Source organism: Anastrepha obliqua, chromosome 1 (assembly GCF_027943255.1).
Source record: "Anastrepha obliqua isolate idAnaObli1 chromosome 1, idAnaObli1_1.0, whole genome shotgun sequence".
NCBI classification, from domain to species: domain Eukaryota; kingdom Metazoa; phylum Arthropoda; class Insecta; order Diptera; family Tephritidae; genus Anastrepha; species Anastrepha obliqua.
In genome coordinates this window covers 40996-146058 of record NC_072892.1, presented here as the reverse complement: position 1 = coordinate 146058, position 105063 = coordinate 40996, and the positions used below count along the sequence as shown (strand labels likewise).

The window sequence follows — 105063 nt, the reverse complement described above, 5'->3', positions numbered from 1 at the left end:
CTTTTTCTCACTAGAAATTAGCACCCACAAGGAAAATATATTTCCTACAAGTTTGCAGCAACAAAGTAGCGCCACAAGGTAGGCAGTGCTTTTTCTCACTAGAATATAGAAAAAGGGCAACGCGTCACTTCCGTCAGCGCACATTTCCGGTGATTCACATGATTTTACTACCCATATTTTTCATACCATGGGCCTTATATATCGTTTCTTAAGGAGTAAACTCCAAAAATTTATAAATATAATTCTATCTTTAAAATTGAGTAACTCCTAGTAGGTATGCAGACATACTATACGTTAACAATTTGAACATGCGTTTCTTTTCATGTATATATTTACACACACATCAGGCAAAGGTTTTCTTAAAAAGTTTGCCGCCACATATGTAAAGCGTTTTTCAGTAAGAGCGCTTCAACTTTTTTTTTTAATAAAACACAAGCGGTTTGACTTTTTTAACTAATTTTTTTTTATTATCGAGTTTGAACATATACATTTAAGTATAAAATTCGATTTCTTTTGCATGACCACCGCGTGCACGTTTTACGAAGTCCAATCGTTGAACCCAATTTTCGACCACTCTTTTGCATAAATCGGCCGAAGTTCCAGCAATTTCGCGTTCAATATTGGCTCTGAGCTCACAAATCGTCGCCGGCTTGTTACTGTAGACCAATAACTTCACATAACCTCAAAAAAAATAGTCTAGAGGCGTCAAATCACACGAGCGCGGCGGCCATTCGACCGGCCCATTTCTGGAAATAATGCGCTCATCGAACTTACTCTTCAACAAATCAATTGTAGCGCGTGCTGTGTGGCTTGTGGCCCCGTCCTATTGAAACCACATGTCGTCTAAGTCCATACCATTCAATTGCGGCCAAAAATAATCGTTTATCATGTCGCGGTATCGATTTCCATTCACAGTAACGTGGGATCGTTCTCGTTAACGAAAAAATATGGGCCAATTACGCCGCCGGCATGTAAACCGCACCAAACAGTGATTTTTTCGGTGCAACGGTGCCTCATGAATCACGTGTGGATTGCTTTCTGCCCAATAACCCATTGAGCCAAAAGTGAGCTTCATCACTGAAGATGATTTTTTGGAAAAACAGCAACAGCAACAGAACGATTATTTTCATCAAAAATTTGCACGATTTGCAATCGTTGCTCAAGTGTGTAGCGTTCCATGATGAAATGTATACTAATGAAGTTTACAAATGACAAGCGAAAAATAAAAAATATTGCGTCGTTCGCCCTCCCTATCGGAAAAAAGTTGAAGCGCACCTATTGAAAAACGCTTTACATATGTCAGGTTAACATGCACTCATGCACACCGTCTGGCACTTGCTGTCAACAACAGACTTTCATACTACTTTCCGATAACTGCAAATTGTTTCCATGCCTTAGACAAGTTTTATATAATATAAAATTATGAATTGTGGGAGGCGGGGCTACAAGGCGGTGCTCTCGAAAGCTGATTGCGATTTCTTATTTACGAACTTTTATCGTAAATTAGTATATATTTTCACTCCTTAAATCTCCAACTAATAAGCTATGCCTTGTTTAAAAGATATTTACTTAAGTATTTCTATTAATGGATAATACATAACAATACAATTCAATACATACACATAGCAACACATTATTTAATACAAGTACCTTATAATAGGATCAGCTGTGTTGAGCGTTCTTGTTTAATGCTTCAATTGCATAATTTAACACCTAAATATTCACATGATGATCATAGGGAATATTTTCATGTATGTATGTTATTGGTGTGAGGCAAAAGAGGGCGGCAGTGACTTGTCAAAGCTGTCAACAGTATTGTAATTTATTCTTTTACTGTGTAGCGCCGGACTCTCTTAATAAAGCGCTGCATGTTGACGGCAGATGTTCGAAGGCAGAAACACACTAAACTCACAGCGATAGGCATTTTCAGACGGCCAATAATCGCCAACGCACGGGAACATAAGGAAAACAGTAGGCGTGATCCCGCCGTTCTCTTTCTTATGTTTTATATATGGATGAGTTTACTGTATTCGTTTTACTTTTCATATAAAAGGTGGTCCGCATAATAGGTTTTTAGTCATATGTTATTTTGACAGCACCAGCCTTTCCTGCTGAAAATCTGGAATAATATTGGGAAATATGCAATAACTTATGTCCAAAGTCAATGTTGTAGATCGCTTATGGAAAAGAAGTCAAAATCATCTTTTTTACTAAGCTTATTTTGATCTCGGTGACTATGTTAACAAGCAAAACTGCCGCATGTGGAGATCGGAGAAACCCCCCCGTGATCGTTGAAGCGGATTTTGGAATGGTGCATTTTCTTTAAAAATGCTGTTGGAAACGCCATTATGATCAACGGTGAGCGCTGCAGAGGGATGAAAAACGATTCTTTGTGGCGGAAAATGAAGATAGGGGCTTGGGCGATCTTTGATTTTAGCGCCAAGTTCGGAAATCGTGTTAGCAGCCGTTGTCAATTGGTCACTTCGGAGTTGTGATATGTCGTTGTTAACTTGTTTTGCGAGGTGTCGTACATTATTAAATTAAACAAATTAATAACAATGAAGTGTCGCGTGTTAAATTGTGAAATCACGAATTATGACAATACCTCCAACAAGATCTTGGAAGCCTTGTTATCAGGATACGCTACTGCAAATGAATGAAATCGTTTTCCATAACCAATGGTCGTATAAATCAATAATATACAGAAAATACTGCATTTTTGTTAATTTTTTTGAATTAAAAAACACTTACATATGTATGAACCACCCTGCACGTGAATTCTTATACAGACGTATGTACTTCATGTTCATTTGTTCTTCGTGAACTCGGTAAGTGAATTTTATGCTCCAGACTTATTTTTGTAGGTGTTTACGAAAGTCAAAAAAACTCAGTGTCGAAAAAGGGCGTGTCAATTTTTCGATTTATCTTTTTGTTGCTACTAACTTTACTGGCTAATTATCAGAAAGACTGCTCGTCCACTTGAGATCTTAATGATCGTTCGATGCGGATTATTTCATTCCGTAATTTAGAGATCTCTTCAGCGTTTTCTAGCATCGCCTTCTTCAGCCAGATTGTATCTACGCACTATGGGTCTGGTGTGACAGAGACAATGTTTCGAATGCGTCTATTTTTGCCAACTCAATACCCATCACCTTATTTCGGTATGTTCATGAATTGATGACTCCCCAGAGAAATGTCGTTGAAATGCAGCTTTTCGTATGCCTGCCTTTTCGAGTTACTATGTATCAAGGGTGCATGAGTTACATAACTCTGAGTGTTTTATGAAGATAATCAAGTATATTTGTGTGGATCTAAAATTAAAATACTCACACACTAATTGAGTTGTATAAACAAAAGTGAGTGCTATACTCATTTATCGAAAATATTTAGGACTGAATTAGATTAGGATGTACATGTGTATAAGTATGTATCTATCCTAGAGGTACTTTTTACAGGAAGATAAAAAAATATTTTAATTTTTCCCATCTTAGCTGTATTATATATATGTACTAGCGTACCCTCCCCCGCTTCGCTAGGCGATAAATTCAATGATTTGCTAAAAGAGAATAAAATTAATACAAAACAAAGCAAGTTCTTTGATACAATTTCATTCGAACTTTATTGTAACACTTTTTGGTAGACAACGTTTTTGGGTTTTCCATCTTTCGCGTAAATGAATAATGACGATGGTTTACCTACTCGTGAGCAAGCTACATACGTTTGTCCATGAGAAAAAATTGGGTATTCTAAATTAATACCGCACATTTGTAGAGACTGTCCTTGCGCCTTATTAATTCTCATAGCGAAGGCAAGGCGAATAGGGAACTGCAAACATTTGTAATCAAATGGTAAACCCGTCGGAATCAGTGATCTTCTCCTTTGTACTTCCCTTTCAAAATTGTTGCTTCAATAACGTTACCCATTACCTTCTTCAAAGCGAGTCTGGTACCGTCGCAAAGTCGTGGCACATTACTGTTGCGCAGCATAATAATCGGTGCTGCAATTTTTAATCGTAAATTATAAGGTGGTAGGCCTGGCAAATCGAGTGAGTTTAAGAATTCAGTTGGATAATTTACGACATCATCTTGATCAGTAATAGAGTCCATTGACTTATATGCAACTATGTCACCAGGTATTTGATCCAAAATAGCTGCATTTATATCATTGACGTCCTTATTTTTCCCAGCTAAAATTGCTCTTTCGCTGAGCCAATCATGGTTTTTGTAATGTATCAATGCCTCTTTAGACAGTGCAAAAGTGCAGAAGTTGTTAGGCAATGTAATCATTCCTGTTGGATCGACAGACATTTGGCCATTTCCGATTTTCAGTAATTGGTGTGAAAATTCAGCTGCTGATGGATCGTTCTGTAGTTGAACACGTACGTTTGTAGCAAGTGTAAGCGTGTTTACATGTCTCCATAAATACGATGATTTTAAGCATGCATTGATTTCATCTGCAGCCGTAGATTTTGGGATCACAGGTAATGTTTGCCTGAAATCTCCAGCCAATAAAATCATGGCACCTCCAAAGACTGTTTGGCTTCCTCGTAGATCTTTCAAAGTTCTATCAAGTGCTTCCAATGGTTTCTTGTGTGCCATAGTACACTCGTCCCATACGATGAGCTTACATACTTTAAGAACTTTTGCCATTCCAGATGTTTTCGAAATATTACATGTTGCTGTTTCATTTACCTGCATATTCAAAGGCAGCTTTAATGCAAAGTGTGCTGTGCGACCGCCTTCCAGTAATGTAGCCGCAGTTCCGGAAGAAGCGAGTGCCAATGCAACGTTATTATCTGATCGAAGTGTTGCTAATATCAATGAAATCAAAAAGGTCTTTCCTGTTCCCCCAGAAGCATCCAAGAAAAACAATCCATCTTGACTGTATCATAAACATTCATGACTGTATCATAAACATGTTGTTGTTTATGTTTACTCCCCGTCGAAAAAAATTTGCAACTTAGCAACACGACACAAATCGTTTCACAATAACGAAAAATTCGCATATTTATTCAAAAAAAGTTGTACATATAAAATGAATGTTAATTCGAAACTTAATCTAAGAATCGAGCAAGTTCTGCGGCAATTTTCACTAAAAACACAATTTGTACAATATTTTAATTTTTTCTTTTTTTTTATATGAAGAAATTTAAAAAAAAAATATTTTTTTTTGCTAAAAACCTTCCCCTAGTGGATCCCTATAATATGAAAAAAGAACGAATAAAATTGGCCTCGTATCGGTCCAAAAAAATGCGGACAAACGAACATCATTTCATTTTTATATATATAGATATATAAATAAAATAAAAAAAATAAATAATTGGCGCGTTTACTTCTGTTAGGTGTTTGGCCGAGCTCCTCCTCCTATTTGTGGTGTGCGTCATGATGTTGTTCCACAAATGGAGGGACCTACAGTTTCAAGCCGACTCCGAACGGCAGATATTTTTATGAGGAGCTTTTTCATGGCAGAAATAGACTCGGAGGTTTGCCATTGCCTGCCGAGGGGCGACCGCTATTAGAAAAATGTTGTTATTAATTTTGCTTTCACCGAGATTCGAACCAACGACCTCTCTGTGAATGCCGAATGGTAATCACGCACCAACCCATTCGGCTACGGCGGCCGCATATCTATATATATAAAAATCAATTGCTGTTCATTAGTCTCGCTAAAACTCAAGAACGGCTGAACGGATTTATCTTATCTTGATCTTGGAATGTCCGTGAAGCTCTAGGGAAGGTTTAAAAGGTGAGAAAAATTCGAATAATTGCCGGGAAAACCCTAAAAATAGCACTTTTCTTCTCCCCATATAAACGTTTTCTAAATAAAATTTAGAGTCGATTTGAACTTTATTGATATTTAAGGGCGGGGTAAGGGTTTCAGCGTAAAAAAAAACATCTTTTTTGTGAATTTTTTTTTTAAATGTGGATTGAGCAAATTTACTAAAACCTTTTGTATATTATTAAGTATACTTTTAACAATATTCTGTAATTTTTTTATGAGAAAATTTTGAAAAACCAGCCGGTGACAAAGCTTTTCCCAGAACGTCTTAAAAAAAAACAATTTGCGGTGTTCACTATATCTCGGTCGGAAATTATCTGAAATCAAAAAGCATTAAAATTTAGTTAAAGTATCATCAAATCCTCCCCCCAACGTTCTCTGATTATTTTTTTTTTCACTTCAAAATTTTTTATGGCCATCTAAAATATAAACTACAATTTTCCGCAAAAAATTCCGCCATTTTGAGGGTGTAAAACACTCTTAAATTAAAAAAAAAATGTTAACTAAACGTTGGGGGGAGGTATTTTATATGTAGAAAATGTATACTAAGTTTGAAATGAATCGGTCAAGTAGTTTTTAAATGACAGTGAACACGGACTTTGAAAAAGCAGTTTTGAGAAAAACGCGTTTGAAAGTTTGTAAGCTAAAAAACACCCGTAGCTGCCAGAGATATTCTGATAAAGGACAAGAGGCTAAATAAACAATAACTTCAAGACTTTTGCTCAGATCGACATAAAATTTTAGGAATATATTCTTGAAATGTTTAACAATAAGATAAGAGAAAAAAAATTTTTTTATTTTTTTAAAAATACAAACCCTTACCCCCCCCTTAAAAAGTTCTTATTAAATTATATTCACTCCCTGTGTTCATCGGACCTCATATTACAGCTAAGAAACGGACTAACTTTTTACCGCACCTAAAAATATTTGACAAACAAGTGATAATCTTTAAGATATCAAATGTTTCACCATAATATTTGACATTAGATTTGACAACCAACTACTATGCCAATCCATCCTGTCGCAATTTAGAGTACGGAAAGAAGTATTACGATAGTGTGCTACGATATCTATGAGTGAGCGAGAACTTTCTTTACTTTGGCAATCCTTTGTGATAGTGACATTCCACGTAATGTAATTTTTTCCCCCGGGCCCGGACTCGAGGGTAATACGCATTTACATAAATAAAAAAAATTTGAAGGGGCCCGCATCTCAAGTTTCCCCCGGGCCCGAATACTCTCTCCACGACCCTGAATACACGCATGAATCTACTGCATTTTGTTGTGCTGGAGGTAAAGTAAAATTGCCACAATTGGTCCCACCACCATCAATACATGTATTCATCTCCGTGATGCTATAAATGCGGATGGCAATGTGAATAATGTGGGAAGAATGACAATTTTGCTAGCCACTTATATAGGAAGCCCAGGCCACATACATGATTATGCTCAGAATTCTATGTCATATGTTAGGCATTATGGCCGCCCAGACTTATTTGTTACATTCACATGTAACCCAAAATGGTCCGAAATCAAGAGGGAATTGTCAAACACCAGTTGAAAGACATTACATAACTGCCAGACTTTTTAAGCAAAAATTAAAATATCTCATGAATTTCTTAATAAAGCATTGTGTGTATGGCCGAGTCCTTTGTTGAATGTATTCTGTAGAATGGCAAAAGCGCACATTTTAGTCTGGTTAGTGGACAAAATAAGGCCAGATCAGATGGATTCCATAATTTTAGCTGAAATTCCAGATGAAACAGTTGACCCAAAATTGCACGCAGTAGTTACCAAGCACATGATACATGGACCTTGCGGACTTTTCAACTACAATTCACCCTGTATGGTCGACGGCATGTGTTCCAAGCGATACCCAAGAGACCTGCTTGCTGAAACCATAACGGGAAATGATGGATACCCATTGTATCGTCAGTGATCAGGTGCGGATAATGGGCGAAGTTGTGAAGGTAAGAGGACAAAATGTGTGTGATAGTTGCGGTGTACAGACGTGTTTTGATTCGCTCCACAATTGTGTTTATTTTCTAGCGAATCCGTCAATTTGTGCCTATTTTAAAAACATGCCTTGCACATGTAAGCAAAAAGTCGACCGTGGTCAGCCGAAAATACAATATTCCAAATGCAAGGAACTTTTCCATTTGAAGTGTGCTAACCTTTCGGAAGCTGATGCTGACTTTTTTATCAAGTTTGAACGTGACTTTCTTTGTGCAGTTTGCTCTAAATTGCGGCGAAACTCAATTCGGTCCCCGCCTCCACCCCGCAACACACCTGATGCATTGCCGCCTGTGGATGATCGGGAAATTGTGATTGTGCCAGAAAAACAACAAAAGGTAAACAATAGCCAACAAAAAGACAATGAAACGGAATCTGCGCTCATTGCTGTTGTGCATGAACTAGCTGGGCTTAGAGCAGAGAATGTTCGTGTGCTTTCTCTGATCCAATCTCTTCACGATGATAAGCAAATGCTATTGGGAAAGGTTGATAACCTTCAATCAGAAATTCTCTCTATGAAGAGATTACTTAATAACTGCTTTACTGCAGTAAATCCTGAGGCTGTTAATGTGCCTATTTGTGCTGATGATAAGACTAGCTGTATCTCGCGCGCTGCTAACACAACGAATCCAATGTCAACAACTGTGCTAACTATTTCTGCTGCCAACAATTTTACATCGAATGCTGCTGCTGACGCCTCCGCTTCTATCTCATACGCTGCTGCTGCCTCTGCCTCTGAGACTTTGTCGCCGTCTGTTGTGCCTTTCGTTCGCAATCGCTCTCAGCTATTGCCACGCCCAATTGTTGCTAGTGGAGTTGATGTTCCCTCCGTTAATGTTAAGAGCGTAAATAATAATTTACCTTCGCGGATAATTGCTTCTCAAATTCCAAACTCTTCGCAGGCTCCCACTGATTCTGCCTGGGTCTCTGTTGAGACTAAAAAGAGTAGACGTAAGAAAAATCAATTACGTGTTGTTGGATCTGGTGTGAACAACGAACTTGAGGTGGCTGTACGCTATAAGTGGCTACATTTGTCATCTTTCTCACCTACGGTGTCAACTGATAACATCATTCAGTATGTTAATAAACATGCCGGCTTAGATACGAAACATATCTTATGTTATAAGCTTATTAAAAAAGAGACAAATGCGGACTCTCTTAGGCATATAAACTTTAAGTTAGGTGTTAGTGAACATAACTATGATAAACTGCTTAAGCCTGAGATTTGGCCTGCTAATGTATCCATTCGTCCATTTAATTGTTTAAGCAAGCAAGTAAGTCAGCCGCCGCAGAATTAGTTGCCTGTGCTAGGCCTAATAATAGAAATAATAGTCGAATTAAGATTTACTATGAAAATGCGTCCGGCATGCGTACTAAGGCAGAGCATATATGTACATTCCCTTAGTTCGCAATTAGATTATGACATATTCGTTCTTGTTGAGACCTGGCTAAATGCAAGCTTTTATGACACTGAATTCTTTGACCCGAACCTATTTAACGTTTTTCGCAAAGACAGAGACGCTGCAAAAACAGGGTGCTTGCGCGGGGGTGGTATTCTTCTTGCTATCAGGTGTCACTTAAACGCATTTTTGTGCCCCCTCATGAACGGTGACTCTCTACTGGATCAGATCTGCGTCTGCATAAGTAGTCCCAACTCACAAGGCTCGTTATATCTGATTGCCTCGTATTTGCCGCCTGAAAGTTCATACGAGCTGTACAAAGCGCATGTTGACAACATAGTATCTTCTTCTTATTGGCGCGATAACCGCTTACGCGATTTTGGCCGAGATTAACAAAGCGTGCCAGTCGTTTCTTTCTCGTGCTAACCGGCGCCAATTGGACACACCAAGTGAAGCCAAGTCCTTCTCCACCTGATCTTTCCAACGCAGAGGAGGCCTTCCTCTTCCTCTGCTACCACCAGCTGGTACCGCATCGAATACTTTCAAAGCCGGAGCGTTTGTATCCATTCGGACGACATGACCCAGCCAACGAAGCCGCTGGATCTTTATTCGCTGCGCTATGTCTATGTCGTCGTAAAGCTCATACAGCTCATCGTTCCATCGTCTGCGATATTCGCCGTTGCCAACGTGCAAAGGTCCAAAAATCTTACGCAGAATCTTTCTCTCGAACACTCCAAGCGTCGCTTCATCGGATGTTGTCATCGTCCAAGCTTCTGCGCCATACGTTAGGACGGGCATGATGAGAGTCTTGTAGAGTGTTAGTTTTGTTCGTCGAGAGAGGACTTTACTACTCAATTGCCTACTTAGTCCAAAGTAGCACTTGTTGGCAAGAGAGATTCTACGTTGGATTTCAAGGCTGACATTGTTATCGGTGTTAATGCTGGTTCCTAAATACACGAAGTCTTTTACAACCTCAAAATTATAACTGCCAACAGTGACGTGGGTGCCGATACGCGAGTGCGCCGACTGTTTGTTTGAAGACAGGAGGTACTTCGTTTTGTCCTCGTTCACCACCAAACCCATTCGCTTTGCCTCTTTATCCAGTTTGGAAAAGGTAGAACTAACAGCGCGGTTGTTAAGGCCGATGATGTCAATATCATCGGCATACGCCAGCAATTGTACGCTCTTATAAAAAATTTTGCCTGAGCGATTAAGTTCTGCGGCTCGTACGATGCTCTCCAACATCAGGTTAAAGAAGTCACACGACAGCGAGTCACCCTGTCTGAAACCTCGTTTGGTATCAAACGGCTCGGAGAGGTCCTTCCCAATTCTGACGGCGCTGCTGGTGTTGAGCAACGTCATCTTACATAGCCGTATTAGTTTTGTGGGGATACCAAATTCAGACATAGCGGCATACAAGTAACTCCTTTCCGTACTGTCGAATGCAGCTTTGAAGTCGACAAAAAGATGGTGTGTGTCGATTCTCCTTTCATGGGTCTTTTCCAAGATTTGGCGTATTGTAAATATTTGGTCGATGGTAGACTTTCCAGGTCTGAAGCCACACTGATAAGGTCCAATCAGTTGGTTGACGGTGGGCTTCAGCCTTTCACACAATACGCTCGCTAGAACCTTATAGGCGATATTTAGAAGACTAATCCCGCGGTAATTGGCACAAATTGCAGGATCGCCCTTCTTATGGATTGGGCAGAGCACACTTAAATTCCAATCGGCAGGCATGCTTTCATCCGACCATATTCTGCATAGGAGCTGATGCATGCACCTTACCAGCTCCTCGCCGCCATGTTTGAATAGCTCAGCCGGCAGTCCGTCGGCGCCCGCGGCTTTGTTGTTCTTTAGCCGTGATATTGCTATTCTCACCTCGTCATGGTCGGGTAACGGAACGACAATTCCGTCGTCAACGATTGGGGTATCGGGATCTTCACATTCTCTATGACATGCGCAGCTGTCAGCGTTTAACAGGTTCGAGAAGTGTTCCCTCCATAATTTAAGATTGCTCTGTACGTCAGTCACCAGATCGCCGTCTTTGTTCTTACAGGACAACGCCCCGGTCTTAAAACCTTTTGTAAGCCGCCGAACTTTCTGGTAAAATTTTCGGGCGTTGTTCCTATTGGCCAGCATCTCAAGCTCCTCGCACTCACGTATTTCGGCCTCTCGTTTCTTCTGTCGGAAATGTTGCTCCATTGCTCGCGCATGCCGGTGTGTTGGGCAGTGCTCTCCGAGAGCAGGAGTGAGAGTCGAGTAGCGAATCTTCTGGCTGTCTGTTGTGATTGCAGCTTTTCGATGTCGACCATTCTTTGTGTAGGTAGATGTACGTTTTTTGCTGCACAGAGGCGTGTGCGCAGTTTGGCTGCAACAAGGTAATGATCCGAGTCGATGTTGGCTCCTCGGATCGTACGTACATCTAATACACTAGAAGCGTGTCTTCCATCTATCACAACATGATCGATCTGGTTTCGCGTTTTTCGATCAGGAGACAGCCAGGTAGCTTGGTGTATCTTTTTATGCTGGAATCTGGTGCTGCAGACTACCATGTTTCGGGCCCCGGCGAAGTCGATAATTTTGCTGACGACGAACTTGATCGCCCATCCGACTTTTCTTCTGACTTAGATTATGCCCTGAACTTTGGAGGTCTTTGCCTCTCTTCTGAGGATATTAGTAATGCTTTAACTAAATTGAAATCATCCTCTCAAACTGATGCTGATGGACTTTCAGCAGTTTTGATAAAAAACTGTCCGGCCTTCGTCTATCCCCTGAAAATTTTTTTCAACAAATCTTTATCGTTGGGGTGTTTTATTGACGCATGGAAACTCTCTTTCATTACGCCCTTCTTTAAGAGTGGCAATAAAAATGACGTTAGAAATTTTAGACCTATCTCTAAGCTGTCGACTATTTCCAAAATTTTTGAGCATGCGGTCTATGCAAAGCTGAGTTTTGCCGTTAAATCTTTAATTTGCCCTAATCAGCATGGGTTTATTGCTAACAGATCTACAGTATCTAATCTGGCCGTTTTTAGTGAATACTGCATTGATTCTTTCTCCGCTGGCTTCCAGGTTGACTGTATTTACACCGACTTTTCGAAAGCCTTCGACAAAGTTTCTCATAGAATCTTAGTTAAAAAATTAGCTAGTCTTGGCTTTCATTCTACATTTCTGCAATGGATAAACTCTTATTTGAGCAATAGACGCTGTGTTGTAACAATCGATGGTATTTCATCTACCTCCTTTGCTGCCATCTCAGGTGTTCCGCAAGGAAGTATCTTGGGACCGCTTTTATTTGTGTTATTTATAAATGACATCAAAAGTTGTTTCACATTTGCTAAATTTTTGCTTTATGCTGATGACCTTAAGATCTTCTCAGCGATCAAGACGCAAGAGGATGCCATTAAACTTCAAGCCGATATGAATAGGTTTTACTTCTGGTGTCAGAATTCACGACTTTCGCTGAACTTATCTAAGTGCTTCCAAATATCTTACGCTAAAACATCTAATATTTTGTGCACTAAGTACAGGATCTCGGCATGTGCCCTGCAGTGTGTTAGTGAGTTTAAGGACCTTGGCGTCATCTTCGATAACAAATTCTCTTTTAATAACCATATAAATTATATTACTTCTAAATCTTTTTCGATGTTGGGCTTCGTCAGACGGAACGCCACTAAGTTCTCTGATCCCTATACCATTAAGTTACTGTATACATTTTTTGTTAGATCTCACTTAGAATATGCTGCTTTTATTTGGAGACCTTGTAGTCAGCAAGCTATTAATAGAATCGAACGTGTGCAAAAAATATTTCTCAAATATGCCCTTCGGTCCCTGAATTTTATTGATCCCATGCCATCATATTCTGCTCGTCTCATGCTTATAAGTCTCAAGTCCTTAGATATTCGTAGGATTACACTGTGTCTGTCTTTTACTCATAATATTATTACTGGAGTAATTGATTGTCCCTACTTGTTGGAAAGGATTCGATTTAATGTTCCCCAGCGATCTCTTAGGAACTTCTACCCTTACTATGGGGGAAACTTTAAAACTACGTATGCCAGCAATGCTCCCATTACTCGTGCTTTACGGGAATTAAATGCCGTTCATAATGATGTTCTTCTTGATTTCTCGCTTTCAAGAACAGCACTTTTAAATCTTTTGAATTCTATATTATAGTTAGTTAGTAGCTAGTATAGTTTTTAAATACATATAATATATTTGTAGCGTAATCTAAGCAACTTTTGTATCATAGTCTGTAAGGATTGTAATTCATAGACTTAAATAAATAAATAAATAAATAAAATGCGTAAAATGTTGATGTAGACAATCGTTGGATTGTGTCATACTCGACAATATTGTCCAAAGCTTTTGAGACTCACATCAATGTAGAACATTGTAACTGTGTGAAGTCGATAAAGTACATATGTAAATATTATAACAAAGGTAGCGATATAGCTGTCTTCGCTGTAACCAATGCAAATGATGAAATATCACAGTACCAGATGGGTTGCTATGTAAGAAGCAACGAAACAATTCGGCGTATCTTTTCATTTGCGATCCATGAAAGACACCGTACAGTAGTCCATTTGGCAGTCCATTTAGAAAATGGTCAACGAGTTTATTTTAATGAATCGAACGCGGCAGACAGAGCGGCACGTCCACCGTCGACAACATTAACAAGTTTCTTCACAGTCTGTCAAACTGATGATTTTGCTGTATGCTGACAATGCCACAATTAAGAACAAAAAATTGCGTACAACACTTTTATAGAAGATGTGAACAGTGGATTTGGTGGAATTTATTTCTTTGATGCTCCCGGAGGAAGCGAAAAAACGTTCTTGCTTTTGGCGAGGATCAGATCGCGAAATGAAGTTTGCTCTACCGTTGGCTTCATCTGGAATAGCTGCGACCCTGCTAGAAGGGGGGCGAACTGCACATTTTGTCTTAAAATTACCATTAAACATGCAAATCACCGAAACACCAATTTGCAACATCGCCAAAAATAGCGCAATGGCCAAGATCCCACAGGTATCCAAATTGATTGTTTGGGATGAATGCACAATGGCCCATAAGAGTTGACTGGAGGCACTGGACAGAACGTTGAAAGATCTTCGTGACAACCAAAATATTTTTGGTGGGGCCATGATACTGTTGTCAGGTGATTTTCGTCAGACTCTTCCAGTAATTCCCTGATCAACTAAATGCATGCCTAAAATCATCGAATTTGGGGCAGTATGTAAAGACACTCCAATTAACAACTAACATGCGAGTATTTTTGCAACAAGATGAAACTGCGAGTGTGCTTTCGAAGCAGTTGTTAGACATTGGAAATAATAAAGTTGCAGTGGACACCTCAACCGGATTCATCACGTTACCCACAGATTTCTGTCAAATCACAGACTCAAAAGAAGAGCTTATTCAGCGTGTTTTTCCAGATATAGCGCAAAAATTCAATAACCATCATTGGCTGGATGAACGAGCAATATTGACAGCGAAAAATAAAGATGTCGAGGATCTCAATGCGACCATTCAGAATTTTCTTACAGAACAGTTGGTTTCTTTTAAATCAGTCGACACCGTTATGAACCTGGATGACGTAGTCTATTATCCCACGGAGTTTTTAAATTCGCTAGAATTGTCTGGTTTACCACCTCACAATTTGCAGTTAAAAATAGGGTCAATTGTCATCACGCTGTGCAATGGAACAAGACTGGCTGTGAAAAAGCTGAGGAATAACGTCATTGAGGCAACAATCATAAAAGGAAAATACAAAGGAGAGGATGTCTTGATCTCGCGGATACCGATGATTTCAATGGATTTACCATTCGATTTTAAACGCTTACAACTTCCAGTACGTCTAGCTTTTGCGATGACCATAAATAAATCGCAAGGTTAGGCGTTAGAAGTTTGCGGAATCAACTTGGTGTTTCCTGTTTCTCCCATGGACAATTATACGTCGCGTGTTCGCACGTCGGAAAACCGTATTCTTTGTTTATTTACGCACCACAAAACAAAATAAAAAAAATAGTTTATGAGAAACCTTTAAATTGATTAAGAAACTGTACCATAGCACTGTGGGTCTGTCAATATCAAATTTAAACCTTATATTTAAATAGCCAGCATCTCAGGAAACCCCTATTTTATAATTTAGCAACATGATGTGTCGAAAATAATAATAAAGCTTCATGCTTAATTCAAAATATGCGTTTTTATTAAAAACGGATTCGTTTTGTTTGTTTTAAAATTATTTTATATAAAAGTTTAGGTCTTTTATTTATCGATTGAGGCAGTATGAAGTCTGCCGGGTTAGCTAGTATATATATATATATATATAATTGGCGTATACACCCTTTCTGTGTGTTTGGCCGAGCACCACCTCCTATTTGTGGTGTGCGTCTTTATGTTAATCCACAAATGAAGGTACCTACAGTTTCAAGCCGACTCCGGACGGCAGATATTTTTTATGAGGAACTTTTTCATGGCAGAAATACACTCGGTGGTTTGCCATTGCCTGCCGAGGGGTGACCGCTATTAGAAAAAAACGTTTTCTTCATTTTGGTCTTTCACCGAGATTCGAGCCTACGTTCTCTCTGAATTCCGAATGGTAGTCACGCTCCAACTTATTCGGCTACGGCTTATACATGTACATACATATATTCGAAACGAAATCTAGTAAACGGCTTATATTTTATTTTCTTTTCATAATTTTCATCATTATTATTTATAAGTATATTTTGTTTCCATTTAGTAAGAGTATGTGAAATCATTATAAGCTTACACGATTTTGACCGAGTTTAACAAAGCGCGTCAGTCCTTTCTTTCTCGTGCTAACCGGCGCCAAGTATTTCTCCACCTGATCTTTCAACGCAAAGGAGGCATTCCTCTTCCTCTGCTACGACCAGCTGGTACCGCATCGAATACTTTCAGAGCCGGAGCGTTTGTATCCATTCGGGCGACATGACCCAGCAAACGTAGCCGCTGGATCTTTATTCGCTGCGCTATGTCTATGTCGTCGTAAATCTCATACAGCTCATCGTTCCATCGCCTGCGATATTCGAGATTGCCAACGTACAAAGGTCCACAAATCTTCCACAGAATCTTTCTCGCGTCGCTTCATCGGATCTTGTCATCGTCCACGCTTCTGCGCCATATGTTAGGACGGGCATGATGAGAGCCTTGTAGAGTGTTATTTTCGTTCGTCGAGAGAGGACTTTACTACTCAATTGCCTACTTAGTCCAAAGAGAGATTCTACGTTGGATTTCAAGGCTGACATTGTTATCGGTGTTGATGCTGGTTCCTAAATATACAAAGTCTTTTACAATTGTACGCTCTTATAAAAAATTGTGCCTGAGCGATTAAGTTCTGCGGCTCGCACGATCCTTTCCAACATCAGGTTAAAGAAGTGACGCGACAGCGAGTCACCCTCTCTGAAACCTCGTTTGGTATCAAAAGGCCCGGAAAGGTCCTTCCCAATTCTGACGGCGCTGCTCGTATTGAGCAATGTAATCTTGTTTTGCGGGGATACCAAATTCAGACATAGCGGCATACAGTTAAATCCTTTCCGTACTGTCGAATGCAGCTTAGAAATCGTCAAAAATATGGTTTGAGTCGATTTTTCTTTCATTGGTCTTTTCCAAGATTTGGCGTATTGTGAATATTTGGTCGATGGAAGACTTTCCAGCTCTAAAGCCACACTGATAAGGTCCAATCAGTTGGTTGACGGTGGGCTTCAGCCTTTCACACAATACGCTCGCTAGAACCTTATAGGCGATATTTATGGATTGGGCAGATCACACTTAAATTCCCATCGGCAGGCACGCATGATGCATACACCGTACCAGCTCCTCGCCGCCATGTTTGCATAGCTCAGCCGGCAGTCCGTCGGCGCCCGCGGCATTGTTGTTCATTAGACGCATTATCGGTATTCTCATGGTCGGGTAGCGGAACGACAATTCCGTCGACAAAGATTGGGGTATCGGGATCTTCACATTCTCTGTGACATGCGCAGCTATATAAGCATATATATGAACACGCTAATTATTTGTAATGTGTGCAATAAATAAATCATCCAATGAGCTGAAAACTTCTGATAGCAGCAAATTTATGTTCTGATAAATTTTAAAATCTCTTCGATACATATTTGGCACAGTAAACCAGCTACATATTTCAGCCACTTGTTATCCGAAGAGCACAAGTAAATGAACAATTACCAAACAGATATTAGAAGGTAAACCAACCTTCCACGAAATGCTTAAAATATAAATGCCCAAGTGAAGCAGATGACTTACTTTCGTATCATTTCAGTAAAGAATGCCTTAAGTTCACGTCAATTCTAAATTATTTGGCATAACATCTATTTCTAAATTTCCTTAATTGTGTAGAACATCAACATTTCAAAAAGCCGTGGTGCCCCCCGTAGCGATAGCTGCAGCCGCCCTTACCGAGAAACATAATTCATTCATCCTGGCATTGTTTTTATACCGTTGTGTCAGATTCATTTCAATTTTAATCCTTGTATCAACCTTTCTCTAAGTTAATTAATTATGGCTGTACTTTTAAAACCACTAAATACTCTAATTCGATATTTTGAGAAAAATAACAGAGCATAATTGCGTAGGAATGAAGATATTTACTACTTGATAAACGGCGCCAGACTGGCACTTCAACCATTTAACCATTTCACTTGATAAGAAGAAATCATTTGCTTTTCAAGAATTCCTTGACATATACTAGGACTAAGTAGGACTCTTCTAAGGCTATTATAAATATGATCGACCAGAGGAGTGAGTGGTGCATAAATGCTTTCAAGGGATTAGACATTTCTTTTTGTTTTTGTAATTTACGATGACAAGTAAAAAATCGCCTGCCATTAGAAAGTGTACTAACACTAAACGCTTTTCACCTTTAGAGCAAAACAAATATGCATATATTATATATATGTAAGTATATATAAGAACATAGTCCTAAGATCTAAAAGGCATTCAGGACAGCATTTATTTTCATTAATTTTATTTAATAACTACATTTTCATAAGAACAAGCCATTTAACATTAGCCTTACCTTTATGAATATGTTTTATAGTTTATGGTTGACTTAACCACATAAAACAGATATTCGCCCACTTAGTACCTTAAAGAACACTTGCTAATACCATTTATAGTTTACATTGAAACAAATATTTAGTAAACTATGTTCTATTACAGAGAGTCTTTGGGAAGTAATACTCCTGCACTTTCATATGCTATTATTTCTTCATTAATTATTACACAAATTGCCTTATTTGGGAATTTATTTTACTATTTTCCAAACTTATGACATTGAAGCAGCATTTACTGAACTACCACCATTTACACATAACTCAATTTACAGGTCTACTTTTTTTCATAGCAATATTTTTTTTAAATCAAATTCAAAATTAGGTCCCAATTAAGCACTTCACCTATCCAAGGATCTCATATTAATGCATTAAAACGAATTAATAAATAGATACAAACAGTTAAAATTGTAGAAGAATGAACCAACGTAAAAAAGGAGTGGACTGCAAGAGGAGCGACTATTACAAAAGGTAATCAAGATGGGAAATGTATTTGAGCTCTCTTTGTTATAACAGGTAATATAATTATGCCTCCAATAATTTATATTCAAATCAAAAGCCTGTGAACCCAAAGTAAAGGGTGGTTAAGTATCAAGGGCTGGTGCTGGTTTTGAATAAAATACAACTTTTTAGGAAATTATTGTCTTTTCTCTTTATTATGATAATATTGGTATGGCTCAATTATGTATAGAATAAAATATCGGCCAAATGGCCGCTGCGGCCTCGGCGGCACACCTCCATCCGATGGCCCAAATTTTCGATGACGCTGAGGCATAATTGAGGTTCTATACGGCATAGTGCCGAATTATCTCATCCTTAGCTCTTAAATTGTTGCTAGATTATCGACGTACGCCTTTCCTTTTCAATAACTCCAAAGAACGAAGTCCAACGGTGTCAAATCACTTGATCTTGGTGGCCAATTGACATCGCCGCGACGTGAGATTATTCGGCCATCAAATTTTTCGCGCAAAAGAGCCATTGTTTCGTTAGCTGTGTGACAAAGTGGCACCGTCCTGTTGAAACCACATACCGTCCACATCCATATCTTCCAATTCGGGCCATAACGAGTTCATTATCATCTCACTATAGCGAACACTATTCACAGTAACTTCCTGACCGGCCTCATTTTGGAAAAAATACGGCCCAATGATGCCGCCGGCCCATAAACCGCACCAACAGTCACTCTTTGTGGGTGCATTGGTTTTTCAGCAGTCCCTCTTAGATTATCATTCGCCCAAATGCGGCAATTTTGTTTATTGACGAGTCCACTGAGGTGAAAATGTGCCTGAAGATGATTTTCTTCGAAAATTGGTCATTCACTGTTGCCATTTCCTGCCACCATTCTGACCATTGACGACGCTTGAAATGGTAAAGAGGCTTTAGTTCTTGGGTCAATTGCACCTCGTAAGCGTGTAAATGCAAGTCCTTATGCATAATGTTCATCAACGACGAGCGTGAGAGGTGCAATTGTTGGGCACGACGACGAGTTGAGGTGGACGGCTCTTCAACCACACTATCGCGAACAGCAGGAATAATTTCTGCAGTACGAGCTGTACGAGCATGGTGTTTTCATATCTTCTATAGACCCGGTTTGCTCAAACTTTTGCAGAATTTTTCCGATTTTACGCACATTTGGACGATTAAATTCACCGTCAAAATTACGAAGTGCGCGATATGCATTTTGATTTGAACGCCCGTTTTCATAATAAGCCTGAATAACTTTAACGCATTGCTGGATTATGTATCTTTCCATGGTTTAAATTGAATTAGTCTGAAATTGAAAAATGTCAAATTAAATGCAGAAAAAAACTTGACGTTTAGGTGTGATTCATATTCAACATCAGCCCTTGAAATTTAACCACCCTTTATTAGAAATAGTTAATTTGCAAATACAAGACTACAACTGACGTGTATTTGTGGATGCAAAGTGTGTGAACTTGCTCGTGAAGGTGTTGGAATACTGCTCTTGCGTGTTCATGATCACCTGCAAATAAAAGGTTTTAAAAACAATTTATTTATAAATATCCCACACGAACTGAGGTAGTTGCAGAAACGAAAGTTTGGTAGTTACGCATCAGCAGCCCCCAAATAATTGATTATATATATATGTATATAATTGGCGCGTACACCCTTTCTGGGTGTTTGGCCATACTCCTCTTCCTATGTGTGGTGTGCGTCTTGATGTTGTTCCACGAAATGGAGGGATCTACAGTTTCAAGCCGACTCCGAGTGGCAGAAATACACTCGGAGGTTTGCCATTGCCTACCGAGGGGCGACCGCTATTAGAAAAAACTTTTTCTTAAATTTGGTGTTTCCGAATGGTAGCCACGCACCAACCCATTCGGTTACGGTGTCGCCGTAAAATAATTGATTATCACTAGATATAAGACACGATTGCCCTAAATAATGACTTAAGTAATGAAAAACGTTTTTCATTTGCAAAATATATTAGTTCGTTTTTATTATAATACTTACTCGAAACAGTTTTGCCGACTATATAATTTGGATTAATTTTTAATACTATTTAAAAGATCTGTTCCAAAATATGTACGTATATTTGTAAATAAGAAACATGAATTGAGGTATAACCACAAGAATGATACTATATAATAAGAGATTGCGCCTTCCGAATTTGCTGTGACGTCAGGCTCCGAGAATATGCAAGCAAAAGGAAGGAGAATTACTTGTTTGTGAAGAACAACAATAGGCGCAAACAATAGAAACTACCAACCACCAGAGATTGAGCGTTTTCCAAAACGCATATATACAATTTCAAAGTATCGCATCAATACTGTATAAATACAGGATCTAGACATACCGATTTTTAGAGTGTCAAATTCAAAACCGCTACATTGTGAAATTTTTTGTTTTACTCTAGTACGGGACATAATCAGTCACACTGATTAATAATTATTTTCGTTTTTGTGTTTCAGATAAATAGTAGAGCCAAAATGGACAACACCGTCCAGGTACAATTTTTCGGGAGAGTCAATTTCAGCGCCATTTTTTAAATTATTTAAATTAAAAAAAAAATATTCATTTTGGTATGGAAAAGAAGTTAAATAAAAAGCCTAAAAAATTTAAATATCGTTTCTCATATCAATCTAACTATTTTCCTTCAATATTGTTAGGTGCTCAGTATAGAGGTAACTATATACAATAATTGAATTCGATTTTTACTACTGCCAAATATTAAACTTCTATATTAAGAAATCGATAGAACTTTTGGCAAAACTCCGTAGAGCGACTAAGCACATGAAAAAAACATATTTGACAGCCGAACATTTCTAGTTTGTCACGCTTACATTGGTCTTAATAAGAAATATGCATGAGGATAGGATAGGCTTTGTCTTGTGGTGGCCGTATATAATCGATTTTGCGGTAGCACTGCCTATAATCACACTCGAAATTCTCTCCAACATTTGCATTCCTTCTGAGCAATTATCAAAAATAAGATTCACCATATCTAATTAGATTCAGAGACTTCCAAGAACTAATGAGTTACTCAACGTGTGTTTTTCTTCAAAAGCAGCAAAGGCTACACTCATTATTTCATGGTCAGAGTTTGAGTAGTTTTTGGGAAATCTATCCAACTGTGCTCTTTAGGAGTCACTGACAATGTGACGTTTAAAACCTACTGTTTCGGGCAAGCCATCCGTGATTGTTTGCGATGCCAGTAAGAAGGAAAGGGAGAAGCAATGTAGCGATTTTCATAAAGTAATTTATTTTGCTATATTTTGCTGACTATTTGCACACTTGTATGTATACAGTATGATCCAGGAATGGTAAATAATAACGTATATTCTTAGCTCATACTGAGAAGTATATTTGAATATGGCACTTATATTATTTGCAGTACGTAGACTGTTTGAGGAGTTTTATGTGGTTTGCTGCTAGAAAAAATCGAAGTTCTGATGTTTTCTAGTACAGGGCAAGTTTCCATGAGGTGGACGGTATTAAAAACTATGGAACCGCAGATAAGGCAGGAAGTATTCGTTGCTAAGCCGCTAACCCTGTTCTCAGATGAACAATGGTTTTTATTTGGTGATATGATGGATAGGGCGGATAAATATTTATTTTTTCTGAAGGAATCAAATTTTTACAAAGTTTTCTGCAACTACATATTTTCGGCATGCTATGAAATTATATTACGAATTCAAGGGGTTATTTGTGGGGTTTTAAATTGCTTCTTTGGAAAATTTATATTAAAAGGCCTTTAAAATGAAGGTGCGAAACAGATATATCTCTTTGTTTTTAAACCTACAATTTTTTTCGAGCTGAGCGATAAGGTAAGCTGGAGCTCATGAAAAGTGTACCCTACGCTGGTGTACAGATGGCTAGATGGCATCTGTCCTCAATGCAGACCTGTCTATATGCAGAGATCAATCAGAGAACATTTATGTGTGTTTTTGTAAATACATACATTACTATATATTATGTCATATTTAATGAGTTTTATTATTAAGTTATATTTATTAGTGCTTTTTAAGTTATCGTTGTCAAACAATTAAAGAACATAATACATGCTATTTTATGAATTACTTCTTGATATAAACCTTTTTTGTGAATGTGATTTTTGTGGCCCGCTTTCCGATAGTAATCCAAACCATCGTTTAGAGCTTCTATTTTGGTAGCTATTTTGAAGAAGAAAATGGGCAATAATAATAATTGTCAAAAAAGTCTTGCGGGCTTTTTATTGAATTTTCAATTGTTCATAAAATTGGTTATAATAATGCGATTTGAGTCAAATATGCGCCGTTTTGTTCGATGACGAGTTCCCAACGAGATGCCAACTTCATAATGCCCCTCTTATAGAAGCTCGCTTCCTTATTTTCAAAAAACTCGGAGAGCCAATTTTCACAGGACTCTCTTGTGGACAACTTCCGACTACCAAGCTCGTTCGCCATGGACAGAAATAGGTGGTAGTCACTTGGTGCGAGATCCGGACTATACGGTGGATGCAAAAGAACCTCCCATCCGAGCTCCCGGAGCTTCTGGCGCGTCACCAAAGATGTGTGTGGCCTGGCGTTGTCCTGATGGAAGACAATTCGGCCTCTGTTGATCAAAGATGGCCTCTTCTGCATGAGTGCTGCATTCAAGCGGTCCAGTTGTTGGCAGTACAGGTCCGAATTGAGCGTTTGGCCATAGGGGAGCAGCTCATAGTGGACGATTCCCTGCCAATCCCACCAAACACACAGAAGAACCTTCCTGGCCGTCAATCCCGGCTTGGCCACCGTCTGGGCAGCTTCACCGCTTTTCGACCACGACCGTTTGCGCTTCACGTTGTCGTACCCCCTTTTCATCGCCAGTCACCATCCGCTTCAAAAACGGGTCGATTTTGTTGCGATTCAGAAGCGATTCGCATGCATCCATACGGGCAAAAATGTTTTTTTGCGTCAAGTAGTGTGGCACCCATACATCGAGCTTCTTTTTGAATCCAAGCTTCTTGAAATGGTTTATAACGGTTTGATGACTCATGCCCAGCTCTTGGCCGATGCTACGGCTGCTACTATGCCGGTCTCTTTCGATCAATTCAGCGATTTTATCGCAATTTTCACCGACAGGCCTTCCGGACCGTGGCGCATCTTCGATCACCTCTGCACCAGAATGAAAACGTTGAAACCATCGTTGTGCGGTGGAAATGGAAACTGTATCGGGTCCATAAACTGCACAAATTTTATTGGCAGCATGAGATGCATTTTTGCCTTTATCGTAGTAGTACTGTAAAATATGCCGTATTTTCTCTTTATTTTGCTCCATGTTTGCGACGCTATAACTCACGAACGACTAAAAGCAAACAACAATTAATCAAACACGTGTTAGCACGTGAAAAGAGTTTTCCAAAAAGCTCTAGCGTGAACCGATGCGACGAATACAACTAGAACTACGCGCTTGCAAAGACAAGCTTGCGGAAATACCGCAAGACTTTTTTGACAACCTTATATCAATATCCTCTGACGCAGCAGATGGGTGTTGCATAATCAAACAATGGGTTTGCTGAGCTGTAGCTACAAGTATAAATGATACTCTCGTTAAATGGATGGGCAATATGCTAAATACGTGAAAGGTAGTACAACTGCAAATGCATCAAAAAGGTTCCCTTAAGGTAATGTAGATGAACGTTTGATGGAATTAGAGAGCAACGGCTTATCGCTCCAAGGCTATGGTGACGACACAGTCAAAATATGTGGATGAAAATTCGAATAGACTCTATGTAAATGAATTCAATTAGGGTTAAAATTAACTAGAAGGTAGTGTGTTAAGGGGCTGAACATAAATCCAGTAAAAACAATCGTAACATTCACAAGGAAATACCACTCAAATACCTGAAACCAATTTGTTTAGATAAATTGAATTAAAAAGGAAAAGTAAAAGTAAAATTAAAAGAAGGCACAAATAGAAGAGCTGCCGAGAAAGACCATTCGAGTATTCATGGCGTGTAAATCAATTGAAGGAAAAAGTTGGGGATGTACACCTATTGTACCTATGATTTCCTACGGCGACAAAGTGTCTGATATACATATAGGTGTATTATTTCTTTAAAAACACTTTTTTACCAAAATTTGTCAATTGCTTGTGGGGCGATGCTCATAAATTTGACGAGTCTTCTCATTTGATAATCAATGTTACTAGCAATATTTCACGCCAAGGTAAATGCATGTTGCTGGCGAAATTTTACAGCTTTGAAGTTAGTACTAGCCCTTAAGCTGCAATTAGTGGTGCCGTGCCTTAGCCATAATAGTAACCATAGCAATCAGTTGTTCTGATGGAGTATATGGGCATCCCTGTAAAGGATAGTATAGGTGCCGCACCATAACACCATGACCATAAACGTAGCCGTATGTATCTATTGAAATTTGATTTTCCTCGTAACCGTAAGCAACTGTGAAATACTTTACATTTGTTTTGATATTTGCTATAAAATTTGAATATAAGAAATGAACGCCGAAAACTTAATTGATTTAGTAGAAAATTATCCGTGTTTTTATGACAAAATGCAAATGTTGTCATTAATTATACTTCAATATGAACTGTTTATGGTTGCGGATATGGTTATGGGTACGGCTAAAGTATTATGGCTACGGCACCGTTAATTGCAGCTTTAGGCGCAATGTGTTGCTACAGTCTCTTACTGAAAATGGTGCAAGCGAATAATACTCACTGTTTAGGAAGTAACATGTTTCCTCTCTTAAATCATTGTTCTCAGCATATTATCTTTTTTTGTATGTTATATTGAAGAAAGCCATGCGACATTGCTTGCGGCAGCCCCGTTACAACTTTCCGGTCATATCCATTCGAATTTCCATTCAGTCATTTTTACAATATGGGGCATTTTGAATTTGTATGGCTCTGAGACGTTGACCTTGACGGTTATGTTGCTGATATGGTAGCGTCCAAAGCCGATTGAATTATCTGGTGCTGCTTCAGATACTGTATTGTTCCTGTTACTCCCTTTCAAATCTTCATTATAAAGATACCTTTGTATGTAAGTTAACAGCCAAATCATCGAACGTCCCTCGCAATGAATTCACCGAGCAACCCGCGCGCAAACAATGTCGCTGAACCCGACCACATATGCAACATAAACAAAATAATGTGAGTCGGAGCAACGGCCAGCCGTTTCTGTTGTGTCGCAAGCGTTGGAATTCTGATCGGAAATATGCTGAGTCGGTTTTACAGACCACAAACCCATGGCATGATCTTTATGTACTTATTATGTATTTAGGTTTAGATTCATATTTCCATTTATGTACTTAGCTTTAGTCTTTTATTCATTCCATTCTTATAATCAGTTTTGTCCAGACAATTGTTTAATAAAGAACGATTGACTTTACTCCGGCACGCCGCCGTTAATATTTGATGTATTGATTTACACTGTTGAGCCACAAGGCCAATAGTCCAACAAAGGGGACGAAGTCAAGTCTCCCAACCTAAACATCAAAAAGCTAATTAGAATCAAGAAGTAGCTGAGACGTGTCAGCAACACCCGCCGCTGGACCAAGGCATCATCACTGCTCCAGAGGGAAAGTGAACCACTTATAACTTGTATGTACATAATTCTTGTTATTTATTATTGTGTTTATCTGCATATATCGCACCCTAAATACAAAAGGGTCACAACTCAAAATCTACTTCTGCTCAAATATGAACGAGACGTTATCAATAAAACGGTCCGCGGATGACATATGGCAAAAATAAATTTTTTGTTTTTTGTTAGGCCTGTTATAAGCTTACAATAGTTAGAGTAGTAGATAGTTTGTTTTCTGTGCTATTGTAAACAAGTCAAGTTCGAGTGTGGAACATTTTGAGTTGTGCCCCTTTTGTATTTAGGGTGCGATATGTATGCAATGATGTAGGCATGTATGCTCATGCACCCACCTATGCATACCTATAATTTTATCGTTTAACATTTTCTTGAAACCGGAAACTGTTGTGACCCGTACAAATTGCATGCACTACAGATCGTACTGTGTATGAGTGAGAGTAGCGAGAGCAAAGATTTTCTTGAGTAAAATCGCCGACAAACTTCTTAAATACAAACGGGCTTTTTAACAACATTTAACTTTTAGAAGTAATGAAATGAAAATAGTTTGTATACCGTCTGTGTGGATATGTGTATTAGGGTGGTTCGAATTCCAACAAATTTTTCAAATCAAATTCTAATAGTGCGGAAAAGTTGCTATGGAGTAACACAAGTATTTTGGTAAAAAAAAAAATTGAAATCGGTCAATATCTTCTGTTCGCGCAACTCATTTAAAGTTTTGAAAATTTTGTCGAAAAATGCATATTTCCTAATTTTTTTAGAATTATGTTTTAAATGTCGTTTTCCAAAGTTTTACTTATTATTATGTTTAAATTTAATTATTTATAAGGATTAGTTTGTATTTAAACAGTTTATTCATGCATTCTATAAGGCTTTTCACGCTTAGCTTTCCCCAGGATCAACGACGAGGACGTGGTGAAAAATCGGATCCCACTTTTTTTTTTGTTTTTTTTATATTTTATAATTTTTTTTGTTTTTTTTAATATTTTATGTTTTTTTTTGTTTTTTTAAATATTTTTTTTTTGTTTTTTAAATTTTTTGTTTGCTACTGTCATTAAAAAAATTTACGATCGTGAAGATTTGTACAGTGAACTCTCTTTATGCGTTAATTACAAACTGGGATTTGTGATCAAATTTAGGCAAACTAGAATGAGAAAATAAAGTTGACCGTATGTGACCATCCCTATTTTGATAACCACATACCTTGTTCGACGCTTCAGTGACAAGCTTAACAGTTCGCTCTACCGCTTGAGTGTGGCATGGAAAGCTTGACAAGTTCCATTGAGAGATAGATGGTTGGTTATCAATGGAAGATAACAGATCTGCATTTAAGACATTTCTTAGTACTGGAGGAGGTGATAGTATTGTAGAAGACCAGTCGATCATTTCATAGTAATTAGTGGCATTAAAGTTCAGTTTTGGCAAAATGAATGAGCGCACCGAATTCTTCGCAGTAGAAGTTGTCTCTCTGGCTTTTAAAATCCTTTGTACCCCAATCTTACGTACATTCCGATTTTCATCTGTGACCATAGATAAAAGCAAATTTTCAGGATGCGCGAAATAAGCATTGTGTTGTATCACAGGTTCAACTACTCTCAGAAAATGTTCTGGTAAGTACCGAGAATTTTTAATCATAGTGAAGACATGTCTCGCACCATCTGCAATTGAATCGTTCAGTTTTATTTGAAACCACATAGGTAAATACACTTTCATTATAAATGTAACTATGTGAACTAAGTTTTCAGAAGGGTCTTCACTTGATATGTATAATCTCAACGTTCTGTTTCCTAGAGTGAGCCATCGCGCGTGGGAGAGTTTTCCTGGATCTCGTAGAGACAGATCAGATGAACAATTACCTAAATGAATAGCTTGCCCAATGTCGTAAAGATATTTTTGATCTTTACTCAAATTGTCTCTGCATGTGACTTGTACTAAATCACACTCAATTTTATTGAAATTAACAACAGGCAAGTGTTCAACGCCCTGAAGTTGTTTTCCGATTGTACCTGAAAATGAATTCGGTCCACTTGTTTTTCCATCAAAATGTTGAAATACGTGTCGCAAAGGTAATTCATTTGCATGAAGCAAGCATATATTCCACTGAATTGGTCTGTTCAAGTATAATTCAATACGCCTAATAATACCACCTCTCCAGCCTGTATTAGTTGCTGTGCCATCACAACCAACTAGAAGAAGTTCACTAAAATCAAATTCCATTTCATTTAAGTGAGATATCATACTTTCAGTGATACCTTTGCTTGTACCAGAAATAGGCGTTACATGAGTTATATATTGAGAACCAGGTTCCATTATAATAGAGACATGTTCTTCCTTGCGTGTTTTGCGATAACGCTTGGAGCCTACTTCCTCCTGGTATAAGGTCTCATCTTTTCTCCCATCAAAATAAAGGGGTGTAAGGGCTTCGGACATAGTTTTAGGTTCCTGTTGCAAGGCTTTTCTGATTTTAGATTTCTCCCTTCTGATTTTATTTTTATCTATAACAAAAGTCAAGTCTGTATCAGTAACGATTTGTAGGTCTTTCAGAACTGACGTCGCAATTGCAGCGGTTGCTCTTTCCGAAACACCAAATCGATCACTAATTACTGCAGTTTCAGGAAGATTAATGCGCATTTGTGAGGTAGAAGGCTTTTGAAGGTATGATGTTGATGGGCTGAGAGCGAATGTTTGACATGTTCTTGTACTTCAGGCGAACGATTCTCAACGAACTCTTCAATGTTGTCATCCAAATCATCTGAAAAACTTTTGGCATTGTCAACAGAAGAAGTGTAAGTACTAGAGGATGTCATTTTATGTTTCGTTTTTTCATTTCTTTCAGCTCGACGAGTAAGTTTTGCAGTTTCAAGTACATCTATAGAACCAATCTTTCCGACTCTGGCAGTTCTTTGATCGAAAAGAAATTTACGTTCTATGACAGGAATTTTACGATCTTTTTCACATCCACAGTCAATAGAAATAGGGTTTGGACAAATACATAATGACAAAGGTTTACCGCAGTTACAGTCATTTGACATTTGTTATTTGCATGAAGAAATGTCAAAAATTTTCTCTGCTTCGGTCTTGAATATTTCATGAGCTTTCTGAAACTTAGGATTTTCTTTATCTCTTTTGTAAGACTTTCTTTTTTTCCAATATTTTGCATGATATGCAGTGATCATTTGTTCAACCCTGGTTTGAGAAACTGTAGGGATAGATGCTGTCATATAAAGCATCTTAATTTTCTGAGCTACCACATTCGCTATTTCTGAAAAAGCAATTTTCTGTGAAGGTAATTTTGTTGATGATGACATTACGTATCTTTGTTCAAAACAACAAAGAATAACGTCAGCATAAGAGGGCAGATTTCTTAAAGAAAAATCCTTAGGAGCGCCAAATATTGGACAAACATGATCTTTCCGAGAAATATGAAACCGGGGTTTTTTTGTTTTTTCACTCATTTTAAGCAAAAGTAAATATACTACAACTACTGAATAACAATTAAAGAAAGTGATATAGCTTGGTAATAATTCGTAAAAAGTGCCAGTAAAAGTCAATATTATTTGACTTTTGAATATCGCGTACAAGAGTCACAGTCTCACTCTTTCACCTCCACTGGATCTTAAAAAATAATTGTCTCAAACAACATAAAGTTAATTATTATGAAAAAACTAACAATCTGACAGCATAAGTAACAAAATATTAATAAAAAATAACAATTAAATCTTACTTTCATAAAAGTTCAGAAAATGCACTATTTTCGACAAAATTTTCAAAACTTTAAGTGAGTTGCGCGAACAGAAGATATTAACCGATTTCAATTTTTTTTTACCAAAATACTTGTGTTACTCCATAGCAACTTTTCCGCACTATTAGAATTTGATTTGAAAAATTTGTTGGAATTCGAACCACCCTAATGTGTATAACACTTGCATGACTTTCGCTCTCGAATGATGAACCTGTACTCAAGCAGACATTCTCTTCATTGTACTCTTCATCGAATTTTTCGGAAAGTACTTGCGTACGTATAGTATGATATTTTCTCTTGGATTTTGTCCCATACGTATCCGTTGCCTGTGCAGCGTATCCTGGTAAGGTGTTTTATCTTTATTGTGTTGCTCGTATTCGGCATCCCTCCAACCTTGTAAGCCACCACGAATTACTCGCAGAGAAATAATAAAATGTTTGTGTTTTGCTTGGTTAAATGTTTGGTATTTGTCTGCTTCGTAGTTACTTGTGGTTGCAACAGTTCTAAATTGAATGTTGTCGTGATTGGGAGTTCGTGCGCGGACGTTTTCGTTATTGTGGGAAACGTTTTTGAATTTTTATATTTACAATTTCTGTTCAAAAACAACTACATAAATTAACGGGCTTCGTAAATAAAATTACAATTTCTTATGTTACATGAAACGAAAAACAAATCTATTTTGTTTATGACAGTCGTTTATTATAGTAGAAATCTGTTTTCTATTAAAAGGCCTTTATAATCGCATGACAAGTGGTAATTAAAAGTTCATAAGATATTGATTTCATTAAAAATATTATTTGTAGAATTAAGAGTGTTTAGTAACAAAAAAAATGCCAACAATCGTCATTGCCTTTTGAATATTAAGTGCAAAAGTTTGAAACTTTGTATAGATAGAAGTACAAAATATGTAAATTTGTTTGTGAAATCCACAAAGGTGGTTCGTTTTTTATTATTATAAAGCTTATCGACTTTAAAAATTAAAGTTCAATAAACAGAGGACTATTGAAAATTACTTATCGTCGACTTACCTACATATGTGAATGTCTACATATCGACGATAAGGTAGTTACTTATAGTCAGTGTTAAGCCTGGTAGCTGCTTGCAAATTTATTTAAGTATATATTTATTTTTTTTTTTTTTTTTTTATTATTCCTACATTAATCATACATCTGTCATACTGACATCTAGTATATTTTTTGACAATTAGTTAGGAAAATTATTAAATATATTTCATCATGGCCAGTGCCAAGACGAATACAGCTATTACTTTTTAGGAAAAGAATTACATTTTATATATACAGTTATTTTAGTATACGAGAATTAATATTTAATTTAATAGGTCAATTGGTCGGTTTCTCTTCAGACGTCGTAAAGTTCTTCTTTCAAGTTGTGAGAGTGTATTGACTTCTCTATTTTTGTGCTGGTTTATTTCGTTAAAATACCTTGTTGATATCGCTTTTATTTCTTCGTCGATTAATGGTATATTGAACGTAGTATGGATGTCATCATTTTTTGTGTACCTGTCGGACATAGTTATTATACGTAAGATTTTTGATTGTTGTCGCTGTGCTTTGTTTATGTGAGTTCTTTTTGCAGTTCCCCACACTTGAAGTCCGTAGGTCCAGATTGGTTTAATGACCGCCTTGTATACTAAAAGTTTGTTGGAAATATTGAGCTTAGAATTTCTGCCTATTAGCCAATGCAATTGTCGAAATTTTTCCTTTATTTGTTTTATTTTCTTTTTGATATGATCTTTCCAATTTAGTTTTGAGTCCAGATGGATTCCAAGATATTTTGCAGATGTTTCAATTTGTATATTTTTATTGTTGAGCTTAATCGGCATAGCAGCAATCTCTGTTCTTGTCGTAAATATTACTTGTACAGATTTGTCCTCGTTTACTTTTAAACTCCATTTGTCAAACCACTTCTTTACATTGTTGGTGTACATCTGTAATTTTGTTGTTGCGGTTGAGAGGTTTTTGTCAGATGACAATAAAATTGTGTCGTCTGCGAATGTTGCTATAGTAGAATTAGTTTCGTCTGGTAGTGGTATGTCAGAGGTGAATAAGACATATAACAGTGGTCCTAGAACGCTGCCTTGAGGAACTCCTGCTGTTATTGGATGTATATGTGAGTATTTGTCATTGTATTTAATGTAGAAGCATCGGTCAGTAAGGTAGCTCTTGATAATTAAATAATAGTCGAGTGGTATTATTGTCCTAATTTTATGCAAGAGGCCTTTGTGCCAAACTTTGTCAAAAGCTTTTGCGACGTCCAAAAATACAGCAACGCAGTATCGTTTATTTTCCATGTCTGAAATTATTTTTTGTGTAACTCGATGTATTTGTTGGATAGTTGAGTGTCTTTTTCGAAAACCGAATTGATGATTTGGAATGATGTTTTTCGTGTCAAGTATTGGGGCAATTCTGTCATGTAAAAGTTTTTCTGCAATTTTAGATATAGTCGGAAGTAGGCTTATAGGTCGATATGAAGTTAAAGCTGTTGGGTTTTTACCCGGCTTTGGTAGCGCAATGATTTCTGCGACTTTCCATACTTTTGGGAAGTATTGTAAGCGAAACATTGCATTAAATACGTTTCTAAGAAATAGGTAAGCCTCAATTGGTAGTTCCGTAAGTGCTTTGCCTGTCAGCATATCATATCCGGGTGCTTTATTATGTTTAATTCGAGTTTTGATGCATACTATCACTTCTTGTGTGCTTGTTTTTCTTATTTTTGTGATGGTATCAGTATTAACATTACTAATCGTGTCAATTTATGTTCATCGTTCGATAGGACATTTTCAAAATAATTTCCCAATGTCGCTGCTTTTTCATCATTTGTAAAAGCCCATGTGTTGTCATCTTTTCTTAGTGGGGGTTGATGCTTTATCTGGTTTTTGAGTTTTTTTTGTAAATTTCCACAAGGAATAATTTGTGTCATGTGTAGGAGTTAAATTTTTTAGATATTTTTCAATTTCCTTATTTTTTATGTCATATAAACAAGCCTTCAAATTTTTTGTAGCTAAGTTTAACCTCTGTTTGTCTGCAGGAGATTGGTTGTTTGCCATCTTTTTCTCAATTTTCTTTTTTCCTTGATTTGCTTCTTAATAGAAATGTCATTTGAAGTGTTTTGTGCGCTATATTTTTGCTGCGGTGTGAATCTGAATCCTGCGTCAATAACTATGTCATTAAAATATATGATGCTACGCTCAATGTCAAGTTGTGTTTTCAAAGGTGTACTTAGAATGAGTTGTTGGGAGATGTGTTTTCGATACTCATCCCAGTCAGTCCTCTTTGTAAATATTTGGGGTGTTATCTCTATTGGGTCAATTTTTGATGTATAGTTAAGTATTATCGGCGAGTGGTCAGAAGATAGTTCATAACTTGGTTTAAGCTTCAGTTGGTTATGGTTAATATTTTTTGTTATACAGAAGTCAATTAAATCTGGAATTTTTTTAACATCCGTAGGCCAGTAAGTTGGTTCACCCGTACTTATAAACCTGCAATTTTTTTATGGATTGCGTTAATTAAATATATACCTTTTTTATTAGTCAACCTTGAACCCCAGTCAGTATGCTTTGCGTTTAAGTCTCCTCCAGCAATGAATCTGTTGTCTAAGTCCTAAAATAATCATCATATTGATCAGTCTTTATCAAGTGTCGTGGTGGACAATAGATAGAAGATATTGATATGGGTCCATTGTTGTCAACAATTTGTATAGACGTTGCTTGGATGTGAGGTGACACATAGGGCAGTCGTTCAGTATGCTTTATGTTTGTTTTGATGATAATGGCTGTTCCTCCATGAGCTTTTCCGTCGGGATGATTAGTTGCATATAATTTATATCCGGGAAATGTTAAATAACTTTTGTCTGTGAAATGTGTTTCTGCAATTAACGCAATATCAATTTTTCTGTCAATTAAAAACCGCTTCAGCTCTAAAAATTGCCGAGTTAGTCCATTTGCATTCCAGATAAGAATTTTTGTGTTATCACTTTCGTCCATTCGAGTTATTTATTAACATTGTAATTATGTTCATCATATTAGTCATTTGGGTGATTAAAGTTTTTATCATGTCTTTGAGTTCATCAATATCTTTGTTGTTTTGAGGTTTAATAGTTTGTTCTGGTTCTATCACCTGTGGATTTGATAAGGCTATTGCATCAGCATAACTTATACCTGGTATTACTGTTGATTTTGTGATGTTTGTGTTTTGGTTTGTTATGACTTCCTTTTTGCGTAAAGGTGGGAATCGTTGAATTTGTATGGCTTTATATATTTCGCAGCCTTTGTAATTGGCGGTATGATTACCTCCACATAGTGCGCATTTCTCTTGAATGGTTGGATTGTTGCATTCGCTTATTAAATGTTTTCCTGCACATTTTACACATACTGAGTCTCTTGTGCAATAATTCTTTGTATGCCCATACTTCTGACATTTCGTGCATTGTGCAATTATCCGTTTATGATGTGGCGCCTCAAACGATACAATGCAGTGCATTAATTTGTCTATGTTGTAAATGTCTTTGTTATTAGTATTTGTTTCCAGTTCAATAAAAAATAATGGTAATGGTTTTTTTGTTGTTCTTTGTGTTATATTAAATATATTTGTGACTTTATGACCTTTTTCTCCTAATTCACTCTTTATTTCTTCCTGGTCCACAGAAGGATGCATGTTGCGTAATACTACTTTAAACCCCCTCTCATTTTTTGGTTTGAAAGTATGCAGTTTTGTTCCTTTTTGTTTTAGCATTTGATGTATTTGAGTGTACGTCCCTAAGTCATTTGCTTGTACTCGTACTTCATTATTCCTTAAGATTTTTAGGACAAAATTGCTATTTGCTATTGCACTTAGAGCATTTTTTAGTGTCTTGATGCATTCCACACCTTGCACATATATTGGTGGTGGTTTATTATTAATATTTTTATTTTTATCACTATTTAAATTTTGAGCATTACTAACAGAGTATATTTATAAGACGGTAATATACACTTCCATATACTGTCAGCGTAAAAAGAAAGTGTACGCCACATATGGACTATTTATTTATTTTTATAAACCAATTATTTTTTTATAAATATATAGTTCATACTACAACAAAAACCATATAACGCAAGTTGCAAAATTTTTACTCAGATCTTTAGATAGAACCCAAGGTGTTAAGTGTTTGCTTCCATATAAAAATGTTGAGCATGCGTTAAATGGAGAAAATGCGCAACACCGAATTTTATGAAAAAAAAATTCAGCTTAAAAAATAATTAATTTAATTGTCAAAACTAGCCAACACGTGGTTTATATGTACATACTTTCTTCTGATCTGACATACATATGTACGCGTTGTTTGCAATTGTCATCATCTCCGCTGTGACCACAATATTTATGTCTACTCGTATTTGGGATTTAAATTCCACGCACTCTCAACAGCCGTTGTGGCCGAGTGGAAGGGGATTTCAATTGACTACCATTCGGTCCTCGCATGCTCGGAGTACATTGTGAACATGAAGTATCCAAAGAAAGAGCTATTTCTATTCGCAGCATGAAAAGTCTTTTCATAAGAACTATGTGCCATTCAAAAGCCACATTAAATTGTAGGCCCCTTCAATTGCAAGATAAGATCAAGGCGTGCAACTAACAATGTGTGCGCCAGTTATATGTACACTCGTACACATCCATATCCATAGACCTACTGTCATGAGAAATTGGCAGTGGGAGCAAATATGTATTCATTATGTAGTATACCGATATGAACTTTGGAACAGAAAAAAATAAAGATGTTAGTCCAGTAAGAACATCAAACTTGATTTTTTTAATAACCGTAGCGTACACGTGGTTATACATACTAATCATGGCAACAATGCTCAAACACGACATTTACATCAATACTTAAATAAACCAACGCGAACAATTGATCGTATCCCAAATTTAATGTATTGAAAAGCCAAACTGAGCACCAATAAAATCACCATTACTTCCGAAAAAGAAATAGTGGAAAATATAAAACCAAAAGATGCGATGGAACGTAGAAAAATTAGCAGAATGATTGAAGAAAATGTCTTTCAAGACATTCAGGGCACAAAACAAAAATTGCCGAAGGTCAAAGTAGAATCATTACTTACGATACGCTGGTACACACGACGAAGTTTTGCAAGCAAAACCCCATTACAAGAAGAACATATCAGCCTTTATTCAAAAGAACTTTTCAATGAATGTGGCTGAATGCATGCCTATCCTGGAAAAATTTCAGCTCGTGATTCTCGCGGGAACACATGGGGAGCTCTATTACACTGCTCTACACACATTATTATTATGAGAGCATCTAACAGTGCGACCTAAAATAGCACAATAGCTATGACCTTCATAGATTCAGAGTTTTTCTTTGAGCCCAACTTCCACAATAAATTTTTTTATTGCTTTAATTTCCTCGTCTGGTAAAATATGTTTACCTTGTAATGCCTTGTTTGAGTTCCTGTGATGATTTTAAAATTATTCTTATTTACTTCCATACACTCTTTATGGCTTTTACGGCTTATGGCTCTGGGTATATATAAGGCGAGGTCGCCTCGTTCCTGGCTTATTTATTATCTGCCATTTTGTTTCCAGTAATTTGCTATGTATCCTGCAGCCCATAGAATAGATACCCGATTGTTCTGGTCTAAGATATTCCAGCATCAGTTTTGATATAACCTGGAAAAAGTTGAGAGCCTTGATTTCTGCCTACCTATCAATAAGGATAGCTATGCTTTTCTTGCTATACTTGCGTTCAAGGTTAAAATTTTGAAGGGTTTGAAAAATCTGAAAAAGTATAGTATCCCATGATATTGAGATTTAGTTAGCTCAGAAAAAATATCAATGATAGCTTTTGTTATTCTTAGTATAGCGCACCTCACTTGGGATTGAAATATGGGTATGAAATATGAAAAATTGGATATGATTATAAAGAGGTGCGTGTTCTAGAGGAACCTCCATTGATGTCTTGGGATATGTACGCACGGCCCCTGTTATGCATGCACATGCAAGTCTTTGTAACCTTGTTAGTGTGTTTATTACTGTTCATCGTGCAATTCTCCCAGACTACTGCCCCGTTGAAAATCATAGGTATGACTATGGTCGTATAGTATGAATTGTATTCCCCTTTGAATTTTTACCTCAATTCCATCTAAGCAAATTTGTTTAAGATGTTTGAGTTTGTATTTCCTTGTGAATGTTATGATTGTCGTTTTTATTAAATTTATATTCAGCCCCTAACTCTATTTGAAACCTGTTACATAGCGTCTCTTCGAGTTTTGAAATGATAAATCTTTTTCAAGTGAAAGGAAATGGCCTTTTGAGTTTTCTTTATTTCATAAACGTTTTATTCAGCTCTTCGACATTTAAAAACTAAAATATATTCAGTGACAATTTCAAATATTAAATCTTCTTCGGCCTTAAAGGAATGGCCTACTGAGTTTTCTTACACTCGGCCTTTCCTGACATACTGGTGCGACCCCGCTCAGGTTCCGTAGATTCTCCTGTAGTCTCATCTTCGTCTGTTTCGATATCGTCACATGGTGGTAGGTTACACCACAATTTCAGCTTATCAGATGCGTACACCGATGAATAATGTCTCCGCTTCCTGTGTGAACCTGGCAAGTCCTCAACCACGTACCGATCATTACCAAGAGATGCCGTGATTATGAATGGTCCTTTGTAATGTGGCTCTAATTTTCGTGAATGCCCGGTACTCATTGGTTCATTGTCGACGAGCACCAAATCGTCTACATTGTATACTGTTGGTTTATTGTGCTGATTGTCATATTTGAGTTTGGCTTTTTGTCTTGCCTCGTTGATTTTGACTGCTGCCGTACGTCGGACCTCTTCCAAATCAGTATCGTTAACTGCACAGTGTTCGTCTTGTATTGCTAATAATATTTTGTTTTGTAGGACATCTCGGGGGGCGTAACCCAACAGTAGCTTTTGAGGTGTCTTAGTAGTAGTTTTGTTTTTCATTGAGTTTATTGCCCACTGTATTTCTCGTAACCTTTCGTCCCAACATCTATCTTCGGTGGTAATTGGCAACAGCATTGACAAAATTGTTCTGTTTGCTCGTTCTGCGTGTCCGTTTGCTCTGGGAGTACGCACAGCATTCTTGATGTGTTTTATACAGTTGTCGTTGCAATATTTCGTGAATTCTTTCGAAGTGAAAGCGGTACCTCTGTCTGTCACAATTCGTGCTGGCATACCGACGTAACTACTAACTTCGTTTATTATTTCTAGTACAGGTTTGGTCTTGGTACTCTTGACCGCTCGTATGACTGTGAATTTTGTAAAGGCATCAACTAAGACCAGTTTACTTTTAGAGAATGGACCTAAATGATCTAAGTGCACTGTCTTGAACGGAATTGGTTCTATATCGTCGAAATGGTATTCCCCTTCTCTTCGCCCTCCTCGATCTTTGTTATAGGCGCATTCTACACACGACTTGATGTACGATTTGACATAATTTCTCATCCTTGGAAACCATAAATAACTCAGTAGTCGCTGGATAGTTTTGTCAACACCTAAGTGACCTGCATTATTATGACAATCATACAGAACTTTTGATCGAAGTGCCTTTGGTACAACCCACAATTTCGCACCTCCATATTTCTTGTACAATCGACCATTCTCGAGTATATAATTCATCTAACGTTTTAATATCTTTTGACTTCACTTTATCGACTATTTGCTTGACATCAACATCCTGTATCTGCATACTAAATAACCAGTCCTGCTCGTCTATACCTGTTTTCAAGACACACAAGGACGCTTCGTCCACTTCACGCGATGCTTCTACTGGGGACCTACTCAACGCGCCGACATGTTCCATCCGCTTACCGGAACGATGCTCTATTTTTATGTCGTACTCTTGCACTTTGAGCCACCGGCGCGCTATGCGCGGGATGAGCTCTTTCTTGGCCATTGCTGTTTTGATTGCATTGCAGTCGGTTATTACAGTAACCTCTTTCCCGTAGACATAATATTTAAAACGCTCTAGTGTTTCCACTACTGCAAGAGTCTCCAACTCGTAACTATGATACTTTTTCTCATTTTCGCTCGTGGATCGACTAAAATGTACTACCGGCTTCCAATCGTCTTCTTCAAGTTGCAATAACACGCCAGCTAATCCAATGGAACTTGCATCGGTATGGATCTCATGCTTGGCTTCAATTCTATATGACGTCATCACCGGTTTGGACACCAGCGCCAACCTCAGCTCATCGAAAGCCCTTTGCTGTTCTTCGCCCCATCGAAAATTTTGTTCCTTACAAAGTAAACGTCGCAGTGGCTCTGATTTAATGGCATACCCTGCCACAAACTTTCTAAAGTATCCACTCAACCCCAGAAATTGTCGTACTTCAGTTACGTTCTTAGGTATTGAAAAATTTGTAATAGCTATTGTTTTTGCTGTACCTGGACTAATTCCGCTTGGGGTTAATGTATGGCCCAAGAATTCAATTGTTTCTTTTGCAAACTCGCATTTCTTCAAATTCAAAGTCAAATTAAGCTCTCGTAATGCATCAAGTAAACGCCTCAATTTGGCCAACATTTCATCGACAGTTGAACCCCCTATCATAATGTCATCCATGTAGCTCACCATATCTCCATTCTGTGTTCGTTCTTTTACCTTTGCCATCAAGCGTTGGAAGACTACTGGGGCATTCTTTAGCCCAAACGGCATTCGTTTAAACTGATACAACCCCTCTGTGGTTACGAACGCAGTATACCTACGACTATCTGGATCTATCGGTATCTGATAATACCCACTATTCATATCTAATACTGTGAAATATTTATAACGTTTTGCTTCATGAAGCTGTTCTTCAATATGCGGCATTGGATAAATTTCTTTTCGGGTATGTTGATTCACCTTACGATAATCTACGCACAATCTCGATTCTCCATTTTTCTTTTTCACGAGTACAATTGGACTCGCATATTCAGATTCTGACGTTTCTATTATATCGTTAACTAATAACTCTCTAATCATCTGTTGAACCAACACTTTTTTCGGCTCTGGTATACGGTATGGGTTTTGTGCAATAGGTACATTAGTATCTAACTTAATTTTCATGGATAATGATTAGCTTTCCCGTCTGCGCACTTTCAAGTTCTCCACATATTATTTGATTTTCATTTATAACTTTGCGTTCAGATACCGTCGTTTCTCGATTTTCCGCGATCGGTAAATATTCGAATTTCAATTGTCCACTGTTTATGTGCGCGACAATATTCCGATTGAAAATCTCTTTTCCAAGCAATACATCTGACGTTAACAACTCGTCATCCACTATATATAGTATTACATTTACTTTTACACTGTCAATTTTTATTTCAGTTTTCATCAACTCACTTGCACACCGCGCACCTCCACATATGCCCTTTATTTTTAACATGCAAGGCTCTGTTTCAATTTCGAATTTATCAGCACATGATTTCCGTATCATGCTGCATTCACTTCCTGTGTCCACGAATGCTTTTATTGCTTGATTTTTAACATACACCAGTTTAATACAAAATTCCTCATCGCACTCGACTTTACGGTTTGTCATTGTAGCATTTCTCTTATTACGCTCCACAGCCTCAACCTTCGGGTCAACTTTCTGACAATCACCATACTGCGTTTTTCGTAGTGGCTTAGAACATCTGGTCGCTATATGACCTTCTTCGAAACAATTATAACACTTTATCTTACTTTTATTCTCAGCGCTACCTTTATTCCCGTCATTATTCGTGTTTCTATTTTTGTTTTGTTCAAACTTCAAACCTGGAGTACTATTACGATTTTTATCATACTCGTCAAGCGTTTCGCGCAAGTGTCTCATCGAATCAAATCGCTTTGGAGCAATTGCCGTTTGCAGTTCCCGATTTCGTAATCCGTTCCGCGTATATTTTATAATCGCTGATTCACTCAAATTATATCGCTGCCCAATGGCACTCATACGAAAACAATATTCCACGACTTTTTCATCAAATTTACGCACCGAACTGTTCATTTTGTAATGTATCTCTGCCTCGTTTGGCTTAGTACCGAATTCTTCTATTAACCTTTCCGCGAAAATTGTCCAATTCGAGTAACACTCTGGTGAAGCATCTAACCATAGTTTGGCAACACCTTTCAACTTGCTAAAAACTGCTAGCATTAAACTTCTTTCGTTCCACTGATAGGCACTATGCGCTTGATTAACACGTTCTACAAATTTTTCGACCGGCAAAGAAAGTTCATTCGTTGGATCAAAGGTAGGTAAAGTTTCAGCAATCTCTTTCACCGAACACCTTGCACTCGCAAAATCTACCATTGATACCGGGGTAGTTGTAGTTTCTACACTCGCGGCCGTTTGTTCCACACTTGGTCGTTGCTCACAGCTTTGTTGTTGCAGCAAAGTAGTGATGCCTTGCATCATTTCCCGCAACTCATTAATTTGCTCTTGCATCGTACACCTTTCGTCCATATTTATCTCGTCACTGTTTTCAAAATCGCATAACCGCTGGACTAGTTCTGCCTTAGAACCAGTCGTAGGTTTTTCCCGTTCACGCAGCAGCGTTTTAAGTTGTTCCACTCTTAAATTCACTATTTTCGGCATTTTCCCCGCACAATATGTACATTCGTACACGCTTGCACCACTCGTTTTTTTGTATATCTGCTTGTTTCTTGCTCCCTTTCAACTCTCGCTTTCCACACATTAACACGCACGTATTAATCTGCTCATAGTTTTTTTCCCACGACCGTCGCATGCATTTTATACACTACGCCATATATGCATCTTGCCAACGCGCATAACAAAGCACGAATTTATGCGCATTCATACAAAAAAAATAGGAGTCAGTATCCCGCTTCTGACCTGAAAGGAAAAGGCCTTTTCGAATTTTCTTTATTTCAAAAACGTTTTATTCAGCTCTTCGACATTTAAAAACTAAAATATATTCAGTGACAATTTCAAATATTAAATCTTCTCCGGCCTTAAAGGAATGGCCTACTGAGTTTTCTTACACAAGTAATGCCGGGAAGATGCCACTTCTATCTTGATGTCGTTCATACATATTTCATTGGCAATAATCTATTCATCCCTGTGATAGGTGTTTGTCGGATGTTCCATGCCCTTTTTTGTGAGAAATACTAAGGATTTTCTAATGAAACTCACCACCATTTTTCAATTATAATATTTTTAAGCTTTTTGCTCGTAAAATTCCTCCTTTGCCTTCGCCAAATTTTGATATAGTAAGTGCATTTATCACATATATTTTTATCATTATTACAACTTTGTAACATACACACACATTTAAAATACTTTTGACGTGATAACGTCTTATAATTCGATTTAGCCGACTGCACGCACGAAAAAATGTGTCGTTACCTTGCTCATTTATTGTTACCTTGCTCATTTGACGTTACCTTGCTCATTTGTTGTTACCTTGCTCATTGCCGTTACCTTGCTCATTTGTCGTTACCTTGAATGAACTGCAAGCGGAAGCGCGGAACGAACGGCAACGTTCGACATCTTGCTCTCTCCTACTTAAGTGAGCGTATACATATATGTATGTATATGCGCATATGTACATATATAAATTCACGTATTTGTATTTGCATATGCCTTCTTATTGATTATTATTAATTTGATTTACTTGAAGAATTTAAAATAAAACCAAGTTTGTCAATAATACCTGTTGTCTTAATGTTATTATTATTAATTTTTTTATTATATTATATACTAGCAAACCCGGCCCCCTTCGCTGGGCACACTAAAATAGAATAGATATGGTTTAGAACAGAAAATATATGGTTTTCATATTATTTATTTCTTTATTCATTATTCAAGCGCTTTGGCATAAACAATATTTTTTTTTCTATTTGTTTTTGAGTAAATATAAAATATAAATTGAAAATCAGGAAAAAAGAAGATTGTTTTTAAATTTCAAATCAACGCAAATGAATAACTAAGAAACAATCGTCTTTTTTCCTGATCATCCATGAATTTTTCGTTTCAATTTATATGTTTTATTAAGCATTGGAGCTTTTTTAACCATTATCCATTTATATTTTTCAAAAAAAAAAAACGAAAAAAATTGTTTTTTCTACGAACACATAATTTCATTTGAACATTCGGATTTCACATTAAATTCTCAAATTTCGTAAGAAATTATTCACTGTTCCAAAATCCACTCCAAAAAAATTCACAAACAATTTTTACATGTTGCACTTACGTTTTTTCCTTATGGCATCCAAATCAGAAAGAAATATTGACACATTGTAACTCACACTGTCAATTTGACAGTTCAGTTCCGCCCCAAGCGTTAAAAAAGTAAGCGACATTATGGCTGGCTCAAAAGAACGCTGTACCCGTTGCCACTGCTCCGAATTACAACCAAACTTTACGAAACCCATTTTCAATACTTACTTAATAATGTGTGTAAGTTTGGTTTAATTCGGTGCAAAGACACGGCGGGTCCACGTTTTGGCATATATTTCGAGACCCTATCCACCAATAGGTATTCAAACTATACGGAAATCATCTTCAATACCTACTTAACAATGTGTGTAAGTTTGGTTTAATTTGGTTCAAAGTCACGGCGGGTCCACGTTTTGGCATATATTTCGAGACTCTATCCATCAATAGGTATGAAAATTACCCCGTATTAAAGCACTTATCAACAGCTTTCATTTGATATCCATATTGTACAAACACATTCTAGGGTCCACGTTTTGGTCTCTATCTCGAGACCCTAGTCACGGAGCGGATGGAAATACTCTGAACTAAAGCATTCACCAACAGCTTCCATTTGATACCCATATTGTACATACACATCCGAAGGTTACCCGGGTCCACGTTTTGACCTATATCTCGAGACCCTATCTACCAATAGGTATCCAAACTATACGGAAACCATCTTCAATACCTCCTTAGCAATGTGTGTAAGTTTGGTTTAATTCGGTGCAAAGACACGGCGGGTCCACGTTTTGGCATATATTTCCAGACCCTAGTCATCAATAGGTATGAAAACTACCCCGTACTAAAGCACTTATCAACAGCTTTCATTTGATACCCATATTGTACATACACAACCAAAGGTTACCCTGGTCCACGTTTTGACCTATATCTCGAGACCCCAGTCACGGAGCGGCATGAAAAATACTCTGTACTAAAGCATTCACTAACAGCTTCAATTTGATATCCATATTGTACATACACATCCGAAGGTTACCCGGGTCCACGTTTTGACCTATATCTCGAGCCCTATCCACCAATACGTATCCAAACTATACGGAAACCATCTTCAATACCTTCTTAGCAATGTGTGTAAGTTTGGTTTAATTCGGTGCAAAGACACGGCGGGTCCACGTTTTGGCATATATTTCCAGACCCTAGTCATCAATAAGTATGAAAATTACCCCGTATTAAAGCACTTATCAACAGCTTTCATTTGATACCCATATTGTACATACACAACCAAAGGTTACCCGGGCCCACGTTTTGACCTATATCTCGAGACCCCAGTCACGTAGCGGCATGAAAAATACTCTGTACTAAGGCATTCACCAACAGCTTCAACTTGATATCCATATTGTATTATACAAGTTAAAGTAACAGAGGCGCAGAATTAAAGCTGTTGTCCAAATTCTGCTTTGGCACTCAATTTTGTGCTTAAACTTAATTTTGTATTGATCGTACGTTTGCGTTATGATCATAGCATTACAATAAGAATTCAGCAACAACATACCTATGTCCCCGCTTAGCGGCACCTGCGAACACGCGTTTATCGACACAGTTAATTTGCCAACAATAACTTCAGTTGCTGATGGAAGCGTCCCGCATTACAAAAAGAAAATAGCTTCGGTATGCCTTTGCATTTCCCCAGCCTTTGCATTTCCCCAGCCTTTGCATTTCCCCAATATAACGCCTCTTGTTATCCCGCTACAAGCAACGGAATGCGTTTGCACATTCATACCTATCAGAGGTCTCCCAAAACGCACTTGAGTGATAGTAGGGCATTATAAGATTTGTCATAGAGCGAGTAACATCGCTGTGAGCTTTTAATAAATAAAAAAGTAATACGAAATAAAAAGTGTTTTGTATTAATTGGCGCCCAACCCGAAGGACCACTAAAGGAATCCTGCAAACGGATCATAAAGCTCCAGGACTTAGAGGAGAACCCTTAATCCCAAGGACCAAAATAAAAATATATCCTAATATAATATTCTGGATTATTATAAGTAAAAGTTTTTATGTAAGTATTAATTCAAAATCATTAAATGAGAAAAGTTTGAAGTGAATATTAAAAAACACTTAATAGTAATAAAGTTTGTGAAAAATTAAATGTAGGTATATTCGTTGTTAACTTACTTTTCGAAAGAGAAATGTAGAAGTACAGTGAAACACAAGGTCACATTCAATATGCTTTTTTTATTTTATTAAAATAAAATTCAGTTGCATCCAACTATTCGAATAAAACTATAATAATTTAATATAGTTGAAACAAATGTTGGTAATCGAATTTGCAAGTGGTATTTTGACCGCTATTTTTCATACAAGTGCTAATTTAAAGCGTACTGTCGCTTAGTAGACACATGTGCTTTCAGTGAAAAAATAATAAATTCCTAAAATAAGTGCGTAAATCTAAATTTTACACCCAAAACTGTTTACGGTTTAAAATTCTTATTCAAAATCTATCTCATCAACATCAATATGAGCGTCAGTAGGGAACAAGTGCTGGAAATAGTGAACACGTCTACCGAACGTGCTACCCAGGCATTTTCTGAGCAGCTTAGGGAGATAACAGAAGCAATAAAACGATTAGCTCCTCCGACTGTTCAGGTTTATAAGCCAGTATCTATTGATCCTTTAGTAATAGATAACAATGCCAGCTTGGACTTATTTAAGTCTCTCCCAGAATTTAAAGGCACTTCTCAATCATATCCAGCTTGGCGCACCGCTGCCAAATTTTCAATGGAATACTACAAACCAGGTTCGGAAAAGTACTATATTGCCATGGGCATTTTTCGAAATAAAATTACAGAGTCTGCTAACTCTACCCTTTCATCATTTAACACGGTTCTTAATTTTGAAGCAATTATTGCAAGGCTGGACCATTCTTATTCCGATAAAAGGCCACTATATGTCTTAGAAAATGAACTAAGCGTTTTGAGACAAGACAATTTGTCAATCTCTGATTATTATGACAAAGTTGACAAACAACTAACCCTCATAATTAACAAACAAATAATGTCAAACAATGGTAATAGAGAGACTATTGATGCTCTTAACGAACGCGCCAGAGAAAATGCATTGCGAGTTTTTATATCTGGACTACGCCGTCCAATGTGCGACATCTTATTTTCGGCGAGACCAAATGATCTTCCCTCAGCACTCGCAGTAGCTCAGGAGCTCGAAACGAGTCGCATGCGACACAACTTTGCTCGAGCTTTCGCTGTAGGTAACTCGACAATACCCCATCTTAACCCGATTCTTCGGCAAAATCAGCATAGCACACACAATTTTGAAAATATCAACAGTAGACCAATACCAATGGAAATCGATCACAATACCTCCAATTACCACAGACGTCCCCCTCCACAAATGCAATACAACCCCCACGGCCACCTAAATAAGCCAAGATTTCAACCACATCCACTAGTTAGTAATTCATCGCCGCAGGCCCCTCTTATTACCCAGCCTATGGTATTCAAGCGATCACGCGAACAATCTTCCTCAAATCAGACACCTTTTAATAAAGTGCAAAAAATTAACTTTATGCCCGAAAAAGAGAATTTCAGTGAAAGCGAAAAGTGTAGTGATGATTATCTTCATGGCGATAGTTATGGAAATTTCACTGAAAGCTATAACGCTGATGGTGATGCTTATAACTACAGTCACAATGAAATCGATACCGAACATTTCGATGAAATTAATTTTTTAAACTAGAATCGCTCCTACCGTTTATAACTAAAACTTCCAAAAGCGGTCAGGAGCTACGCATTCTAATTGACACCGGTACTTCCAAGAACTATATTAAACCTTTTCCGTTTCTCCAAGGCATCAAAACTATTGATATGCCCTTTAAGTTAAAATCTATCAATGGTACGAATCTTATAAACCAAAAGTGCTTAATGAATGTATTCGGCCATACCTCAACGTTTTACTTACTACCTAATTTAAGTACGTTCGATGGTATAATTGGATACGACTTCCTTAAAGAACTTGAGGCAAATATTGACACCGAAAAAGGATATTTATTTTATCATAATGGCAAAGAGAAACTTAGGCATCTCCCGAGCAATCAAAGCAACTTAATAAGCACTACCGTTTAACACTAATGTTAAGGCTAGGATTCGTACTCAAACAAATGATCCGATTTATAGCAAAAGCTATCCATATCCGGTTTCCGTTGCACCGTTCATTAATAGCGAAATTAAAACTCTTCTCAAAGATGGTATAATAAGACAGTCTTGTTCTCCGTATAATTCCCCGGTTCACGTGGTATCCAAAAAGGGCTTGGATGAAAGAGGTAATACAAAATTACGTTTAGTAATAGATTATAGAAAAATTAATGAAAAAACTATCTCTGATCGGTACCCAATACCGGATACAGCAGTAATCTTAGCAAATTTAGGAAACTCAAAATATTTTACCACCTTAGATTTGAAATCGGGCTTCCATCAAATTGTCATGTGTGAGGAGGATAGAAAGAAAACTGCTTTTAGCGTTAACAACGGAAAATATGAATTCTGTCGATTACCTTTTGGCTTAAAGAATGCGCCAAGTATTTTTCAAAGAGCGATTGACGACATTTTACGCGAATACATCGGAAAATGTTGTCACGTTTATATCGATGATATCATTATTTATTCCCCTAATGAAAAATCACATTTGGAAGATATCGATAAAATATTAACTAAGTTGGAAAAAGCTGGAATGAGAGTTTCGACAGAGAAATCAAAATTTTTCAACACAGAAGTCGAGTTTTTAGGTTTTCTAGTTTCAGAAAAGGGTATCAAGACGTGCCCAAATAAAGTTCATGATATATTGAATTATAAAATTCCAAAAACACTACGCGCATTGCGGTCATTTCTCGGTTTATCGGGTTATTACCGCCGTTTTGTAAAAAACTACGCCAATATGGTAAAGCCATTGACCAAATATCTCCGAGGTGAAAAGGGACATATAGGAGCTAAGAAATCAAAAAATGTTGAAATTGTTCTTGATTGTGATGCGTTACGTGCATTCGAAAAGGTAAAGCGAATCTTAGCTTCCGAAGACGTTCTTCTTCAGTATCCGAATTACAATTTTCCCTTTGAACTCACAACGGATGCTTCATCAAGCGCTTTGGGTGCAGTTTTGTCCCAAAATGGTCGCCCCATAACAATGATTTCGAGAACTCTCTCTGTTACAGAACAAAACTACGCCACAAATGAACACGAATTGCTCGCTATTGTATGGGCTTTGAAAACGCTGCGCCATTATCTTTATGGTATGAAAAATATAAATATTTTTACTGACCACCAACCCCTAATTTTTTCCATATCAGAAAAAAATCCAAATAGTAAAATGAAAAGATGGCGCGCTTTTATTGAGGAATTTTCTCCAAACTTTCATTATAAGCCTGGAAAAGAAAATAAGGTAGCCGACGCTCTTTCTAGACAATTTGTTAACAATTTGGAAGAATCAATGACTAATGAAACTGCTCACAGCGAAGAGTCGTTGTCAAAGACTATAAAAACTATAAAGCGTCCCATCAATCAATTTAAAAATCAACTAGTTCTAACCAAATCAAGTAATTTGAGTAAAAGCACACAAATTTTGTTTCAGAAATTTACTAGACATTATATTTTTTTTGACACCGTTGAAAATTTGATTTGCAATCTAAAATCTGCTATTAATTATAACGTCACAAATGGGATTCACTGTGACCTTTCTACTTTAGCGGAAATACAAAGCCCTATATTAGAAAAATTTCCAGGTGTAAAGTTTGTTCACACTCAATTATTGGTAATAGATTTGACTAACAAGGATGACCAACTCGAAAACGTCACTACAGAGCACAACCGAGCACACCGTTGCTTATCTGAAAATTTTAATCAAATATCTAGAGAATATTATTTTCCGGATTTGAAGAAAATGCTTAAAAATATAATTGCAAGTTGTAAAATTTGTCTGGAAAATAAATACCAGCGCAAGCCCCCAAATCCTGGAATTGGCAACACACCTATACCAAACCTCCCAGGTGAAATTCTCCACCTAGATATTTTTATCACCAACAAGCAACATTTTTTGACATGCGTTGAAAAATTCTCTAAATTTGCTATAGTAAAACCTATCGCATCAAGATCCACTGTTGACATTAAGGATGCCCTTCTAGAAATGTTATTAAAATTCAACAACACCAAAACTATAGTATCGGACAACGAGAAAGCTTTTCACTCGAACTCAATTAGGACCCTCCTAAGAGACAATTTTTCGATTGAACAGTTCTTTATACCAACACTACACAGCGAAAGTAATGGTCAAGTCGAAAGGTTTCACTCTACCTTACTAGAAATAGCGCGTTGCATTAAAGAACAGCAACAAATATGTGAAACTGTAGATCTGATTTTACTTTCGACTTATAAATACAATCACAGTATTCATTCTGTCATAGACGCCAGGCCCATTGACGTTTTTCACAATTACCCAATAAATAAATTAAATACTATCAGGAAAAGGCTACTGGATGCTCAAGAAAAAACTATAAAAAGATTTAATGACGGTAAACAAATTAAAACATATAATGTTGGTGAGAGTGTTTATCTGAGAAGAAACAAACGGTTGAGTAATAAATTTGATAAAATATTTATTGAAAAGGTTGTTGAAAGGGACCTTGGCACTACAGTAATGATTGAAGGAAAAAAGATACATAAAAGTAACCTACGATAATTTTGCAATGATTTTCTGAAAGAATTACATAAAAAAAAATTTTGCTTCGAATCATTTAATGAAAAACAAAAATTTAATCCTTTTTTGATTTTGAATTATTACCGTTTTTTTTCTACATATATAACTTTGTAAATCTAGTTTTAAGCTATTAAAATGTAAACCAAAATTTTGTAAGCCACTCAGACTATCACATCGGTTTTGAAATATTAAACCGACTTTTCGTCGAAACGAGGACGTTCCAAATTCAAGATGGGGAATAGTTAAAGTAACAGAGGCGCAGAATTAAAGCTGTTGTCCAAATTCTGCTTTGGCACTCAATTTTGTGCTTAAACTTAATTTTGTATTGATCGTACGTTTGCGTTATGATCATAGCATTACAATAAGAATTCAGCAACAACATACCTATGTCCCCGCTTAGCGGCACCTGCGAACACGCGTTTATCGACACAGTTAATTTGCCAACAATAACTTCAGTTGCTGATGGAAGCGTCCCGCATTACAAAAAGAAAATAGCTTCGGTATGCCTTTGCATTTCCCCAAAATAACGCCTCTTGTTATCCCGCTACAAGCAACGGAATGCGTTTGCACATTCATACCTATCAGAGGTCTCCCAAAACGCACTTGAGTGATAGTAGGGCATTATAAGATTTGTCATAGAGCGAGTAACATCGCTGTGAGCTTTTAATAAATAAAAAAGTAATACGAAATAAAAAGTGTTTTGTATTAATTTACATACACGTCCGAAGGTTACCCGGGTCCACGTTTTGACCTATATCTCGAGACCCTATCCACCAATAGGTATTCAAACTATACGGAAATCATCTTCAATACCTACTTAACAATGTGTGTAAGTTTGGTTTAATTTGGTTCAAAGTCACGGCGGGTCCACGTTTTGGCATATATTTCGAGACTCTATCCATCAATAGGTATGAAAATTACCCCGTATTAAAGCACTTATCAACAGCTTTCATTTGATATCCATATTGTACAAACACATTCTAGGGTCCACGTTTTGGTCTCTATCTCGAGACCCTAGTCACGGAGCGGATGGAAATACTCTGAACTAAAGCATTCACCAACAGCTTCCATTTGATACCCATATTGTACATACACATCCGAAGGTTACCCGGGTCCACGTTTTGACCTATATCTCGAGACCCTATCTACCAATAGGTATCCAAACTATACGGAAACCATCTTCAATACCTCCTTAGCAATGTGTGTAAGTTTGGTTTAATTCGGTGCAAAGACACGGCGGGTCCACGTTTTGGCATATATTTCCAGACCCTAGTCATCAATAGGTATGAAAACTACCCCGTATTAAAGCACTTATCAACAGCTTTCATTTGATACCCATATTGTACATACACAACCAAAGGTTACCCTGGTCCACGTTTTGACCTATATCTCGAGACCCCAGTCACGGAGCGGCATGAAAAATACTCTGTACTAAAGCATTCACTAACAGCTTCAATTTGATATCCATATTGTACATACACATCCGAAGGTTACCCGGGTCCACGTTTTGACCTATATCTCGAGCCCTATCCACCAATACGTATCCAAACTATACGGAAACCATCTTCAATACCTTCTTAGCAATGTGTGTAAGTTTGGTTTAATTCGGTGCAAAGACACGGCGGGTCCACGTTTTGGCATATATTTCCAGACCCTAGTCATCAATAAGTATGAAAATTACCCCGTATTAAAGCACTTATCAACAGCTTTCATTTGATACCCATATTGTACATACACAACCAAAGGTTACCCGGGCCCACGTTTTGACCTATATCTCGAGACCCCAGTCACGTAGCGGCATGAAAAATACTCTGTACTAAGGCATTCACCAACAGCTTCAACTTGATATCCATATTGTATTATACAAGTTAAAGTAACAGAGGCGCAGAATTAAAGCTGTTGTCCAAATTCTGCTTTGGCACTCAATTTTGTGCTTAAACTTAATTTTATATTGATCGTACGTTTGCGTTATGATCATAGCATTACAATAAGAATTCAGCAACAACATACCTATGTCCCCGCTTAGCGGCACCTGCGAACACGCGTTTATCGACACAGTTAATTTGCCAACAATAACTTCAGTTGCTGATGGAAGCGTCCCGCATTACAAAAAGAAAATAGCTTCGGTATGCCTTTGCATTTCCCCAAAATAACGCCTCTTGTTATCCCGCTACAAGCAACGGAATGCGTTTGCACATTCATACCTATCAGAGGTCTCCCAAAACGCACTTGAGTGATAGTAGGGCATTATAAGATTTGTCATAGAGCGAGTAACATCGCTGTGAGCTTTTAATAAATAAAAAAGTAATACGAAATAAAAAGTGTTTTGTATTAATATACAATGGTGAAAGAATTTTTAAAATCGGTCCAGTAGTTTTTGAGCCTATTCGTTACAAACAAACAAACAAACAAACAAACAAAGTTTTCCTCTTTATAAAATTAGTATAGATGAAGGAAAAAATGTATGGTAATGTTTACCACATATCTTATAAGATATGTTTTATACTAATATATGTATGTATATAAACATGCGTATACATATACAATTTCGCGCAATTTTCAAAAAGAACAAATCTATATGTAAAGATGCACACAAATCATATGGACATATCAAATATACGAATCTATTCCGTACGCAAGCAAATGTAAGCTAATGTGCTTGAACTGCAAGCGAGAGCGCGGAACGAACGACAAAGAGCACAATCGGCCCCCGCGTTCGGCAACGTTCGACATCTGGCTATCTCCTACTTAAGTGAGCATATATATACATATATGTATGTATGTGTATGTATATGCGCATTTGTATATAAATTCACATATTTGTATTTACATATGCCTTCTTCCTGTGTGCGTGGTAATGAACCATTTTTCTCTTGAGAATAGGACGATGATAGAAAAAGTAGGAAATGAAAGGGAGTGTTTCGAGTGTAAAGTGTCTTGAAAAAGGCAAATCCATGATGGTGCCTCTTAGTGTTGTTGACTTATTAACGTCTGCTGCACAATCGAAATTGAACATATCTTTCATGAATTTGATAAATGTTTCGTCATTTTTCACGTTTGTGTAAATGTAACTTGACCTATTCCATTGCAATTCCATTTACCTCCTCCTCTATATCCATACAAAATAACTATCAAACAAATAAAATTAAAATTTTGTTTCGAAAATTGCAACCTTTACATCAGTATTTTCTTATGACGTTGTCACGTTAACTATCGTCAGTAAACCAACTTTACAGACAACCTCTTTTTTATGTATGTTTACAATAAGTTGAGAATTTAAATTGATTTTATAGATTGCAAAACCCCTCACGTGCCGATTTAAAAATAACTGAAAAGTATGGCTGGAATAGTGTATTGCCAAACGCAGCTACTTGAAAGCGAATAAAAAGAAAGCAATATTCGAATACAATTTGCGAACACTCTTTTCTGTTAGAAGTTTAATAGCTATAGATTTTTGGGGTTTACAACCTCTAAAATATATATAAGTATATTGAGTTTATATATCGCACCCTAAATACAAAAGGGACACAACTCAAAATTTTCCACACTCGAGCTTGACTTGTTTACAGTAGCACAGAAAACAAACTATGTGACATATCTCGCGAAAATTTCCCATGTAAGCTTATAACAGTCCTAACAAAAAACAAAAAATTTATTTTTGCCATATGTCATCCGCGGACCGTTTTATTGATAACGTCTCGTTCATATTTGAGCAGGAGTACATTTTGAGTTGTGACCCTTTTGTATTTAGGGTGCGATATATTTAAGCTGGTATTGTCACTTGAGAAGCGAACGGTTTGGAGAATAATAAATTAGTTCATTCTCTTTTGACATTTGCGTCATTTATGCTTAAAAATGTGTGTACTTATCCGAATTGAAATTTGAACAGTGTGTGCATAAGTGTATGGACCTGTGGACTACAATGTGAGTATTTAGTGAACATAATCGATTTGAAGAAATATAAATGTTTTTAAGCAAATTATGTTTTTTACATATGTACTTACTTATTTGCATTTGTAAATTCATAGCGAACTTTCAGCCAAGTAAGAACGCATTTATATTTGTGCTGGCGTATAAGGATAAATTTTATTGCCACCAGTCATCATCTATAACGCCAATGCAAAAATTGTGTTGTGTGCTAAGATTATTTGCACAAGGCAGTTACCAACAAATTGTGGGGAATGAGTTTCAACTAACAGTTTCGCTTATTTTAAGGTAGATAATATCTATTTTAGAAAGTGAAAATGCCTCGACAAGCATAGAAATTACCGAACAAGGGAAGCAATAAGCAATAATATAATATTAGATCAGGGATACCAAATGTGATTGGCTGCGTTTATGGAACTCATATTACGATTTTTGCTCCTACTGTCCCTAAAAAACAAAGAGCTGATGCTTTGTTGTGCAATGAATTAGTGAATAAATTCAAAATCATTTACGTTATTTCATTGTGTTTGTTTATTTCATTTAAAACTTGGTCTGAATCGGGGTGCAGCTTCTGTGGCTTCATTTTCATCTCTTCTTTGTGACGTCTTTTTCCTAAATTTTCGTCCTTTTTCCTTTCTTTTTTTATTTCCAATAATTTTAGTTCCTGCTTTTTTAGCTTGTAAATTTTTTTAGAATATCTGGTCATATTTGCAATTTCATTTTCTATAGCTTTTGGAATTATTAAATAGATTATATACATAAGATTAAAGTGTACTTACATCCTTTCTATTTTTCAATGCGAACAGAATGAGCAGTAGCCAAATTTTGGCAGTAACGGCGAAGTGAATGTAATTTTTTCGCCAACGGCAATGCAAAAAATTCATTTTCGACACTCGTTCGCCATTTCGTGGCGAATTCTCTGGCGATTCGCATCTCACAATTCGAGACTGCTAAATTCGCCTATATTTTCATTCATATACATTAGTACTATGGTGGCGTCTTCCCCAAACATTTTTCAATTTTGATAAGTTTAACGTCAGGCTCCATTCCAATAGGAAACAAACGAACAAAACAACAAAAATATATATATGGGCTAATAGCTTGCTAAAAAGTGTTAATGGTGGTATTTAGAGTCGTGTAAGGCAGAAAAATAAAGTGCTTTGTTCGACGATTCAGGTTTTTCGAGAAGAATTAGTTTGCTTCGTCATCTTATATCCATAAGGTTAGCAAACAGCGAAAATATGACGAATTATGTGACACAAATAGTGGAAATGTCTCAACGTTTAAGAGGAACAGGATTCGTCATAAGTGACGAATGGATCGGTTCTTTGTTGCTAGCTGGTTTACCTGAGCGTTTTATGCCTATGGTTTTGGCCATAGAACATTCACGCATTCAAATAACTACCGACACCATCAAAAAAAAAATTACTTGATATGGAATCAGTTGATGTGAGTGAAACAGAGCGCAATTCCCATTTGTCGCTAAAGGCTGGCAGATGAAATGAAAAAATAGCAACACTGGTAAAAATGGCGAATTCAATGAACTGATTTTTACATTGATTCAGGTGCGAGTGCGCACATGACCGCGAATGAAAATTGGTTGATAACTCGCCAGTATTCATCTTCATTTCCTGAAATTATAATTGCAAATAAGATGAAGGTGCCTGTTTTATGTTCCGGTGACGTAAAAATTATAACAAGTTACGATTTTGACGTAACAGTAAAGAATGTGTTGTGTGTGCCAAGTCTCACAACAAATCTGTTATCAGTCAGTGATTTGATAAAAAATGGAAACAGTGTCGTCTTTGAAACGAATAATTAAAAACAATAAAGGTGAATTGGTTGCTGAAGCGAACTTAACTAATGGTGTTTTCAAATTGAATCTACAAACACAGAATTGTTTTTTATCATCGTCATCTACCATAGTGAACGGGGAAACGTGGCATAAATAGCAATGATATGAACAAAAAGAAGCGTTGCGGATTAGTGAGATGTGTTGTGAAGGCAAACAGTCAAGATTACCATTCAGTACTGGATCCCGAGCGACAGATGTACTAGAAATTGTTCATCCTGATATTTGTGGGCCGATGGAGACTAAGTCGATTGGCGGTGCAAGATATTTTCTATTATTAATTGATGGCTATACCAGAATGACCTTCATTTATTTTCTGAAAACAAAAAATTAAGTATTAAACTATTTCAGAGAGTTTAAGTCCATGGTGGAGAATTTTCATACTAAAAAGATGAAAATCTTGAGAACGGATAATGGTTGGGAGTATTGCAGTAATCATTTTGAGAATTATTTGAAATCAGAAGGCATCATACATCAAAAAACAAATCCTTACACGCCCGAACAGAATGGGCTAGTTGAGAGATCAAATAGAATCATTGTAGAGAGAGCAAGATGTCTTCTCTTCCATGCTGGTTTGGACAAAACATTTTGGACAGAAGCTGCGAACACAGCTGTCTATTTAAAAAACCGGTCAGTAGCCTCAGGCATTGAAAAGACTCCATATGAAGCGTGGCCTGGAATTAAACAAACTTAGAACATATTCGTATGTTTAGAAGCACTGTGATGGCTCACATAGTTGGTTTCAGTGAGAATATAAAAGGGTATAGAATTTATGATCCAATAAAAAGGCAGATTACAACCAGTAGAGATGTTGTGATTAAGGAAAAACCAAAGAAAGAGGGAACAGTTACAATTTCTATAGATAGCACAGATTCAGTGGGGGATTCAATGGTTGAATCTGTGGTGAAATTAGATTATCGCAGTGACTTGGAATTCCTGGATGCAGAGAGTGTAGAATATAATAATGACTTGCAAGAAGTCAATAATACACCCGAAAAAACAAATGATTCACAATCCAATAATACACCACAAGCCCTTCAAGAAATAAAAGAGAAAATACAGAGGAAAAAGCCTTCAAGGTACGGTGTTGCTAATATTTGTACTAGATCCACAGGAGAGGACGGGCCGACATATGAAGATGCTATCAGTGATCCAGAGAAGCAGCAGTGGCTGCAGGCGGTGGCAGAGGAGTTGGAGTCGTTCGAAGACACCCAAGTATAGGAGATTGCAAAAAGCAAAGGACTGTTGATCGCAGTAGCTGTGAAGCTGAGTATATGTCTTTGTCAGAGGCCATTTATTTAAGAAATTTAGAATATGAATTAACAGGTTGTTTCAACAAGATAATATTGTATAATGATAGCCAAAGTTCATTAAAACTGGCAAATAACCACCAATCTCATAAAAGATCAAAACATATTGATGTAAGGTATTATTTTATCAGAGATGTAATTAATAGCGGTCTAGTTGAAACTAAATATTTGCCAACTGCTAACATTGTCAGAAATAAAACACTATAAATTTATGCAAATTCTTGGTATTGTTCCATATTATTTTTTTATTTAATAGTATTTGTATTATTTGGAATTTTGATATATTGGGGGTGTTGAAAATATATATCAAAATGTAAATTCTAGAATGTACTTGTACAAATGTTTTTATCAAATCTTGCAACCATTGATGTACTTATCAAATCTGGAAATAAAATTTTGTTAATTATTTGTTGCAAATCGATCCACGTGTTTCATTTATAAAACAAACAAAAGGAGGAAATATTGCATGTTTGTGAAAACTCAGTGAATGGCTTGGTAATATTGTGATTTGTAAGATTTAAACTAAATAAACTAATGAGAACGAAGTTCCGCGTGTTAAATTGTGAAAGCACAAATTAATATAAAGCCTTCAAATGCAGTTTTCTTTGCGTTTTGATGTGGAAGACGCCGTTACAAGAAATTGTGTGTATGTGCATATAAATTATTGTGTTTGGCTACTTTATTGCTTTCGCCTCCTCTTCCTCTTCATCAACAAGTAATTTCCCTTCCTTTTGTTTATTATTCATGGGTTATGACGACACTGCGTATTCGGAAGGCATTACCTGGTATTCTATCAACTTAGTTTGAATACAATACAAATTTAATTTTTTAAGAACAGCTAAAACCCAACTTCATTCAAAAATACTTTGGTCAGGAGTATTGTTGCGGAAAGGAGTTCTATCCATCAATATGATGGCTAGCGCAGCCGGTTTTTTAATATTTCAATACCACTTTTGGAGAACGATTTATCTTTTGCCTCAAAATATGCCTCAGTTTCAGTGAGGATTTGGGGGCGATCTGAAGTTCAATTCACGTAATTTTGACATTGTTTTAATTGACTTGTGACACGGTGCGTTTCCTTGGTGAAACGGAATTTAGTTCTTGCCATATGCAGACGTTTTTTTTGCAATTTCGGCCGTCAGTAATGCTATATAATATTCACTCTTGATAATATTTCCCTTCTCAAGATAGTCGATGAATATTACACCACATACTATATCCCAAAATACAGAGGCCATAACCTTTCCAGCCGACTGTTGTGTTTTAGGGCGGGTTGGACGAGACTCACCAGTTGCCGTCCACTCAGATAACGATCGTTTTGATTCCAGAGTGAAGTGATGGATCCATGGGAAACCCATTGCCATATATCGATGCAAAAATTTCGGTTTGCTATGTTTAAACATGGCCAAACACTGCTCAGAATCATCAACACGTTCTTGTTTTTGGTGACCAGTGAGCATACGTGGCACACACTTTGAACAGAGTTTTATCATAGTCAAATACTGATGAAATATAAAGCCAGCACGTTCTTTTGATATCCTTACGATGTCAGCTAATTCACTGCAGCAAAATATTTGAAAAAGTCGACAACGTTCATAAATAAATGGATGGAATTGCATGCCAAAGTTAAAAACGGTGACGTCTTCCAAGAGCGAGGCTCAAAAAATGACTCTCTAAAATAAGATCGGAAGATCATTGACTTGTTTGCGACATAGTCGAGCTTAATGTTGCGTCAAGCTGAAGCTGTGTTAAGGAAAAGTAGTGTTAATGTATCCAAAGACACGATTCAAAAACGTTTACGGGTACAAGACTCCAAATTCGGAAACACATTGAAAAATCCATTGCTCTCATTATCACACATTGAAAAAATTATTGTGTAGCCTAAGACAAATCACAACGGAAGATCAAACGTAATATTCTCGAATGACTCTTTCCTTTGTGCGAATAGTTTCATACGTCAATCCTGGTGTAATTATGATATTGGACAACTTCAACGAATTGGTAAGCATCCAATAAAGATTCATATAAGGGGCTGCTTCTCTGAAAAAGTATATGGCTATTTATTTTGTTCTTATCGCTAATTTGAATGCCGTTTTGATGAATAAAATTTACCAGAACGCATTATAACTGTCAGCTGAGGAGATGTTTTGAAGAACTAACCTTAAATTTTACAAGAAGACAACTATTCCACATCGAAGCTTAAGGTAAGTAGTATAGAGCAGCAAAATGGGATGGGAATTTTACTTACCATGCAGCGTGCTTAACAGTCGATTTATTCTAATATTCAAGACAGGATTGACGCCATATTATTGTCAAAAATTGGACTAATCGAGTGGACCATGGACAGATGCCGGATATCATATTCAAAAACAAAAATGTGATGAAATTTTCTACCAGATTATAATTATACAAAGGGGCGAAATTTTACTAGAAATAAACTTAGAATCAAAAATTGTCAACCCTTTTAAAACATAATTTCGAATAACATAAAAAGGTTTTTGGAAACATAGTTAATATTTTATATTATTATCTCAACTATTTTTATTTTCAGCACTGCAGCATTTCACACAAAAACCTTAGAAATAATGTTCATTTCACTCCATGTCCGCAAATTCATCTACAGTTCGCAAGAAGTAACAGTACTGTGTGGCCTATTCTAACTTAAGCGGATTTCTTTGTATACTGATACTGATGTGGAAAATGTTTGAAGACACGATCTACTGTAGTGAGTGCACCAACTTTCTAGAACCGCCACCTAAATTCGAGATTCCTGCTCCTCCGCGGCCGCCATACATAGGAACTCCGAGCAACTGCAAAGAAAAAGTGATGTCACTGAAGATACAGAAAGCATGGAACCATGATAAGTGCGAAGCAATACCGGTAAGTAACACTGTTATATAATTCGAGTTTTGTACTGTTAATAAACCGTTAATGTTATTATAATTTCGATAAAAGTTTAAAGGTTATACTTTTTGTTTTAAATGTATAATCTATATGTATAAAAATTAAGCCGAAAAAAAGTGTGCATTTGTCCGGGGTATCTCAGCAACGCCTGTAAGGAAAACAATGAAAGTTTCGCACATTGTTGGTGTTGCTTTGGCAAAGGTTTCTGTGAAGTTTGGTTGAAATCCGATAACGCGTGTGTGTGCGGTGCGTCGGTTAAGTGAGTGTGTTTTTGCTATTTGTCGCACGTATTTTTTGTACCGCACATAGCATTCATTAGAATTGAATACATTTGTGTCGTGTGTGTCTGGGCCGATTATTATGAAATTTTGTATATGCAGTGAGCCAAAAAAGTTTAAGTACACCTGAAATTTTAGAAAATTATCAATAAAAACTCCATCATACAATCTAAAAATAAAATTTATTCTTCGAAATAGATATATTTAAAGGTTAACGAACACAAAATAAGCTTTTTCATGAGGTACGAACTTAAAACATAGAAATAGCTATACAAAAATGAAAAAATTCCTGAGCGCACATCAAATAAGTTTTCGTACACTTAACCGAAAATATTAAAAACATTTGAAAATTCTTGTAGGTTAAGTGTTATTAGTATTTCGTTGGCCCTCCCCCGGCATCGATAACTGCTTGTAAACGCCGCCGCATGCTCTTCACTAAGTTTCCGGTATCATTTTGGGTTATTTTCATCCACTCAGTCGATAAAGCCTTCTTTAGGGATTCCTTCGAAGTAATTGTGTGTTTACGTATTCGTTTTTCGAGCAGATCCCATATGTGCTCGATAGGATTTAGATCCGGGGACTGCGGAGGTGTATGTAGTTGCTTGCAGTTATATAGAAGCCACTCTCTGACCAAATATGACGTGTGTTTCGGGTCATTGTCTTGTTGAAACAAGAAGCCATTTTTTTCAAACCCCAATTGTGTCGCACTTGTCTCAAGATTTTCTCTCAGGATTTTTAGGTAGAGGTGCTTATCCATTACATTGTCAACAAACACAAGTTTTCCAACACCAGCTTCTGTCATACAGCCCCAAACCATAATGTTACCGCCACCGTGTTTCACTGTGGGTACCAAATTTTTCACTTTCATCTGCTCATTTGGTTTTCTCCAAACTTTTACGGCTCCATCTGGACCAAACAAATTATATTTAGACTCATCACTAAAAATTACGTTGCTCCAAAATGATTCGGGCTTGTTCAAATAGTCTTTAGCGAAGGCAATCCTCTTTTTTTTATTTACTTTAGATATAAAAGGCTTTTTACGCGGTGTTCGACCATTGTACCCAGCCTTACGGAGTACATTTCGAACAGTTTGTAGGTGGACGCTTATTCCAACGCTTTGCTGCACCTCTTCCTGTATTTCCACAGCAGATTTTCTGGCATTAGACCTTATTGAATCTAATATTCGGCGCTCGTCTCTCTGTGAGAGTTTTTTTGGCCGGCCGGATCGCGGCTTTGGCCGAATATTTCCAGAGTTTATATAAGAATTAATTACTCCTTGCACGCTGGAATGTGATTTACCGATAATTTTGCCGATTTCACGCAAAGATTTTTTTTCTAAATATAATTTTATAATCACTTTACGCAAATCGACTGATATTTCATACCCGCGACCCATCATATACGTTAACTGTCACCATAAACACAAAACTATTAATAGTTATACATACCATTTGCATCAAAATACTATCAACTTTGATCATTTGAGCGATAATAAGAAATAACGGAGAAAAACCGTAAGTTTTGGAAAAAGAAACAACGAAAAAATAACAACGTACGTAAACTTTTTTTGGCTGTTTTAGCTCTCTCTCTCTCCTTTACGACAATTATTCTTCAACTCACAACAGTGAGAGAGGTGAAAGGAGTGAAACTAAGTTAACAATATTCTCTTTTTACACTACATGCCAAAAGTTTATGTTTATATTTAAAAATAAAAATTATTTTAGTAAATTTTTGAACAAAACTTAAGTGTACTTAAACTTTTTTGACTCACTGTATATATATATTTTTCCACGGTGAAGGTTAGTATAATATGCTTATTGATTCCACTCGCCACCAGGTGGCGCTGCCGAAGGCCAAAACGAAGACCCGGGTAACCCTAGGATGTGTTTTTACATTGTGGTTATCAAATCAAAGCTACTGATGAGTGCTTTAAAACAGAGGATTTTTTAGATCTCTGAGTGACCAGGGTATCGAGATATAGCCGAAAAGGTGGACCAAGGTACCCTTGGATGTGTTTGTACAATATGGGTATCAGATGGAAGCTGTTGACGAAAGCTTGTAAGTGATGGAAGAGGAAAAGGAATAGCTACAGGAAGAGGAAGACCACTTATTATTAAAAATTAAAAAAAAAAAATTCTAAAAAAATTTTAAAATGTTACATATCCGCTTATTAGGTATATAAACGTTAATCTGAAGTCAGTTATAGTGAAAAATTCATTGTATCATTGCTGGCGTGATTGGTGATCGTTTCCTTAACTTTTTGTAGAAAGATTATGCTAATATGAGATATTACCTATATCATTCACTAGCAAACCCGGCCCCCTTCGCTGGGCACACTAAAATAGAATAGATATGGTTTAGAACAGAAAATATATGGTTTTCATATTATTTATTTCTTTATTCATTATTCAAGCGCTTTGGCATAAACAATATTTTTTTTTCTATTTGTTTTTGAGTAAATATAAAATATAAATTGAAAATCAGGAAAAAAGAAGATTGTTTTTAAATTTCAAATCAACGCAAATGAATAACTAAGAAACAATCGTCTTTTTTCCTGATCATCCATGAATTTTTCGTTTCAATTTATATGTTTTATTAAGCATTGGAGCTTTTTTAACCATTATCCATTTATATTTTTCAAAAAAAAAAAAAACGAAAAAAATTGTTTTTTCCACGAACACATAAGTTCATTTGAACATTCGGATTTCACATTAAATTCTCAAATTTCGTAAGAAATTATTCACTGTTCCAAAATCCACTCCAAAAAAATTCACAAACAATTTTTACATGTTGCACTTACGTTTTTTCCTTATGGCATCCAAATCAGAAAGAAATATTGACACATTGTAACTCACACTGTCAATTTGACAGTTCAGTTCCGCCCCAAGCGTTAAAAAAGTAAGCGACATTATGGTTGGTTCAAAAGAACGCTGTACCCGTTGCCAGTGCTCCGAATTACAACCAAACTTTACGAAACCCATTTTCAATACTTACTTAATAATGTGCATAAGTTTGGTTTAATTCGGTGCAAAGACACGGCGGGTCCACGTTTTGGCATATATTTCGAGACCCTAGTCATCAATAAGTATGAAAATTACCCCGTGTTAAAGCACTTATAAACAGCTTTCATTTGATACCCATATTGTACATACACAACCAAATGTTACCCGGGTCCACGTTTTGACCTATATCTCGAGACCCCAGTCACGTAGCGGCATGAAAAATACTCTGTACTAAGGCATTCACCAACAGCTTCAACTTGATATCCATATTGTATTATACATACACGTCCGAAGGTTACCCGGGTCCACGTTTTGACCTATATCTCGAGACCCTATCCACCAATAGGTATTCAAACTATACGGAAATCATCTTCAATACCTACTTAACAATGTGTGTAAGTTTGGTTTAATTTGGTTCAAAGACACGGCGGGTCCACGTTTTGGCATATATTTCGAGACTCTAGTCATCAATAGGTATGAAAATTACCCCGTATTAAAGCACTTATCAACAGCTTTCATTTGAGATCCATATTGTACAAACACATTCTACGGTCCACGTTTTGGTCTCTATCTCGAGACGCTAGTCACGGAGCGGATGGAAATACTCTGAACTAAAGCATTCACCAACAGCTTCCATTTGATACCCATATTGTACATACACATCCGAAGGTTACCCGGGTCCACGTTTTGACCTATATCTCGAGACCCTATCTACCAATAGGTATCCAAACTATACGGAAACCATCTTCAATACCTCCTTAGCAATGTGTGTAAGTTTGGTTTAATTCGGTGCAAAGACACGGCGGGTCCACGTTTTGGCATATATTTCCAGACCCTAGTCATCAATAGGTATGAAAACTACCCCGTATTAAAGCACTTATCAACAGCTTTCATTTGATACCCATATTGTACATACACAACCAAAGGTTACCCTGGTCCTTGTTTTGACCTATATCTCGAGACCCCAGTCACGGAGCGGCATGAAAAATACTCTGTACTAAAGCATTCACCAACAGCTTCAATTTGATATCCATATTGTACATACACATCCGAAGGTTACCCGGGTCCACGTTTTGACCTATATCTCGAGCCCTATCCACCAATACGTATCCAAACTATACGGAAACCATCTTCAATACCTTCTTAGCAATGTGTGTAAGTTTGGTTTAATTCGGTCAGACACGGCCGGTTAGCGAACACACACAAAAAGTTGACTTTATTTTATATATAAGATTTTTTTCAGTTTGTGTCCGAAAAATCCAAATATCTTACGGAACCCTATTTTTTTCAAAAATAAAATGTAATCCATGTTACTCTTGAATAATGTAGTTTTCGAATGATGAAAGAATTTTTAAAATCGGTCCAGTAGTTTTTGAGCCTATTCGTTACAAACAAACAAACAAACAAACAAACAAAGTTTTCCTCTTTATATAAGGTTGGCCAAAAAGTCTTGCGGTATTTCCGCAAGCTTGTCTTTGCAAGCGCGTAGTTCTAGTTGTATTCGTCGCATCGGTTCACGCTAGAGCTTTTTGGAAAGCTCTTTTCACGTGCTAACACGTGTTTGATTAATTGTTGTTTGCTTTTAGTCGTTCGTGAGTTATAGCGTCGCAAACATGGAGCAAAATAAAGAGAAAATACGGCATATTTTACAGTACTACTACGATAAAGGCAAAAATGCATCTCATGCTGCCAATAAAATTTGTGCAGTTTATGGACCCGATACAGTTTCCATTTCCACCGCACAACGATGGTTTCAACGTTTTCGTTCTGGTGCAGAGGTGATCGAAGATGCACCACAGTCCGGAAGGCCTGTCGTCGAAAATTGCGATAAAATCGCTGAATTGATCGAAAGAGACCGGCTTAGTAGCAGCCGTAGCATCGGCCAAGAGCTGGGCATGAGTCATCAAACCGTTATAAACCATTTGAAGAAGCTTGGATTCAAAAAGAAGCTCGATGTATGGGTGCCACACGACTTGACGCAAAAAAACATTTTGGCCCGTATGGATGCATGCGAATCGCTTCTGAATCGCAACAAAATCGACCCGTTTTTGAAGCGGATGGTGACTGGCGATGAAAAGTGGGTCACTTACGAATACGTGAAGCGCAAACGGTCGTGGTCGAAAAGCGGTGAAGCTGCCCAGACGGTGGCCAAGCCTGGATTTACGGCCAGGAAGGTTCTTCTGTGTGTTTGGTGGGATTGGCAGGGAATCATCCACTATGAGCTGCTCCCCTATGGCCAAACGCTCAATTCGGACCTGTACTGCCAACAACTGGACCGCTTGAATGCAGCACTCATGCAGAAGAGGCCATCTTTGATCAACAGAGGCCGAATTGTCTTCCATCAGGACAACGCCAGGCCACACACATCTTTGGTGACGCGCCAGAAGCTCCGGGAGCTCGGATGGGAGGTTCTTTTGCATCCACCGTATAGTCCGGATCTCGCACCAAGTGATTACCACTTATTTCTGTCCATGGCGAACGAGCTTTGTAGTCGGAAGTTGTCCACAAGAGAGTCCTGTGAAAATTGGCTCTCCGAGTTTTTTGACAATAGGGAAGCGAACTTCTATAAGAGGGGCATTATGAAGTTGGCATCTCGTTAGGAACTCGTCATCGAACAAAACGGTGCATATTTGACTTAAATCGCATTATTATAACCAATTTTACGAACAATTGAAAATTCAATAAAAATACCGCAAGACTTTTTTGACAACCTTATAATATTAGTATAGATATATGTATTTACGTACTACCTGTGTACTCACAAATATACGGTTGAAGCAAATATATGTCAGTTTTTTTAATTCGCCTGGAAAAGTTTATATAAATTTAAGAAGAGTAAATAGAACTTATTTTGTATCAGACTTCACGCAAAAAAGTCATTTGCACCTGAACACATAGCTGGGTTAAAGCGGGGGGGAATAGAACACTTCTCTTCTACTTCTCCGCTTTTTCGCACACGTAATTGTATGGGATGGCACATAAAAAGTCACTGGAAGCGCTTGATAGGACATTCCGAGATTTACGTAGTAAAAATGAAATGTTTGGTCGTACCTTAGTGCTGCTGGCAGGTGATTTTAGACAAACACTGTCTGTTATTCCTCGAGCAACTGTAGCAGATGAATTGGTTGCATGTTTGAAATCATAATATTTGTGGAGACATGTTCAAACACTCAAACTAACTACAAATGTACGTGTTCTTATGCAAAATGATCCATCAGCTGCTGAACTTTCACAGCAATTATTGGATATTGGTAATGGCAAAGTTCCTGTCGATAATTTAACTGGCTTAATAACTTTACAACCAAACTTTTGTCAAATAAGTCAAACGAAGGAACAGTTAATTCAAAGTATTTTCCCAAATTTGCCTCAAAATTACAAAAATCATGATTGGCTTAGTGAACGAGTCATCATGGCTGGCAAAAATAAAGATGTGAATGAAATGAATGCGGCTATTTTGGCTAACATACCAAGTCCAGAACAAACATATCGATCCGTTGACACTGTTACAAATCAAGATGATATTGTAAATTATCCCACTGAATTTTTGAATTCCTTTGATTTACCTGGATTACCGCCACACATGCTAAACTTGAAAATAGGAGCACCGATTATTATGTTGAGAAACATAAATCAACCACGACTATATAATGGCACTCGATTAACAGTTAAGAGATTCATGAATAACGTCATTGAAGCAACAATTTTGAATGGAAAATACTCTGGTGAAGACGTTTTAATACCGCGAATACCAATGATACCATCGGATATGCGGTTTGAATTCAAACGTCTTCAATTTGCTGTTCGCCTTGCATTCGCGATTACTATTAATAAGTCACAAGGCCAAACTTTATCAATTTGTGGTATTGATTTAGAATACCCATGTTTTTCTCATGGCCAACTTTATGTTTCAAGAGTTGGTAAGCCATTGGTATTGTTCATTTATTCAACAACGCATGGAAAAATGAAGAATATTGTATACCAAAGAGCATTACAATAAAAAAGTAATAAAGTAAATCACATCAAACGTTTTTTAATTGCTACTACTATTTAAAACTTCTTTCATTACTATTCATGCGCGAGAATTTTTATAAAATACACACAGTATTTTTCGGCTTAATTTAATTAATTAATCTAGATTTTTTTAAAGACGACCAGCGGAATGGGCGGGTTTTCGCTAGTGTATGTATATATTGTACAAGTAAATCAAAAAAAAAAAAATTTGTTTCAATAAATTGCATTTCCTTTTCTATTTGTGTGCAAGGGCAGGCTATAATGCCAAGCCAAACAATTAAATGTTATGGTGCCTGCACCTGAATATCTTGCTCTCTTACTGCCAACGATGCATGTAGACTGCCGCGGTACTCTTTATAACACAATCGGCGATTCCCACGATTTTTGACGGTTGATGTTGTTAGCTGCAAGCGCTTTCATTGGTATGCCCGCGTTACATGAGCTGTGGTTTTTATTTTGTAACTGTTGTTACTTGAGCCGCGTTTACAAATTTTGCTTCGGCTCTCGTTGTTGATTACTGCGGTATATTAACTTACATACATGGTAAAACTCGAAGAAATTATATACACTTGTACTATATGTGTGATGCATCTTGGACTCTTTTACTTGCTGCGAGGAAGAAGTTGATGTAGGTATAATGCCCAGTGAGATGGAGCGGAAGCTATTAGCGTTTTCCAGGTGTTTATTGGTTGATTCATTAAGTGGGCGGTCTGTGCTTGTGTCGAGGGGGGATTCGGTAGGGTGTTTCTCGCTAGCTGGTATTGCAAATTTAGTGAGCCTCTGGAGCCATATCTACCATACATCGATACGGTACCACTAGGTGAGATTCAGCATTTCCATTATCATGCGTCCTGGTGTAATGTCGTTCAGCTCGTTATATAGCCTTTCAGCTGGGTATCAGAGTCACTAGAAATATGATCTCGAACTTATAAACGAATTTCTTTTTGTTGTGCTGTGAATGTGTTTGTAGCGCAAGGCTTACAATTTCAGCGCCTATGAATGTATTTTGTTCTTGTACTCGCAATGCTTAAAATTTTAGCTTTGGACGACATACGCATGTAGAGGAACAAAGTGAGTACCTTGTGTGTGCGGTTATATATACATGCATACATATGTGTATACTAATAATCAAAGTTTTGCTGGGAGTTCAGAATACAAATACAAATGTACGTGCATAGGCTGGGGCAACAAGTATGCATACGCACATACATATACGCGAATCTTGAGTTTTTTTTTTTCAAAACTTATTTATTTATTCGTTAATATTTATTTTGTCCCCTTCAAATTAATCCCCATGAGATATTATGCACTTGTGCCACCGATTTTTCCTATCTTCGAAGCACTTAAAAAATCATTTTTTTTTTAATCTTGTTCAGCTCCTCTTTCGATGCCGTCTTTATCTCGCCAATCGTAGCGTAGCGACATACTTCTATGGGCCTCTTCAGTTTCGGGAACAAGGAAAAGTCACAGGGGACCAGATCTGGGGAATAGTGGCTAAGGCATCGTTAGTGTGTTGTTTTTGGCCAAAAAGTCGTGCACAAGCAACGATGTGTGAGCAGGGGCGTTATCGTGATGCAAGCGACATACTTCTATGGGCCTCTTCAGTTTCGGGAATAAGAAAAAGTCACAGGGGACCAGATCTGGGGAATAGTGGCTAAGGCATCGTTAGTGTGTTGTTTTTGGCCAAAAAGTCGTGCATAAGCAACGATGTGTGAGCAGGGGCGTTATCGTGATGCAAGAACCAATTTTTGTTCTTCCACAAATTCGGGCGTTTCTGGTGGGTTGCTTTTCGAAAATTGCGCATAACTTGCAGGTAATATTCCTTATTGACCGTTTTACCCTGTGGCAAGAACTCATATTGCAGCAACTTCTCTAACGGTGATTCGCAAATTGGTCTGTTGTTGAACCCCCGATAAAAGTTGCTTTGGACCAAAGTAACTTCTCCGTATGACACAGTCAACATTCGGAAAGCATCCGCGCATTTAATTTCGTTTTTCACACAAAATTTGATACAGGCTCTTTGAACCATGCGAAAATTCAAAATTCGCGATACTTTTTGAACACACCTTGTATGTATTTGCATATGTAGATGATAATTGTTTCAGTGTTTGTTAGGCAGAAATTTGATCATTCGGGTATTTACTCCCTAATTATTGTATGTAGATATGATAAGGTTATGCATCGTGAGGTAGGTCATGTTGCTTCAGTACATACATACCTACTTATGTGTGTAACTTTAAGTGATTTAAAAATGCGTTTGGACTTAGTTGGTTAGGTTTCTTTACATTTTTATTTTATTTATCTTAAATTTCAAAGTTTTATACTATCTAGAAAATTCATATTTTATTCCCTGTAATAAAATGTAAATTGAATAAAATTTCGTTTGTCAAAGGAACATGGAACTGCACATTAAAATGTCTTGCAAAATATCGTCGGCCATTAGTCAATTTGATTTCGCCAAAAACCATGCAGAGCCAATGTGATTAGAGAAAATTTACTGTACTCAGCTCTGTTAAGAACTTCTACTTCTCCTGTCGAGACGGGCGAGATAAAAATCTTGGCGGGTAGACTTCATTTGTGTAGCTCATGAGACTTCTCTATATCATTAACGTTCTCTGCACCTCAGCTAAAATAACATCAAGACAAAATACCACCCATTTTTTCACTTTGAGTATGCACAATCTTATATTCATACATACTCTATGCATTTTTGGTCGGCCGCAGTGACAATTTGGGAAGTTTTTCAAATCTAAATTATAAGCCACATTCCTTCCAAAGCGCCATTGTCTCAATGCATACTGATGAGCTTATTTAATTAATGATTTAGCTAATCGGATTGCTATATAAATGAAAATTCAATTCTGCTTCGTTTGATGATGCAAATCAAAACAAACACAATAGTAAACATTTTTAAATGTTGCTTTACTTGTTTCTAAATTTCCTTTGATTATTAATTGATAAAAATTCTTTCCCCTATCATTTAACACTCCACTATTTGAAGTTATCGCATTGTTCTAGGATCAAAACAACAATATTTGCACACATACATATAGGTATATGTAAAAAAAAAAGAACACAAGAGCGAAGATACCACAATTAAATATTAGCAAGAGACGATTACGAGTATTATATGATCCGTTATCACTGCGAAGTATATGCACTAACACTACCCGACAATACTTTCGTAAAGTGTGTCATTAATATTTACCTACAATTAAAGTCATATTCAATGTATGTACATATACATACATATGTTGAGATGTGTTAGTGGGTATTTCGTCTGGCGTCGAGTAGAATATTTATACGAGTTCAAAACCAATAATTAATTTTTTCCACAAATGACGATCGTACCTCTTGCGAATTTAATGATTTTTCAAATTATATTTTATTATATATTTTAATCCAAAATGAAGCAGATACAGATACTCTACGTAAAGGCAACTTTTTCGTTGGAAGTGGCCATGCTTTTTGTCGTAATAGTGGCATGTGCTCTAAAATCAACGCTAAAAACCCCCAGTGTCGGTTTTGATAGCTACTAGTAGTAGGAAAAACAAGGTACTGCAACAGAAGCATATGAGACCGATATCACTTCAAACGACTCTGATTTCTTGTTGAAGTCTTGTTGACGAACTGAATAGCCTATCTCCGCCTGTGTCGATTCTCAGTCTGTGGTTTGTGTCGTAGGGCAATATTTGAAACCTCGGTGTTTCCTAACAGATTGCCTCCCCTGTGCGATTTCTTGTCGATTTGATCGTAGATACCTTCCGTAGTTCCTTTATGATATTTTCCCTCTCTGCAGTAGTCATCTATCATACAATTGGCACGCCATGGTTTCATGTTATCATTAGCGAATATCCCAGCATAGCGCTTTCGCCTTTTTGGTATATCTGGCAAGTCTTCTACGAGAAAGCAATCGTTGGGCAAAACTTTCGTCACCAAATACAGTCCCTTGTAGAAGGTGGAGCTACGTAATCCACCACAACTAGATCTCTTTCGTTGTACTGCTTTGGTGTTTGTAACATTAATAAAGCTAATTTTGAACAAAAGAAACTTAATTTCTTTGTTAGGCTCCGGACTTTTATATAATATATTATATATTGTATTAATTATTTTTTTGTTAAATATCATTTCCGGACTCTGCCCCGGCCACGGAAATTCGGAAGTAATTGTAAACGATCTAATATATATATCTATATATATAAAAATTCAGCCGTTTTTCGCGTTGTGATGAACTTTACGGAGAATGGCTCAACTTGATTATTCATCTCAGAAATACGTTGTCATTGGAAGTATGGATAAAATTTGCGGATTTTGTTAAGCATTGAAATTCAAAACTGAAACACCAGACATTTGTTGCGCTGCAGGAAAAGTTCGTTTGCCAGACATACAATATCCGCCCGAACCATTAGCTACATTATTATCGGGAACATCACCCGATTCCAAACATTTTCTTGAAAAAATTTCCACATATAATTCATGTTTTCAAATGACATCTCTTGGTGCTGGAAAAATTATAACGGATAACTTCATGCCAACGTTCAAGGTAATACATAAACTTCAACGTTCAACAACATTCGCTGACACATCTAATGAATCATTAGATTTTATAGACACAAATTATGGCTTTTTTCAGATTCAAGGGCAAGCATATCACTTAATACTTAATACATTACTACCACTACCCGATCAAGAGTCAAAATTTTTGCAAATTTATTTCATTAATGACAACGATGATGAGCTTGAAGCACGGTGTGTATTTTCCAGAAACATAAACAGAGTCATTATGAGAGAGTTACAAGATTTATTACACACACACAATGTTTTGGTGCAAAGTTTTAAAACAACAATCGAAAGATTGTCATCTGATAATCATAAAATTAAAATTGATGCAAATAAAACGCCTGCCGGCGAACATCGTGGAAGATACAATCAACCAACTTCAAGCAACGAGGTTGCAATTGTTATATCTGGAGATGAATTTAAACCAAGAGATATTGTTTTGCAAAGAAGAAATGATACACTGCAACGTGTTAATGAAACGCATCGAAAATATGATGCATTACAATATCCTCTTATGTTCTGTCGTGGTGAAGATGGTTATTCGATTGATATAAAACAAATAAATCCAGCAAATGGTCAAGAAACAAATAAAACTGTAAGCGCAATGAATTATTATGCATACAGAATCATGATAAGAGAAAATCAAGAGAATCACATTTCATCAGTATATTGTTGATATGTATGCGAAAATAGAAACAGAACGATTGAATTACATTAGATTCAACCAAAGAAAATTACGCTGTGACGAATACATTCATTTACGAGATGCAATTAACAGCGATACCAACGTTAATAACATTGGTCAAATGGTAATACTACCTTCATCGTATACAGGCCGTCCAAAGCATATGCATGAATACGCCCAAGATGCAATGTGTTATGTCAGAAATTATGGTCGACCCGACTTATTCATAACTTTCACATGCAATCCGAAATGGGATGATATTAAGAATCATTTATATACTGGGCAATCAGCTACTGATAGGCATGACATTACTGCAAGAGTGTTTAGACGAAAGCTACAATCTCTAATGGATTTCATTCTAAAACATAAAGTTTACGGAGATGTACAATGTTCATGTATTCTGTGGAATGGCAAAAAAGAGGCTTGCCTCATGCGCATATTTTGATTTGGTTAAAACAAAAACTAACCACAGATAAAATTGATCATATTATATGTGCTGAAATTCCAGATATAAATGAAGATCCAAAATTACAAACTACTGTAACCAAAAACATGATTCATAGACCGTGTGGTACGTTAAATCAAAATTCTCCATGTATAGTTGATGGTAAATGTTCAAAAAACTACCCAAGACAATTAATTGCTGAAACAATGACTGGAAATGATGGATATCCATTGTACCGTAGAAGATCACCAGAAGAGAATGGAAAATTAGTCACTGTGAAAATAAATAATCAAATGTGGAGATCGATAACCGTTGGATAGTTCCTTATTCCAAATTACTATCGAAAAAATTTAACGCACATATAAATGTTGAATATTGTAACTCCGTAAAATCCATCAAATACATATGCAAATATATTATATAAATAAAGGAAGTGACATGGCAGTATTTGTAAATCGAAATGATGAAATTACTAAATACCAAATGGGAAGATACATTAGTAGCAACGAAGCAGTTTGGAGAATATTATCATTTCCGATTCATGATCGCCATCCAGCTGTTATTCATTTGTCAGTCCATTTAGAAAATGAACAAAGTGTTTATTTCACTGAAAATACTGCTCAACAAATGGCCGAACGACCACCAGCAACAACACTAACTGCATTTTTCAACTTATGTGAAACAGATTCATTTGCAAAAACATTGCTTTATTCAAATGTTCCTAAATATTTTACTTGGAATGCATCATCAAGGTACGTTTACTCTTAGTTGATATTCCCGGCCCAAGATCATTCGAAAGTTTGAAACGAGTTAATGGTCATCTTTGTTGCACTTATCAGCAAGCATGCAAAGAATTGAATTTGCTTGAAAATAATAATCAGTGGGATGCAACTCTTATGGATGCATGTGCAACAAGTTCTCCACACCAAATAAGAACACTATTTGCCATCATTATTGCTACATTTTTCCCAGCAAACCCAAAAGAATTGTAGAGTACTTACCAAGAATACGTGACAGAAGATATCCTACATCAAGTACGTCGCATTACTGCAAATCCAAATTTGAATTATACAGATGAATTATATAATGAGGCATTAATTAAAATCGAAGACTTTTGCCTGATGATTGCAAAAAAACTCTGAGTGAGTTAGGTATGATCGCACCAAATCGTCCGATGCATGATGCATACAATGCAGAATTAAGACGTGAAAAATAATATGATCGAAATGATCTGAACACATTTGTAACAACAAACCTACCAAAATTAAACACAGAACAAAGGCAGGCATATGATACAATTATAGACAATGTTACAAATGAAAGAGGAGGAATATTCTTCTTAGATGCACCAGGTGGGACTGGAAAAACGTTTTTGCTGTCGTTAATTTTGGCCACCATTCGATCACAGAATAATATTGCATTGGCTTTGGCATCATCTGGAATAGCGGCAACTTTATTGGACGGCGCACATAGGGGTATTTGAACAATCTAAGGGGCCAAAAGTATTTTTTGGGTTTAACGTGTGCTAATGGATGTTTCTGAATAAAACCAACCAAAATAATGAACTTAAAACATTTATTGAATGAAATATAATATGAGAATGGAGAAAGATTTACAAGATCAAACATAAAAAAATATAAACAATTAAAAAAAAGCATCCAATCAAATGGTATTATCTAGATTTTCTTCATCGCTGCGTGAAGAAAATTCTAGGTTTGGATCGGCAGGCATGAGCATTTCCAATGTTTCTGGCAGAAATGATTGGGACTTTCTTCTTTTTATTTGCCTCCTAGAGCTCATTAAGGGGTCCGAACTTAAAAGGAGGCGGTTAAAAATATCCCTGTTGCAATTTTCTCTAGTAAATTTTCGGGCAAAATCTAGCCGGTAAGAGCGGAAATGCTTATTTCGGGCTTCTGCAGCCTCTTCAGAGAGCTGGCCAATTGGTAACAAAGCACTCTTTATTATAACAGCTCCATGAATAAGGATTTTGTGCATTGTGGGTGTCATGGGATGCCACGGATAAAGATCCACATATAATCGAGCAGTTTCTGTTGCATAAATATCATATTTTTCAGGATTAATTTTATGACCACTAGAAATTGTTTCTAGAATAACTTTCAGTCTATATATTAATTCGTAGCTGATGTCTGTTATATCGGATGCTAATTGAGGATTGTCGAAAAATCTTCGGATTGTGTTACCGTCATTGGTATTACCGAAATTCGCCTTTGGCATATCTATTAACAATCCCGTTTCTTGGCGAAACCTGTCCTGGATCTCTTGTTAACTCTCTTTCTCGAGGCTTTTTTCAGTTTCGGTTTTTCCTGCTCTATATTTTTTTACTGGCAACTTATAAGACAAATGGAGAATGCTCTCAAATATTCTTATCCTGGCATGTAGTACCGAAAGGCCAAATTGAATAGCCTCGAAATTAACATCTATTGTTTTATCCAAATTGTTGAAATCCTTTGAGGTTGTGCCGCAAATGTAGCAACGACTGGTTGATGTGGTTCCTGTGGCAGCATTACATACCTTTCCGTCAACCATTGTCATTATAAATTCGTGTTTCACTGAATAATGTTTGCCACTCAAGTCAAATTCTGTTGCAACCAGACTGTTTATCTGATTATTGACGTGATTAATTTCTTGCTCCGTTACATCAGTAGTCTCTTTGATAAATTTAAATCTTATAGGCCGACAAAATCGAGGAGAACATGGTGTTGGATTTTCCCATGTAGTCTTTTCCATGTTTTGGCCGCATACTAATTTTACAGGAACAAAGCAGCTTTGAAAAATGTTCGTATCTGAATCCGTATCATTTTCTTTCGCTCAGATCTCCAAAAGATTTACTCGGTCGTCCTGTTCGATTTGAAGGACTGTCAGCAACAACGGGAATGGCGAAGGTTCCGTTCAGCCAAGACTCATTACTTTTTAGGAATACCGCTTCTTTATAATGAGCTTTAGTCCATCGATTTTTAAATTCTGATTTGAAATGTGCAAAATTGCTTTTCAACGTCTCAATTTGATTGTCAGAGAATCCTTTAATAGACATAAACTGATCTTTCAAGAAATTTAGCCTTGCCTCTATGTTGGGTAAATTTTCATTGTTCATGAGGTCAAACAAGTATTTTCTAGTCACAATCCTCATTCCCGATGTTCCCATTGAGCCTACAACAAATAAATATTTCGCTTAATCCCTTGTAATGGAAAAGACCTTTTTCATAAAATTTTACCAACAACATTCAAAGTACTAAAATACCGTTTATCCGGACTTATCCGGATCAAATTCTTTGATGAATTGTCAAAACAAGGTACATACTAAACAATTACAATCGAATCTTAACCGGATCTATCTCGATAGTATTACTTATTGACTAACAAATATTATTTTAAGAAAAAAAGTAGTTTGAGAAGGTGTATACTTATAGGGTTGAAAAGTTAACTTTAATACTTGAAAATTATAAAGATTCTAATTGATTTCATTCATTACTAACCTGATGCTTCAGAATCCATAACTCTTTACTCCACTGTTGAACACAAAAACATAAAATTTCACTTTTAAAGTTTGGGTTTTGCAAGAGTGCCGAGATCAGATAACGTACACGAGGTGATACGATCGAATTCCGACTGCCGTTATCGTATGTCAAATGCTTGTAGGGTGCCCGGGAGGGGTTGGCTTTTGTTCTCGGAAGGGTCAGGTACCTCAGGAAGTCATTTTTGTAAATGTATTTATTGTTTTGTTAAATGGACTTTTGACCCCGTAGATCTTTCAAATACATGTATGTGCGGCGGTCGCACTGCACATTCTGCATTAAAGTTACTATTAAATATGCAAGTAAATGAAGAACCAACTTGCAACATTTCTAAAAATTCTGGAATGGGAAAGGTTTTACAAACATGTAAAATTATTGTATGGGATGAATGCACGATGGCTCATAAAAAATCACTGGAAGCCTTAAATAGAATACTGCAAGATTTTCGACATAACACAAATATATTTGGTGGTGCACTAACTCTATTGGCCGGTGATTTTCGACAAACTTTACCTGTTATTCCCAAATCAACAGCAGCTGATGAATTGAGAGCGTGCCTTAAATCTTCTAATCTGTGGAGTTCGTGTGCAGTTACAGAATGATCCAACAGCTGCTGAATTTTCCGAACATTTGTTGCAAATTGGAAATGGACGAAAGCCAATTGATAAAAATACAGGCATGATCACACTTCCAACTAATTTTTGTACCGTAACAGAATCAAGAGTACAATTAGTGCAAAATGTATTCCCAAATATTGCACAAAACTATCCAAATCAAGATTGGCTAACCGAGAGAGCTATATTAGCTGCCAAAAATGTCGATGTCAATGAAATCAATGCCAGTATTTTGACTCAAATTTCAAGTTGTCACCTATAAAGCAATTGATTCAATCACTACTCCCGACGATGTAGTGAATTATCCAATTGAATTTTTGAATTCACTTAATTTGCCTGGCTTGCCACCACATCGTTTGCAATTGAAATTAGTCAATCAGTCGAAACTATGCAATGGGACAAGATTAGCAGTGAAACGGACAATGAACAATGTAATTGAAGCAACAATTTTGAAAGGTAAATTTAAAGGTGAAGATGTTTTGATTCCGCGCATTCCAATGATTTCAACAGATTTGCCTTTTGATTTTAAGCGACTTCAATTTCCCATTCGCCTTGCTTTTGCTATTAAAATCAATAAGTCTCAAAGTCAAACACTTCAATTATGTGGAATTGACTTAACTTATCCATGCTTTGGACATGGGCAACTGTATGTAGGATGTTCTCGAGTAGGGAAACCATCGTTACTTTATATATATACACCGCATGAAAATAAAACAAAAAAAATTGTGTATCAGAAGGCTTTAGAATAAGTTGTTAGTTTACAATCATTAGAGTAAGTCACTAAAATAAATAAAACATTGTTATTAGAATAAGTCACAAAATAATGACCGAGCATGAATTAAATGATGAAACAAGAAAAAAACGAAGAACACTTTTCATTTATATTTTTCTTTCACCCAGCGAAGCGGGTGAGGGTCCGCTAGTATATATATACATTAGGGTGTCCCAGGCTACAAGGGGGAATTGTTTTTTCGGAATTTCAATACGCATACCCTTTTTTTCCCATTTGACTTTAAAAACTTAAATATAAAATATTATTGAGATCGGATGGCATTAACCCGTGCCGACTTGATGTCAAACTTTAAGTTTAAAAGTTAGTATGAAAGCTATAGGCTTACAATAGAGAAAAGTGTAATTGAATTTTTAGATTAATTAAATATATAAAAATAAAACACATATTTCGTATTTATTTTCTTTTCATTATAAAAGGGACATCAATCATCGAATTTTCTTTTCAAAGTTTGATTTTTACAATCGGGATATACCTGTCTGTGTTCTTGTACGCAACGTAATAAAAACTGTTTTTGCTCCTCTTTAACAGTGATCAAACCATGGAAGTCTTGCATTAACTTAACCGCTCTTTCTGCCGTATCATTAACTGCTTTCAGTCCCAGCAGCTTCTTTTTAGCCTTTAGCCTGTCATCATTTGACCACGAAGAGGGGCACTTGTTCAGAAAACTGTCGTCAATCTGGAGTCGATTAAACAGGAACTTGCTTTTGACAGAGACGAAGTCACCAATGTTTCTCTCTGAAATTAAAACAGATACATAGATCAGTTATCAATTATACCTATTAGCAAACGTAGTCATAGAACAAAATCAAAGCTTAACTAACGTACTAAAAAGTGGACCACACAGTTCTTCTTTGGATGCACGTTTATTGTGGGCTATTGGGGTTTCTCTAGTTAAGTTAGCAATCATTTTTACTTTAGTTTCTAGATCGACTCATCATCAAATAAGGCCAGAATAGATACTTCATCTGTCAAATACCACAAATGCTGGCAAAACTTCTGCAAAGCTGCTTTTGAAATGCTTTTGTCTATTGTTTCGTAATTTTTCATGGCCTTCAAGAAACACAAATCCTGATACGGCGCCTTTACTGCTAAAATACATTGGAGCCAGGGTTTTACGTAGGATGTCACGATAAACAGACATACGTCCAACAGAGCTGCCTTATCCTAGTTTGAAATTCTGAATTGAGAGCTAAGTAATGATATTTTTAAGGAATAAATGGCTCTCGCCATCCATCGAGCCTGGTGCATAGCACCTGGAGGCCGAATCTTAAATTTCTTCTCTGAATCTCCGCCAAGAAATATAATGGAAAGCTCAATTAATTCGCGATTGTCATCTCTAACGATTTCTTTGGTTAATTCAGTTTTGTAGAATTCTAGCAGCTTGTCAATTTCCGAAACATTAAAACAAAATAGCTTTTCTGTACAGCTTTGTTTTTTCTCGGGATCGATATTTTTCCAGTTTTCTCGGAATTTCTTGAATAATGGGATGTCTTCAAACACGCCTTTAAGTACAAATTCGTAAATGTGATGACGGCAAGCAAAAATAAGCACTTCTCTACCCAGTTTTTGTTCGAGGAGCACACATGCTCCATTTATGCGGCCTGTGTTAGAAGCAATAGTATCACAACAGAGAATCTGCACTTTGTCTTCAAGGTTCCAGTTCGTAATAGCATCCCAAACTGCGTCTGCCTATTCCCTTCCTGTCGAGCTTTCCAATCTAGGAACAGCAATAATTTGTTCTTTATTATCTTATGTAATAACTACCGGTAGGCGTTCTTCTTTTCTTTTACGTGAATCTAGAGCTGGCAACAGTTTCCCGTCCTAGTGGACAGTTACCGTGTCCGGGACCTTGTTTTGAAAATCAATGTGTATAGCTTCAGCCCGTTCTTTTCGCATTCGAACTCTATGGATGGAGGACTTGCTTATAGGGAATTCATCCGTATTGTGCCCCAGAGCCTCAATAGTAGCTTCAATTATAAAGACAGAATCCCTCACACTTAACTGACACCTGTCTAATGCGGCAACTAACTCAGGAGTTATGATATTTTTCCTCGGGCTGAGAGGAGGCTTCTCTTGCGCTGGGCCTATTTTCTTCTAATTCCACAATATTATTTCAGAATCAGAAGATGACTTTTCTAGTGGTGGTTCGCAAGATGATGTTGATGGTGCTAAGGATGAAAAATTGTTAGCACGTCGCTTTTCCTCCTCGATGATTCTAAGGCGCGTCCTTTCCTCTTTTATTGTTAGTATTTTGTCCACTCCGGCTAAGTGACCGGGCCGACCTGGTTCTTTTTGGCGCTGCAAGAAGATCTTGTCTTCATTTATTTTAATCGATTGAAGAGCATCGGCATGTGCGATGTCAAACAAATTGTTTAAGTTTGAAACAAACTCCTGTCGACGCTGTTCAAACACTTCTTGAGTTTTTTTCGCATTTTTTTGCAATTCTCTCCAAACTTAGTATAAGTTAACTAGTTTCTTAACATAGTTAGATATTGATCTGGTCGGTATACGTGCCTTTTCCCAATAAATAATACACTCACGAATTGGCACTTAAGTTCACTTCACGGATATTATAGAACAAAACTGCCAGTACTTGCCCGTTAGAGGGAAGTTTAGAACCGGTGATTTGATGTTTTACGTCCCCTATTAAAAATATCTCCTTTTTGGAACTTTGTAACTCCACTGACATGTTGACTACACGAAAAAAACGCGATTACTAATAAAACAAACAAGTAATTACACGCAATCAATCCGACAGTTAGCGCGCGCCGTACCATACACGTACCGTTAGGTTTCCGCGCAACTCGGCACTGGTTGCCGTGATTCTAAATAGACGAAACTTTATTTTTAGATGTTTTGATACCATTCAAACAAAATAAGAGGGTATGCGTAAAAAAAACACTTTAATTTTTTTGGGACACTCTAATATACATACATATGTACATAACTGAAAATCAAAAGTAAAAATGCATGTGTAGACGATTTTTCTTGATATAATTACAGATCTTCGATACCAGTTTCTACAAGAGGCAATCGCTTCAAACATCTGCTGTAATTGCAGTTTTCTGCCTGCTTTTTATCCTAGTGGCTCTTATATTATCACTATTTGTATGCAAGTAAGTTCTATTAAATGATTTATGGTTAATAAATACATCGAAAATTTCTAGACTACCAACTCGGGTGCTGGTTGCTAAAAAATGTGCTAGAGGCGTATTATCAGATGTTATTTGGATTGTGCTATCTTATACTTACGAACTTTCCCTATTCTTTTTCTACATCAATTACAATTTCAGATAAATCTTCTGGGGTTTGGAGGGGAAAATATATTCGAATGCCAACTTTTCTAATATTGTTAATTTTTTCAAACTGCTACATGTCTTATTCGGGAAAAATACTTGACATTAGCATTAGCTTGGACTAAACTTTCTTATGGACTTATCTTAACCCATAGGAATATTTCGTCAATGGCGACCCCCAATAAAATTGTCTGCTTTAAATTTCTATAAAACAATTTAATTTAATAAATTAAAATAAACTTTCTTTACATATGTTTTGAGAAAGAGTCAAAACATTCCCTATTAGGTAGGAGATAGAGGATTAAAATGCACTGCAGAATATTCCCCTTTAAACGCTATTATAAAAGTCTCAAGACAGAAACTATATCTGAAATCATTTCGATAAACTACTCGCACTTTAACCTAAAATGTTTGAACTTTAAGCCTCCGTATAAAACTCAGACCCTGTGGACTAGTGCTACCTTCGGTAAAGTTGATCCTGAAGGGAACTTCTTTTTCTTAATAATTAGTAATCCCAATAAAAATTTACAAAATATAGATATTTCATAATCACCATTTAGAAAGGTCTAAGTCACATTACCCAATCGAAGTTTTTTGTAAAAATCTAAGCTCACCCACGCTTTTTTGGGTGTTTGACCGAGCTCCTCCTCCTATTTGTACTGTGCGTTTTGATGTTGTTCTACAAAGGGAGAGACCTACAGCTTTAAGATAACTCCGAACGGCAGATGGTTTTTCATGAGGAGCATTTTCATGGCAGAAATGCACTCAGAAGTTTGCCATTGCCTGCCGAGGGGCGACCGCTATTAGAAAAAACTTGTTCTATCATTTGATGTTTCACGGCCGGTGATTCGAACCTGGGACTTCCGAATGCTAGCTACGCACCAACCCATTCGGCTACGATGGCGGCCTTATTGAATTATATACGAGGATTAGAAATAGTATTACCAGTACTAAAAGTATACGAGTATTAAAAATAGTATTTTCTCTTCTTTTTAGAAATAAGCGAAAGGTCCAAAATGTGCTTCCGTGCAAGGAACTCATAGGCATTCCACACATAAATGGTCCATTGCCGATTGTAGGAGTCCATTCAGTAACACACGAAGTTCCGAATATGCATTCGGACCACCAGCGTCTGTTAGTTATGCTACATCATCACAAGGTTGAGGTAAGCCTCCAAGAGACTGAGGTTAAATCGGTATGTTCAAACCAGTTTGACGAAACTATTGCATATATTTCAATGATGTTTCAGGATTATTCATACCGTTATGACGTTGAAACTCCATTTCTTTCATCAAACTGGGGCCGTTCAAAATGAATCAAACTTCAGAATTTAATTCAAATCTCGAAAAACATGACGGGCTTTAAGTGTCAATAATTTTTTTTTAGTCTTGCTGATTCGATGATAGTTTTTTTTTTTGTTCCAAACTAATTTCCCGTTGACAATTTCAGTAACAAGGTCCTTATTAAATAATTAAATCATAGAGGATATATACATGATTTTTCATACAGATTTTTTAAAAGCAGTAAATTTCTATTATGATTTGCATTATTTTCTTTGACTAACTAATAACTTGAAAACTATTTCTCACAAAGTACATGATGTGCTTGCTTGTATTTGCTATCGCAATGCATTTATCTGCTGCGAGAAAATTTCGAGCATTCGTTGTATTGAGAAAATTCGCAAGAGCGCAAGTAAAAACAAACTGTCGAAATTCAACGTTAGTTTTGAGCCTTCTCTAAATTGACTGGAAAATTTCCTAAAGTTCGGATTAAAAAGTTTGAAGTTTTGATGGAAATTTTGCACAAAATTTGAAAACGGGATTTATATGGTTTTTGTAAAGAATTGTATTGTAATTGAATTGAATTATATTTTTGTAAAAAAAAGTATTTAAATGAAATAAGAAACAATATGCCTTAGACATTAAATGCCATGCACTATCTTCATATATAGGGTGTTTTTTAGCTCTATGAGATAAAACGCCGAAATGTCGATTAGTCGTCGTTCTCAACTTGTAGACCTTTGTCCTTCGACTACGTAGGAAATTTTACCTAAGGATCTTGGCTTTATATAAAATACAACTCGTGTAAGAATTGAATCCAAATGACCATCGTTCACGCCCATTTTTGTTGATTGGGCTCATTTAGATTTATTGGAAAAAGTGATCAAAGTTGGACTGATATAATGAGCCACGTAACACGTAGCCGCGACATACATCTGCCAAAAAATACCACGAAGTTATCTATCATACAAGAAAAAAAAATCATTCCAACAATATATATGCTTTATACTATTATTTTAAGTTCTCAGGCTCTTAAAAAACACCCAGTGTAATAACGCATAAAAACTCTACTGCTGTATTTATTTTGTAATATTTTTTTTTTGATAATAATACTACAGATAAATTAAAAACATTTGATACAATTTTAAACATATGTTAATATTTTGATTCTTAATCTATCCTATTCTTTTCTATTTTTTTCATTTCAGGTTATACATCCAAAAGGCGTCCACTATCCAAGTAGTTACACAATGACGCGCACTCCACCTCTCTTAGTATCGTCTTCCCCTGGTCCAGATCCTTACCGTTTCATTGACAACATCTATGAAGAACTTGGACCATGCCATGGCTCAGACGACGAGTCCGTCTCTTCACATTCCGACGATATCTTCGCCGGGGATGATTTCTCGTTATCTGGTGAATAATCTGTTCATAAATCATCCACGTTGCCATTTATTGAAGTGTATGCATCTAACTCGCCCAACTGTAATAGTACCTATTACAAAAATTGTACGGAGCACAGCAGTATATTGCCATCGCCATCTTCTACGTACTCGCAAATCTATAATCAGAATACTACAAACCAATTAAATTCAGGTATCTCCAATTCTAGTTCGAATGGCAATGATGCCGGTACCTTTATAAACATATTACACCACGCAACAGGGCGGAATAAATTTAATTTAACAACAAAGAATCGCTCAAAGCCGAAATGTGAAAATATTTTTAGCCTAGACTATATATCAAAAACCACCAGCAAATTTCTGAGGAACTCTTAGCAATGGTGCAACAACCCACTACCCTTGGACCGACGACAGCCTTGCGATGTTATTGAACCAACATGCGTTTACACGCATCATATATCTCACGGAAATTATAACAAACCTCCTGCAACAGCAGCGCTTAGACTCCACTATAGTACTTTTTTAATGCAAATCTATCTAAACGATAATCATATGCATGCATATGAACATACTCAATATTCACACACATATCAGCATCCAACACAGCTTTACACAGGCGATTCAAATAACGGTTCCGATTCTGGATATAGTTACAATACACCCACATTTTCTATTGGAAGATACGATTACGACGTATCCAACGTTGCAATAGCAGAGATGTCCCACGCGACAACCGAACCACTCAAGGCATCCCAAAAGTCAGCAGTAGAACTGAACTTTAAAAGTTAGAAGCGGCGTAGAGCGAATACAGAAGGACTATCGGAAATACAAAGCTTTCATACTACATGTAATGATTTCGAAGCCACTAGTCGAAAAAACAACAATGCTAGCTCTACAGCTACTTCGATGCTGGATAACTCATTAACATCCAATGCTGACATAGATACTTCTGTCTTCCCAACGACATCAACAATCTGTCCTAATAATAACTCTACAATGTTAACGCTAGCTGCAGCAATAACGTGATAATAAGCCGATCAGATCCATCAGCTTCCCCTAAAAATGGAAGCGAATGGGAATATGTGCATATGGATTCGAGTTAATCATTGAACGCCTTTGCAAAATGGCGCTCTCCAATCATCAATAACTAAAGCAATACTCAATTACTAAGTAAGTCGCTATCAAAATACAAAAACAAAAACATATATTTATAATTTTGATAGTAGCATATTTTAATTAAATACAAATATTGGGATTCGAAGCAAAATGTAAATTGTATAGAAATAAATAATAATGGTCTGACTAATTGATAATTTCTTCACATGCCATTGCATTTTTACGAGCAATACAAATAGAAGTACTGAACTGCAAAATGGATAGTTTCCCAAAGCAGGGCAGTTCTTAATTATTATTAAGTAAGCTGATTTCTTACAAGCTCATAGATTGTAAATTTGTATACTATTATTCGATTTTAAGTTGCCCCGACAATTTTAAAAAATAAAACAATTATAAATGGGTTTGTGCCCCTTCGCTGGGCACACTAAAATAGAATAGATATGGTTTAGAACAGAAAATGTATGATTTTCATATTATTTATTTCTTTATTCTTTATTCAAGCGCTTTGGCATAAACAATAGTTTTTGTTTTTGAGTAAATATAAAATATAAATTGAAAATCAGGAAAAAAGAAGATTGTTTTTAAATTTCAAATCAACGCATATGAATAAACACTCGTCTTTTTTCCTGATTATCCATGAATTTTTCGTTTCAATTTATATGTTCTATTAAGCATTGGAGCTTTTTTAACCATTCATTATCCATATTAAAAAAAAAAAAACGAAAAAAAATTTTTTTTCGACGAACACATAATTTCCTTCAGATTTCACATTAAATTCTCAAATTTCGTAAGAAATTATTCACTGTTCCAAAATCTACTCCAAAAAAATTCACAAACAATTTTTACATGTTGCACTTACGTTTTTTCCTTATGGCATCCAAATCAGAAAGAAATATTGACACATTGTAACTCACACTGTCAATTTGACAGTTCAGTTCCGCCCCAAGCGTTAAAAGAGTAAGCGACATTATGGCTGGTTCAAAAGAACGCTGTACCCGTTGCCAGTGCTCCGAATTACAACCAAACTTTACGAAACCCATTTTTAATACTTACTTAACAATGTGCATAAGTTTGGCTTAATTCGGTGCAAGACACGGCGGGTCCACGTTTTGGCATATATTTCGAGACCCTAGTCATCAATAGGTATAAAAATTACCCCGTATTAAAGCACTTATCAACAGCTTTCATTTGATATCCATATTGTACAAACATATTCTAGGGTCCACGTTTTGGTCTCTATCTCGAGACCCTAGTCACGGAGCGGATGGAAATTCTCTGAACTAAAGCATTCACCAACAGCTTCCATTTGATACCCATATTGTACATACACATCCGAAGGTTACCCGGGTCCACGTTTTGACCTATATCTCGAGACCCTATCTACCAATAGGTATCCAAACTATACGGAAACCATCTTCAATACCTCCTTAACAATGTGTGTAAGTTTGGTTTAATTCGGTGCAAAGACACGGCGGGTCCACGTTTTGGCATATATTTCCAGACCCTAGTCATCAATAGGTATGAAAATTACCCCGTATTAAAGCACTTATCAACAGCTTTCATTTGATACCCATATTGTACATACACAACCAAAGGTTACCCGGGTCCACGTTTTGACCTATATCTCGAGACCCCAGTCACGGAGCGGCATGAAAAATACTCTGTACTAAAGCATTCACCAACAGCTTCAATTTGATATCCATATTGTACAAACACATTCTAGGGTCCACGTTTTGGTCTCTATCTCGAGACCCTAGTCACGGAGCGGCATGAAAAATACTCTGGACTAAAGCATTCACCAACAGCTTCCATTTGATACCCATATTGTACATACACATCCGAAGGTTACCCGGGTCCCCGTTTTGACCTATATCTCGAGCCCTATTGCCAAAATAAAATATAATCCATGTTACTCGTGGATGATGTAGCTTTCGAATGGTGAAAGAATTTTTAAAATCGGTCCAGTAGTTTTTGAGCCTATTCATTACAACCAAACAAACAAAGTTTTCCTCTTTATAATATTAGTAGAGATATCGGCATTTAAACTCTTTCTTAACATATAAACGACGCAAGGTCAAATACGTGTTATTTATTTGTGAACAACGATCTCATAAATTTATGTTATTGTTTCTTTTTAGATAGGAGAAAAAGTATTAGTTCTTAGAGTTACAGCATAACATATCAACAAAATTTCCTAGAAAACAAACAAAACTGAATACGAAATCTTGCGACAATCAGACCCTTTAAAAGTTTGTGAATGTCAAGTTTTAATTGTTATATTATTTTTAAGTATAAACCGAAATTTTAAGAAAAGAAATAAAATATAAAATAAACTCAAAAGTGAACTAGTACTCATTTTAAGGTACATTTTTACGAACTACCTAGAATAAAACGTAATGAAAGTTTATAATTAAAGCGAAAGTATTGGAAAATTTCTTCACTTGGGACTGGGTCAAGACAATGATGTAATCTAATAATATTTTACTTTCGGCCGTAAACGATTTGTACTAAATTTTTATGTACCATATACGAGTATATGTGATTTGAATTTTATGAAATAATAATAATACAAATGTTGCGAAAACATCGCAAGTAAGTGCTTTTATTATTTACTAGCTTTAACCGCCGGCCCCGCTCGCGTAGGAGTAGTTTTAAAGGATTTAGGATATGTATATAAAATAATTACAAACAATAATTTCATAGAAAATAATTATAATAATAAACCATAATATTACAATATCCGGCATCCGTTGCTATGCCTCGTTGAATAAAATCAAAACAACCAATCAGAAAAATATATAATATATCAAGCAAAATTAGTTTTATTAATTTTCTAGCTCAAACCGTTTTTGAACTGTGCATTTGGGTCATACTTGAACAGCTTATGCGGATTATGAAGTCTAGAGTGTGCTATAAATAGTGGGAAATAGGAAAAACTAAGATTTTTTAGATTAAATGAGAGTGGTGGCGCGGCCTGGGGGCTGTGGGAAGGGAGTTCCATCATAAAAACATGCCTATAACCTTCATTGGGTGAAAATATGAATGTGTAAAAGTTTTTACGTCGTTTGGTGTTGTCGTTTCGTAGTGATGCGCGGACAACGTACAGACATTCACCTTTATAGTATAGGTTTTTGTATTAAAATTTAGTATAGGGCATTTTCCAAAACGCCTGTTGCTTTGTGTTCGAACAAAGTATCTTGTTCTTAAACGCATCCCTGAAATCTTTGCCTAAATGTATCGTAATTGAAGAGTACTTCGTATCTCCAACGCTATTGCGGGTTGTGCGTGTTGCAAAGATGGACCGAGTGCTGCGTCTGGTCAAAGATGCCAAAGGTATGCGAACATTCGGACTCGCTATATCGCTGCCGCCTCTATTCAACATTTGACTGCTACTCTTTCTCGTCATGTTCATCTTTGCTATTTTTATGCATGTGCAGGAAAAAGTGGTATTAACGACGTTTGTAATTTTAAGACATTTGGTCAGAGTATGATATTGCTGTTCCAGGTAAGCTACCAAAATTCATGTTGTTGTGTACCGATATAAATTTATATATTAAAATCTGGAAATGCAATTGGTACTGATCCGCTCACCCGAAAGGGTCATTAATAATGGTTATTTTATTTAAATTATGTTATTTTTCTTCTTTTAATACTTTGGTAATAAAAGTAATTTTTTATTAAAGCTTTTTTTGACTGTATCTTATTAACCATTATATAAAATACCAGTTTAACATGTTGGGAGCGTTAAATACGTGTGTATGTACTTCTCATGAATAATACTCCAATACAATTACATCCAAATAAATCATCATTGAATCGAATATTGTGAAACCCAAAATGTTTGTTGATTGTCGGACCATACACTCAGCTCCAGCACTCGCTTAGATGAAAAGTGCCATACAAGCTTAAATATGGTTACAAAAAATTGTATTAATAACAGCGCAGCTTATCAGAATATACTGCTGTCCAGTTTCAATTCGTGAGTTTATTTCTTAAGTTTTTGTAAGATTCGCAAACTGTACGTGTTTCTCATAGTTATAAAATATATGTATTTTCATCTGCACACACAAAAAATCCTTGTCCTAATGTGTTAACAGATACTCATATGATAATTGTCAAGCAGTTTATGAGCTCATATATATAGGATTTTCAGATTCACTTTTTACTCTTCATCTTAAATCACTCCGTATTGAAATGAAGATCATTTTTTCCAAGCATAGTTTTGAATAGAGTCCTCTGATGGTGCATTATAGAAGTATGTACACATGTGCTTGTATATCACGTTGAGGTGATGGACGAAAAAGTATTAAATTCTATAACTCATTGTATTATATATATTTACGTAACATTGCTTGGCTTTATCGAATCGCTTTCACTGAAAATAAATATCACATAGCTTAAAGAAAGGCATATTTTATAAAAGGGATATTGTTAGTACATCATGCGTCTCAATATAACGTCCGGACTTTATTAAAAATTCCATATGTGAATATGGTGCACAAAAAAGTTGTAAAATCTTTAGTTTTACTTTTCGCTTCTTATGTTCTTATATAATATAATATAATATAATATAATATTTTTGATTACGAAGCAAAAAAATAAAGCTGATGGCCTAGCCGCTAATGCTTTTTAATTCATTGTGATTGTAATTCATTACTTTTCCAATTTTTAAATAAAAAAAAAAAAAAATAGTACATTGTTTGTTTTTGCATACATCTTGCATCTCTTTCAACAAGTGCAAAATATATAATTTATGAAAAATCTTCATTAATGCGCGAAAATTATAAACTGCGGAATTTTAACCAAAAACAACGTCGCATGAGCATCACTCAAGAATTGTTGAATAACGTCAACGATCATGCCGATCTGCTGTGAAATTTCACCTTATTTTTTTAACAAACCTCGTACATACCAACATATGTATAATATATTTTTCGCGTGGAAGTAAACATGTGAGTGATATTAGCAACTTTTACAGAACCTCTTATTACAATTTGTGCCTACTTAAAAAATTTTGAAATCTAACAAACATATGAACTGGAAACATTGTTTGTAAAAATAATCGTACCTTTTTAAATATTTACAGGGTTTATTTTTCCTGACTTCAATGCATCTGTTTGCTTATAGTTATAAATTTTAACATACCTCTGTTTGTATTAATTGTATTTAACATTTATCATAGCTGTAACACCAGAGAATGTTAATGCAATGAGAAGGAGCAAATGTTAATTGAGCTTTTTTCGAGTACTAATTTGTAGATTCATACTAAGGTAATTTCAAATTCAACTTTCCTCACTAGTGGGGAATTGCAGATATTTACCCCGCGAGTGGAGGGTTTCTATATTTACTTACCACGCTAGGACAGGAATTCAGATTTTTTCTGCGTTTACCAAACTACTGAGGAATTTCATAAGATTTTTCGGCACACTACTAAGGGAATCGACTTATTTCATGCCCACAGCGAAGCGAATAAATTTGCGATTAAGAAGGCCGCGCGGCAGTTAATTTGTGGTGCAGAAGCTAAAGTCGGCGGAATTATTCGTTTTGTTTTTTGGCACGTATTTAATTCAGGTTCAAGTCCTGAAGTCATATTTTTTTTTCTTGCACATTTTTTTTTTACAATTCAAACCAGGAAAGTTTGGTAAAATTTTTTAGATTATTTTAATTAAAATTTCTTTAAAATACTGTTTTTTTTTTGTATTTCATAAATGGAGATTTCTTTTCGGTATAAAATAGTTCATACTGGATATGACCTGATTTTTATATAAATCAATCAAAACAGAAAATATGCACATATGTATGTCTTTAATCTCTTTCATCAAATCCAAATTATATTGATGAGAAAATATCATTCTAATATCCGTTCAGAAAGCCAAACGCGCATACACACATACATATGCATATAATTACGCATACAAACTTTCAACTAACGCATAATATGTGCATATAAAACTGCGAATCGAATAAATGAGTGATTTAGAAAAGATCATTAGTAATTTTAGTTCAGCGCAATCGTGAAAGACGTGTCGCGTATGCAGTACATCGTTCCATATTTGACTCAGGTTCAGGTCCTGTACACACTTTTCTTTGTTCGATATTTTTATTTCATCACTACATATTATAAAACAAAGTCGCTTTTTCTGTCCCTAGGTCCCCTTGAATGCTTAAATCTTTAAAACTACGCAATGGAATTTGATGCGGTTTTTTTTTTAAAGATAGATTGATTGAAGAGGAAGGTTTATATCAATATAATGTGAAGAAATACATATATAAAGGGGGCGTGGCAATCAGTCAAAATGTGGCGAAAAACATATTTTTTTTTGTTTTCACGGCCATAAATCATAAACGAATCAACCAATAAAAATGAAACTTTCTTGAAGTTTAACTTTGAAATATTTACTTTCGTTTTGCATGGGACTTTTACCGCCAAAAATGTTCAGAAAAATTCGAGTCAGAAAGGCTTTTTTCTGACATTTTGTGATTGTTTTACATCCAATTTCCAACCAATTGCCAAAGAAGTGTACATTGTTGGAAAGAGGAGAGTCTTACCTAACTTATAATGAAGGTTTCAGCGAAATCGGAGCAGAATTGAGGGAACTATGGGACTTTTACCGCCAAAAATGTTCAGAAAAATTCGAGTCAGAAAGGCTTTTTTCTGACATTTTGTGATTGTTTTACGTTCAATTGCCAAAGAAGTGTACATTGTTGGAAAGAGGAGAGTCTTACCTAACTTTTAATGAAAGTTTCAGCGAAATCAGAGCAGAATTGAGGGAACTATGGGACTTTTACCGCCAAAAATGTTCAGAAAAATTCGAGTCAGAAAGGCTTTTTTCTGACATTTTGTGATTATTTTACATCCAATTTCCAACCAATTGCCAAAGAGGTGTACATTGTTGGAAAGAAGAGAGTCTTACCTAACTTATAATGAAGATTTCAGCGAAATCGGAGCAGAATTGAGGGAACTATGGGACTTTTACCGCCAAAAATGTTCAGAAAAATTCGAGTCAGAAAGGCTTTTTTCTGACATTTTGTGATTGTTTTACATCCAATTTCCAACCAATTGCCAAAGAAGTGTACATTGTTGGAAAGAGGAGAGTCTTACCTAACTTTTAATGAAAGTTTCAGCGAAATCGGAGCAGAATTGAGGGAACTATGGGACTTTTACCGCCAAAAATGTTCAGAAAAATTCGAGTCAGAAAGGCTTTTTTCTGACATTTTGTGATTGTTTTACATCCAATTTCCAACCAATTGCCAAAGAAGTGTACATTGTTGGAAAGAGGAGAGCCTTATCTAACTTTTAATGAAAGTTTCAGCGAAATCGGAGCAGAATTGAGGGAACTATGGGACTTTTACCGCCAAAAAAAGTTTCAAAAAAATTCGAGTCAATGAGGCTTTTATGTGACATTTTCTGATTGTTTTACATCCAATTTCCAACCAATTGCCAAAGAAGTGTAGATTGTTGGAAAGAGGAGAGTCTTATCTAACTTTTAATGAAAGTTTCAGCGAAATCGGAGCAGAATTGAGGGAACTATGCGACTTTTACCGCCAAAAATGTTCAGAAAAATTCGAGTCAGAAAGGCTTTTTTCTGACATTTTGTGATTGTTTTACATCCAATTTCCAACCAATTGCCAAAGAAGTGTACATTGTTGGAAAGAGGAGAGTCTTATCTAACTTACGATGAAGGTTTCAGCGAAATCGGAGCAGAATTGAGGGAACTATGGGACTTTTACCGCCAAAAATGTTCAGAAAAATTCGAGTCAGAAAGGCTGTTTTCTGACATTTTGTGATTGTTTTACATCCAATTTCCAACTAGTTGCCAAAGAAGTCTACATTGTTGGAAAGAGGAGAATCTTACCTAACTTTTAATCAAAGTTTCAGCGAAATCGGAGCAGAATTGAGGGAACTATGCGACTTTTACCGCCAAAAATGTTCAGAAAAATTCGAGTCAGAAAGGCTTTTTTCTGATATTTTGTGATTGTTTTACATCCAATTTCCAACTAGTTGCCAAAGAAGTGTACATTGTTGGAAAGAAGAGAGTCTTACCTAACTTTTAATGAAAGTTTCAGCGAAATCGGAGCAGAATTGAGGGAACTATGCGACTTTTACCGCCAAAAATGTTCAGAAAAATTCGAGTCAGAAAGGCTTTTTTCTGACATTTTGTGATTGTTTTACATCCAATTTCCAACCAATTGCCAAAGAAGTGTACATTGTTGGAAAGAGGAGAGTCTTATCTAACTTACGATGAAGGCTTCAGCGAAATCGGAGCAGAATTGAGGGAACTATGGGACTTTTACCGCCAAAAATGTTCAGACAAATTCGAGTCAGAAAGGCTTTTTTCTGACATTTTGTGATTGTTTTACATCCAATTTCCAACAAATTGCCAAAGAAGTGTACATTGTTGGAAAGAGGAGAGTCTAATGTAACTTACTATGAAGGTTTCAGCGAAATCGGAGCAGAATTGAGGGAACTATGGGACTTTTACCGCCAAAAATGTTCAGAAAAATTCGAGTCAGAAAGGCTTTTTTCTGACATTTTGTGATTGTTTTACATCCAATTTCCAACCAATTGCCAAAGAAGTGTACATTGTTGGAAAGAGGAGAGTCTTATCTAACTTTTAATGAAAGTTTCAGCGAAATCGGAGCAGAATTGAGGGAACTATGGGACTTTTACCGCCAAAAAAAGTTTCAAAAAAATTCGAGTCAATGAGGCTTTTATGTGACATTTTCTGATTGTTTTACATCCAATTTCCAACCAATTGACAAAGAAGTGTACATTGTTGGAAAGAGGAGAGTCTTATCTAACTTTTAATGAAAGTTTCAGCGAAATCGGAGCAGAATTGAGGGAACTATGCGACTTTTACCGCCAAAAATGTTCAGAAAAATTCGAGTCAGAAAGGCTTTTTTCTGACATTTTGTGATTGTTTTACATCCAATTTCCAACCAATTGCCAAAGAAGTGTACATTGTTGGAAAGCGGAGAGTCTTATCTAACTTACGATGAAGGTTTCAGCGAAATCGGAGCAGAATTGAGGGAACTATGGGACTTTTACCGCCAAAAATGTTCAGAAAAATTCGAGTCAGAAAGGCTGTTTTCTGACATTTTGTGATTGTTTTACATCCAATTTCCAACTAGTTGCCAAAGAAGTCTACATTGTTGGAAAGAGGAGAATCTTACCTAACTTTTAATCAAAGTTTCACCGAAATCGGAGCAGAATTGAGGGAACTATGCGACTTTTACCGCCAAAAATGTTCAGAAAAATTCGAGTCAGAAAGGCTTTTTTCTGACATTTTGTGATTGTTTTACATCCAATTTCCAACCAATTGCCAAAGAAATGTACATTGTTGGAAAGAGGAGAGTCTTACCTAACTTACGATGAAAGTTTCAGCGAAATCGGAGCAGAATTGAGGGAACTATGGGACTTTTACCGCCAAAAAAAGTTTCAGGAAAATTCGAGTCAGAAAGGCTTTTTTCTGACATTTTGTGATTGTTTTACATCCAATTTCCAACTAGTTGCCAAAGAAGTGTACTCTGTTGGAAAGAAGAGAGTCTTACCTAACTTCTAATGAAAGTTTCAGCGAAATCGGGGCAGAATTGAGGGAACTATGCGACTTTTACCGCCAAAAATGTTCAGAAAAATTCGAGTCAGAAAGGCTTTTTTCTGATATTTTGTGATTGTTTCACATCCAATTTCCAACCAATTGCCAAAGAAGTGTACATTGTTGGAAAGAAGAGAGTCTTACCTAACTTCTACTGAAAGTTTCAGCGAAATCGGAGCAGAATTGAGGGAACTATGGGACTTTTACCGCCAAAAATGTTCAGAAAAATTCGAGTCAGAAAGGCTTTTTTCTGACATTTTCTGATTGTTTTACATCCAATTTCCAACCAATTGCCAAAGAAGTCTACATTGTTGGAAAGAAGAGAGTCTTACCTAACTTACAATGAAGGTTTCAGCGAAATCGGAGCAGAATTGAGGGAACTATGGGACTTTTACCGCCAAAAATGTTCAGAAAAAATCGAGTCAGAAAGGCTTTTTTCTGACATTTTGTGATTGTTTTACATCCAATTTCCAACCAATTGCCAAAGAAGTGTACATTGTTGGAAAGAGGAGAGTCTTACCTAACTTCTAATGAAAGTTTCAGCGAAATCGGAGCAGAATTGAGGGAACTATGGGACTTTTACCGCCAAAAATGTTAAGAAAAATTCGAGTCAGAAAGGCTTTTTTCTGACATTTTGTGATTGTTTTACATCCAATTTCCAACCAATTGCCAAAGAAGTGTACATTGTTGGAAAGAGGAGAGTCTTACCTAACTTCTAATGAAAGTTTCAGCGAAATCGGAGCAGAATTGAGGGAACTATGGGACTTTTACCGCCAAAAATGTTCAGAAAAATTCGAGTCAGAAAGGCTTTTTTCTGACATTTTGTGATTGTTTTACATCCAATTTCCAACCAATTGCCAAAGAAGTGTACATTGTTGGAAAGAGGAAAGTCTTACCTAACTTTTAATGAAAGTTTCAGCGAAATCGGAGCAGAATTGAGGGAACTATGGGACTTTTACCGCCAAAAAAAGTTTCAAAAAAATTCGAGTCAATGAGGCTTTTATGTGACATTTTCTGATTGTTTTACATCCAATTTCCAACCAATTGCCAAAGAAGTGTACATTGTTGGAAAGAGGAGAGTCTTATCTAACTTTTAATGAAAGTTTCAGCGAAATCGGAGCAGAATTGAGGGAACTATGCGACTTTTACCGCCAAAAATGTTCAGAAAAATTCGAGTCAGAAAGGCTTTTTTCTGACATTTTGTGATTGTTTTACATCCAATTTCCAACCAATTGCCAAAGAAGTGTACATTGTTGGAAAGAGGAGAGTCTTATCTAACTTACGATGAAGGTTTCAGCGAAATCGGAGCAGAATTGAGGGAACTATGGGACTTTTACCGCCAAAAATGTTCAGAAAAATTCGAGTCAGAAAGGCTGTTTTCTGACATTTTGTGATTGTTTTACATCCAATTTCCAACTAGTTGCCAAAGAAGTCTACATTGTTGGAAAGAGGAGAATCTTACCTAACTTTTAATCAAAGTTTCAGCGAAATCGGAGCAGAATTGAGGGAACTATGCGACTTTTACCGCCAAAAATGTTCAGAAAAATTCGAGTCAGAAAGGCTTTTTTCTGATATTTTGTGATTGTTTTACATCCAATTTCCAACTAGTTGCCAAAGAAGTGTACATTGTTGGAAAGAAGAGAGTCTTACCTAACTTTTAATGAAAGTTTCAGCGAAATCGGAGCAGAATTGAGGGAACTATGCGACTTTTACCGCCAAAAATGTTCAGAAAAATTCGAGTCAGAAAGGCTTTTTTCTGACATTTTGTGATTGTTTTACATCCAATTTCCAACCAATTGCCAAAGATGTGTACATTGTTGGAAAGAGGAGAGTCTTATCTAACTTACGATGAAGGCTTCAGCGAAATCGAAGCAGAATTGAGGGAACTATGGGACTTTTACCGCCAAAAATGTTCAGACAAATTCGAGTCAGAAAGGCTTTTTTCTGACATTTTGTGATTGTTTTACATCCAATTTCCAACCAATTGCCAAAGAAGTGTACATTGTTGGAAAGAAGAGAGTCTTACCTAACTTACGATGAAGGCTTCAGCGAAATCGGAGCAGAATTGAGGGAACTATGGGACTTTTACCGCCAAAAATGTTCAGACAAATTCGAGTCAGAAAGGCTTTTTTCTGACATTTTGTGATTGTTTTACATCCAATTTCCAACAAATTGCCAAAGAAGTGTACATTGTTGGAAAGAGGAGAGCCTAATGTAACTTACGATGAAGGTTTCAGCGAAATCGGAGCAGAATTGAGGGAACTATGGGACTTTTACCGCCAAAAATGTTCAGAAAAATTCGAGTCAGAAAGGCTTTTTTCTGACATTTTGTGATTGTTTTACATCCAATTTCCAACCAATTGCCAAAGAAGTGTACATTGTTGGAAAGAGGAGAGTCTTATCTAACTTTTAATGAAAGTTTCAGCGAAATCGGAGCAGAATTGAGGGAACTATGGGACTTTTACCGCCAAAAAAAGTTTCAAAAAAATTCGAGTCAATGAGGCTTTTATGTGACATTTTCTGATTGTTTTACATCCAATTTCCAACCAATTGACAAAGAAGTGTACATTGTTAGAAAGAGGAGAGTCTTATCTAACTTTTAATGAAAGTTTCAGCGAAATCGGAGCAGAATTGAGGGAACTATGCGACTTTTACCGCCAAAAATGTTCAGAAAAATTCGAGTCAGAAAGGCTTTTTTCTGACATTTTGTGATTGTTTTACATCCAATTTCCAACCAATTGCCAAAGAAGTGTACATTGTTGGAAAGAGGAGAGTCTTATCTAACTTACGATGAAGGTTTCAGCGAAATCGGAGCAGAATTGAGGGAACTATGGGACTTTTACCGCCAAAAATGTTCAGAAAAATTCGAGTCAGAAAGGCTGTTTTCTGACATTTTGTGATTGTTTTACATCCAATTTCCAACTAGTTGCCAAAGAAGTCTACATTGTTGGAAAGAGGAGAATCTTACCTAACTTTTAATCAAAGTTTCAGCGAAATCGGAGCAGAATTGAGGGAACTATGCGACTTTTACCGCCAAAAATGTTCAGAAAAATTCGAGTCAGAAAGGCTTTTTTCTGACATTTTGTGATTGTTTTACATCCAATTTCCAACCAATTGCCAAAGAAATGTACATTGTTGGAAAGAGGAGAGTCTTACCTAACTTACGATGAAAGTTTCAGCGAAATCGGAGCAGAATTGAGGGAACTATGGGACTTTTACCGCCAAAAAAAGTTTCAGGAAAATTCGAGTCAGAAAGGCTTTTTTCTGACATTTTGTGATTGTTTTACATCCAATTTCCAACTAGTTGCCAAAGAAGTGTACTCTGTTGGAAAGAAGAGAGTCTTACCTAACTTCTAATGAAAGTTTCAGCGAAATCGGGGCAGAATTGAGGGAACTATGCGACTTTTACCGCCAAAAATGTTCAGAAAAATTCGAGTCAGAAAGGCTTTTTTCTGATATTTTGTGATTGTTTCACATCCAATTTCCAACCAATTGCCAAAGAAGTGTACATTGTTGGAAAGAAGAGAGTCTTACCTAACTTCTACTGAAAGTTTCAGCGAAATCGGAGCAGAATTGAGGGAACTATGGGACTTTTACCGCCAAAAATGTTCAGAAAAATTCGAGTCAGAAAGGCTTTTTTCTGACATTTTCTGATTGTTTTACATCCAATTTCCAACCAATTGCCAAAGAAGTCTACATTGTTGGAAAGAAGAGAGTCTTACCTAACTTACAATGAAGGTTTCAGCGAAATCGGAGCAGAATTGAGGGAACTATGGGACTTTTACCGCCAAAAATGTTCAGAAAAAATCGAGTCAGAAAGGCTTTTTTCTGACATTTTGTGATTGTTTTACATCCAATTTCCAACCAATTGCCAAAGAAGTGTACACTGTTGGAAAGAGGAGAGTCTTACCTAACTTTTAATCAAAGTTTGAGCGAAATCGGAGCAGAATTGAGGGAACTATGGGACTTTTACCGCCAAAAATGTTCAGAAAAATTCGAGTCAGAAAGGCTTTTTTCTGACATTTTGTGATTGTTTTACATCCAATTTCCAACCAATTGCCAAAGAAGTGTACATTGTTGGAAAGAGGAGAGTCTTACCTAACTTTTAATGAAAGTTTCAGCGAAATCGGAGTGGAATTGAGGGAACTATGGGACTTTTACCGCCAAAAATGTTCAGAAAAATTCGAGTCAGAAAGGCTTTTTTCTGACATTTTGTGATTGTTTTACATCCAATTTCCAACCAATTGCCAAAGAAGTGTACATTGTTGGAAAGAGGAGAGTCTTACCTAACTTCTAATGAAAGTTTCAGCGAAATCGGAGCAGAATTGAGGGAACTATGGGACTTTTACCGCCAAAAATGTTCAGAAAAATTCGAGTCAGAAAGGCTTTTTTCTGACATTTTGTGATTGTTTTACATCCAATTTCCAACCAATTGCCAAAGAAGTGTACATTGTTGGAAAGAGGAAAGTCTTACCTAACTTTTAATGAAAGTTTCAGCGAAATCGGAGCAGAATTGAGGGAACTATGGGACTTTTACCGCCAAAAAAAATTTCAAAAAAATTCGAGTCAATGAGGCTTTTATGTGACATTTTCTGATTGTTTTACATCCAATTTCCAACCAATTGCCAAAGAAGTGTACATTGTTGGAAAGAGGAGAGTCTTATCTAACTTTTAATGAAAGTTTCAGCGAAATCGGAGCAGAATTGAGGGAACTATGCGACTTTTACCGCCAAAAATGTTCAGAAAAATTCGAGTCAGAAAGGCTTTTTTCTGACATTTTGTGATTGTTTTACATCCAATTTCCAACCAATTGCCAAAGAAGTGTACATTGTTGGAAAGAGGAGAGTCTTATCTAACTTACGATGAAGGTTTCAGCGAAATCGGAGCAGAATTGAGGGAACTATGGGACTTTTACCGCCAAAAATGTTCAGAAAAATTCGAGTCAGAAAGGCTGTTTTCTGACATTTTGTGATTGTTTTACATCCAATTTCCAACTAGTTGCCAAAGAAGTCTACATTGTTGGAAAGAGGAGAATCTTACCTAACTTTTAATCAAAGTTTCAGCGAAATCGGAGCAGAATTGAGGGAACTATGCGACTTTTACCGCCAAAAATGTTCAGAAAAATTCGAGTCAGAAAGGCTTTTTTCTGATATTTTGTGATTGTTTTACATCCAATTTCCAACTAGTTGCCAAAGAAGTGTACATTGTTGGAAAGAAGAGAGTCTTACCTAACTTTTAATGAAAGTTTCAGCGAAATCGGAGCAGAATTGAGGGAACTATGCGACTTTTACCGCCAAAAATGTTCAGAAAAATTCGAGTCAGAAAGGCTTTTTTCTGACATTTTGTGATTGTTTTACATCCAATTTCCAACCAATTGCCAAAGATGTGTACATTGTTGGAAAGAGGAGAGTCTTATCTAACTTACGATGAAGGCTTCAGCGAAATCGAAGCAGAATTGAGGGAACTATGGGACTTTTACCGCCAAAAATGTTCAGACAAATTCGAGTCAGAAAGGCTTTTTTCTGACATTTTGTGATTGTTTTACATCCAATTTCCAACCAATTGCCAAAGAAGTGTACATTGTTGGAAAGAAGAGAGTCTTACCTAACTTACGATGAAGGCTTCAGCGAAATCGGAGCAGAATTGAGGGAACTATGGGACTTTTACCGCCAAAAATGTTCAGACAAATTCGAGTCAGAAAGGCTTTTTTCTGACATTTTGTGATTGTTTTACATCCAATTTCCAACAAATTGCCAAAGAAGTGTACATTGTTGGAAAGAGGAGAGTCTAATGTAACTTACGATGAAGGTTTCAGCGAAATCGGAGCAGAATTGAGGGAACTATGGGACTTTTACCGCCAAAAATGTTCAGAAAAATTCGAGTCAGAAAGGCTTTTTTCTGACATTTTGTGATTGTTTTACATCCAATTTCCAACCAATTGCCAAAGAAGTGTACATTGTTGGAAAGAGGAGAGTCTTATCTAACTTTTAATGAAAGTTTCAGCGAAATCGGAGCAGAATTGAGGGAACTATGGGACTTTTACCGCCAAAAAAAGTTTCAAAAAAATTCGAGTCAATGAGGCTTTTATGTGACATTTTCTGATTGTTTTACATCCAATTTCCAACCAATTGACAAAGAAGTGTACATTGTTAGAAAGAGGAGAGTCTTATCTAACTTTTAATGAAAGTTTCAGCGAAATCGGAGCAGAATTGAGGGAACTATGCGACTTTTACCGCCAAAAATGTTCAGAAAAATTCGAGTCAGAAAGGCTTTTTTCTGACATTTTGTGATTGTTTTACATCCAATTTCCAACCAATTGCCAAAGAAGTGTACATTGTTGGAAAGAGGAGAGTCTTATCTAACTTACGATGAAGGTTTCAGCGAAATCGGAGCAGAATTGAGGGAACTATGGGACTTTTACCGCCAAAAATGTTCAGAAAAATTCGAGTCAGAAAGGCTGTTTTCTGACATTTTGTGATTGTTTTACATCCAATTTCCAACTAGTTGCCAAAGAAGTCTACATTGTTGGAAAGAGGAGAATCTTACCTAACTTTTAATCAAAGTTTCAGCGAAATCGGAGCAGAATTGAGGGAACTATGCGACTTTTACCGCCAAAAATGTTCAGAAAAATTCGAGTCAGAAAGGCTTTTTTCTGACATTTTGTGATTGTTTTACATCCAATTTCCAACCAATTGCCAAAGAAATGTACATTGTTGGAAAGAGGAGAGTCTTACCTAACTTACGATGAAAGTTTCAGCGAAATCGGAGCAGAATTGAGGGAACTATGGGACTTTTACCGCCAAAAAAAGTTTCAGGAAAATTCGAGTCAGAAAGGCTTTTTTCTGACATTTTGTGATTGTTTTACATCCAATTTCCAACTAGTTGCCAAAGAAGTGTACTCTGTTGGAAAGAAGAGAGTCTTACCTAACTTCTAATGAAAGTTTCAGCGAAATCGGGGCAGAATTGAGGGAACTATGCGACTTTTACCGCCAAAAATGTTCAGAAAAATTCGAGTCAGAAAGGCTTTTTTCTGATATTTTGTGATTGTTTCACATCCAATTTCCAACCAATTGCCAAAGAAGTGTACATTGTTGGAAAGAAGAGAGTCTTACCTAACTTCTACTGAAAGTTTCAGCGAAATCGGAGCAGAATTGAGGGAACTATGGGACTTTTACCGCCAAAAATGTTCAGAAAAATTCGAGTCAGAAAGGCTTTTTTCTGACATTTTCTGATTGTTTTACATCCAATTTCCAACCAATTGCCAAAGAAGTCTACATTGTTGGAAAGAAGAGAGTCTTACCTAACTTACAATGAAGGTTTCAGCGAAATCGGAGCAGAATTGAGGGAACTATGGGACTTTTACCGCCAAAAATGTTCAGAAAAAATCGAGTCAGAAAGGCTTTTTTCTGACATTTTGTGATTGTTTTACATCCAATTTCCAACCAATTGCCAAAGAAGTGTACACTGTTGGAAAGAGGAGAGTCTTACCTAACTTTTAATCAAAGTTTGAGCGAAATCGGAGCAGAATTGAGGGAACTATGGGACTTTTACCGCCAAAAATGTTCAGAAAAATTCGAGTCAGAAAGGCTTTTTTCTGACATTTTGTGATTGTTTTACATCCAATTTCCAACAAATTGCCAAAGAAGTGTACATTGTTGGAAAGAGGAGAATCTTGTCTAACTTTTAATGAAAGTTTCAGCGAAATTGGAGTGGAATTGAGGGAACTATGGGACTTTTACCGCCAAAAATGTTCAGAAAAATTCGAGTCAGAAAGGCTTTTTTCTGACATTTTGTGATTGTTTTACATCCAATTTCCAACCAATTGCCAAAGAAGTGTACATTGTTGGAAAGAGGAGAGTCTTACCTAACTTTTAATGAAAGTTTCAGCGAAATCGGAGTGGAATTGAGGGAACTATGGGACTTTTACCGCCAAAAATGTTCAGAAAAATTCGAGTCAGAAAGGCTTTTTTCTGACATTTTGTGATTGTTTTACATCCAATTTCCAACCAATTGCCAAAGAAGTGTACATTGTTGGAAAAAGGAGAGTCTTACCTAACTTTTAATGAAAGTTTCAGCGAAATCGAAGCAGAATTGAGGGAACTATGGGACTTTTACCGCCAAAAAAAGTTTCAGGAAAATTCGAGTCAGAAAGGCTTTTTTCTGACATTTTGTGATTGTTTTACATCCAATTTCCAACTAGTTGCCAAAGAAGTGTACATTGTTGGAAAGAGGAGAGTCTTACCTAACTTTTAATGAAAGTTTCAGCGAAATCGGAGCAGAATTGAGGGAACTATGCGACTTTTACCGCCAAAAATGTTCAGAAAAATTCGAGTCAGAAAGGCTTTTTTCTGATATTTTGTGATTGTTTTACATCCAATTTCCAACCAATTGCCAAAGAAGTGTACATTGTTGGAAAAAGGAGAGTCTTACCTAACTTTTACTGAAAGTTTCAGTGAAATCGGAGCAGAATTGAGGGAACTATGCGACTTTTACCGCCAAAAATGTTCAGAAAAATTCGAGTCAGAAAGGCTTTTTTCTGACATTTTGTGATTGTTTCACATCCAATTTCCAACCAATTGCCAAAGAAGTGTACATTGTTGGAAAGAGGAGAGTCTTATCTAACTTTTAATCAAAGTTTCAGCGAAATCGGAGCAGAATTGAGGGAACTATGCGACTTTTACCGCCAAAAATGTTCAGAAAAATTCGAGTCAGAAAGGCTTTTTTCTGACATTTTGTGATTGTTTTACATCCAATTTCCAACCAATTGCCAAAGAAGTGTACATTGTTGGAAAGAAGAGAGTCTTACCTAACTTATAAGGAAGGCTTCAGCGAAATCGGAGCAGAATTGAGGGAACTATGGGACTTTTACCGCCAAAAATGTTCAGAAAAATTCGAGTCAGAAAGGCTTTTTTCTGACATTTTGTGATTGTTTCACATCCAATTTCCAACCAATTGCCAAAGAAGTGTACATTGTTGGAAAGAGGAGAGTCTTATCTAACTTTTAATCAAAGTTTCAGCGAAATCGGAGCAGAATTGAGGGAACTATGCGACTTTTACCGCCAAAAATGTTCAGAAAAATTCGAGTCAGAAAGGCTTTTTTCTGACATTTTGTGATTGTTTTACATCCAATTTCCAACCAATTGCCAAAGAAGTGTACATTGTTGGAAAGAAGAGAGTCTTACCTAACTTATAATGAAGGCTCCAGCGAAATCGGAGCAGAATTGAGGGAACTATGGGACTTTTACCGCCAAAAATGTTCAGAAAAATTCGAGTCAGAAAGGCTTTTTTCTGACATTTTGTGATTGTTTTACATCCAATTTCCAACTAGTTGCCAAAGAAGTGTACACTGTTGGAAAGAGGAGAGTCTTACCTAACTTTTAATGAAAGTTTCAGCGAAATCGGAGCAGAATTGAGGGAACTATGCGACTTTTACCGCCAAAAATGTTCAGAAAAATTCGAGTCAGAAAGGCTTTTTTCTGATATTTTGTGATTGTTTTACATCCAATTTCCAACCAATTGCCAAAGAAGTGTACATTGTTGGAAAAAGGAGAGTCTTACCTAACTTTTACTGAAAGTTTCAGTGAAATCGGAGCAGAATTGAGGGAACTATGCGACTTTTACCGCCAAAAATGTTCAGAAAAATTCGAGTCAGAAAGGCTTTTTTCTGACATTTTGTGATTGTTTTACATCCAATTTCCAACCAATTGCCAAAGAAGTGTACATTGTTGGAAAGAGGAGAGTCTTACCTAACTTTTAATGAAAGTTTCAGCGAAATCGGAGTGGAATTGAGGGAACTATGGGACTTTTACCGCCAAAAATGTTCAGAAAAATTCGAGTCAGAAAGGCTTTTTTCTGACATTTTGTGATTGTTTTACATCCAATTTCCAACCAATTGCCAAAGAAGTGTACATTGTTGGAAAGAGGAGAGTCTTACCTAACTTCTAATGAAAGTTTCAGCGAAATCGGAGCAGAATTGAGGGAACTATGGGACTTTTACCGCCAAAAATGTTCAGAAAAATTCGAGTCAGAAAGGCTTTTTTCTGACATTTTGTGATTGTTTTACATCCAATTTCCAACCAATTGCCAAAGAAGTGTACATTGTTGGAAAGAGGAAAGTCTTACCTAACTTTTAATGAAAGTTTCAGCGAAATCGGAGCAGAATTGAGGGAACTATGGGACTTTTACCGCCAAAAAAAATTTCAAAAAAATTCGAGTCAATGAGGCTTTTATGTGACATTTTCTGATTGTTTTACATCCAATTTCCAACCAATTGCCAAAGAAGTGTACATTGTTGGAAAGAGGAGAGTCTTATCTAACTTTTAATGAAAGTTTCAGCGAAATCGGAGCAGAATTGAGGGAACTATGCGACTTTTACCGCCAAAAATGTTCAGAAAAATTCGAGTCAGAAAGGCTTTTTTCTGACATTTTGTGATTGTTTTACATCCAATT

The 105063-nt window shown here is 36.5% G+C and overlaps 3 protein-coding genes across 3 annotated transcripts; 2 read left to right on the top strand and 1 right to left on the bottom strand.

Annotated features, from left to right (window-relative positions):
• Nucleotides 1-14452: 14452 nt before the first annotated feature.
• LOC129253360 (uncharacterized) lies at nt 14453-15085 on the top strand. The gene has a single exon (XM_054891707.1). The coding sequence runs from the start codon at nt 14453-14455 to the stop codon at nt 15083-15085; it is 633 nt and encodes a 210-aa protein (XP_054747682.1).
• A 12313-nt stretch (nt 15086-27398) lies between these two features.
• On the bottom strand, nt 27399-27904 carry LOC129235558 (uncharacterized). The gene is made up of 2 exons (XM_054869461.1): nt 27532-27904; nt 27399-27472 (listed from the first exon to the last, which is right to left on the bottom strand). Exons 1-2 carry the CDS (start codon nt 27856-27858, stop codon nt 27464-27466), a joined length of 336 nt encoding a protein of 111 aa, XP_054725436.1. The 5' UTR covers nt 27859-27904; the 3' UTR covers nt 27399-27463.
• Nucleotides 27905-30614: 2710 nt separating this feature from the next.
• On the top strand, nt 30615-85047 carry LOC129253176 (uncharacterized). Its single transcript, XM_054891449.1, has 5 exons — nt 30615-30823; nt 59650-59978; nt 80927-81039; nt 82216-82384; nt 83708-85047. The coding sequence occupies exons 2-5, from the start codon at nt 59790-59792 to the stop codon at nt 83921-83923; spliced, it is 687 nt and encodes a 228-aa protein (XP_054747424.1). The 5' UTR covers nt 30615-30823; nt 59650-59789; the 3' UTR covers nt 83924-85047.
• Nucleotides 85048-105063: the final 20016 nt, after the last annotated feature.

What these genes read in the sequence shown, in the direction of transcription:
- LOC129253360 (XM_054891707.1), top strand. Translation starts at nt 14,453, where the DNA reads ATGCGAGTATTTTTGCAACAAGATGAAACTGCGAGTGTGCTTTCGAAG.
- LOC129235558 (XM_054869461.1), bottom strand. Translation starts at nt 27,858, where the DNA reads ATGGTCACAGATGAAAATCGGAATGTACGTAAGATTGGGGTACAAAGG.
- LOC129253176 (XM_054891449.1), top strand. Translation starts at nt 59,790, where the DNA reads ATGTGGAAAATGTTTGAAGACACGATCTACTGTAGTGAGTGCACCAAC. An exon ending in ATAAGTGCGAAGCAATACCG is followed by an intron (nt 59,979 to 80,926) that starts GTAAGTAACACT and finishes ATATAATTACAG; the next exon opens with ATCTTCGATACCAGTTTCTA. An exon ending in TTATCACTATTTGTATGCAA is followed by an intron (nt 81,040 to 82,215) that starts GTAAGTTCTATT and finishes TCTTCTTTTTAG; the next exon opens with AAATAAGCGAAAGGTCCAAA.